The 133,938-nt window shown below is 44.4% G+C and overlaps 6 protein-coding genes across 10 annotated transcripts; 4 read left to right on the top strand and 2 right to left on the bottom strand.

The window, feature by feature from the left end:
• Nucleotides 1-47,873: 47,873 nt before the first annotated feature.
• LOC132071140 (plasminogen-like) lies at nucleotides 47,874-62,482 on the top strand. Its single transcript, XM_059468491.1, has 12 exons — nucleotides 47,874-47,933; nucleotides 50,781-50,916; nucleotides 51,555-51,661; nucleotides 52,700-52,814; nucleotides 53,854-54,017; nucleotides 54,572-54,701; nucleotides 54,824-54,942; nucleotides 56,413-56,575; nucleotides 57,431-57,561; nucleotides 58,398-58,557; nucleotides 59,874-60,105; nucleotides 62,154-62,482. Exons 1-11 carry the CDS (start codon nucleotides 47,885-47,887, stop codon nucleotides 60,079-60,081), a joined length of 1,482 nt encoding a protein of 493 aa, XP_059324474.1. The 5' UTR covers nucleotides 47,874-47,884; the 3' UTR covers nucleotides 60,082-60,105; nucleotides 62,154-62,482.
• Nucleotides 62,483-67,260: 4,778 nt separating this feature from the next.
• LOC132071299 (epoxide hydrolase 1-like) lies at nucleotides 67,261-76,676 on the top strand. The gene is made up of 10 exons (XM_059468824.1): nucleotides 67,261-67,403; nucleotides 68,730-68,753; nucleotides 69,633-69,846; nucleotides 70,653-70,833; nucleotides 71,661-71,891; nucleotides 72,252-72,381; nucleotides 72,702-72,916; nucleotides 74,767-74,875; nucleotides 75,208-75,327; nucleotides 76,276-76,676. The coding sequence occupies exons 1-10, from the start codon at nucleotides 67,375-67,377 to the stop codon at nucleotides 76,475-76,477; spliced, it is 1,455 nt and encodes a 484-aa protein (XP_059324807.1). The 5' UTR covers nucleotides 67,261-67,374; the 3' UTR covers nucleotides 76,478-76,676.
• A 1,826-nt stretch (nucleotides 76,677-78,502) lies between these two features.
• MAD2L1BP (MAD2L1 binding protein) lies at nucleotides 78,503-79,974 on the bottom strand. Its single transcript, XM_059468825.1, has 2 exons — nucleotides 79,761-79,974; nucleotides 78,503-79,123 (listed from the first exon to the last, which is right to left on the bottom strand). The coding sequence occupies exons 1-2, from the start codon at nucleotides 79,944-79,946 to the stop codon at nucleotides 78,593-78,595; spliced, it is 717 nt and encodes a 238-aa protein (XP_059324808.1). The 5' UTR covers nucleotides 79,947-79,974; the 3' UTR covers nucleotides 78,503-78,592.
• Nucleotides 79,975-81,140: 1,166 nt separating this feature from the next.
• GTPBP2 (GTP binding protein 2) lies at nucleotides 81,141-92,147 on the top strand. Of its 3 annotated transcripts, none has more exons than XM_059469210.1 (13): nucleotides 81,150-81,337; nucleotides 83,555-83,581; nucleotides 84,183-84,367; nucleotides 85,030-85,138; nucleotides 85,679-85,876; nucleotides 86,153-86,327; nucleotides 86,964-87,183; nucleotides 87,623-87,758; nucleotides 88,170-88,228; nucleotides 88,947-89,118; nucleotides 89,379-89,543; nucleotides 89,927-90,130; nucleotides 90,231-92,147. In XM_059469210.1, the coding sequence occupies exons 1-12, from the start codon at nucleotides 81,155-81,157 to the stop codon at nucleotides 90,122-90,124; spliced, it is 1,827 nt and encodes a 608-aa protein (XP_059325193.1). In that variant the 5' UTR covers nucleotides 81,150-81,154; the 3' UTR covers nucleotides 90,125-90,130; nucleotides 90,231-92,147. The 3 variants fall into 3 exon arrangements, with proteins under 3 accessions (XP_059325191.1, XP_059325193.1, XP_059325192.1); XM_059469209.1 differs by having other exon boundaries at nucleotides 89,927-90,134; XM_059469208.1 differs by having other exon boundaries at nucleotides 81,141-81,337; nucleotides 89,927-92,147.
• A 2,076-nt stretch (nucleotides 92,148-94,223) lies between these two features.
• POLH (DNA polymerase eta) lies at nucleotides 94,224-103,690 on the bottom strand. Its single transcript, XM_059468363.1, has 10 exons — nucleotides 103,529-103,690; nucleotides 103,296-103,430; nucleotides 102,968-103,209; nucleotides 102,543-102,712; nucleotides 99,240-99,343; nucleotides 98,291-98,410; nucleotides 97,555-97,678; nucleotides 96,849-96,914; nucleotides 96,032-96,195; nucleotides 94,224-95,259 (listed from the first exon to the last, which is right to left on the bottom strand). The coding sequence occupies exons 1-10, from the start codon at nucleotides 103,663-103,665 to the stop codon at nucleotides 94,392-94,394; spliced, it is 2,130 nt and encodes a 709-aa protein (XP_059324346.1). The 5' UTR covers nucleotides 103,666-103,690; the 3' UTR covers nucleotides 94,224-94,391.
• A 265-nt stretch (nucleotides 103,691-103,955) lies between these two features.
• Nucleotides 103,956-133,527, top strand: XPO5 (exportin 5). Of its 3 annotated transcripts, none has more exons than XM_059469069.1 (33): nucleotides 103,956-104,076; nucleotides 104,332-104,453; nucleotides 105,067-105,139; nucleotides 105,709-105,846; nucleotides 106,153-106,335; nucleotides 107,355-107,396; nucleotides 108,225-108,251; nucleotides 108,545-108,730; nucleotides 109,402-109,478; nucleotides 109,915-110,014; nucleotides 111,417-111,500; nucleotides 111,901-112,026; nucleotides 112,248-112,338; nucleotides 113,927-114,055; nucleotides 114,796-114,911; nucleotides 115,701-115,856; nucleotides 116,262-116,303; nucleotides 116,935-117,024; nucleotides 118,297-118,496; nucleotides 119,124-119,223; nucleotides 120,094-120,275; nucleotides 125,043-125,143; nucleotides 126,239-126,335; nucleotides 126,880-127,016; nucleotides 127,594-127,691; nucleotides 128,131-128,177; nucleotides 128,354-128,448; nucleotides 129,291-129,353; nucleotides 129,851-129,933; nucleotides 130,566-130,673; nucleotides 130,844-130,981; nucleotides 131,145-131,309; nucleotides 131,831-133,527. In XM_059469069.1, exons 1-33 carry the CDS (start codon nucleotides 103,972-103,974, stop codon nucleotides 131,969-131,971), a joined length of 3,642 nt encoding a protein of 1,213 aa, XP_059325052.1. In that variant the 5' UTR covers nucleotides 103,956-103,971; the 3' UTR covers nucleotides 131,972-133,527. The 3 variants fall into 3 exon arrangements, with proteins under 3 accessions (XP_059325052.1, XP_059325051.1, XP_059325053.1); XM_059469068.1 differs by having other exon boundaries at nucleotides 116,917-117,024; XM_059469070.1 differs by lacking the exon at nucleotides 107,355-107,396 and having other exon boundaries at nucleotides 116,917-117,024.
• The last annotated feature ends 411 nt before the right edge of the window (nucleotides 133,528-133,938 follow it).

The following is a 133,938-nucleotide window of genomic DNA, read 5'->3' as shown; positions in this document are numbered from 1 at the left end:
ATCCCCGCACTTCCCCGCGAGGGGCCGCGGTTATCACGAGGCGGGGCGGTGACGGGGGCGCGGCGGGAGCTGCCGCCCCCTCCGTGCCCCGGCGGCGGAGCCGTCAGGCGCTGCCTGCGGGCGCCGCGGTCCCTGCCGCTGCTCGCTCCCACACCGCCGGCACACAGAGAGAGAAGAACAATATTAGTGCTGAGGGGAAGATGGTTTCCCTCAGCAGGTGCCCGCTCCCTGCAGCCGTGCTCGCCCCGAGTGCAGCGCCTGCGGAGGCTGGAGCGACCGCGGCCGGACCCAAGGGGCTGGAGGGCTCAGAGACCCCTGAGGTCCCCTTCGGGGGCGTGGGTGGGAGAATTACCTTCTGTCTTTTATGCTCTGCTGCTGACAGAGTAACTTGTTTGAATTTATGAACCTGGACTTTTTAAACCCTCCAGCAGCGCTGGTTATCAGCCTCGGACAGAGAACTGGAGCCACGTTATCCAGCTGGAAATACAGGGAGGAAAATGTGATTTCCTAATCTGTAGGTTGGCTGGAATACCAATATCGATATAAACTCCCGTCAAAGGCAGAAAAGTGCCACGGGTCGTTTAATTGCTGTAATCGACTCTCAAGGGAGCCTCACCTTCTGTGTTACCGGACTGGAAGCACAGCAACAAGCCCTGGCATCAGTAATGTGTACACAAAGCACATGCATTATTTCTGATGGGTGAAATTTGAGCTTGGACTAGAATCAGTTCTAGATTCTGCATTTTTGCACTAGTGCCTTCATTAGCTGTACAAGAAATTTGCACCTTTCTAGTCTGGTACCATAATTCAGTTGTAAAGTCACTATTTATGCAATAAAGTTGTCCACCTGTCTATCGAAGTTTAGGAAGCAAATTCAACAGTCCCTTTAAAATAAAAGAATTTTTTAAAACTGAAATGCAGGATATACTTCTACTGTATCATCTTAATATCATCTTAATACTATCTACTATTTATCTTAATGAATGCATGCTTTAAAATGCAGGACCAGATAAATATCATTATGCAGGAAGCCACTTAGACTCTTTTCCATAGGTCAAGAAAGATACCCAAATCACCATGACCCTGATGATCATGATGTTGAAACATCAAGACATTCAGCATTTAGGTCAAGAATTATTAGTTAAGATACCTCATGTAATGGAAAAATGCAATATTTAGCATGTTAAAGACTTTTACTGGAGTACCTGAGTACAAAACCATAAAGCAGTTCCAATGGCAGATACACAAAATACATTCCCACTAATCTGTCATGGTGAACAAAACTTAGAAACCATAGCTGAAGGTCAAAAATTCTGAGGTGCTAACATAATAAATTAGTTGTCATCTCCATAAAAAGCATGCATAATCCAAGGTAAAGCTGCTTACTCCACAGTATGCATGTGTTTATTGTATAATCACAAATAGCAAAGAGTCAATGTTAACAGATTAAATTTGAACATTCTTTTCAGTTAGGGATCATTGTCTCACACCATCTCTGCAGCTGTTTGCAGGGCAGAGACGTATTTAGCCATCCTGGCAAAATGTTTCAGCTTCTTTGCTTCTTCTATCAAAACCATCAATGCAGTGGTCTGTTAGAAGCACAGAGTTTTCATTAAATCCGATTTTGCCATAGATGGGATGGTGTGAAAGTGGAGACGTCCCAAGGGCCCTTGACAAAGGGAGAAATGGGGACTGACCACTGCCACTACTTTCTGTAAATATTAAGATAGTTTACTGGAGTAAACGGGGGTTCACTGCAATCTCTCAAACAATATGGTCCAGAAAACTCTTCCCTGTTCCCATTTTCCCCTTTCCCTTTAGGGTAACCCAGCATATTGCATTGCATCCCATTCTTGTGGTATATCCCAGAAAATATCTTAGAACTACAGATGCTGGCCAGGCAAAGCAAGGCTGTAAATTTGATACAGACATGCTTCTTTATCTGCAGTTCACCACAGTAAGCAACATGGCATCAAGGAGAAGATTGTAAGAGAAGAAGTTTATGAAGAAGTTTATACCGAGAACTTGGGAAGAAATTAAGAGATGCAGGAATATTTGGAAGTGATAGTACAGGAAACAACAGATGACATAAGAATCTCAGAGCCTATATACAGATAATATTTGGCAAAGAAAAAATTTCAAGGCAATACAGAGGTCTTAAAAAATTGATATGCAAAAAAAAATTAATTATTTTTGCTTCTTTTAAGGAATGTCATATTTCAAAGACTTCCTGACTGCCATTTTCTGAGTCTAAACATGTCAATATTTCATAGGTGCATGGAAACTGATAAATTTCACTTTCACTCTGGTTCTACTACTGGAACAGAAGAAGGCACAAAGTTAAAATATACATCACAATGAGTAGCATCTGTCTGTAAGAAAATAGAGTTAAAATATTAGGAATGGATTTTATTGTCTGATGTGGCAAAATCATGACTCCAAAATTCCAGGTTAAAGAAACAAACCAGGTAACAAGTAACTGTCAAAATAGACAAACTTGTTTCAGTTTAATTTCTGTTTTCAGAAGTTTTAGAATTAATTTTTTTCTTTTTTTTTATAAAACATCTGGCTTTATAATTTTCCAGATGTGACAATTGCTTAGGAATTGTTTTTTATTCTAGCAACATGCCTTTTATTACAGTGGCAGTCCTAGAACTTGCAATAGAAGTTTTAAATGGCAATAGTATCCTAATAACAAAAATAGGTCTTTGAAATAGCATTTTCAAATTTCTACTGCAGCTACCCTCGAAATTTCTATCGATTCCTGGGGTACATATTCTGTTGTTCCTTCCTCAAGTCATCACAGGTATCAGGCACAATTGTACATGCAGCTGTGCTTTTGCCATCTGCCATTTCTCCAGGTGTTTTCTATATACAAAAAATCCTAATGAAGACAAATATTTTTTCCGTGTAGGTAAATAAATTTGTTTTTAAAATATATTTGAAATTTTTTCTCCTGGTACCTGTCACAGGGCAAAACTTCCAAACTTTTTTTTTCACATTATGAATGTTGCACAGAATAAGGCACAACTTGATTTTGGGTTTTCTTAAGTCAGTAATGAAATCTAGTATCAGATTTTTCTTCACTGTGTGAACTGCATGAAAAAAAAAATCAAATTATTGACAAAACTAGGTTTGTACAATTTGTTTTTCCTTCAAAAAGTTAATTATTTTAATTCTAATAAAAGCTATTTAAAAGTAAAAGCTAATTTAATCAGACATTAGAAAACAGCCTGATAGGTATAGTTAGTCTAATTTTAGTAAAATGTGCTGAAGACAGAATATTCATTTTTTCTTGGTCATAGATTAGAAATGCTCTTCTGCAGTGCAATGAAGAGTAAAACATGAACAATACCTGCAGTTAATATCTAGAACACAACCTGACACCATTCCTTATGTAGACATTGCAACTTGCATCTCCAGAGTCCAAATAAAACACCAAGATGTGTTTCTACCTGGGCATATACAGGCTCCTCCATCTACAGTCTCGTTGTTCTCACAGAAGATCAGGTTGGGGCTGGCATTGGAAGAAACAGAACTCACTTTTCAGTGTTATCTAACCTGAGCTGTGCTGCAATTGATTTGAAGTGTGAAGCTGACAGAAATTAAGGAGTCCCACTGTATATAGCCCTGTTCAATCACCCGTTACAGCTGTGATTCATTCACTTGGGAAGCTGGCATGGGAGCTGCCAAAGCTTGTTCAGCAGCATGGTTTAACACCGGGCTGTAATAGGAGCCAGCTAACTTGATGGAGGTGGAATATTTCTGTCTGCGCTCTGTCATCTCACAGGCTGCATGTCAGATTGCACAGGGCTCAATACCATTAATTCACCACTATTAAAGGAGAATTTGTTAGTAAGAGTACCATGAGGTCAGAGACATTCCTGTGATTATTGTTTTATCACTTCAAATGGGCATTATTTTTATGTACTTCCTGTCCTAAAAAGCAACTTTATATAGCACTGCCTCTGCCTTATTAAAATGGCACGACCCATATAAGAGAAGTACAAGAAGTACAGTTGTGCTTAAAGCTGTATGCTTTTGCTGTACAAAGCTGGTCTCTGGGCTCAGTGTCTGTAAAGCTGGGCATAGCTAAATCCACTGGCTGCTCTTCAAAAGCACTGGACTTAGAAATTACCTGAGACTGAAAATGTTGACACGTGTATAGCAGTCTGGCCACAGCAGTTTATATCTTCACAATAACTGATTTTGGACCTGTGAAAATCAGCTGCACTGAATTCAGTGCTACTTGAACTTGACTGTCAACAACAGAGTAAGCTTGCTTGAAGCTAGCTTGGCTCCTGCTAAATCATATTTTAATTCTATCCCTGGCTGTATAATAGACACACTCAGTGAGCAGCCATGGGGCATTTATAAACAAGACCAAATGCTTGTCTGCGTTTGTGTTCACTGCATTAATTTTGTGTTCAAAGAAGCTCCAGTGAAGAGCTGGGGCCAATTCTTTGAAACCCTATTTGTAGGCCCAGAGCATATCCATCTGTCTTCTGTGTGTGCCTGACAGTGCAATTCAATGCATTGTTGCATGCAACTCTTGCAACTTTTCAAGCATCTTGCAAGTTTGACTAGTTGCTTATACCAAATTTTATAAAGTGACGCTTCTTATTTTCATCAGCCCAGAAAGCACCAAAAATAGTTCCAGACTATATCTTTTTAAAATATCTGGTTGTGCAGCTGAGATTCTATGTCTGCCTTACAGCAGCTGCATTATCCCAGCAGAAAACAGCTGTGAGATTTGTATCAAACTTCCCTCTCTAGGAAGACAGAAGCTGTCACCTCCTTCTCACAGCTCTCTCTGATTACTCTTTCTGTGATAGTAATCACAGAAAAGCAGTGTAGCTGGCATTTTCCGTTACCCCAGCAGGTCCTGGCATTTGTATCAGCTGGACAGAGTTATAAACAGCCATGAGAAAATTTTAATCTTCATTAAATGTTAATCCCTGCAAACACTTAGATACACATCAGTTCACTTATATAATAGGCATACTGAAATCAGTGGGACAACCCTGGGAGAACAGTTACTCATACATACAAATGTTTATAGGTTTCATTTCCTCCTTTTGCTCTGAATCATCTGGAATAATGTCTTCCCCACTACTTCACAAGGTGAGTTTTGTGATGTAATCCTGTTGATGGCTCAGTTCTGGTGAACATCAATAGGAATTATTTGCTGCAAAGCCCTCCTAACTGGAACATAGTAAAATAGTATCTTAATCTACAACTCCCTGTTGTGGCCTATTCTGCAGTGCCTCAGGTTTTATTCTTTCATTTCTGTCCATTTCATTACTTCAAAAAAGCTGTTCTCTCATTGTTAACATAATTATTTTCATCCTTCTAAATATGTACACAGCTCCTACAGTACAAAACACTACAAAGACGTAATTGCCTGCCATTGACATTATTTCGATGCATTCAGAACTTTTTATTCTCATTGAGTCTTATTGGCCCCTATCATTATTTCTATAATTGATTTGCATTTCTTCCTCCTCACAGGAATTGATGCTTATTTTAAGGCATTTCCGTGCTAGGAGACATTGCACACAGCACTTGAAATAACTGTGGAATGATGTGATGTCATTAATACGCTGTCCTGGCACAGAAGTCTTTCCAGCTACAGCCAGCTGAGGAATCCAGATTATGACCTTTGTGTTAGGGAGCTGAGACCCATGTGATATTTTCTGCTGAGCTGTTTGTTTAAAAGATGGCTTCTCTCAACACCTTTGGGTGGATTTCTCTGTGACTGTCAGGATACAATGGGCATTGATAAATTTTAAGAGTAACTATTTTAATTCTTTATTTCAGTCCAAAGCCTCTCAAATCCACTGTGGTTGCTTTTCAGTCGTGGTGATAATCAGAAATACAAAGGGGTCAAAATATTGTTAGTTTTTCTTCCTGTCCAAAGAAAATAGAATGAGATAATGTTTTGTTCGAAAACAAGATGACCTTGTTGAAGCTGAGGGTCTGTAACTGCTTGGTTTCTCCTCTCTTGCAGGCTCAATGCTCTGGCATGTTTGAGCCCTGCCTCTGCTGTTTATCTATGGATAGTGTGAAGCCCAGGAGGGAAATTTCTTCCACCCCTAATCTCAGCAGAGCTACCAGTCAATTAGCCCTACTACTTGGCATAAGCATTGAGGCACTAACATAAAACAGACTAAACTTGCTTAAAAGGCTCCAGCTTTCCAACAGTGCATGGATGTTGTGGCACACAGGGCTAGGAGAAAAATGCAGATCTGGAGATGCAGGACCCAGTTTTCAACAGGGCAAGCACACATTATTCATTCAGTACTGTTGGAGAAGGACTCCTGGCTAGAGCATGCTTGTTCACCTGTCAGAAGCATTCAGGATGGATCAGCTGCAAAACTTTGTCACATGTTGGATAGCTGTAACCTGCCTAGAGATGAGATCATAGAAGTATTAGTCTTCCAACTAACTCTTTAGATGGACATTGGGGCTATAGCCCATCTGTCTGAGGCAGTCATGGTCTTCATTAGGCATAGATGGCTACTCACAGAACTAGGAGTTATGTATTCTATAAGCTGTGGAAGATGGCTCTAATACATGCTATATTTCTAAATGTATAGTTACAGTTAATAGAAGAATTGCATTGCTATTCTTACCTGGATTTCAAATGTCAAATAACATTTCAGTTCAAACTTTTTAACTGAAAGTAGTTGTACTTTTCTAAACTACTCCCCAAATGACAGCTTAATTCTGGGCTCCCTATCACAAAAGAGATAGAGACATGCAGGAATGAGTCCAACAAAAGACCATAAAGGTAGTGAAAGGTATGGAACATCTGAGACCTGAGGAGAGAAGCTGGAAATGTTCAGCCTGGGGAAGACAAAGCTCAGGAAGGATCTTACCAATGGGTATAAATACTTGATGAGGCAGAGTAAAGAAGATGGAGCGAGGCTCTTTTCAGTGGTGTCCTTTGAAAGGATTAGAAGCAGTGGATAAACCATGAAAAATTCTGTTTAAACTCGAGAAAAACTTTCCTTTTTGTGAGAGTGGTCAAACAATGGCACAGGTTGCTCAGAGAGGTTGTGGAATCACCACCTTTAGAGATATTCAAAACCTGAGTAGTTGTAGCCCTGAAGTACCTGCTCCTGCTCACCCTGCTTTAAGCAGAGTGTTGGGATGAGGTGATCTCCAGGGGAGCCTGTCCACCTCAGCCATTCTGTGACTGGTCTCATAAATACTTTTGAATTACAAGCAATCTCTTAAACAGAAAGTTCCCCAGGAAACACAACTATCTAAAAGCATACAGCACCAAAAACTTTTGGTACTATTTATAATTTTGTTACGAATTGTGGTGATTTTAAATTACTGAATTTTTAATAAAGAACTATTGCTGGTAAGAGTTATTAGAAAATACATCATTCATAATGCTGTTAAGTAGCCATTTCTGCCAGCTAAATTGTAACTTTCTGTCAGAAGAAGGTGTGCAATACCAAATACGTGGGTAAAATCACAGCTTTGTGAGCACCTTCCTTTCCAAAGTTGTGCCATTTCCTACTAAGGAGATTTTACAAAAGCAAGACCAATGATACTGCTTTTTTAAAAATGTTTATTTTATACTTGAACAACATGGATTGTTTTAATAAACTTCTGAAAAACAAGTAACATTAGCCATGCTTTTGTATTTTAAGTAATACAGAATCCTGATATTCAAACTGTATAAATCATATACCATTGCATTTTACAGGTCAAATAAACCAAGCCTGCCATGATTTGGTTGTGATCAGCTTTAGTGCTCTGCAGAGAGTGAACGTGACACCCACAATCATTTGTACAAAGCCAGATTCTGAAAATCTTAGACTCCACTGATTTCAGCAGTTGTTTTTTCTCAGTGAGGTTTGTCCAATCAAAAGATGAATGGCTCTGTGCTATTCCCTATTCATGACACTGTACCTCTGCTGAGATTTCTGATGTATTTTAATTATCACACTACCTGTATTTGAAAATAACCTGCAAGCACTTTTAGTGTGGCAGGTACAAAATATCTATTGATATCACCATCATTTTTCAGAGTTACATTTCATGCTGTGTTTATTGCAGCTATTCCAGATCTCCTGGTTGTATCTACAACAGCATGCCAACCACGGTGTTGAGGGTGTTGAGTAAGAGGATTTAACTGTGAATGGATCTCTCTCCCTGAAGTACAAGCTCAGATAGACTTCAGACAGTGATGTTTTGCCTGCCTCATCATTTGTCTAAAAAGGATAAGGGCAGAGCTATCAGAATTACTCTGATGTAATGCAGTGAGTATGAGTGTCCTAGAAAGTCGAAAGCTGTAGGTGTCACATCATCACAGAGTCTTGTTTCCTGTCAGCTGCCAAATGATCTTTATTTGAATTTCAAATATTTCTGCCTGAGAAAGCAGTAACAAGCAGCCTATTAAATATACCATTGAATGTCTTTCCTACTTGATCATCAGCATTTTGGTAACTTAAAGTGAACTGACAATTTTCTTCACTTTATACAATTTGCAATTTTTAGCACAAACCAGAAGTGAATCTGATTGCCTTGACATTCATGGAGTCTTGTATTTGTACATAAAAGGTATAAAAGGTTTGTGCTCATATTGGCCATCAGAGTCCTAGAAGTTGATTATGAAAATGGGGCTGTGGGCATATAAAAATAATCTGAAAGTTGCTATTTAAATGTACGGTTTGTGTACTCAGAGCTGTAAAGAATCAGCCATCTTACCTACAAGATGTTTACAAAGCAAGTCTGCTAGGTTTTCTAACAGCATCCTTGTAATATGAACATCTTTCATCCTTTTTTAAATTTTATTTTATTTTTTATTTTATTTCATTTCATTTCAATTTAGAAATGTAACATTTCTGTTGTAGAATATGGGGGCATGATTAAGAAATATGTAATAAATACAATTACAGCCATGATGGGGCTCATCTAAGTGGGGTATTTAGTGGTAGGTTCTATTAGTAATCATAGTTATGAGCAGCAGATATAAAAAGGATGGAACAGCAGAAACAAGAGGATGTTGTAGGCACTGCCATTCTGGTGTAACTTGAGCCTAATCTTAACCTGGGTTAAGTATTCATTTAACAATGGTGGCTTGAGCTGAATTTAACTGTTTTTTTTTTTCAAACTAAGAAGTCTGCCTTAAAATAACTGATTGATGTTTAGATTATGTAATTTATTATGATGCCTTTATGAACCATGCTTCTCACTTCTGCATATTGCTGGATATTTTTTCAGCTTCCACATGCTTGAATTACATAGCACTTTGTTCCAAAGCATTCTCCTTGGGAGTGATCTTTATTTCTGTGCAATTTGACAAGCTGAAAAAAGGTTTTATTGGTGTATTTATAGTGAAGCAAACTGGCAGAGCTATGAATGCCACTCCAGCATTGCTTATGAGCATAACTGAATCTCTTTCCATTGCAACATAAAACTATAATAATGTGTGCATTTTTTACCAGTATGACTACACCAATAATAGGGCTGCTACTTCCATACATTATAGACACCCATCATTAGCTTACTGTGAAAGTGTCATTTATTGTGCTTACAAGAAGGAAAAAAGTTTATTCTGGTCAATAAGCAAAGTCCCAGCTTCAGAGCCAGAAAGATGCATTATTTTTTTTCTTTGCCTAGGGCAAGGGACTCTCTGAGGAACAGGCTGCATGGTTGAGCTGTTGAATGCTTCTCCAGCTGCACACTTCCCATCAGCCAAATATATTATCAGAGCAGTTCCCAGATTCCTTACCTATAAACAAAAGCATGCATGTACTTTTTTGTGCCACTAGCGACCATTGATGTTCAAGGTTCACATTTCCTTAAAGTGCTAGATTACATATTTTTTCCAGGCCCCCCCAGCCTCCATCCATATAAGATAATTAATGCTAACAATTTCATTCTAATTCAAGGTCTTTAAACCAAGCTGGTCTGGTTTTCATTTTCTATGTAAAATGGAAAGGCACAGAGGCACAGAGGGAAATGCAATGTTTGGTATCCGTGAACACCTTTGCAAAGGTAGATAGGTAGGTTTGCATTCAATCTGCATTTGGTAGGGCTGAAGCTCAAGCAGAACATTGGCAAAATCAAAGAACTACAAATTCAGCCGTGACTGGGCAAGAAATGCCCGTGGTTTTGCAGGAGGGTGAAGTTGCAGGAGAAGGCCAGGCTTGTCCTGGGCCAGCTCATGTTTGCTGCAGGCTGCCTTGCTCCTGGGCTGTGGAGTGCTGACCTGCCCGGAGCCCGAGGGGAATTGTGCTGCAGAGCTTCTGCCTGTCCCTCCTTTGCACAAGGGCTCCATCCCTGCTCCGTGGGTCGGGGCAGAGCGTGGCCTGTCCCAACCTGACCAGCTTGTGCTCTGGGCTGAGTCACAGCCACACCACAAGCTGGCTGGGATCTGCTGGGTAGGGCACACACAGTGTGACAGGGAAGGGCTCTGCCCCTGGTTGGACATCAGCACTCAGCCACAAGAAGAAAGGCCAGAAGAAAATGTTCAGGACTCTGGTTCTTACGTCCTGGCTGTCTAGGACACTAGGAGGAGCATTCAAGTTCCACCTGTTTCGGGAAGGTGTAACCTCTGACTTGGGCTGTCGAGCTGGCTCAACAAGCAGGAACGGGTCAGGGTGATGCAAGCCCTGCCTTTGCCCTTCCCTGCCAGACTATTTGTTTCCTCAAAGGTATCAAGCAAACTCCAAAGCTTTTAAGCAGGAGGGAGGGTTAAAGAGGCACACAACCATCATTGAGAGCTGCAGGCAAAAATAGCCTGGCATTATTTTTACAGAAATGCATTTAGCCAATTTATTAAGGCAAGAGGATGCCCCTGTAAAGCAAAACATGTAGCTCACGAGAGCAAGCAGAAATTAGAACAGGTATTTGATGAAAGACTACTGAACTAATAATAGATATTAGGTGCTAGGACAAATTTGTTAATTTTCAGCAAAGAACAGTTTGCAGTAGAAAGGGATGCTGGAAGTATTTTATAAAAGAGAAATTTGCTAATCTGCACTGTTGAAAAGGCCAGTATATTCCCCATGTATAAATTTGGTTTCAAGGTGTTTCCAGGAAAAATACAATAGTGAATGAAGGGTACTTTGACCACAAAAATATATTTGCAAGGGCTCTTAGACATGAGGGAGTCACCAGCTCTTGTGACACCGATTGCTTAAAAGTGGGTTGTTTCAAGGGAATGATGAGAAATGACAAGACAATAAACCATTCTTGCAGGAAGTCTCAGGCAGTAGCAACATTGGCCAAGTTTAAAATTTGCTGCGAGTAGAAGCTGAGGATGTACTAAAACATATTGGGCTTAAGGTTACAACTGAACAAGCAACACATTATTTTCCTTTCACTGGACAAAGCCCCATGTTCTGCTTATGAACTGCTTTTAAAATTGCAAAACAAAACAAAAAAACCCTCCCAAATGCGTCACAAATTAGAATTACTTGTACAAAACATTCATCAAACAAGTTCATGCAAATGCCTGTTGTAAGAATTGCTCAGAGTGTTTGACATTTGTGCCACAGTGTGATGTGTTTCTGGTCTATGAGCAAGTGCCTGGCTCAGAGGGCTCTGCTGCTCTGCACAGGGCAGGCACTGAGCCCCCTCACATCTAATCTGTGAAGACAAAGGAAGGTGGGAGGTGAATGGTGCCTCAGTCCTCTGCTGCTCTCTCTGCTCACTGTTTCCTTTTTTGATTCAAGGGATTTCAGCTACTTCTATAACAAACAGGCACATGAGCAAAGAAATTATCTTGCCTCAGAGCACTGGGAATAATTTTTTTTAATTCACAGCTCCAGGAAGTGTGTGAATTAGAGACAAATACAAATTCAGACTAAATCATTGTGTTCAGTTTTGTAGAATTGTTCTCGAAGACATGATCCAGAAATATTCTGAAGTTTCAGTAAGCAAACCAGAGTGAAAATAAAAAAGGATTTACATATACTTAGGCCAGTCTTTTCATTTTGGGGACCTGAATCATGACTTCTGAATGCCTGGATTAGCAATTCTGTATTTAGCAGTGACCAAAATATTCAAAAATAGCTTCTCACTATTTGTATGGTCTATATTTATGCTTGGTAAAAACCATCTAAGCTGCTAAAAAAAGAAACACAGACCTTGGCAGTTAGCAGGGCATGTCCACAAAAACCAATATGCAACATTGCCACTTGGGTCTGAAGTTCTCTTCTGTTGCCTCTCAGCAGCAGCAGAGACTGACAGCAGCTACTCTGAGAGACTCCTCCTCATCTTCTATCACTTGTCCTTTAAGTGTGATGCATAAAGCAACAGTATTCAAAGTGATTGCACTCCCAAAAGGGCAGGATCACCAGGCAAAAACTTCTCTTTTTTTTGAAGTGGAAAAAACCTGTGATCTCAGAAGCCACTTATTTGGGAAACTGTAGGAGGTGTTCCTGACTGAGAACAGACCAGACAAGCCTTAACCTATTACCTGCCTTTTCTGCTCTTTTCTGACCAGGTCTGATTTATTTGTTGATTTTATCCAGTCACACACGTCTTATCTTTTAGACAGTTCATCCTTTGGGACAGAAACCACCATTTACTTTTTTTTTTTTTTTTTTAATAACAATGCTGGATAATCTGACTGAAGTTTTTCACTTGCTATACTGTAAGTGTTAAATGAATGACAATTTTGGCCAATTCCTAGTCTCACCTAGCTCCTTTTGGGCTATTGTAGCCCAAAGCTATAATAAGCAAATAAAGCAATTTGGTCAGGCTTCTCTCTGAAAGAAATCCTCATTCCAGAATACAGGTTTTAAAGCTGACATCTGGAGTGATACAGGTAAGTTTTCTTACTGTCCATATGTGCCTCCTGACACATTTATGTACTTTAGAAGTAAATTAAGACTATTATGTTTAAAATGTACCCCTCCTTTTCTGCTTTGTCAGCCTCTACACTACAGAAACTCCTTACAGCTCCTCCAGCACAAATCCCAAATATGTGTTCTTTAATGTCCAGAATCAGAATCTGTCCAACACTTCCTCAGAGCAGCAGCCAGCCTCTCTCACATGAGGATGGCCTGTGCAAGTGCCAGCCACTCCCAGCTGCACCAGCTCTTCCCTGAGTGCCAGCCCAGGAGAGCAGGACACACCACAGGTAGGTCCCTCACTGTATTGATCAGTGCAAAAAAAAACCCCTCTAAACCACAAACAAAAAATTCCAGAAACAAAGGATTTACAATGCTTTAATCATAACAGGGAGTCCTTGTGGGAAACTCTCTTTCTCCAAGATAAAAGTGAGCAATATTGCAATACTCTGGCCTGTCAACAAGCCTGTGCCCATGCTGTTGCCTCAGAGACACTATGATGGAAATTTCTCCATGTCTCATTTTCATTTAAACTAACTTATTCTGGCTAGAATTCCTGTGTGCTCTTCCTTTCTAAAACTTCTGTCATCCTGTTTCTGTGGTGCAAAACTCATATGTCATGTTATTTGCTATTTATTGCGATCTGTACATATCCCTATGAATATGTTACCTGTACTTTAATAGGATGTGTTTGTAAAATACACTGGCATGTGCAACTCTGATAATGAATCTAAAGATGAACAGATTTAAAACTATGCCCAAGGTGGTTTGGATTACTGTATTTGCCAAAAGTAGCTGGCTGTGTTGTGATGTTTTAATAGCTCCTGCATGGCAGATTCTGGCGCATTATTCAATAGTCCTTAACTTAACTTTTCATTAGGTATACACAGGAAGAACATGGAAACATCCCTGATTTTTATCTCTCTAGTGTTCTCCAGGAATCAACTACTGTTATTCTGGTTTATGAGGGAGAAATGATCTTAGAATCACTTCAAATTACACCATTAGTGTATCAGTGTATCAGAGACACATTGATTTATCCTGTTAGTGTTAGAAACTGCAATTATGTGTAAAATGAAAAATTATGCAGATTGAACTATGCAAGGACAATGCAATGTGACCTGCCAGAGCAGTCCTGCATCAGTTCCTCCAAAGATCTTCTGTAACCTGACAATCTGCACTTCCTTCCCACTTTCTCCCTTCTCTCAGAGTCAGCAAGCTGTGCCATCAACAAGACACTGAAAAGCAAACAAACCTGAACCCTGCAAGAAATAAAAGGGTATTTCTGTCCTCTGGGTTTTGTCTCTGTAGAATTGAAATCCTGCCCTTCAGTCAACATTCACACCAGCTGCCTGGGTAACCACATGTGATGTCCCACACTTTCAAGACAATCTAAAAACCATAAATAAGATTTTTTTCAGTTGAGTTCCTTCCACCTGATGCTGAGATAGATAGATAGATAGATAGATAGATATAGATATAGATATAATTGCATACACACACATATATATATATGTTTTAACTATGTAGAAACTGCAAACTAGATATAAAGAACTGCAAAATACTTGGTTGTACTTTGTTTTGATACCTGCATATTCAGTAGTTCTGTCATGTTAAATAAAGGCAAAAATCATTTTATTAATGGGAACAGTTATTATGCTACTCAGTTGCCTAATTAAATGCTTTAGAGTGAAATGCAAAACTCATATGTTCATCCAGAGGATCTAAAAAATGTGATTATTCTAACACAGTCTGTTTATTAGTCCATCTTCCAACCCTGTATCCAGCAGAAAAAGTCACAGTGAACACAGTGAAAAGAACACAGTGAAGAATGGAAAAAATATGTAAAAGGTCCTTGCTGGTGTTACATTTGTGCATCTGTAGGGACAAGCATGACAGTTAGCCAAGAGCCCTGAACACTCAATTTCCCCTTTGAGAGAAACTGCGTTCATGGGTTTTTCTTTACAAAGACGCCTCTGAACTTGGATTCTTTCCTATGACCCTGAATGCCAGCTTGTTCCTTGAAAAGGAGGGGATTTAAAAGGCCATAAAACTAGAAGAACTTCTTCTGGATAGACAGACAATTAGAACAAAAGGGTATTTGCATCATATATAGAGGTAGAACTTCTTACTCCATTTCAGCATGTGCAGAAAATAATTTTATTCCTGTTAAATAATTTCATTTGTTTGTAATGCCTTTCTTGTGTCCCAAAGATTCCTCTCCATGTAAAACTAAATAGCTATTAGAATGGCAGAGAAGGCTTTCATCAAAGTCGTATGACTCATCTTTTTTTTTTCATCTGCATTAACATATGACCCAGAGAAACTGGCTGAAAGTTTAGAAGCCTTCTCTGCCATTCTTGATATTTGTGAAGTGTTTTCAAACTTGTTTGTAAATTTTTTGTCTTTACTGTCTGTATTAGACCCCCTCAGTTCTCTGTCCCTTTTTTCTTTCCTGCTTATCCCTGGCAGAGGAGCAGCCTGAGGCAGGGCTGGCTCCAGCAGCTCAGGCTGAGTGTAAAGCCCTTTCTTGCTCCTCAGTGAAATGGATGGATGGGCTCCTTGGTTCAGCTCATTCACCAAACTCCCTGGGCAGAGCAGCCTGTCAGGCTCCAGGAGCTGCAGCTCTGCACTCAAGCCAGGAGAAGTTGCACCTTTTTCTGTGTCCATCTAAATGCATCACATGCTGAGCCCAAGTCATTTTCCTCCAACCCTACCACAAGACAAGTAAACACCAGGCTTGCTGTGTGTTTGCTTACCATTCTCCAAGGAATGATTTGCTGCCTGAATTTTATGGACAGAGGGAGCCAGTTGGGGCACCCCAGAGAGAGACACAAGCCTGGGTGAGCCATGCTGGGGCAGGAGCCAAGGCAGCAGCAGTAGCAGCAGTAGGAGGCTGGAAGAAGAGACGATTCACAAAAGGAGACTGTGCCTTCCCACGCTGGGCTGCAGCTGGGGGCTCCGTAGCCAGTGGCAAGGCCAGACAGAGGTGACTCACTGAGGTGACTCAGAGGTGACAGAGCTTGTCCCTGACAGTATCTGCCCTTCTGACCAGAGTTATTATGGATGACCAGCTGAGAGGAACAACTGCTGTGGGGAATTCCTTGGTACTGATGGGAGCTGTGGGGCTGTCTTTGGGGATAGGGAGACTTCACCTGCCTTCCCCCTTGGCTCACAGCACCCTGCTTCTGCTGCAGAGCAGCACTGGCACCGACTCTGCCTGGTGAAGCAGTCCCTGTGCCCTGAGCCTGCAGGTTCTGTGTGGGCAGAGCACTCAGTGATCCACTGCTGACAAGCACAGAGAAGTGTGGGAGCTCACACCAGCCTGTGAGAAGGCAAGCAGACATGTGGGAAACAGTCACATCTCTGGCCAGCTGAAGATGGCCTCATCCCTGCCAGCCTGGCAGTCATACAGCCAGGGACTGACTGTATGGATGTACCCCAGGCACATCAGTACCACTGCAGGTCCCACCTCCCACTCTCCTCTGCTGCCTTAGTCACATCAATGTGCTCCATAAAGGAGAATGAGCTGAACTCTTATGATGAGCTGGATGAAAAGGTTATCATCCCAGCTGTTTGCTGCTGCCTCACCACCCAGTGCTTTTGCTGCCCAGCTGCCCTGCTCCATTACATTGCATGACCAAGAAAACAAACCAGCCCATTAATGGCAGAATGGAGGGATGGGTCAATTGTGTGAATAATCTGAGGTGTGATCTGGTCTCAGGGACAGCTGAAACATTTTATCTGGCTGCAGTCTAAATCGGGTTTTGTTTGGAAACAGCTGTAATGGCTTGAAAACTGTCCATTTCCAAGCTGTCCCTTGCACTGCAGGGGTTGCTGCAGGTGACTGCTGCCAATCTACCCAAGTGTCACTGGCAGGTTGCTTGCCTGAGTGCAAGGCAGGCAGCTTGGACTGAGCTCCAGCACATGGGGACTTCTCAAATCAGCCAAGCAGCTTTGCCCAGAGGCTGGCAGGCAGGGCTCAGATGATGTGCTCTTCTAGGAGGGTGACCACCCAGAGCAGACAGCTGAAAGAAAATGGTCCAACGCTGGCAATAGTATCTTAAAGCACCAGTGCTTTTGTATTGTGAAGGTTAAGCCATCCTGTTTGGCACTTTAAATTCCAGATTATCTGAATTTTCCATGTACTTGGAAAAGGAATATTTTACTAATTAATCAAAGTTGATTTAAAAATTCAAAATATATTTTTATTATTTTTTGGTATATAGAATGGATTTTTTATGTTTGCCCCCATATGCCCCTGAAAATTATGAATTTGCATACATTGGATATATAAGAAAAGCTGCAGCAGACCATTATCTTGGTTTTATTTGCCAGCAAAATCCTCTCTAAATACAGAAATTATTTAAGTTCTTACTATACTGAGATAAGCTTGATGTAAGTAGCTGTAATATTGTACAGTAATAATATGTAGGCACCTCAGTCAATTTTTCTCAAATCCAGAGAAGATTGACATCTTCAAATAATCCAGTCTAATTGCTTGTTCTCATCCATAGGATAACAAATACACATCCCAAACACCAGGGAAAGAAAAAAAAAAGAGAGAGAGAAACAAAATTATTTTTTAGTTCCCCTAAGATATAGCTCCCAGCCTAGCTTAAAACACCTCTGATAATATACTAGACCTTCGAGCTTCACAGATCAGGTAAGCATGAACAAGTACAAAATAAAGCTTTATGACCAGAAAAGGAGAACTCGCTTTCTACTGAAAACACAGAGGTGCTTTTATTTTTAAGTTGAACTCAGTTCTACAGTGATCTGGACACAATCATAGAGGCTAGATACTTAAAATACCAACTGCTCCACATATTCAGTGGGAGCATGCCTCGAGGCTCACCAGTAACTCATGTAACCAGAACTCTCAGCAGACAGACAATACTTTCATTTCTAAAGCTGTGAACAAGCAAAACCTCACTAATCAAGGAAGCGGATAAGCATGTGTTGACACCCCTGCCTTACTCTCAGGGAGTGCAATGAACTTTGTGCAAAGTGGGTCAGCTGGAGCTGGGGTTCAGCGTGCAGGACTGGGGGTGCCTCCCACAGGGTGTCTGGACCAGGGGCACCAGCAGAATACAGCAGCCCCCCTGATCCTCTGCAGGCTCCCAGCAGAGATGGAAAGGTGGGTGGTATGGATTGTGGCAGGTGCTGTGTAAGGAAGATGCACAGAGCTCTGCAAAAGGTGTAAGTGACCAAGGCTTTCAGCCTTGCCACTCTCTTGTTCCCTAAACTTGATCAAGATTTTTTTCATCCTTTCTACTCCATTTTAGCTCCAAGGCCCTTTCTCCTGCCATGCTGGGCTGGATGGCACCAAGCCCTGGGTCCCAAGCACTGCCAGGAGAACTCATAGCAATACTGATCAGGATGATAGTCACATAATAAACAGTTCTTTCAGATCTTGTACAAAAAAAGAAAAAAAGAGCTACTAAAGAAATAAAAAACCCCACGCAAGACTGGAACCTAAAGAAAGTAAACCACAAAAGTTAAAAAAAAAAACTTTTCTACTTACTGCATATATAATGGCCTGTTCCAGAATTGTGATGTGTCGAACGTATAACAGGGTCCAGTGGCTTGGGTGGAGTGGCAGAGGGTAAAAAACAAACTGCAGAAGCAGCAGAAACAGATTTAAAGGTCACCAAGCTCATTCACTTTGGAAAACAAGTGAACACTGCAATGCTGTGAACAACACTGTGCCTACTGTCTGTTCCACCACTCCCCATGACTGCTATCCTACTCCTTTTTCACTGTCATTGCAATATATTTATCAGTGGAGAGCTGAGATACATCAGATATCAGAAGGAAAAAATGCAGAATGGGGAAGGAAATAGCTTTGCCTACATGTGCATGGTGGAAGGAAGATGTGCAGGTACTTGCACTCCATGGAGACCATGACTTGCTGCTGGCTCCGTGTAATGTCAGCCTGAGAATGTATGAAGAGCTGGGTATTGAAATGATTTTTCCTACCCCAATAAAATACATTTTAAATGGAAGCTGTTTGTCTAATTTTCCATTTACTTGTCTAATAAAAACTACTGTTTCCTTTTGTGTTCCCTATGCTTGCTTTCATCCAGTGCTGGTTTTGACTGGGATAGAGTTGATTTTCTTCCCAGTAGCTGGTAAGGGGCTGTGGTTTGGATTTGTGCTGGAAACTGTGCTGATAACACAGAGTTGTTTTGGTTATTGCTGAGCACAGCTTACACAGAGCTGAGGCCTTTTTCTGCCTCTCCCACCACCCCAGCAGTGAGTGGGCTGGGTCTGCACAAGGAGCTGGGAAGGGATGCTGTCAGGAGAGCTGGCCCCAAGTGACCACAGGGATATCCTGGGATATCCTATATCATGTGGAGTCATGCTCAGCATCTAAAGCTGGGGGAAGAAGGAGCAAGAGACAACACTCAGAGTGATGCTGTTTGCCTTCCCAAGTGACTGTTACATGTGACAGAGCTCTGCTTTCCTAGGGTGGCTGCACACCTGCCCATGGGGAGTGGTGAATAAATTCCTTGTTTTGCTTTGCTTGCATGTGTAACTTTACTTGTCAAGCTGTCTTCATCTCAGCCCACAAGTGTTCTCACTTTTACCCTTGTGCCTCTATCCACCACCTTATAAAATTCCATTTCTGCTTTTTGAAAATGGTGATATTTTATTCTGTGTATGGAGGTTTAAGTGCAGCAACTGGAGTGAGACCAGAGGTCATACTGGCAGAGAGAGCAGTGATTGTACATGGTGTGTGAGTATGCATGTCAGTGTGTATGCATGGTATATGTGCTGTTCTTTCTGTAAAATATGTTTGCACATTAAATAAAATGTTAAGGCTTTTATAATTACTGGATACGGAGGTCTTCTAGATCAAGTGGATGCGAAACTTTGATTTTTGTCTTGCTATTTAATGCATTTCATAGCATTTTCACAGCTTTGTCTCTTATTGTCCTTTTATTGCCAATATTTCTGTCACTGCCTTTTTAAGTGTTTAGTCTTCTGCTTTTTATTTTGTGTCTACACCTATTTTTTCACCTGGTTTTAATGACACAGGAATCCTCCAATACACTTGCCAGGGTCAAACCTTTGCACCCTCAAGAGTAGGATTTATTCAAGGCAAAGCTTTGTGAGCTGTTCTTACTTCAGTAACCAGTTTCTTTCCTGGGAGAAGAAGGAAAGTGCCAATGATTTAGTTATCTGTCTCACAAGCTGCAAGATAAGAAAAAGACCTTGGATTTTCTTACCTTTACTCATACCTTCCTTGTTGTTACTCCGTTTAGCATTGCAGGACAGTTCAAATTAGCAAGACACCACTTGTATCATGGGAGCCATCCAGCTCTGGAAATAACAGCTACAGTGCTGTGCAATGTTTCTGTGACTTTGCAAATGAAAACAGGTGAAAATCTCCCTCTGGGTATCATGTTTAAATTCTCCATTGCACAGCTCTCCTCTCCATCAGCACTGACATTTCAATCTTGAGTCACTCCTCTTTTTCCTTTCTGGTCCTTTTAATCATTTCAACGCGGGAGAAAGAAGCGAAGGGAAAAGAGAAGGGACTAGAGTCAAGTTTCCATATAAATTTAGCTCAGTGGAATGGGCTAGGAAATACCAAAGGAGTTGGAAATTAACTCAGTCAGAAACCAAATACCTCCTGCCTACATGCGATGTTGTGGTTACCAGGACCTTTGTAATTTTTGAACTTGTCCTTGTTAATGCTTTTTTTCCAAATAAAAATTCATAAGCAGCACTATTCCATGCATCCACAGAAGAGCCCTTTCTTAAGGAAAATTTATGCAGATGTGTAGTAAGATCAAAGGATGGGTTGGATCAGCAAAAGTTCGGTTTCAGTGCTTTTAAAAGCAAAGCCTACTTCAACTTCCCTTTGGTTGAGGCAGATTCAGGAGCAAAAAATGTTTCACTACTATCTTCTGCCCAAACTGAAGAATGATTTCAGACCACATGTCTGTACTTACACTGTATGGCTTTTTGCTGCCTAAGGACAAAAGGCTGCCTCCCACTTTTCTTATAGAATGCTCATTAATTGCAACCACAGTAAAATATTTTGTAAATTGGAGGTAGAACAATTAGAAGGTATATGGAAGGTATGCATTTTACTCCTGTTTTTGCTTTTTCCCTCAGGAAATGAAAACAATTTGTGGAGAAGAGAGATATTTTCATTGGTAATATTTGTGCAGCCTTAAACAGAGAGCTCTCCTGATTCTTTGAAAGGAGAGGCTCTTGTTCCTTATAGTTTCACATGATGCCTGCTACAGAAAAGAGCTGAACATGTGATGTGTGTGTGTGTGTGTGTGTGTGTGTGCTTCCAATGGCAAAAAAATTACTTTCTTATGTTATTCTTTGTCCTCAGATATTATTACTGGATGAGGAATTGTGAGAACTTCAGAAAGATGTACGTAATTTCTCAGTACAGTACCCTGAGTGTAGAGTAAAACAGATTTTTTTTGTGAAGTTTGACTCGAGGTATCTTGAAACATGAACTGAATTCATCCACAAACAGAAATATTAATAATATTCTGGGGTCAGCATATATATTCTCAACAGTAGCAGTGTACACTCTTATTTTAAGGAAATAAATGATGGATGATAACATCAAAGATATTTCAGTGAACTAACCTGAGTTTTACAAGGGTGCATGAGTTTAGACTTAGATGCCATACCTTAAGACAGTATGTTCTGGAGAAAACCTTTTTGTTAAGCTCATAAAAATGCTTTAGAAGAAGCACACAAAAAGAAGTTATGTTACTTTGACCTGAAAATATTGATAAAGCACTACAAATAGACCAGCTATTATTCAGTTTCTCTTCTTTCCACATTTACATTTTAAAATGTGGTCAGTTATCTTTACACTGCCAGTGATGATATTTTGACTACATTGAAGTCTGTGACAACTCCCTTTGATTGCAGCAGCACTTGGATGGTCTCATTTTCATGTACATATTGATTGAAACACAGCAGTAGTCAGTTCATTTGCCTGTTTAGCTTTTTTGTTTTGGTTTGTGAAGAGGAAAGGATATTTTACCTATTAATGAAGGGACAATAAAAGCTAAATAATAAAAAGAATAAAGCAATGATCAAAAACCTGTTTTGATAGTATGAACATGTCTGTAATATGGAAAATAAGGAAACTTTGTCAAAGTGTGTATGAGGGCTACTACTAAGGAAAACTGCATAAAGGAATGCTGTATCAATTTTACATCCTGACTAAAGGCTTTGAGTGGCAAAGCTGCTTAGATATTGTAATCATCATAAGTAATAGCCTGCACCACAGTACCTCACAGGTCATCACAAATAACATCACAGGCATGAACTGTCCTGTTTCAAGAAAATGCAAAATGCTGAAACTTCTGAAGCAGCCTCTGAGGATCTTCAAAGCCAGATAGGTGATTCCTGCCTATAGTGTAAAAATCTCTCTCACTCCTGTAATTATCTCTTCCTCAGAGTCTCTTCCTTTTCCAAGCAAGGGAAAGTATTTCTCCTTTTTGTTTTTTCAGCTATCTTTTGCCACATGACTGTCAGTATTCTTCCCCCAAACTCAATGAAATGGCTGAAACATTAGGCCACCTAGTTATTAAGTAGAAATATCAATAAAAATAGAAATATAGCACACATAAGAGTCTGTAGTCATATATGAAAGCTTGCATTATGGTAGAAGAGATTCTTCTTGACTGTCTGATTCAAAGAAAGCATGTATGGTCAGCCCAAACCAATTTGATGAGAAATCAGTTCTTTCACCTAATATCTCAGCAGGAAAAAAAAAAGTAAATTAAAATTCCCAAAGGTTCTCAGCTCTTCCCACCCCACTATTGGCAATATGGTGAGCATGTTGAAGTAGGATGAGAACTTGCTCAGCATATGCTTGGGAACAAATGGAAATGAAGCAATGTAATTATGTACAATGTAGGTGGATTTATCTGATCAAATGCAGAGATCTGCAGTGTAGATGTCTCCTGACAAGTTCATCACACTAAGTTCCTTTTGTAGACAATGAGAGAAATGAGAATTCCCAGGATGTGGCTCATCCCAAAGTAGACATGTATGTTTGGTCAGACAAACTGTTTCCAAACACCTATTCCTCAGCTGGTTGGAAAGGGAATCTGAATGGTGACTAATTAGTTACAGGCTAATTAGAAATCAGTATTTACCTAATATCTTAACTTTATCTAAAGTGGGTTGAACTCTACATTTATTTATTTTTTTAGTACAAGTAAGATGCCAAAAATTTTACAGTCTATTTCCCAGGTGCTGCCATTTCACCTGACTGAATGCTGGGCCTCAGGAGAGATCCTGAGTTTCAGAAAGTCCTTCTATTAATCTATCTTTTGGACAGTCCCTTCATCCTCCTCTTCATTTTGGCTAATGTTTCCCCTCTAGAATTCCAAGGTTTCGCTATTTAAACTTGGAAAGTAGAATTTTTTTTTAAATCTTATTTTGGTTGTCCATTCCAAAACTCAAGTCCACCTCTTTTATCCTTCTCTCCTACAATAGTGCAACTTTTTCTACATCAGTCCTATGAGAGGTTTGCAACCCGTCCTTAAGACATCTTTTCAGTGGTTTTAATTGAGAACTTTCTTTTTGTGCCATGACAGACCACAGAATCACAGAACATGCAGGGTTGGAAGTCACCCACAAGGGTCATCCATTCACTCTCCTGGCCCTGCACAGCACCACCTCAAAGAGCCACACCAGCTGCCCAAGAGCTTCTTGAGCTCTGTCAGGCTGGTGCTGTGACCACTTCCCTGGGGAGCTGTTGCAGTGCCCAGGCACCCTCTGGGTGAAGAACCTTTTCCTAATATCCACTCTAAACCTCCCCTGACACAGCTTCAGGCCATTCCCTCAGGTCCTGTCACTGGTGACCACAGAGCAGAGATCAGTGCCTGCCCCTCCTGTTCCCCTCACAAGGAAGCTGTAACTGCAGTGAGCTCTGCCCTCAGTCTCCTCCAGGCTGAACAGACCCAGTGCCCTCAGCTATTCCTCATATGGCTGCTCCTCAAGGCTCTTCACCATCTTTGTTGCCCTCTTTTGAACACTCTAATAGCTTTATATCCTTCTTACATAGTGGCACCCAAAGCTGCACACAATGTTCAAGGTGAGGTCACACCAGTGCAGAGCAGAATGGGACAATCACCTCCCTTGATCTGCTGGTGATGCTTTGTGTCCGCCTTGAGTCTTCCAAATTTAAATTTAAGCCTATCCATCATAAAAACAGAGCTGCTTGAACATCTGAATATCCACCTACCCACTGCCAGTTTTGTCTCAATGTCAAGAAACCCGTGTTGCAGGCTTTTTTCACAAATAATATATCAAGATTATTGACCATTCTTAGCATCCTCTCTCATACTGCCTTTGGAAATGTTATGTCAAAACTGGATGATCTTGGTACTAACCTTCTTCAAGTTGTGAACAATCAGAGTCATCAGTCTCCTTTTCACACATTTCCTATACATCTACCTATTTTCCACTAAATTTTCCACTAATTATTTTATCTGGATAAAATGAAGGCCTTTATACTGCCCTTTTTCCCCTGACTGCATCTCCAGCTTGTCAAGATAATGTGGAATGCTACTCCTGTCCTTGAGTGTGCCTGAACATGGTCAAGCTTGTGATCAATGTTAATTATTCCAGTCCATGGAGACCCTAAAGGCTTGAGAGCCTGGCTAGTAAGTTTGATCACTGAGGTCAAAATGACAGGGCTATTGTGCATTTTGCAGTGCTTTCTGTCCTTCTTTCTAGAAAACTGCAGTTGCATAGCAATTGACAAGCCAAAGGAGAATTAAACCTTGTATGGTGCTTTTTCTCCCTCTGGTGAACTGGTTTTCACCATCTGCCATGAGTTTGTTTTCCAGGTGGCACCTACCTCCCTAGACTGAAGCATCTTTCCTCTGTTCATGGAGCTAGGAACTTCCACAAGTGGAAGTCATTTTAAATAAATAACTGGGACTCCAGGGAGAGCCTGCCTCTATGGAGACAGTGCAATACTAGGCATTGCAAGCACTTTCAGTTTTCAGCACACACACTTCTGTTAGGAGATCCTACTAGACAAGTTTGAGACTGCTTCCCAGTTTACCTCAGCTCTTGCTTTTATGGTTTTTACCAGGTCTGTAAGAGTTAAAATGAGCCTTCCTGCTTGAAGTAGTACCTAGGAGATAAGATTTCAACATACACCCTTTTACAATGAACTTTGATAATTTTTTAATGTATGATGGCATGATACAGCTCCCCAATTGCAGGGAAATAGATTGAAGGTCCTTTTCAGTGCTGTGTTCCTTATCATGTTGGTAAACCTTTTATAGCACAGACAGTTGTGCTTGAACATGTAGAGACCAGGATTCTACTCAGAGGCATTGTCCATGATTTTCAGCAATATTATCTATATTTTAGTTAACTAAACATATTTAGTAAGACAAAAGCACCTTTTACCTTTGCCAACATCTAGTGCAAACATTTAAATGTCATTTTGTAACATCTTACATTCCAGGTCATGTTTGGAGATTAAAAAATGGAGATTGGAACAGAGGAAATTATTAACTTCATTTATCACACTTGTTTGCTGATGCGTAGCTCTGGTGGGAATCAATAAAAGTTTATGCACTCACACACACAGCTTCAAGCTCAGCCAGCTGGGCTGAAATAGGGATTAGGAAAACTGTCTTTCTCTTTCATTTCTATGCTCAGGAAATATTTGTTTGCCCTTACATTTGACTTAGTAAAGTCAAACCCAGGTATTTTCACTGTCAAGTTTGTGAAGTCACATTGCCATTTTCAGATTTCCTGACCAACTCCAGTCACTGCCAGATCATCAGATCTATGGGAGCTGAGGATTACAAAAATCAAGAGTCTTTATTAAATTATTCATCTATTTTCTGCAAATAGTCATATATAGATTTAATGCACAAATATTAGTACTTGTGTTCCACATTAAAGACCTGTCAACAGAATCTGCAGATATAACTTCTTCTTGAGGAATAACTTTTGGAGGTGCTGGCACAGGCGTAAAAATGAGTGCCATGCTCCTAACAAGCTGCTGCAAAATTCTCTATGATTTAAGGAGGGGATTAAGATTTAGAACCCAAGTACCACTAGAGTACTATCAGGCTTGAGAAATTAGGGTGTAACCACACTGGTATGAAAATAGCTGAAGAACTGTCCTATTTGGATACCCTGTTATCCAGGGTCACTCCCTGGTTATCCCTTTATAGTTGCATTTGGGGAAATGATATATTCTAGATGCCAATGTGTCCCTAACATTCTTAGAATGAGACTTTTAAAAGTCTAAAACAAAGTTCTATTTGATCTCAGTTAAAATGACATTTATTGAACACCATTGAAATGTGGAACTGCTCCTGTATCTGCCCATCTGTTCCTAAGAAATGTTTCACAATTTAGCAATCCTAATTTTAATCTTCCTTTTCTGAAATTCAAACTTTTAAAAAGCACTATGAGTAAAGGCACAAAACATTCCCTCTTTTCTATGGCTACATGTTGATGACGATTTCTTATTGCACATAAAAACAGGACCAAAATAGACTTTAGAAGATTTTAAAATAATTTTCAGTTATCAAAATCTTGCAGGATTTGGTTTTTAGGGAAATGTAATTACCTTTACAAAATGCTAAGTAATCTGATAAACTTTTAAAAGTATTTATATTGCTATTTAGGTTATTTGTAAAAGTTTTGGACTTTTGGGGTAAATAGTTCAGTAAACACAGTACACAATTAGTTTTCGTGTAGCATCAAAACGTATGTTTTCATTCAAACATTAAAAAGCCTATATCGCTGTTGTAACTGAATTTTTAAGATATAGCAACAAGAAGGTAAATACATTTTGTACAATTCTGTAATAATTTAGAAATACCATGTGACAAAAGCGTTGAAAAAATTATAAAGTATAGCAAGAATGTGCTCTGTGTACTTTGGGTTATTAAAAAATGTTGTTAAATCTGATTATCCTTATTACTTCCAGTTATTGCAGTATTGTGCTGCTTAAATATCTTTGATTGCCCAGTTTCATTTCTAAGAGAAGTGTCTGCAAAGCAAATAGATACATTTATTTTTGTTGTTCTCCTAATCAATTTTCCTGTGCTTAGAATGGAATGGGCTTCAAACCATGATGATAAGTATTGGTGATGTTTTGAAACCAGTTCTTTACACTTTTATTTTACAGTCCCTGTCAGACAGGTGTTTAAGCCACATTTTCCTTTTCTTGCTGCTTAGAGATTCAGTTAATTCTCTCTTCCCCTTGAGTATGCATCCCACGTGAATACTCTCCTGCTCAGCTTGAACCAGCTGGAATGCACATTCCTTTATGAGAAAAAATGAGTGAGTAGCTGAACTGGAACTGTTTTGCAGCACACACAGAATTTGAGATTAGAGATTCAAAGAGTCACAGATGGCTCACAAATTCATTGCTTTATAATCCTGTAAGGGGCTGTCAGAGAAGTGTTCTGCCTCACTGTCTACATCCTTCCAAGCCCTCCTTCATATCAGATCTGATTAATTTATAATTTATATACTTATCCTCATGGCTCTGCTGTGAGCAAGGCACGCCAGGTAACTGGAAGTGAGATCTAAAATGGTGTAGTGCAAAGTGTCAAGGCATTGATTGGGAAGAGCCCTCTGCTATGCACTAAGCTAATATTCATCTTCAGAAGGAATACTCTGTGCTGCTAAAGGCTCTGTCTTTGCCCTGCCTGTTCCTGTGCTCCTCACTCCCTATTCCAGCAACATTACCCTGCTCCACTCCCAGGAGAATGAGCTTCATTATGTTTGTCACCACTAATGCAAATGAAAGAAATAACATTTTAATGCAAATGCTACATGGGAAGCTGGAGATAAAGCCACATGTGTCAGAAGCAGCAGCAGAACAGCTTGAACAAAACAGCCTATTGACCTTCATGTGTTTTCCTCTCTTGGTTTCAACAGGGTCTTCCTGTTGAAAACAATCCAACTTTAATGAGTTTCCTTTCATAAGTACTCTGTTAATATCTCCAATTTTACCTTATTGCTGGTGATGGAATAACATGCATGTTTCTGTAGGATCAGGGTTTGAAATTTGCTAAATATGTTACAACAAGTGCAGAATGTCAGATAGGTGAGGCATATATAAAGTGATACTGATTCATTAGTGGCGGATTTTGTTTCACTTTATCTTCTAGAGTGAAAAAAGAAAAAAAAAAGAAAGGAGGGGGCAGGATATTACAGAGGAATAAAAGACAGAACTCTGAGGAGAGTGCTGTGCCAGAACTGGGTGGGTAGCACAATACACACATCAATGTTTGATCTTGTCATATTTGTCTAAATATTATGAGTGATAATTTCTGAAATATCCATTAATAACTTACTTTAAGCAATACTATACCATGGATTATCAAAGACAGTTACTTTTTGCTGAGGTCAATTTATAGTGAATAACTTCCTCTACATATCTCTCACTCAGACTTTTATCTCTTACCACAAAAATAAGAAAGACAAATATGCTTTTGAAGACACTGTGCAATTTACCCCATTTTGATTAAAATGGTATCATATGCTTCCAGTTTTGTGGTTCTTCTTCAGGCAAAACACACACTTGGAAAAAATACCACTCACTTACACAGCCTTAAATGGAGACAGGATTTTTTGGTTAGGCAACAGATAGTATGTGAGAAATGAAACTGAAATAATATCATTATATTGGTGCACCTTTTTCCCCAATATGTTGAGGTTACTACATGAGAAGCATGCAAAAAGGCCTGTTTGCTCTTCAGGTGGACTCAAACAGGTATGATGTGTGTTACTGGAAAATTCTGTTGTTTAATCGGTTTCCTCTTTATATCATCCAAAAAAAAGCCAACAGTTCTTTATGTAAACCTCTTTTAAACCTTGTTAGAACCTAGGTTTAAACCTTGTTTAACCTAGGTTAGAACAATAGGTATGGCAACAAAAGTCAAATAGCTGATGCTGCACGAAAATATAGAGGAGTACAGTTGCATGCAAATAATATAAAACTAAATAATAATATAAATAAATAAATAAATTTCTGATTTTAAAACTACAGAGAAGACTGTCAAATTCCCTGTAAACTGTGGATATATTCTGGTGGTTCTTCCAGGGTAGGCAATGGAGAGACTTTTTATGCCAGCTTATTTTATGGAAAAATATTCAGGTAAACACAGCAGATCCACAAGGGAGTATCCATTTTATTGGCTTTCAGGCTGCATGAACTGAGACAAAAACATTTGGTAAAAATAAAAACAAAAACGCTTCACTTAGTATGTAATGATATTTTCCTTTCAATTACAACTTTGAAGATTAAATTTTCATTCATGTGGGGTTTGAAAAAAGCTGCTTCAGGAAACCTGATGGGAATGAAAATAGACCATGGTGTTTCACAACTGGTCCTGACACCACACTGAATTACTGTGGTATCCCAGAGTGTAAACATGAGAGCAAGATAGATTTAAGTATTAAAAAATATTCAGATCCTTCTGTGTTTGTTTTATTTTGAATCAGTCATTTGCTTTACATGTAAATTTAGAGCATTTTTATTGTTAAGACTGGATTTATTCATATGAATCATAAAATGTAGTTTGACAAAGTGCAGTTACAATGCATAAAAGAAAGGACTTAGGTTTGGCTTCTGCTAAGGGTAGAGTACTTCTACTCCTCTGTGGCCTGCAGTGCTTCTTGACATACCTTTTCCTTGTCTCTTATTCTCACTTTTTCCTACTCTCTCCAGTTTTGTTTTTCCAGCTGACTTTTCACATTTTTCTTTTCAGCCTCTCATTCAACCTCCCTAATGCTACAGTTCTCAGCCAGGTGGAGTGGGATCATGTAAAAGTCTCTACTAAAAATCTCCTCAGCACCACTGATTGTTTATTGATCTTGTGTGCATGCTGCAAATCTTTCTCAGCCAGGGGTAGAAAATAGAGACTTTTGATCACTGGGGGATCTGACTGAAGATTTCAAGTCTGCTGATTGACAAATTAGGGACTTCTACTTTTCCTTTTAGCTGTAATAAAATGTAAGAATTTATCAGAAAGAACACAGCTAAAGATAGGTGGTAAAATTAAACTGCTGGACTCCGAATTTCTTATTTCATGTGGGTGGGGGGAAAGTGAAAATGAGGAGAGGAAAAAATGAAAGGATTTTTTTTTAAATCCTGGACATTGATGTCCTAAATCTTACTCATGAAAAATTATCTTTCAAGAAATTTTTGAGCTGTATGTGAAGGTTTTGCATACAAACAAATGCAGCACGCCAAAGTGAAATTGAAATGCAAGTGCTCCTACCAAGTACCATCTGTTGCATGAAGTTGTTCCAGACACCCTTAAAAATGCCTTCTGGTCTCTGTTCTCAGTCATTCCTGTGGCTGCTTACTAATCTGTATGCTGTTTCTAACTCACTTTTATCTATTTCCTAAATACTGAGGGGGCAGGGGGGGATTTTTAAAATTTAAATAATAAATGAAATTAAGGGACTGATTTCTGCTGTTCATTACACATGTGTCAATGCAGAAATTTGAATTACCATGGGTCAGTTTCTTTCCCAGGAAAGAAATGGCAAGCCTGGAGCTTGGTAGATGCCACACTGTCACAACAGAACAGCAAGGGGTTTCCCAAATGCCTGTGTTTGGTTTGCATTGTTTGTGTTATGTTAGCCAGCTGGTCTTACTTTCCACACAATTGCTTTACAATACTTAAAAGTAGAGGAGAATGTGCTGGATTAAAAAATATCATGTTTCGAATTATTAAATATGACCCTTCAGTCATTTTTTTCACAAATTGTGGACTAAATGTAAATGAAGAGGATCCCTTTAAACTGTCCTTGAAATTTTAAGAGTTGTCATTACTCTTCAGGAACATATTGAAGAACAGCAATTCAGACATATGGCAAAATAGCTGTCTGCTTTCCAAAAGCATCTCTTTATAAATATTTGTGAGAACTGAATAGCCTTTAAAGTGCTTTAGAGAGCAATAGATGGGAAAATTGAGCAGCTTGTCATTCATCAGTGGCCTGGACTGTGTTTTATATGGCAAAGTAATCACAATTTGTAGCAAGGCTACCATTAGCTGTAAACTGTAATGGCAATGATAAGACAAATACTGTTAATTTAACTGACTCTTTTTCAGCTTTCTCATCAGTCATTTTTTCCCCAAATCCTCCCAGTGTGTTCTGACTTCTTCCTACATAAATCTCTGTTCAAACCTGCCAACAACTCATGTCTTATGTTCCATCCTAAATCACTCTTTTCTGATCAACAGTTTTTTGTGTGTATGAAATTATTTTGTTTGTGAAACTGTTGGAGATTCTGTCCCTGTTCTGACTCAGGATGCAAAAATTAATTGAGCTCTTTTAATTCTTGGGGAGAAAAAGACCATTCCCCTCACTGTCCCACCCAGTGATTGCTGTCCTATCCAGTCATCACAGTGCAAGCTCACATGTGGGGAAATGATCACTGAATTCATTATAACTATTGTTGATTGGGAGTCCTCACTCAAATTCACATCCATATGTGCTCATGCATCCTTCAATCGAAAAATTATACAGGACTTACCTTTTGTTTTCTCAGTTTCTGATAAAGAAAAAGAGAACCTTTTTACTTTTATGGCAAAATCCTACTTATGAAAGAAGTGGTTCCATTTAAATGGGAATTTAAAAGAAAAAAAAAAGGAGAATTGGTTTCTACAGTTGCAACTATGTTCTCATGAATGTCAATAAGCAGGAATGCCTCGTTGTGGGGCATCACTTCTCCAGTCAGAACATTCGCACAGCCAGTGGTTAAGGCTCTACCAACACTGCTGGGTTTTATCAAGAGAGAAGTGAACAATTGCCCTGCTCACTGAAAAGGCCCCCAGACCCTGCCAGCTCCCAAACCATGTCTTGTCACTCTGTGAGACCATGCTGGGCAGCCTGGGCCAGAGCTGTGCCAGGCAATGTGCTAACGTTTGAACAGCTTGCACCATCACGGGACAGCGCGCAGGTCCGGGCTCTGGGCACGTTTCGTTTGCTTGGACAGACGTAGTCTTTGTCCCCTCTCCAACAAAGGACACCCTGATACTGAAATCATCACCAGCTGGGCTGGGAGGGCTAGGATCATTGCACAAACATCCCAGCATTGGGATGAGTGAAGTACAAGGAAAAGAATATTTATATTTATATACGAGTTAGTGGTACACCCAGTTCTGGGCATGGACACAGATCACCCTCTGAGATGGGCTGTAGATGTTGCTGCTGAGGAGAAATGGTCATTTGTGAAATTATCTGAATCAACAAGAGAAAGTATGATCCTGGCACTGTGGCAGGTTATACCTGAGGTCTGGCAAGAGTGGCAGATGGTTTAGGACTGAGGAGTGGGTTAGGGCTAGGAAGATGTCATAAGGCACAACCACAGATTAATGAAAGCAAATTCAGAAACAAACAGAAACCATAGTGCTTCCTCTAGTTCACAGGATTAAAACTCTCAATGAAGGGGAAGAGAGAGGTAAAATCCTCTGGAAAAGGAAAATTCAGCTAACAAAAAATTCCCTTTGAGTACTGCAAAAGAGAAAAGTTCTCAAATTTAGTCTGTCTTATGCACACTTATTTATATGCAAAAGTGCCCATCTAGACAGTACAGGTACCACTGAAGAGTAGGAGGGAACAGAGACTGTGGTATAGTCATTGTTGCCCTTTGGAGGATACATCCTCCTGCTTACCAAACACTCTTACCTTCAGCACCTGTCTCAGACTCTGAAAGATCATGTAGAAAGTGGCTTTTACTGTAATGTGGGTAGATGATGTGATAGAAAATGCACTAAAAATAATTTAGAAAATATCTAGGTCCAATTTCCAGATAAAATAGTGAACTGAGATTAAATTCAAAGTTTCATACATATTCCTAACTTCGTAGTGCCTTCCTAATAAAAACATGTATGCTTCCCTGTCAATGAATTCCTCTGTTCTTCATGTCTCTAGTATGAAGTTTTTACCCTAGCCCACTGAGAGTGATTATCTTTTTCTATCCTTATTGCAAACCTGTAGAAAGTACATTGATCTTAGACATTTATTTTTCTAATAATTTGATCCTGTCAATATATTCACTGATTTGCTGTACTATTGTTTATGACTGTATTTCAAGTTTCTGTTTGATTCTCCAAGAAAATCAAAATATTTTGTTAGTCTTTACAGTTCAATTCTTAGATTATTACTCAGGTGATAAATGCTTCAGCCTTCAACTAAAATGTAAGAGCTGGAAGGTATGTACTGTGCCTTGACCTTCCTTTTATAGCATTCCAACTACATGACTGCGCACCCCATTGTGCCATTCCTTTTTCTGTAACAGATCAGGATGACAGGCTGCAGAAAAGGATTGCCCCATTACATCCCTGACTCCTAAATGATGTAAAAGATCTGTCCAAAAATTTTTAGCCATTGAAAATCAAAAATAATCATAGAGATATGATGAGGACTCAGGAGCCAGAATCCCTCGTGCCCCACCAGTGATCCTGGGCAGACCACTTGGATGCAGAGGTCCAGACCAAGAGGTGCTTCACATGCTTGTGTGTAGGAGCACGAACAAATGAGGTTTCTGAGAGAATGAGTTTGAAGGGGTAAATCAGCTCCTTTGACGTTTTGTGGAAGAAATCAGTTTCTCCTTCCTCGACTTTTATTGCATTTATAAATGCCATTTATTACATCCTGCAGTGCAGGTTACAGTGCAGGGCCACAAGAGCACTCACCAACCGCTGCTGAGCACCTCAGCGGGGCTGCCACCCCAGCTCAGGAGCTAGTATCTGCTGTGGATGTCAGTGCCCATGAGATGCCACACCTGAGCACACTATCTCAGACTAGCTGGGGAGTGTCTCTCCAGACGCTGGTAAGGCTAATTACTTTAGCTGCTCTATCTTGTTGATGTGGCTACCCTGCTTTTTACTCCAGAGCAGACTTCAAAGCTCTCTTTGGTGAATTACATACCTGGCAGAGACAAATAGAAGGAGCACAGGCATGATTGTAAGGGAAGAAACACAGTCTGACTCAATACATTGTGTTTTCAGAAAAAAACCTGACATTGTTCTGTAAAACTAGGAAAAGTAATGAAATTCATTGAAGAATGAAATTACATTAAATGAAAGTCCAGTCTTAGCTCCTGTCTGTGTCCAGAGCTTTTATGCCCTTATAGAATCTTAGAATCATAGAATATGCTGAGTTGAACTCCTGGACCAGTGCAAGACCCCCGAAGAGTCACACATGGGCCCTGAAAGTGCTGTCCAAATGTTTCTTGAACTCTGCAAAGCTTAGTGCTGTGATCATATCCCTAGAGAGCCTGTTCCAGTGCCCAACCACCCTCTGGGTGAAAAATCTTTTTCCTAATATCCAACCTAAACCTCTCCAATTCAGTTTCAAGCCATTCCCTCAAGTCACTAGTCACCATAGAAAAGAGATCAGTACCTGCCTCTTCTCTTCCCCTTGTGAGGATGTTAAAGAACACAGCGAGGCCTCCCCTCAGTCTTTTCCAGACTCAATGAACCAAGTGACCTCAGCTGATCCTCATAAATCTTCCTCTCAAGGCCCTTCACCATCCTCATGGTCCTTCTTTGGACACTCTCTTAGAGCTTAGAGTCATTTTTACATTGTGCCACCCAAAACTGCCCCCAGCACTCGAGGCGAGGCTGCCCCAGCTCAGAGCAGAGCAGGACAATCCCCTCCCTTGCCCTGCTGGTGATGCTGTCCCTGATGCCCCCCAGGACAGGGCTGGCCCTCCTGGCTGCCAGGGCACTGCTGACCCAGGTTCAACTTGCCAGTGACCAGGATCCACAGGTGCCTTTCTGTGGCATTGCTCTCCAGTTTCTCGTTTCCCAGTCTATACACACAACCTGGGTTGCCCTGTCACACATGCAGAATCTGGCACTTGCCCTTGTTAAACTCACAATAACTCTGTGATAGAGAGAGCTCTTCCCTGGCCAAAGTTCTGATGTGGCATTCATTAGCCCTTGTACAGCTGTGGTTATACATTCATTCCACTTCTGCGCCTCCTTTCTGCACATTACTGGTTACTGATGTACTTCCAGTAGCATATTTGCATTCTTTCTTCTTCAGGGAGACAGTGGAGAAATTTAGATTTTCTTATCCAAGACAGCTTTGTATTAAATGCAGCCACATCTTGGGATCTTGGTTGTGCCCTGCCAAAAAGAAACTTTCTGTCTTTGGATGCTTCTTGGGTTAAGAATGTGGTGGGAGCTAACTGATCCTGGGAATGGACTGCCCTCTCCTGGAAAGCAGTGTGCATATTCGAAATATAAGATTTCAACAGCTACAAAAAAGTTACATAAAAATCTAAGGGACAAAATAATCCATTATATATTAAAATAAACTAACATTCTAATAATTAGCCAAAGAGATGGTTTGTTCCCTGCTTTCAGTATGCTCTGTATTTCAGTGCATTCTACAATAAAAACAGATGAAGCATCCACTTAAAACACCCCCTACTCTGTGCCGCTGAATCTCACACCTATTTCTAGCTCTCATAAAGTCTGTATTTGTTCTGAGTCCTTTCTGCTCTCAACCTTTTCACAATCTGTATTATTAATGGCCATACTTCCAGTTTTTTCCCAGGGACTCCCATAGGCTGTGAAGACATCAAGCTAAATTATGGGAGATGTTCTCCATTGGCAGGCTTTGGCTGTGAATGCCTATTGGACAGCAGTATGTGGCTTTGGTAGCCTCCATCCTCTAAAACATTTAGTATGTGGCTTTGGTGGCCTCCATCCTCTAGAACTTTTAGTATGTGGCTTTGGTAGTCTCCATCATCTAGAACTTACCTAACAGCCATCACAGCAACTGCCAAGCATGAGGATTATTTTCCCCTCCAGATGCTATGCAGGCAAAATAAAATAGTCAGCAGGGAAGCCTTCTGTTTTAGAAGGGTCTTATACTTGGCAATTGGCAGTAGGCGTGACTTTTTCAGGGTCTGATTTGGTGCAAATGGAAGGGACTCATTCTTCAGTTTTGTGTATGGCAAATTCAGAACTGTTCCTGAGTCTCGGCACTGGAGGACACGAGTTCCAGTGACATATGGGGTGTCCATATGGGGTGCCAAGGACACCAGTAACACATGGGGTGTCCATATGGGGTGTCAAAAACAGCAGTAACATATGGGGGTGTCCATATGGGGTGTCAAAGACACCAGTAACACATGGGGTGTCAAAGACTTCTCCATTGGGCAGGTTGAGGTAAATCTTCAGCATTGCTGTTGACAACCAATTACAGTGCAAAGCAAAAAAGGTATCAGATCCACAATACCCACCTTGTCACAGTCTGTACACATCAGAGGTAGGATTTAACTACCCAAAAAGAAAATATTAGGGTCATTTAGAAATCTTCAGGTTCTTACCAGCAGAAAAGTTACAGGATGTGAAGGAGATCCAGTTCTTTCTCAAGTGACAGCTGGAGCCTCATGAGAATTCCCTAGGGAGTCTAAAATAGTAATAGGTACTTTGCTTTAAAAAGTCATATCCCAGCTTATGGAAATAATTTATATCATAGTGAGGCTGTGAAAGGTTGTCCCATTATCTGTTAGGATACATAAATAGGTTTTACTTCTTCATCATTTAAGACATGCAATAGAGGAAAAGAAAACAAAGAAGCTATAATGCATTTAATTCTTTGCCATGCAAATCAAATCTTAGTATAGTTATTTTAATATTTTGTTTTGCACTGGCACATTCATTCTTCAGTGCCTCATTACAAGGGCAGTTGTCCTTGTGTACAAACAATACCACTCCTGGAATGCACCACAAGGAGCATTGCTTTTCTTTCTGAGAACATAATGAAGCATCATCTTTAGGAAGAAGACTGACAAGCTGTCTAGAAATGTCAGTATGCCCAAAAAAAACATCTGCACTCATAGCCCCAGGAGTAATTTTCACCCTGTGTTTAAGTAACTACTACTCTGGACTAGATTCAAATATCCAATGCACAAGACTTTCATCCTCTTGAGCTTCTTGGAGAACACACAATACTTAGAAATATTTTTTTTAACTTTTCACTGAGTGGTGAATTTTAGTGTTTGTAACATTATTTTTTTTAATGCATTTTTTGTTAATTTCTCTGTAGAGTCACCAAAGATATCAAAAGCCAGCCTGACTCCTTTTTTAGTTCTTCAGCATCTTCTTTTTAAATTCCAATGGCCAAATTTTATTGCTTACAATGACATGCATGGATAGAAGTGCACTAATTCATTGCAGTTCTAAAGCCAGGTTAGCTGTACAATATTATCAGTTAAGAAGTTGCTGCCTTTTATCCAATGTCCTCATTTGCTACTTCTGCTTCAGTTCAGTAGAGCTGAAAAAGCTTTTGAGCAAACCCCTTTGTTATTTCCCACACTGCATATTTTGTACAGATGAAAAAGAGCAATTGAATAGCTATTCCCTAAAAATATGTATAGGAGTTATTTACTATAATAAATGCACATTTGTAGACTAAAAAGGCATAAGACATGTATTATTATCTAGTAAGTTTTCAAAGCAAATAAAACCCTAAAGGTGTTAACATCTTGGCAAGAGCTAAGCAGATGTTATGCATCAGAGAGAACACTAGTGCAACAGTTCCCTTTATAGCTGTACACAAACTTTCAGTTTTTATCATTACAGATTCCACTTTACACATGTAATATACATTAGAGGGTATACTCAGAAGACTTTCATTATCTTATTTGATTGGATAATACTGTACTTTCAGCACTCCTATTATTAGAAGAGTAACAGTAGTTCAACATGAATTTGGCAAGTGTCTTGACTTCATTAGCTCAGAAAGATGCAAGACTAAAAGTTCTTTCATTACTTGACTTACAAAGCTTTCAAACTCAAAGCATTAAGACATTACAAAATTAATTATCTATATTACTCCCCTAAAAATATCACTGTTCTTTCATCTTAATCACTATGCACTTAATGTCTATGGTTTCACTCATGCTGTGCTTAACAACCTTACATGTACGTAACAGAAAGTGGTAAAACTTTTCACTAGGTCTTTCAAAAACTTGCCTTGTTTTCAGGTTGATTTTACCTCCCATTTTTACTAAAATACTTATTCTAAATAACAAAGACTAACAGTGTATAGATACTCATTTTACTTCTCATATGAAAATCCTATAAAATGGGGAGCTTGAGAGAGTGAGGGATAAAAATCCAAACAACTCAAATAAACAAAAACTACTTTGAAAACCAGAAGAATTTGATAAAGGATGATTTACTTACCCAGGCAGTTTCTATTATCAGTATTTACAATTCAGTAAACAATTAGATTAGTTTAAGACTACTAATCTGATTTGGGTTTCTGTAAATTTTTTTTCACTCTGTTTTGCCTTCAGGGATGGTGCACTTTGTTATGATAGCCTGCATACTTCTCTGTTATATACTGGTTTAGAAGGCATAGGTTGCATAACTTTATAGTTTTTGATCTATAGTCAGAAATATCTGGCATGTCAGGTAAGATATTAAGGATTTTATACCTTCCTCATAAAACCTTTCTCCACAGTAGAGGTATAGATACTATACCATCAGTAACTGGTTTATTATTAATTATTAAACTCATTTGCTAAATTCTCAATCTCACCCTTGCCTGTGAACTAAGTTTTCTTGTTTATCGTGGTTTTAAATCTGAAACATACAAATATTTTTAATAATAATTTTCAGAAGTTGGTGGTGGCTTTTAACATAATCAAGATTTTTCTTAAAAATTAACTGATTTGTTTCAACCAACTATTGTACAAGAGTCAAAAAATTGTTCAAAATGCTGGTTTGCTCTTAAACAGAAATCTCTTTCAACCAGATGTTCTTGTTTAAAAAATTTTGTATTAAATCCAGTCAGCAGTTTTGTGTCCTGCGTGCGAGAACCCTTGCATAAGGGAGAAAATAAGAATCTGTTACAAGTCCTGCTCTTCTTAGAAGAATAATGAAAAAAAGTTAAACAACCTTTCAGTATTTCTAGATCATCTGTAATTCCAGGATCATATAAAACATATTGATCTCTGCATATTTATTATAAAATAGAATTGGTTATCTAGGTTATATTTTACTATTCTGATTAAGCCTGTAGAAAAAGATTTCCTTCAAAGTAAATAATAAGCTCTTGCAGTGTGTGTGAACCAACATGCTCTGTCTCATCCCTGTGCATCTCTTGATTCTCCTGCTACTTGTTTTATTGGCCCAACCTATTTTAACAGCTGGCATGGCTGTAAAAATTAGATGAGCTTTAAGGCCCAAGGAAGGACTTTGTGTGCACAAAACTTGAATCATTTTTTCAACTGTAATAGTGAATCTAAGAGCAAAATACTAAGTCCACCTATAAATCTTGTCTTGCCCATGTTCTTAGACCACCATTACAGCATGAACAAGCAAATAAAGTCTTTTCTACCTTGATTTGCAAGGGGTGGAACCCTGAGAATCAAAGGATTGTCATTCTCAAAATGATTCCCACATCTTCAGAAGGTAACTGAACAGATAGACTTTTTCCACCTTAATTGTTATCGTGCAGTTAACGGGACAAAAATACCCCAAAATAGATTTAGTTATGGAAGACTTCACAGCAATGCAGGTGCTGCACTTCTATATATGTTCTTTACTCCTCAAGCCCTGTTTTTATGGATGTTTTTACAGATCCTGGGTATCTAAGCTTTCTAAAGATGATCTGGTCATAGCTTACCTATGCCTTTTTGCTTAAGATGTACATATATAAATTGCTAATCTGACCACTAAAAGTGTGCACCATAAAAGTGGATTAAAAAGCCTGGTTTTTGCTCTGTGTGAGGAACAATTTGTTGAACAAGCCACACAGCTGAGCTGTTGAATTTTAAATAGTGCTCTGATCCAACTGCATACTCTATCTGCCAGACATATTATCACAGCAATACCAAACACCCTTGACTGTGAACAAAAGTATAGATGCTGCTTTAGTAGCAACCTTCTTTTCTCCTTTCTTCTAGCAGTAGGCAAGGTTGCTGAAAGAAAAGGTATTTTTCCAACATAAGCAACAGTTTATATCCCTGTGAAAAGGGTGATAAAAGCTAATACGCTTCCTGGAAGGATTCCCAAGATGGACAGCTAAATTAATTTCTGGTTCTCCAGATCAAGTGGGCTTGTTTTGCATTGTTAATGTGAAGCCTGGCTGCAGAATAGAAATCACATTTGCACAATGTCTCTGAACATCAAGGCCTCCTTCCCAGGGTACCTAAGTATGCATTGAATTTGCAAATGTGAGGCTAAATTTTAAAAAGGCATTTGCAAGTCCCAAAATCTGCAAGTTTTGCAGATGGTTGAGAGGTTGCACTGCTTTGTTTATCATTTACTGAGCACTCTGTCCCTGGATGTGCTCTCACACATGGAGGTTTGATTGCCGGGGAAGAGGAAAGGAAAACATTTTCTGTAACTGTCCAAAGGGACATTTTCTGGACTTGTCCTACCTTTACATAGGTAGGTATCTCCTCACTCTCACAACAGGCAGCCAATTTAGATCCTTTTTTACACAAATACCTCCTCTGGTGTCTCTAGCCAAGAATCAACAGAGCTAAAGACTGGATTGTTTCAGTCTCTGCTGTTAAAAAAAAAGCACAGTTTCTCAAGGAACAAATCTGCATCATCTGACAGTCTGAAACTCCAGAAGCAGAGGAGAAGCAAGAGGAGAACCTGGGCAAGAGCTGCACAGAGGACAGAGGACTGTGGTGCTAAGAAGCTGTTTGGTAACTCATCAGGGAAGAACGTGGCATGACCTTACGTCAGAAGAGGGAAGAGCATAAAATTAGTTCATTACAGCATGGATTGGCCAGCATGGCATATATAAAGGGCAGTTGCTTCTGCTGTAGGAATTTAATGTCAAATAAAGTTGTTTCCAAGGAAAATAAGACTGCTGTTGAAAGGAACTATATCCAAAAGCATGTATTCTAGAGTGGTTTTAACGGTGAAATAGTTTCAGCTCTTGTGATTTCCTAAAAACTTATCCTTTACAAGAAAGACACTACTATTTTTTTTCCTAGAAAATCCATTTGCCAACAACACAAGCTAAGTTTCAGATTTGCTGGAGAGCAGAAGCTAAAGACGTCAGACATCCCTTCACTCTTAGTTACAATTGGACAAACAGTATCTTGTCTTCATTTTGCCAGACAACATTAGCTCCTACCTCTGAACTCATTTGCCTGCGGGCAGTTCATTTTAATTCAATGTATGTTGTATATCAAACTGCACTTGTTTGGTATTTACTTTGTGCTGGTGACTCAGTCACTGACAAGTGACCTATGACAGCATGTGCAGCTGATCACTACCATGTCTGTCAGGGAGAAAGAACAGGTTTGGGTGGGAAATGTTCTTCTCAGATGAGAAGGAACAAGATTTCCCTCACAGGGAAGGTTAGTTTAGGATAGAAAAATAAACTGCAACATAATACCTGAGAAATTCAAAAGAAACAAGGTGAAGGTAGAGCTATGTAGCCTATACAATGTGCACGTAAAATGTTGTCCAGCCTTGTAGCTTGTTTTGTTCTTATGGTCAGTTTTGACATTTACTTGAAATCAAATAAAACATGTACTAATAGATGTCATAGCAGATTTTTATCTCTTTGCTCAGTGAAATATCTCCACAAAATGAGTAAGTTCTTCCCGAGGGCTGTAAGAGGCGACTGCGCCAGTTTTCCCTGTGCCACTCCAGCTCCCTGCCCAGCACCATTCAGGAACAATCACAGTAGACGTAAGCACAGAAAAAATCAGGGGAAAGGTCCTTGTTCGTGATGCATTTGTGCAAGCAAAGATAAGAGGCAGTCAGGTGTTCTGATCTTTCAGTTTCTCTGCTGAATGAAACTGCATTTGCAGATTTTTCTCTACAGAAATGCCTCTGACCTTGGACTCTTTCCCGCAGAGCTGAATGGCAGATCAGTCTAGGGAGAAGTGCAGAGGATGGCATGGGTGCAAGAAGGAGAGAAATGAGCTCCTGTTTCCTCAGTTCCCTGTCCTGCAGCTGTCAGGTACCACAAGCCCTGGCTGTCCCTGTCCAGGCACACAGGCCTCCCCCGTGGTCCAGGACACAGAGTGCTGCAGCAGGGCTGCTCTCCAGGTCCCCACAGTCCTGACTAGCCCTGGGTCCCTCAAAGCCAGGCCCACCTGCATGGCCTCAGCCCATCCCTATCCCTAGGGATGTGCCAATTGCCCAGCGCTGGGGCTGCCCTGGTGTACCCCAGCTGCTGCTCCTATCTAGAGGCCCATAGGAAGTTCCTTAGGGAGCAAAACTGTTTCTCCATGGTCCTTGCAGCAGGAAAGAGTTTGTGCCTTGCTGTTTGATTCCCTGCTCCCACCTATACCACTCCAGCCAGTGGTCCCTGCAGCAGGGAGGGTGCAGGAGCCAAAGCAGGGGAAGTGCCTCTGGCTCAGGCAGCTCCCGGCCCAGCCTCCTCTGCACAGAGACCTTCGTGCTCTGCAGGAGCTGCCACGTTCCCTGTCTGAGAATGGTTCACAGCAGGGCCAGGAGCCCTGCTTCTGTACAGTCATCCTGGGACAGGCTTTTTTAGGAACTAAATTTCTGGAAGTGAGCCCTTAGCCCAAGGTTTACCATCTGCCAGGAGGGGATTTATCATCTAACATGTCAGAGCACCAGCAGGCCTCTGGCTTTGTCTGCAGCTCCTATGAAGATGTTTAAGGACCACTTGTGGGAGAAGGATAGACAAGAAAAGCACAGTAAACATCAAGGATGCAGCCCTGGCGGCCCTTCTTGCACTGCTTGTGTGAAAGCTTTGCTGGGACAAGGAGCAGCATGGCTGGTACAACTGCAGCACAAGTGAAGAGCCTCAGGCCAAATGTCACAGGAGTGGCCGTAAGACTGTGGCTCTGTAGGGGGCTATGAGACACTCTGAGCAGGCAGCACAATAATGTCAGCTCAGATACTTGCTATCAAACAGCTTTTTGAGGCACTACCATCATATCCCTGCTTGCTTTAGCGGTGCTGATATTTACCATTAATAGGGAATGAATATTAATAATTTACATGAATATTAGATATGTGTATTATTTATGTGTGGTTTACCTGAGGTATTCTGAATATACTTCAAATGAGCTTTAAGGCCCAAGGAAGGACTTGTGTGCACAAAACTTGACTCAATACTTGACTAGTATTGCATCCAGTTATCTGAATGCATTTCAAAAAACTAGCCATTATATTTGCTATATTATGTAAACCTAACACATCCATGCAGAGGAGCTAGTAGAAACTATGAGGCTTGTACTATTCTGGATTGTACCATTATTTTTTTGCAATTCTGCTATTTGATTCCTTGCTAATTTCCCACATCCTGTAAGATATGAAGAACTATACCAAGGCAAAATCCTTTAGGTTAGACATAGGAAAGCCTTAACAGTAAGGTACTTGTTAGCTGCTTTCCTGAGAAGGGTGTCCTGGGAGGTTTTTAACCTAGGGTTAAAAGCAGCAGTCAGGAAGGATATTATAGAGTTGATTCTGTTTGAAGGAAGGGAGACTGATTAGGTGGCTTCTGGGACTCATTTCTTCTTCAATTGGTATAGAAAAGGGCTCAAACTTGGGTGTATGCACTGCATTTCAAATTAGAGATTCAGTTGTTGGTATTCACATGCAAGGGAAGAAAATACAGGAACAAACAATTGCAGGAGGAAATGACCTCTAGGCCTGCACCTCAAACCTTCCTCAAAGGCAAAAAGTCATAGCAATGTTCAGTTTTGGAAGGAGTTTTGCCTGGACAATGAGCTGCTTATGACTACAGACAAGGGCATCATTCCCCTGATTACACTCCATGAGAATATTCAGTCCTTTGGGTGAGTCTCATCCATTTACCAATATGTTAGGGCCATATAAAGTAAAGTGAGTATCAGTCTCTTATTTAGCAAGGTCATTTGAGTCAAGATGTTTTCCTAAAGCATTGTATGATCTGGTAATGCTGCTATCCAGCTATTCCAAGTGAAGAGATTCCAGCAGAGCTGGGACCATGCTGGTAATGCCTGTGGTGCTGAGAAGCTGGGTGTATGAGAGCCTGAGGCAGGAAAGCAGCTGCTGGGTGGGAGGCAGAGCCCAGTCTGGTGGATGCCAGCAGGACACAAAGTCTCCCTCCTCAGCTGCAGAACTGGCAGAGGCCAGGGATCAGGCCTAAACAAGTCTGACTTGCATCTCTCATCATAGCTGGGGGGCACCCCAGCTGAAAACAACAGAGCTGTCAAGGTGAGGTAACTCCAGAAGTCTCAATTATGTTGTGAAAAGCAGGGGCAAACCAACTGTGCTTGGTGTGCCCCTGGGGCAGAGGAAGCTGTCACTTGAATGAAATGATGTTGCTTGCAGGCTCATGCTGGAGATGTGTGTTCCCAGAGTGATTTGGAAAAGATTTTTCTTTCTTTGAAGTGAGTTATTCTGATCAGTCAGTCTTCCTGGGACAAGGATTCAGAGTCCTGTACTTTTCCCAAAGGAAACCAAAGTGCTGCAAGAGTGACCCACAGACCCAGGGCACAGAGCTGCAGCCTGCCAGCTGAGCAGGACATGTACATAAAACCAAGACAGCTAATGGGCACAGTGCTGTGGGAATGTGAGTATTTCAAGAATCACAGAATATTCTGACTTGGAAGGGACTCACAAGGTTCATCAATCCCAACTCTTAAGTGAATGAGTCTGAAGTTCTGGAAATGTGTTTCTTCTCTTCATGTCTGTAAGCTCAGTGTATCATGGAGAAGGAAGAGAGAAGGTGCAAAAGCCATTCAACAGAGAAAGAAGCTTTATTGGTAATGGCTTATGGAGAGTTGCTCTATAGCTGTGCTGAGGAATTCTAATTCATAGAAATTCACAGAATGAGAAGAAAAAGGCAATGAAAAGGATTCTTGAGTTCAACCATCATGATGTAAGAACATGTACAGATCTAAAATGTCTGTCAGATGTTTATTAAACCTGTTTCTGAAGTTTCTAGTCATGAAGATCCAAAAACCTCCCCAGGCAAAATTTCAAGTCTTCCCTGAGCCTCCTTTTCTCCCAGCTAAACACCCCCAGCTCCCTCAGTCACTCACTCCTCACAGGAGTTGTGTCCCAGACCCTTCACCAGCTCCATTGCCCTCCTCTGGACTTGTTCCAGGGCCTCAATGTCCTTCTTGCAGTGAGCTTGCCCAGAGCTGGACACAGCACTTGAGGTGTGGCCTCACAGTGCAGAGTACAGGGTGATGAAACTTACCCAAGGCCTGTCTAAAAGCCCTGTGGTCCCACTGACAGCACTGAGTGAGTCAGTGGCTGAAAGCAGCACCGTGATTAAATAACAAATCCTTTGCTCAGCTCTTACAGAAAACACACACTGCAAGCCAGTGCAGCAGAGCTGCATGATGCTCTCTAGCAAAAGTATAGGATGTGCAAGCATGTACAAATCTTTCTTTCTTCAAGCTGAAAGCCTAAAGAAAGTATTTTATAATTTGATACTGGACATTCACATTCTTTTTTTTTTTTTTTTGTATGTTTACATTACTGTTCAGCTCTTTATCTGTGTTTTTCCAAATTAATTTTAAAAACCTTATGTTGAACTTATTCTCACTTAATCTCACTTATTTGTTCTATCAACATTTATTTTTCTTTTCAATCTAGTAATTTCTTGTCCTTCTAATTTTCCTAATTTTCATTAAATCTGTGCTATTTTCTCACAAAATTGTGAGCTTTTCTCTGCTCCAAAGAGACTCTATTTTTCACTGCATCATAACCTTTATTATGTTTTTGAGTACCTTTCAGTGATAATATTACACTTGGCTATTTTCCCATCACTCTTTCTCATTCTGTTTTTAATCTGTATTTCACACTTGCATGCTGTCTTTCCTACACAGAGTATTGCATTGAGAAAATAAAGCTTTTTACCTTATTTATATTAGTTCAAACCAATCAATTTGAAACCTGTTATATTAAGGTAGGAAGGAAAAGGGGAAACTGAGAAAGAAAAGAAAAGCATAATTGCGAACAACAAATTTCCTTATAAGCTTTGAGCAGCAATATGAGCTAGCTTGTGGACAAACATGGCCTGACAACGTATCCTGAGTGTGGTCTGATACTTTTTCCATGCTGGGGATTTGATGTCACTCACTTTTTCCAAAAGCTGTCGTCTGCTGCACCCCTCTGGACATTGTCAGCACAGCACGTTCTCCAGAAAATCTCACAGCCTGAAGTGGGATTGCAGCATAGTTTTCATCAGCAAAGATGTGGTTTTACTTGTTGCTATTAGAACATGGGCGTAAAAATCTCTCTGCTTTTGATTGTTCTAAGATTTAGATTAACTCCAAGAGAAAAGTCGTTTCCATGCTACTTGCAAGCAGATCTAGAGTGGTTTCAGACTTCTGCATCTGTAGTCTATGGTATTTGCTACCTGATGACAGAGCAGGTAGTGCTGTCAGTGACAGAAAAAGCAAGCTTGTCTCCCCATAGTTCACATCCCTGCTCATCATGTACCACTGCATCGCTTGGTGACCTCACTTCTCTTTGTATTAAACTGGGGAATCTTCAGGTCCTGCATGCCCTTCTACCCACCTCCCCCAAATGGTCCCCTAGTCCTGCTTCCTCCCACTCATGTCCCTATAATGTCTCTGTGAGTTGTTCCTGGCTTCCATGAGGACAGCCTGCCTCTCCCACAGCCTTGTGGCCCCAGGATTCACCTGTGCATGTGCTGACATACTGCTTGGAGGGTACAGACTGGCTGGCTGGCCAAGCAGAAATCAGTGGTGATTGTTTCCACCATGAGTGTCTTCATAGAAATTTTGGGTTCTTTTCTCTGTTTAACCATGGATTTTCTGAAGCCTTGTAGGAACATCCCTGTAGGAATATCCTTCTTTCAGATGTGATACAGGTTGAATGATATGCTCAAATCCTGTCTGTATAGGTTGGGATGCAGATGAGCTGTGGATGATGTTGGCATATAGACACAGCTCACCACAAAACAGTTAGTTAGGACCAAAGACTTATTCTCCTGCTAGTGTCACTCCTGCCTGTTGCCACTACAGGTTACACATTGGCTAAGAGCCCTCTGCAGTGTGACAAAGCTGAGTCTAAAAGCCCACAAAAAGGCCACTCCCCCACTGCCCCCTCAGCAGCTCAGGGTGCATGTCCCAGCTGTGCCCTGAAGCCATGTACCTTTTGGCCACTGCCTTTACCCCAGTGACTCCCAGCACAGAGGGGAATATGCAGGGCTCCCACCTTCCTCCCTGCTGTGTTCCCATCTGCCCTCCCAATCCCAGCTAAACGCTACCCTGACTGGCCAGGCAGGCCAGTGGAAACTCCTGAAGGCACTAAGGCTGCAATGCCTGGCTTGCCTTAGTTGAGCCCCATGGGGTTGACAGATGTGACAGATGTTGCTGAAATGCATGGGGCACCCTGCACACACCCTGAGGTCTGGGCAGACTTGAGATATCAGCAGCTTTGCCTGGAGGCCAAAGGCACATCATACACTGAACCAAAGTGAGTGTGCCTCCCAAGTCATGAACAACAAAAACTAAACCAGAAACAGAAAAGGGCTGAGGGAAGTATTTTTTTAACTCCAGAAAGGGCATGGGAGGGTGTTAAAAAAACAATTCTGATAAGGAGTTAGCATTCTCAGGGTCTGGTTTGGGGGACTGACTTACACAGGAGCATAAATCAGCAGCAGTTTCAATCTAAAGCAGTCCGAGTCTCTGACTGGAAATACAATTGGGACCTAAAGCTGAATACCCAGGACTATATTGAATTAAGTGTGTGGATTGTGTCTTGTTCCCATACTTTCCACCACTATGATCCTCATCTTTACCTTAACAAAGTGATGTCAAGCAATCTGAGAAAAAAAAAAAAAAAAACAACAAAAACATGTCCCACAAAAGAAGAAAGTGCCTTCACATTTCCCAGTATCCAGTAGAAATTATTGAGCCTGATTTGCTAATCCATCCAATTCAAGGTTGTTTTCATAGCCACACCATGGCAGGGGGGGCACAGCACAGGAGAATGATTAACTTAATCCTCCTGCCTTGTTTGTTTGATGCTGTCTCACTCCAGTGCGAGTCAATAAAACTTTGTGCACCAACACAATTCCCAGCACATGCCATCTGGGCCAAAATGGGGATAAGCAAAGCTGCCTTTCTCTTCCTTTTCTTGCTCAGCTCAGGTAAGAGCCCTTTGCCTTCTGCTTGCCTGGTTGGGACTGGGGCCAAACACTAGCAGGCTCTGTGTGGTGAAGGTAGGTCCCTAAGTCAATGTGTCACTCCTTTCCTGGACAAGGATGGGTTTGATGGGGCCTGGCTGCTCAGAAGGAGCTGCTGTTGAGCACAGAGAGAGCTGTGGTTGCCCCAGGGTTGTGCTCATTAGCAACACCACAAGACCAGCTGCCTTGGTGTCTGCATGGGCAACTAATGGCCCCAGACAAACCTTTCCCACAGCCAGAGACAGGGCACCCTTGGGAAGCAGCCTGTCAAAGGCTTGTGCAAAACCCACAGCAGTCAGTCAGAAGTTAGCTCTAATTTCAGCAGGCTTTGGATCAAATGCTAAAGGTAAAGTTGTGTTTACTGCCAAGCATTGTTAAGCACAGTGATACTGATTTTCATCCTTTATGACAGGAGTTTTAAAGCTTTGAAATGGAATATTTAAAACCAAATTAAAAATTATCAGGCTTCTTTATATTCCAACAATTTCACATCCTCTGTTGTCAAACACAATAAAATGTTCTCCCTTGTTTTCCAGAAGGCAGTAGGTAGAAATTTACTCCCCAGTAACCTAGATCACCTTTTCCAGGAATATATCCAGAATTCTTTCTTACAGTTCCAAAAGATGATAAGTGTTCCACTGATGGTAATACATGGATTTCAAGCTTTGATGGTAATATATGGATTTCAAGCTTATCTACAAATTCTGTAAATAAATATTCCATATGTAGTATATATTTCAATCAGATTTCAATCAGCTACTGTACTCTCTTGTACTTTGAAATTTTGTATAATTTCATGGCACTTAAATGACTTTTTAAAAATACTGATAAATACATATCAGCATGGTTTTTATGAGTGTTTAATAGTTCAGGTCAGAATATCAGGGACTTAGGGTCAGAATACCAGGGACATATAATTATATGATTGCAGCAGGTTATAAAAGAAAACTGAGAAAGTGGGGGGTTTATTTGTTCATTGTTATCAGCTCCAGCTGATTTGCTCAAAAGTGATGGTCCACAACTGCCTTAAAGCAAATTTTTATGTTTTCTGGGTTAGTACTGGTCAAATCTGGAATATTGACCAGTATCTTGAATATTCTGTTCAATTACCCCATGCAATATCTGGGTTTATGTATATTTTAGTTGGACTAATATACTCCCTGATGCATTTAAAATCTCTTCTATTATTTTCTTAAGTTTCCACTTTGCAGTGTTTTTCAAGCAACTAGCATCACCTTTTCTTTTTTATTATCTAAGTTTCTGCCAATCTGTGTTGACTTTTAGTTTATGCATGTCATCCAAATTCCCATGTATTCATTCTCAATCCAACTGTAATAATTTTTTTTCTTATAGTCACTGAAAAGGAATAGTATCCAAAGCAGAGCTCTTTGAAAAAATAATTTTAAGATGAGTAAATAAAGTTTGGAAAGGAGTATTTTCTTTTTCTAGTCCCTTGGAACAGTAGCCTCAGTTAAGTTAGGAAAAAAAATCAGGAAAGGAAGCACTTGTCTAGTAACTCCATCAGGAGAAATTAGCAGGCTAGGCTATTGGTGCTCTGCATAGCCCTGCTGTAACAGTAGGACTAGATATGGGAAGCCTCAGTGTCAGGGGTTTCTTAAGACATGCAGGTTTTATAGCATTGAGCCAACTCTGCAAAGGGACACAGAAAATGCCCTCGGGCAATGGACAATCTTATTTTCATTAGTGGCCAAAATATCTTTTATTTTGTGTGAATCTGTGTCATATGGAGTTAGGTGATGAATGGCCCATATGTCATGGGAGTTAGTAACACTGGAGTGATGCTGCAGTGAATTCAGCCCAAATATGAGTAAATGTAAGTGTAAATGAAAAATTCACATTACCTGTGAGCATGCTGTATAAAATTATGAACTTCCTGCATCTGTCAATAATAATCTATATTGAAAAAAATGAAATAATTAAACCATATGACCAATTAAACTCACTTGTGCAACACTGTAACCTGATGCTGGAGACGGAAATAAACTCTTGTAGAAATTAGAAACAGAAACATAGAATCTTTTTAGACATAGAAAGAAAAAAATTAATTAAGTGATAAACTCCACTGTGAGCTACAGTATTTTAGAGCTGTGTTAGAATTATTAGCAGGTAGATAATACAAATCTTATGCATATGTCACTTTCAGATCTAATAATACTAACTGATTTACTGATTTAAAATCTTGGGTTAATTTGTTGCAACAGAGATGTAGCCTGACAACTTCATTACTACATCTGCTCAACCCATTGCAATAAAACAATGGTGGGCATTGTAAAAGGCTGTATAATAACTTTGTGATTGAAGTGTCTTGCTCTAGGGCAAGACATGTTGGGACAAACAGCTAGGCAGTGACCAATGAAGCTGCAGGGATTGCACAATCCACATGACAGGTCAAAATCTCCCATCCACCTAATTCATGCTTCTCTAAAACCTTGATATGGGTATCACTTCCCTTCATCTTTCTCTGGTTGGTGTTGACACCACTTAGTCTCTCTCTCCATTCCCCCTCACTCTTGTTTCCCATTTTTTACTTTTAGCTTCAAACTTATGCATAATCAGAATTGCCTCTACATCTTTCTTCTGCCTCTTTCTTCCCACGACATGTTGCAGTCATTCAGCTGTGATTCTGTCAGGAGACAGAAATAACCTCAGAGTTTATCATCTTTTACCCAGAATTATGCAAAATAAATTGTGTCTTCACCTGTCCAAGCTACATGGAAAATGGGACTGAAATCCAGAGATTATCTTAACTGCAGAATTCTCAATTGTAATGTCTGATTCCTTCCCTTCTAGTGAAAGGAGATATACTGGATGACTATTCAAGAACAGATGGTGTTTGGATACTTACTCGAAAGAAACAGTTTTATGAGACAAATGATGAAAAAGAATGCGCAGACAAATGTGAAGCAGAAAGAAATTTTACCTGCAGGTAATTTCTGTTGAATATTAAAACTGTGCCATTGTGGGTGTCTGCATATCAATGATATGTTCCTACCTTTACTCAGAACCACATCCCCATTCTGCTGCAGCTCTGCCTACAGCAGTCTCCCATGCTGTGCCTTTAGCTTGTGACTTATCTCCAGCCATAAATTAATTACCACAAGATCAAGGAAAGAGCGGATTTACAACCTACTACTCACTTTATAGTAAATATTCAAGTTCCCATTCTTATCCAACATTACATGGAGAACTGCTTGAGTGTCTCTAGCTGGGTGTTGCTTTGTTTCTCAAGAGTGCAAGATTGCTAGTTCATTGTAGGGACAGTAACTAACCTGAGCAGCTAGGATGATGTTGATAATGTTTTGCCAGTGCATTTCTAGTTCCCCACACAATAATTTATTCATGAAGTCATATATCCTGAATAAATGAGCCACTTGAGAGTAGTAGATAACCCTAACCTCTTACTTGTCTAAAATACTGAGTGCAGTATCTGAAAGATAAGAATGAATATAAGACAGTGCTAGCAAATTAATAATTTATAGAAAAATACTGATAAGTTTAATAATTTGAAATCAATATAAAATATTGCTTCCTATGTCAATATTGCTTCCTTCTCAATTTCAACAGGGCTTTCCTATTCACCAGGAAAAAGCTACAGTGTTTAACACTGGCTGAAAATGCTAAAATGACAGTGACGTTTGCCAGCACAGACACAGTTCTTTATGAGAAGATAAGTATGTGTACAATAAGATGTAACATATTTACTCATCAAGTCTGTTCTAATGGCATCCTTCTTTTCTCTGCTGCAGTGCTGGAGCAAATCCCTCTATAGGGCAGAAAACTAATAGAGAATTTGGGGGCCAAACAGGAAGAAGCCACATTACTAAAAATACTGTTCAAGAGGGATCAAACACCAAGGCCTAGATCCATGGTGGTCTCCATGTGCCATTTGAACTGGGAAGTTACTTGTTGCCTTCCTCTCCGACCCAGTTATATAGTCTTCATCTCCTCTCCCCGGGTGTCAGATGTGTCTGGCTTTATTATTTAGACAGGCTAAAATAATTTAGGAGGAACCCATTTTTTCCCAGCAGATTGGTCTCCTGTCCTGGCTCTAACATTTCCATTTTATATTTTGAGGTTTGGGGAGATTCTTCTTGTGCAAACAAGAAAAGGGAAAAGGAAGGGAAAATCAAGATCACTGCCCTCAACAACTGGAAATTTTTCAGTGTCTGTTGCCAATAAAAGCACCATTGACATGATTTGCATTCTCTGTCTTGGAATCCCAATAGAACAACACCTGGGAGAGTCCGAGGCTAAGATGAATCAAAAGTTTGGGGGCCCTTATGTGACAAGTGCATTTTGATAACTATTTTCTGCTTTAAAGGGATGGCTGGGTGACACCCACACTGCAAATATGCTTATGAACAATGCCTATCCAAGAATCCCCAGCTGCTGCTGAAAGACATTCCTATTTATCCCTGTATTATGATAGTATAAGCCTGCATTATTTTGCACATCAAAAACTTGATATAGCTGTTCTCTTTACTTGATTATATAGCTTTATAACAATGCTTCAGAAATGTTTCTATTTAGATCTCTAGCAGCTGTAACTAATTTAAAATACATTATAGAATGTCTTCAGGCACAAGAGGTTCAAAACATGAGTAAAACACAGTCTATTACGTGCAGATGAGCTTCAGTTATATCTGCAGATTTTCAGCACCAATGAATGTTGTAACACCACTGAATTTACAAATTTGATTCCATTTCAGTTTACCTTATGCAGTGTAAAAGAGGGATTGGGATAGACTACAGAGGAACAGAAGCCAAGACTCAGAGGGGTATTCCATGCCAGAAGTGGGCAGAAAAAATACCCCACAAACCAAAGTATGTCCCTATTTACATTTCTTTCTGCTGTTCTGAACCTTTTCCAAGTTTCCTCATCTTCATATATATACACAGATTTATAGTACAAGTTATCAAATCCTGTTGTCAGGTGACTTTTAAAAACAAATTTATCTTTATCTGTCTTGTTACTTTTGACTCTACTGCAATGATCTGGATAAAGAAAGGATGCATTGTCAGCTAGAGAAGTTGTGTCTAAATGTGAGGTGTCTTAAGCAGATTAAATGCTCCTCTCAGCACAATGAAGATTTTTGCTATTGGTAACAGTGGGGTCAGAATTACTCTCCTCTGTATAAAGTGATATCTGTCCAACTCTAGGCTCCTCCTACCTGCCATACAGATAGTAAAAAAAAAAAAAAAAAATTGAGAAAAGTATCCAAGGACCAAATGGATCTGGCTAGGTAGAGTCTTCTCAGGGCCGGCTGCCATTGGGCTCACTGAAGCAAGTGGGGAAGCAGAGGTCCTGTGTCCTCTCATCTATGCTGAAGGGTTTTTTTAAAAATTATTTTGCTTTTATTCTAATTAAATACACTCGGATACTCTTGTTCAGATAATTTAAAAGTAATTTCGTCTTCTCTGGGAAGATTGCTGTAAGAAGAAGCCCAGCTTCACTTGCTTCAGATCTCTATGAGACCTAGTAGTGTTTGATGAATACTCTAGAAATACACAACTTTTAAAGCAACTCCATTAAGACAAACACATGACAGAGCCACAGGTTGCAGTGAGCTCATTAGATCAATTGAATGCACAAATTAAAGACAATAATTGTCCTTTGAGACTGTCATTGTCCTTACAGGCTGTAAGCTCACTTCTTTGTGGCAACTGGGGCTAGGGAGAAAGCTACTAATAATCGTAGTTAGGAATTATTTTTCAATTTTCATTTATGGATTACAATGGGAAATCAGTTTCTCTCATTTTTGCTCTGAATGAATAAAATACCTTGCTAGCTGAGCAGGTTGAACTTTTCCCTTCCACACCACTAAAGTACTGGCATTAAAATAGAAATTTAATACTATTACAGTTATACACCTGAAAAACACCCCAATGCAGGGTTGGAAGAAAATTACTGCAGAAACCCTGACGCAGATGAAAATGGACCCTGGTGTTACACAACAGATCCTGCTATGAGATTTGATTACTGTGCCATCCCAGAGTGTGAGGACCAGGTCATGCACACTGGAGAAGGTATATTTACTTTTCAGAGAAGGATGTTCAAGTAGGTTATATTATTCCTGCTACTTTTTTGTGCTTTATTTCTATAGATTTTTTCAAACTAGAATTTAAATCAAGATGAACTTGAGAAGTTCTCAACAGAGAGGTTTTTTTCCTAATTGGCTTGAGTTATCAAAGTTATTTTGTAAATATGGAAGAACTAAATTTGCTGATATTGTTTGCTTTATCTTTATCGGTCTTGCTACATTTTACTCTACTGGCAGAGAACTGCAGAGATCTGGATAAGGACTATTATTGCTCTTACAGCAATAATTTATTTAATTGTAACAAGGGTAAAGTGCTGTGTGACACACTGAACTCCCCTTGCTAACAGTACATACAGATACATGACAAATTGCTCCCTGCAAGTGAAACATACTCCTGAAGCATTATTAATTTGGCCAGGCTGTAATGCGCAGCTTTCTGAATTCCCTTCATTGTTAGCTGGAGCAAACCCTACTCATCCTTTCAGCATAATCCTCCATGAATAGGCTGGGGTGTTCCTTGCTACTTTTCCTTCTGCCTAGGACCTCAGGGGGAGTGCATGCAGTGTAACGGCGAGGATTACCGCGGAGAAGCTTCCAGAACAGAGTCTGGACTGGAGTGCCAGCACTGGGATGTGCAAGAGCCTCATATGCATGGATTTATCCTGAAACAGTGAGTGACACTCAGCACCAAATTCATTCCCACAGAGCCTGGGAGAGCCTGCCTGCAGACAGCCTCATTGCTGCACGTGGCTGTTGCTGCCTCCCAAGTTTCTCTCCATTTTCAATGTACAGCTATCCAGAGAAGGATCTGAAGATGAATTATTGCCGTAATCCTGATGGTGAACTTCGGCCCTGGTGTTTCACTACCAACCCGAATAAACGCTGGGAATATTGCAACATTCCTCGGTGCGGTGAGTCTGATTTCCTGAGATCACTCCACAGAGTAGCTCATTAAAATTATGCAAGGAGGGGAAAGAAAAGAAACCACAGTTCTTAGTAACCTACAGACATCTCTGTGAATCAGGGAAAGTGCACATTAATAAGCAGAATCACTCATTAAACTTCTATTACGTAAAATCATGTATGGTCAGTGAGGATGAAGGTGTCACAAAGTGAAATATGGCCAAAGATGTTATGGGAAACCTTAATTTGTCTTTAACCATTTTACTTTTCAACTTACCTGGGAGGCAGGACATTAAGGTTAAATCAGGTGGTGGTTTACTGCTGATCTGCTAACTCACAGAAATCATCTAAATTACCATGTGGCTATACTGTGATATTTTACCTGGGTCTGATCGGCACAGCCAGTGCTGCCTTTTTCCTAGCAAGGCATGAATCCTGAGAAACAGGTTCATGCCTCAGGAGAAAAATCTGGCCTATCAGTGAGCTAGCTTAATCCATTAAGTTGAGCACACTAAATCTGGATATTTCCAAGGCACTGAATAAAGGGGTAACATTCCCTATTGTAGAAGTGGATTGCACTTTGAGAAAAAACAATTATAAGTGTGGTTTTTCTCTCTAGAGATTGCTTTCTTATGTATCTGCACTTGCCAGTGCTCTAAGCAGTGGTGTGTGTTTGCTAGATGTGGTTCTCTTAGCATGCTCAATTACTGATGGCAGAATAACTATTTATAGACTTTTGTATGATAAATTGTGACAATTACCACAGCATTTCCATCCTGCACTTAAAACTTTAAGTTTAAAGAACATACCAACCTTTTAGGGTCACACTCATGTCCTTGAGGAATTCTGTATATTGTAAGGATGTGCTGTAAGTTAATTTTCCATTTGCCCTCTGCAGGTTCTACGCCTCTGATCATTACTCTTGTTTTCTTTGCTGTTCCCCACATGGCAGACCATTTCACTTTCTTTTTTTCACTATTCCTTCTGTCCCTCTTCCCCAGTTCACTGACTCCAGAGGTTCAACTCTGAAGGCTGCTCTGCTTTCTCTCACAATTTCTTCTTGGTCTTTTCTGCCCTTCCACACTACCTGTGTGTATTGTATTGAGTACTGTATTATTATAATACAATACTCAATAAAACTCCATCTCACTTGGGTTTACAAGACTGTGCAAGACTACTCTGCCTTTCCTGCTCTGCTCTCAGGGGACAGTAGGCACAGAGTCTGGCTCAACCCAGCCAAGTTATTTACTGGCTGCTGTAAAAGGGCAGACACAGGACATCCATCTGGCAGTCTGGAGGCCCATAAAAATGTCCTCCTTGATTTTTACATGGCTTTTAACCAGTGTAACCTCTGCTGAAATAAAAAAAATACATCCTCAACATTACAGAAACAAAGGCATTCATATATTTTTGAAAGCATTACTTAACAGTATTTTCCTCCCCTTCCCTTTTCTTTTTTTTCTCTTTTCCTGTTACAGCTACACCCCCACCAGTCTCTGGCCTAGACTCCCAGTGTCTTTCAGGGAGAGGAGAAGACTATCGAGGAAGGATAGCCATCACCGAGTCGGGAAATGCCTGCCAACACTGGAACATGCAGTTTCCTCACAAGCATGGCTGGGTTCCTGACAGATACCCCTGCAAGTATGCTGAGCCTCATCATTTTAACAAATACCAAAGAACAGTTGTTCCCTATCAATCCACATGCAGAGGCAAGAGGAGGACAGGTTTTCCTGATTTATGCTGTTAAGTTGTAATTCTCACTGTTTGTCAGTGCTCATAACTTCTGTTCAGGTCTTGCTCTTCATATTTTTTCTGCCTCTCTGTTTATTCTCATGTATTTTTCTCACTTGTCTCCTTCACATCCCACAGCAGAACTATAGTTAGTTCACTAATTTTATGTTAAAAATCCTTTGGCTGTGTTTTGGCACATCTTCAATGCATTACTCTTCTGAAGAGTGATACTCCAAGGACAGCATACTCCCATACCTTGTGCTCCAAGGTCAGAGGGGCTGGGTCTGCAGAGCATTACTGATGTGCAGGAATAGCTGGGACTGGCCTGGTTTATAGCTCTGTAGTTTGATCCTGCAAGTTTTCCTAGGGAGCTGGAACCCTGTCCGCTCTCACGGGGCAGAAAGCAGCGTGCATCAGTTCTCCTATGTACACATTCCAGCCTTGCCGGGCTCTTACTGTAATCTCAGGGATATCAGTGCCTTGTGTTTTGAAGTCAGCTCTCACTGCTGCATCGTGACCTCAACAACAAGAGCAGAAAGTGTAGGCATTAGAAAAGTTCTTCCTATATCTTCAGCATTCAGACTGTGAAGTTGAAGACCACTGATTAGTCCCAAAGGAGTGATGCACGGGTTAATCAATCTCCAAAAGGAATAAATACACCACTGAGCTGAATTCTGCATGCAGTAGTTGTTAATAGTCATGCACACAACTCTTCTGGATTTCTGTGACTGGTTTAAAGTCTGTGTTCCTGTTTCTTGTTTTAAGGGGCTTAGAGGAAAACTACTGTAGAAACCCTGATGGAGAGAAGAAGCCTTGGTGCTACACCACCAACAGCAATATTAGATGGGAATATTGCACAATTCCTCCCTGTGACAGAACAGAAGAAGGGATTGCTGGTATGAATAGTGGACTGTAATTGAGATAAGGACTTCAAACTAGTGAAAGATTCATTGTTTCATATTATAAATGTGCTTAATTTTTTTTTTCAGTCACTTTGTCACTCTTGATGTTTGTCTGCCTGGCATGTTGCAAAATCTGCCAAATATTAAATTTTGAGTGGTTAGGAAAATACAGTGAAAGATACAAATCACAAGCTGAACTCAATAGAAGAATTACAAGATGAAAGATATTTATGTTTTTATATTACTTTCTTCCCAAAGGTAGGCCAATTATAGCAAATTCATTGAAAAATAAAAAGGTTTAAAGGGATGAAAAATTGCTAAACAAAATTAACTCCTAGTTTTGGAAGTTAGCCACAAATGAGAGGATAAGAGCTTCCAATGTAATTAAAAATCACATTGAAACATTCATTCATTTAAGCACAAAATTAACAAGAAAGTCTTAGCACAATCAAAAGGATAATAGAGAGACTGAAGTTTAACATAATGTCTGTTTGAGAAATATCATGGACAAAATCACCAGTATCTAATCTTTGAGGATTTTGCATGAGAACTTTCTTATCTTTAATTCTGACATGTTCACTTATGCCAAGATGAAACTGGTGAACCCTTCACTAAAAAACATCTGACATAAGATGTTAAAACTGTGAAAGGTTAAAACTGTGAAAGTTTTCTCAGCCCTTCTGCTGCAGGTGTGATGACTTCACTGGATACTGTCTGCATAAACGAGTCGTTCATTTTTGTCATCCTGTGTGTTTGAGGCTTTCTTGTGCCTGCTCAGTAAGAACATTAAAATCACGATGCCAAAGACTAGTTTCTGTTGTTTGCTGCAGATGTGCCTGTACAAGCTCCCCTAACAGAGGAGTGCTACCGAGGCAAAGGGCAGAGTTATCGTGGCACAGCTTCAGTCACTGTATCAGGGAAGAAGTGCCAGGCCTGGAGCTCCATGTTCCCACACAGGCACATAAAAACCCCGGAGAAATTCCCGGACGCGTACGTTTATCTCACCTTTTCTCGCTTTCTCTGGCAATAACTGCTGCTGGTTGTATTATCTTTGCACAGCTATGCTTTAAAACACTGCTAGGGAAAATATCGATCAAAGTGAACTTTTCTAATGTACAGAAATGTTTTCTGTTAGTCTCGTTTGTAAGAATTGTGTTTTCTTGTTACCTAAATTCTGAGTAAAATACAGCTGTGTCCCTTACTCTTAAATATGATCTGCAACCAACACTAGGAGACTTGCATCCAGAGACAAGGCATCTACTGAAATATGTGTTTCGTTTATGAATTTGAAACTTGCTGTTGTGGCCTCTCTAATGATTTAATCTGGGCAGGACACAGCATTTATGATACAAAACACACAGTCAGATACGTCATGCTCAGAAATGCCAACTGAGTGTTCTTTGCCATTGGAATTGGGCACCCAGAATTCTGTGCACTGAAATTTCCCCTTGAGTTATCTTCTTCAGATTAACAAAACTGTACCAGGAATGACTGGAGCAGTGACAAGCTAACCAAAATCACTCATGTGCCAGTTTTTAGTAAGGGCAGGAGAGCAAAAGGATTACAGGAGCAATTGTGAGGAAAATGTGGAATTCATGTGTTCTGTCATATTCAGAGAAAAAGCACTTCAGTTATTTTTTATTCTGAGACCATGCTGTGATTTAGGAGGGGGAAGTACTACAACTCTGCAAATTATTGAAAAGAGAAATTCTACTTGCCCATGCCCCACCCAGCACAGACATGGGATTCCTCTCACTGAAGTCAGTAGAGGACTACCCCGTTCAATAGAAATGGGGTTTGGGGCTGTAAGAGGGGATCAATTGCATAAGCATTTGTTTGCCATTCTTCTGAATATGAGAAGGAACCTTTTAACATTTAAAATTTTTTTGAAAAGCCTAAGTTCCCCATAATAGTATGAATTTTCTTGCATATTTATTACTAATTCACACATTCTGACAATTTTGTATGCTCACATACACCTACTTGTAAATTTTTTTTAAATTGCCATGTGGGGTAATTATTTAGGTACTAGTACATTGAAATATTACAACCAGATATAAGCCAGTAGTTGAATTGTTTCCTTATTCATAAATACATTCAGGATTCCAATGCACATGGGAAGTACAACTCTTCACTAGCATCACAGCCACAGATGTTCTTGCTGGTAATAGGATATCTGACCAAAAGTAAAACCAATAAAACTATTATTTGTACATAGTAGATGTACATAGTACATTCTTTAGTCAAGATATTCCTGTGCTTACTATCAGTCTTGTGCAGCATGACTGTTGACTTTATTTGTGCAGGGATTTGAGGGAAAACTATTGTAGAAACCCAGATGGTGACAGCAGCCCGTGGTGTTTCACCACTGACCCCAACACGATATGGGAGTACTGCAATCTCAAGAGGTGTGATGATCATGCACAAGAGCCTGCACCAAATGCCTCCCCTGGAATGATGGAACAAAACACTGGCTGGACTACACCCACCACATCTGGTAACAGCTGGCTATAACCATCACTTCCTGCAGTGCCTATGGTAAATAGCAACCTATCAAAATTATTCTTGAGTCTCATGGTTTAACCACAGCCAGAAACTAAGTACCGTGCAGCTGCTCACTCATTCCCCTATCCCTTCTTTCGTGGGGAGGATAATTTTTTAAAAAGTAAGATTCATGAGATAAGAATGGTTTAATAATTGAAACAAAATTATGTACAATAACTATAATAATAATAGCAGCAATAATAATAGTAATAATTGTAATGAAAACACAAGAGAGAGACAAAACCCAAAGAACAAAAGGGATGCACAATACAATTGCTGACCAATGCCCAGCCTGTCCCTGAGCAGCAATTAGTGGCTCCATCCAGTGCATGTAATGCTCAAGCATGTTGTTCTATGGGATGGAACATCCCTGTGGCCAGGCCAGGTCAGCTGTCCTGGCCATGCTTCTGCCCAACTTCTTGTGCACCTCCTCACTGGCAGAGAAGGGGAAACTGAAAAGTCCTTGAGTTAGAGTAAGCACTACTTAGTAACAACCAAAATATCAGTGTGTTGTAATTGTTATTCTGATATTAAACCTAAAACAGGGCACTCTACCAGCTACTAAGAAGAAAATTAACTCTGTCTAAGCCAAAACCAGGACACTGACTAGGCTTGCAATGTAACAATTACATCCCTCCTGCAGCTCCCTGATCTGTACTGCTGCATTTTGCAGCAAGTGCTTTGTATATCTCCTGTAGCCTATGTCTTTTTACAGTGCATTCTGAAGGAATTCACCTTTTTCATTTAGGTGAACAAGAGGAAAAAAGACATTTCTCTAGCTGTGTGCTATTGAAATATGTGACTCTTATTATCATAAGAATTTTGCTTGTGTTGTGCTTTATGCTTTTAGAAGGGTGACCTTAGCTTGTATTGTTCAAAGGCAGATTAGTTTTGCAAAATTAGATAAATGAGGTTTTGCTATGTCCTGTTTTGTTACTTCCTTAATTAACAGCTCACATTGGTCAAAGGTGGCAGGGTTGAACAAAAGACACATTTCTAAATTGAGTTGAGTGCTCTTCTTACATGCAGCAGAAAAGAAGTACCTGTAGCAAAGTCCTTGTTAGCAAAAGTTGCTCCTTCAGTCTAATGGGCTGCAGAAATATGCTTCTCTCATGGAAGTGCTTACTGATACCAATTTAGCAAAAATCTTGAAGACTTTCCAGATATTTGCAATATGTTATAGAAAATGTTTAGCCTGAAGTTCCTTGATATCAATATATAATCACCCTGAATTTATGAATGGAAGTGTTAAAAATCATTAATTTTGTGGTGCATTTACTTTGGGAAGCATGGATAACTGTAGGGTAAGAATAATCTAACTTTGACTATAAGCAGGTAAATGCATATAATTTGGACTTTCAAGGCTCAGAAATAGTTTCAGAAGCTCAATGTTTCTGCATGAAGCCTAAGAACTGAGGTATACACAGCATTTTTTCCTTAACTCACACAGTCAACCAGAAAAGCAAGAAAATTGTGTAAGGTAATATCTTACTCATATTAGCCCAGTGTTGTGAATATCCCACTCACCTGAAGCAAAGCTTGTAATATACTGAATATACTGTATATATACTGTAATATACTGACTTAGAGACTGTGGGCAGTGTGTTCATTGGTAGAGTCAAAAATCATCAGACACAGGTATTCATATCCTGCTATGCCTGCCTTTTAAGGAATTCAAAGCATTAAAACAGTTAAATTATTTTTGTCCAGATCAAGTAGATCGGGGATGTGGAAAATTAGGAAAGTTCCAATTTTTTGCGTGTAATTTATGTCACAGTGATCTGGGGATATACTCACACCCATGACTGGTGGATCTTCAGACCAAGAGCATGGCCTGGATGCTTAGAGACAAGGGGTTTTTCACTCCCAATTATTTTATTCCAGCAGGTCTAATAAAACACTTTCTCTCTCTGCAGTCCTGGTGTCAGTCACATTTTAAAGCCTTTGGAGCTACAATATTATTCCTGCCAGTGTTTTGCTGTTTGCATGCCTAGTGTCCCCATTACTAGAGAAGTTACTTCATATTTTCTTTTCCTCCCTAGGCTGAAGTTGGAGGATCTCTGGTGTGCCAAGAGAACAAATTTGTCCAGTATGGAGTCACCCCTTGGGGACTGGACTGTACACAGCCATCAAAGCCTGGTTTTGCCCAAATTCCTGGTTTTGTTTCTTGAATCAAGAATGCAGTAGCTTCCCACTGAATCTGGATGCAGGCTAATTTTTCTGGAAAGCAGTCCCTGTGTCAGAAACAATATTCCAAGTATGGTTTTATGACTAGTTTTAAAAAGTATGTAATAATTCATAGGAATCCTCAATAAATACCACTACTGGCTGAGTGTAAGCAGCCATTGCAAAGCAGTAGCCAAACTGACAATTGTTACTGTCTGTCAGAGTGTCCCTGTTGTACCTGTGTGATTCAACACGGTTGCATGTGACAGCAGCTGTAAGGCTCCTACTTCACCCCTGTTACACCCCAAATACTTAATCCAGGAATTAAATTGAAGGTTCTTTACACTAGTTGGCACAAAGAGAAATCCCAACCAGATACTCTCAAGAGGTGAAAAATCACACAAGAGCTTATTGGCAAAAACATAGAAAATAAAGGGACTTTGGCAAAAGGATTAAATACGACACCATATTCACTTATCATAGCATTACTTAGTATTAATTTAGTACTTAGCATTTACTTAGCCCATTTCACCTAGAAACTTTTAAACCTATGAGATCTTATATTACTCACAAAGTTCCATGAAAAGAGAATTAGGATAAAAAAGAGAGACAGAGAAAGACAGAAAGACGGGAGAGATTTAGAAGAACTCACATAGAGTTACCACCTCCTAGGATTCCATTGTGGGTGAGATAGGAACTCCAGGAAGCTGGCAGGGTCCAGACCATGTGCTGGCCCTGTGCTCCATCTATTAAGCCTCCATGGATCTTTCTCCTAAGGAGAGACTTCCAGTCACTTGGCCAGTCAGGGGCTGGGTTAGCACCACACCCCCATGTCAGTGATTGATTGATTGATTGACAGCTCTGCCAGGGCTGAGGGGGGCTGGGGGCAGGGCAGGGCACCACCTCACCTAGCAGCACATAAGCAAGCATTTGAAGCATCCCAAAAAGTGGCTGAGGACACTAAACTTACCCAGCCTCTGACAAGGATCCTGTGTCTCAAGACATGGCACTGGGACCTTTCCTCTTTCGGTCTCATCAGGGTCCCATCTAGAGACAGAGGAGAAAAGAAAGCATATTGAAACTCATATAATGGGCAATTGCTATACCAGTAAAACCTAATTAACATCTTTTTATGCAGTTCTTTTCCCCCCCACCATCTCATGAGTCCTAAAATCACAGGATAATGAGGCTCCAGGGGGTGAGTTCATGCAGCAGTCTTTTAGCACCTAAAGAAATCCAGCAGATCATCTGTGATTCCCTGTGCTCCTGGAGGCATCACTTTCCTACTTTGAGGTTTAATTCTCTAACATTAGATAATTCACGCATCTACTTGTGATACTTGTTGGACTTGTAAGCCGAGTTCCAAAACAAGCTTGGCAAATTCAATTTAGGCCCCCTTGCCTTTTGGTCTCCACAATCTTACATGTCCAGCTATCCCTACAACAAACCAATACACGTGTCCCAGATCACCACCGTTATCCCTCCCACCAAGCAGGTTTCAGGGAGATTCCCAGAACCTGTACTCAGGGAGAGAGAAAAGGTCAGTGGACATCATGGGAAATGACATACAGTACAATTCTACTACTGAAATGATCTGGATTGCCTCAGGGGTGAGAGTTAAAGAGAAAATAAAACTCATTCATGCCAACCTCCTCAGCATGTCATTTTCAGGGTCATGATTTCAGACTATAAGCCTTTTCAACTTAACCAATCCCTTCAGTGGTTCTCCAACTTAAATCTTTCTTTTAATCCTTCCCTGTCTACAGCTGGAAAGAATCAGGAGCTGGGTTAGTATGGCCTCCAGTGAGTGATTGATTGATTGATTGATTGATGGATTGATTGACAGCTCAGCCAAGCTGGGGGTCTGGGGGTGGCACACTGTCTCACCAGAAGCAAGACCTGACCCATCCTCAACCACACGTGCACCAGCACTGGTTTGAGACACTCAGCTCATCCAGCCTCTGACAGCCACCCCATATCTCAGTACAACAGACTGGAACCACCACACTGGGACCTTTCCTCTCCTGCTCCCATCTAGTAGATGGAGAGGAAGGGAAAGAAGAAGAAAGCATGCAGAAACTCCTGTAAGGGGCAGCTGCTATTCATAAATCTAATTAATATCCCTTTATGAAGTTCATTCCCTCCAGCAGCTCTTGAGTCCAAAAACTGCAGGACAATCAGGCTCTGGGGGGCAAATGCATACAGCAATCTTTCAGCACCCAAGGAGTCAAGCAGATCATCCATGATTTCCAGTGTATTCTTGGAGGCAACACTTTCCTTGTGTGAAGTTTAACATCATCTAATATTAGATAATTTACACAACTATTTTTGATACTTGAACTTGTAAGCTGGGGTAGGTTCTGAGAGATTTTTTTTGTCTGGGGCCCGATCTCTACATTTTGGAACAAATAACAATAATTTGGGAGAAGGCCAACAGGGTATCAGCTCCTTCTTGGGCACTGTTAGGAAGCCCACCACTTCCCACACACTCCCAGTACTTTTATCACATGTTGGAGCAGGGAGAGGGATCAGTTGTCCCCCCCCCCACAAGCTTAAACTTTTCATGCAACAGTATGAAACAATATGTTTAAAAGACTAGTCTTTTACCATGTGCTTTCTCTTCAGAAGGCTTTATTTCATTTCCCCAGTAAAATTTTCAACAAGTCTCTGTCCTTGTAACTTAACTACTTCTTTTGCAGGGTGTGGTATTATCACCTTCAGCTCTGCCGTTTGGCATGCTAATTCCTTAACAAAAGGGCAGGGCTGAGTGTGAATGTTCAAGGGCACATAATTATTATAAAATCAATAATGAGAAATCAACCACATGCTAAAAAATTCCTATGGACAGTTTGAATGAAAATGGCTTGGAGACTGCCTATGTACATTTAAAGAGCTACTCTGCACAGAAGCTTTGACCACCCCAAATTGGTCAGTAGCCAGTCAAGCTTCACATGGCACCTCAGAGTGAGAGGCACTGTGAGTAATAATGGCAAAGTGACCACGATTCATGGCAGAAGGCAGTAATGGTGCCTCTGCACATCTGGAATATTTGCATCCAATGCCATCCATGACACATCCTGATGGCAATGTGGTTGTTCAAATCCAAACTCATGTCCTGAAGCCAGGGAAGTCACAGAAGTTGCAGCAGAAAGGACATCCGGGTTCGTGCAGTCTCAGAGTTGCTGCACTGTGCTGCAAAGAGAGGCAGGTGGGCTGCACAGTACTCAAGGGTTGCAGCACAAAACAACAAAATGAGAGAAGTTAGCACCAAGAGGTAGCAATCATCAGCCCTAGTAGCTGGCTGGATAATCAGAGGCAACTGTTCATGTGGAAGAACTTAGTAAACATTTCATTTTGAACCATTGTTGACCTCCCATTGATTTTGGAGGTCTTGGGAGTGTTTCATGTGCTTTTTGCCACGGGGACTGGATTCATAAACATTGGTAAATAACTGAAGGCATAAACATGAGTCACTACTTAGGCACATCACAAATGTTTGATTTAACAACATTTTGATTTAGGAAACCCACGGGGTTATTGTGGATTTTATGCAGTGTAAATGCTTCTTTTGCTATATACTTGCCTGGGAACATAAGCTGTCAACATAAAAAAGCTAGAAAGCCGTGGTTCATTTTTGTTCCTCCTACTCTTGTAATTCCCTCTTTTGTTTATAAAGCCTTCCACTAATGTTTTTATTTGGAAGCTTAATAACAGAGACAGCACATTGGAAAGAATCTTTGTCTAGAGGCTTCTGAGAGGCAGAACAAAGTAACAGAAGGATGAATATCATTCTTTCTTGACTGTAAGCAAATAAAACCCTGGTGACAGTCTCCCTGCCACTGCCCTTCCACTTGTGGAAGCAACGAGAATAGTCCTTATTAAAGTACATGTTGAAAATGCAAAAGGCAAAATACTGAGCATGGAGCATAATATGTCAGTGATTCACCATCCTCTTTCATATATGTATTCTTTTCCCATACTGCTCTTCTGCTCACTTTCCCCCCACCCAATATTCCTGAGGCTTTGAACTCTCATTCACTCTCATGTCAAATTCCTATGAAGGAGAAGCCTTTATCCAGGACTATTTTACCAACCAAAAGGAAAATTAAATCTCAGCACCTGAACTAAAACATAGCATTGATTTCTGCAGAAAATTAAAACCAGAACTTTTCCTTTATGTTTTGGCTGCTGCAAATCATGGGTGCACCTGGAATTCAGCCAAGTGATATACAAGTTGTGAGGGCCGCCTGGAGGTGAGCTCATCCCAACACCTGCTCAGAACAGGTTCAGCTCTGTCAGACTGCTCAGTGCCTTGTTCCTGTCAAATATGGAATGCCCAAGGGTGAAAATCCCACATCCTCTCTGGACCCTTGTCCCACATCTGAATACATCAATGGAGGACTAATTTCTCCTCATATCTAACCTTAATTTCTCTTGTTACAATTTGGGTCCTTGCCTTTTGTCCTTCACCTGCTGCTTCTCCGGGCTGACTCTGGGTCCATTTTCCCTCAGCTTTTCACTGGTTAACTGTACATAGCAACAAGATCCCACCCTTTTACTCTTTCCAGGATGAAGATGCTTCGTCACCTTACTCATACACCACATGGCCCAGCCGGCAGTTTGGTGTCCTGCACGCCAAGGCTGGGCCCTCTCCAGTCTGTCTTCCAGCAGCAAAGCCAGAAGTGGCTGTGGCAATGCAGGTGTGGTCTCAGGAGCGCTGAGGAGAGTGAAGAATCCCTTCCCTCAGGCTGCTGGCTGTAGATCCCACCACAGGCTCTGTACGGGGGTATAACCCAGCTGGCCTTGCTGTGAGGACGCGGTGCTGCCGCAGCCCGAGCCGAGGAGCTCAGGGAGCCTCGGCAGGGCCGCTCTCGGTGCGTTCGCCATTCAGGGGCACCGGGGCTCGGGGCTGTTCCTGCTGCACGCAGGGCTCGGCCTGGACGGAGCTCGGTTTGCAGCTGCACACTCGGGCCATAGGTGGCACTGAGGGACGATGTGGTTTGCGCTGTCCCCGAGAAAACGTCACTGCGGAAGAGAAAGCCAGAGAGGAGAAGCTGGGAGTGTGTCGGAGCAGCGGCCAGGCAGGGAGCAGCAGACATGTGGCGGGAGAGCCTTCCAAACGCATGGTGAGATCTCCTCGGCACGGGAGCAGGGATCCAGAGCGGGCTCCCCGCGCTTGGGCAGCGTGAAAGCCCCGGGAGGGTCAGCAGGTCGTGGGAGAGCGGGAGCAGGAGCTGAGATCTCCTGAGCACGAGTGCGGAGGGGGTGCTGATCCACTGAGCCTTGTTTGTGCCGCTCAGAGAGCTGCTGGGACAGGCTGGCTTTGTTAGAGCGGGGCTTGTGCTGCTGCCTTGATAGCCGCTCTCACACCCCTGCTCACCGTCGTCCCGGATGTAAGTGCAGGGGGATAGTCCTACCTGTTGCATAAGCTGTTTGTTCTTATGAGCCCTAAGGTTCTTCCATGTCTGGAAGTGATTTAAGGGAAAAAAAACATGCATAGGCTGTTTCAGCAAGTGCGAGCAAATTGCCTTGGAGGTAGCTGAGATATCCAGTACAGGCTCCAGGTTCTGCACTTCAGACAGCAGAAGGAAACAATTCTAGGGTGTAACAAATACCCAGTGGAGTTGGTTTTTCATGGATTAGCAAATCTTTTTCCTTTTTGTTTTGGCATTTGTTTTGGGTTTTTTTCTCAAAGTACTATAATTATTGTACCAAAGAACTCCCTAATGTAGCTGCATACCACAAGGCAGAGTAACAAGACTTGCTTCTATTGTTGCTAGATTTTAGATTGTGCTTTTGTACCAGAAGCTACTAGGCTTAAAGTGAACCGAGGAGGATACTTTCTTTTCCTAGTAGACAGGGGAGACCTAAAAGCTTGATATCCAGTCAGGAGTAGCTAAAAGTGTCAAAGGTACAGCAGCTCCTTAAACTCTGGACAGGGAAGGGTCCACAAGCCTCTGCTGGAGCCAGCCCTGCAGCACGATCAGCACCGCATGGCTGGGAGCAGAACTGCCCTGTAGCTCGGAATTGCCCTGCTGGGGCTGTGCGCCTATTGCAACACAGCAGTCAAAGTAAACTATTTTCTTGGCTCAAGCTACACAGCTGCTCACGGGATGAAACACTGCAAGGACACTTATGCAGTTGTTTTCTGCCTTTCATCTAAATTGTGCTGAAGGAGGGAATATTATGGCAACAAATTATCTAGCTAAAGCACAGCCCAGAAACCCTGTCTCTTTGTACAGAGGCAGAGCTTTGTGAGCCCCTCTCTGCCCATCCTATCCTAAGAGTACGAAAAATAATGGCAGATGTTGCCAGGTGGCTAAAGAGCTTGTGATCACATCCCTGGGAAATGAGTGGTGCTGGCAGTAGACATTCTTTTCACCACCCAGAAGCGTTGGAATAGGACAACACTATCGGACTGTAAGGATCTTTCTGTTTTTTCCCTTTTGTAGGGAGAGCATCATGTCCCGGATCAGGTGAGTGGAATAGCTGTTCTGTGCTGCAGTCCTCTCTTTTGGTTACTGCCCTAACTGGGCCACAGTGTCATTCCTTCTGTACTCTGGATAACAACAACAACAAAATCTTCACTCACAGCCCCCTTGCAGCCCCCTGCAGGAGCCCCCAACACCTCTACTAATCCCTAAGGGAAGCTGGGGAACTTGAAACACAAGTCAGAGGGGTGGGAAGGTACACTACATTTAGGACTGCATGTCTGTCAACTCCAGCTCTGGCAACTTGGCTCCCACACCTCAGGTGTGGGACCTTGCTGTTCAGAACAGAAACAGGGACACCAGCAGATACTCTTTACTTGAGAGCTACAGCAGAGAGCCAGGATTGCCCTAAGAGATGATTGAATCTGTAGGGTAGTTGTGCATGAAGCACTGGCAAGAAGAGGAGCATGTCCAGCACATCCAGCTTTCTTCAGCAGCTGGAGACATTTGTTTTTTTTCCTGCTCCTCAGCTCACTCTGCCCACTCAGTTTTTATTCCTGGGCAAGTCCAGCTGCTACTGTCTCATTTACTGCAGCACCTGCCTCAAAGTAGCTTGGCCCGTATCCTATTGGACTTTGTCCCCCTGGGCATCCTGGTTCACAAGGAAAGGGACAAAGAAGACTTGTGATCAGCAAGTCCTGATCAGCAAGGACTTGAGACCCCTAAGAAGCCTTGGTAGATAGAACCCTGCCCCAAATCTTACCTGTGATCTTCAAAAATAACAGAAATACCCAGTTCCTGCTGACTGCCTGGGATTTGGATGCTTTTATCCCTGCTTAGTCCCTATAGATGTGTAACCAAGCCTCAGCATAAGTCCCTTTGACACTGCTGTCATTGAACACAAGCAATTTTGTGCCTCCCCAGGCCTTTTGACTATTCTCAGAAGAATGCAGTCCTGGTCCCTGTGGCTGCCCTGGGGGTTGGAGGGATGCTGCTCTGCTGGCTCAGATCTGGACGCAAGATGAAGACAATTGACATGGGTGATGGGTGGTGGGGCGCAGGCGAAAGGCCCCCCAAAGGGAAAGAAGACACAAGCATCCATCCCTTCAAGATTGAAACATCTGACAAAGAAATCGAGGTACAGCTGCCTGGGGGGTAAGGAGGGGCAGAAAGCTGCAAGGGGAGGTAGTCCACCACCCACCTCACTGCCTCGAGGTGATGCCTTGGGGCTGACAGCAGGGCGCTTCCATGTGCCAGGGCAGCTACCCAGCTCCATTGGATGATGCTCTGGCTCACCCCTCTTTATGAAGGGGATTTGAGCTCCAGTCCCTTGCAATGACCCCCTAAAGACTTTCTGAGACAGCAGCCCCCCTGTGCAATCTGGGGCTTCTCCTGCAGAAAGGCCATGCTTTGAGCAGCAGACTTTGACAGTGAGTCTGTGGATGGTGGAGCAGGGCAGGAGAGCATTGGGACAGCTGTGGCACCAGTAGGGCAGGACTGAGGGGCTTCCACAGAGGAAAGGGCTGTAAGGCTGAAGAGAGATGGTGTCTTGACTGCATCATAGCTCCTCCATGCCTGCATGCCTGTCTCTGTCTGACCAAGCAGCAACCAGCAGCTCAAGGTGAAATTCTTATTCTCCCAGCCAGCAGTGCTGCCAAGCTCCTAGCACCAAAAACTCTGAAGTGAGTTAGGAGCAAGCCAAGAGTTAGCAGCACCCACCACTCCTGGGTGCCCATGGGGAACTTGTAACCTGTAGAAAATTGTATTCCACATACAAACAATTCAAGTGGTTCATTAGAGTATGATACTTCTTCAGGAGGGCTTGTGGTGTCCCAGAGAGCAATACAAAAGCCAGCAGAGCCAGGAGAGCCTGTCTGTGCCTGCCCTGGCATAGGGCACATGGCAACAGCTGGCCAGCCTGGCAAGAAGGGCTCCCTTCCACAGGACCTGCACCAGCGCCTGGATCGGTTCCGCTTCACACCGCACGTGGAAGGAGCCGCCTTCCACTACGGCTTCAACTCCAGCTACCTGCGGAAGGTGGTGGACTACTGGAGGAATCAGTTTGACTGGCGCAAGCAAGTGGAAGTGCTGAACAAATACCCCCACTTCCACACCACCATTGAAGGTGAGGGGGCCTCTGTGCCTTGAACAGGTCTCACTTGGAGATGCACAGCAAGAAGGGGGAGATGTAAAAAGTGACGATATTTGAGATAAGCTATGCATGACAGCTTTGTGATACAAATGAAATATAACTAGTGGAGGCTCTATTATTAATAACCTTATAGGGATTAAGGTATGGTAATATGGTAAAGGATGGGATTACACAATGGGAATAAGATTAGGTCTGCTTCAAGATGAGCTTCATCTGGCTCTGAACCCATGTTAACTAACAATGAGGTGCTCTTCAGTGATTGCCTTGAAGCCACCTTTGAAAAACTGTGAAATTTAGCCGAACTGAGGCTGGAATATCCCTCCCCACCACACACTAGTTTAGCCAGGTGAGCTTAGCCAGACTTTACAAAAATGATCTCTAGATTAGGGTAGAACGACTTTACATAATTGATCTCTATGTTAGACTTCTATCATGCCCTTTTTCATGTTTCTCTTTTAACTACTGTAATGTTTTTGCATGTATCTTACCCCCATTGTGCTATACATTCAAGTGCAGTCCTTACTTATATGCTATGAGACCAGTTTCTCAGGAGATGGATGCTAATCTCCAGTGACCCCAATATCTGTGGCTGGGGTCAATATCTCTGTCTGTATGCAAAAGATGAGACAACTGATACTATGCCAGGCATTCCCTTTCAGCCAGGCATCTTCTTGCAGTGGGCTGATTGTGGAACTTCTACTCCAGATGCTAATTACAGTTTTGCCTCCCTCCTTCTACAGAATGCAAAGTAGAAACTGTGGCCCCAGAGGTCTAAGTTTTCTTTCTTGGATGTGTGACAGGGATTGATATCCATTTTATCCATGTGAAGCCATCCTATGTTCCTCATGGTCAAGCTGTTCGACCTCTGCTGATGGTCCATGGCTGGCCTGGCTCCTTCTATGAGTTCTACAAGATCATCCCTCTGCTCACGGAGCCAGCCAAGCACGGCCTGAATGAGGGTGATGTGGTGTTTGAGGTCATCTGCCCCTCCATCCCAGGATATGCTTTCTCAGAGGCCTCTCACCAGAAAGGTAAGCAATGAAAAGGCTCTGTTGGAATTGCAGTTTTTGGAGTAACACCTCAACTATCCCAGGCAGCCCTGGGCACTGCAGTTTGTAGTGCAGATGCCTGGCTCTTCACTAAGCCCCATGTGGCTGAGCCTTTGGGGCTGGCTGTGGAGATTTGCAATACTGGAAGTCAGGTCTGATTTCATTTTCCACTGAATTCCTTTCATCTTGTGTTCACTTTCTTTCCAAGGAGTGAGGCAGAGCAGCATTGCACACTGTCCCTTCCCACAGCCCCATACACACGTGCCTCAGTCAGGTCACAGTCTTTGGCCAGGGGAGGAGCACTAGGACCAACAGGTCTCCTGTGTTTCCCTTTACCTACAGGGTTTGACTCCATAGCCACTGCCCGGATATTCCATAAGCTGATGAACAGATTGGGCTTCAAGGAATACTACCTACAGGGAGGGGACTGGGGATCTCGCATTACCACTAACATGGCCCAGATGCTGCCACAGTAAGTAGCAAAGGAAATCAGTGCAGAAAAGCTGCCTCCAGTTCCTGCCCTATCTTCTGGCTCCATAGTCCTACCTTCTGTTTGCCCTGCCTCTCATTCCCTTCTGCTCTGCATCCTTCAGGGACAACCCCATCCTGCATATTCAATTGCTTTCATATGTTGTGTATTGAATTTTTTTAAAACCATGATGAACCTGAAGGGCTTTGTGTATTTGATTCAGTCCAGTGTTTATCTCACAGCTGCAGTCAGACTTGTTTTCTAGAAAACTTGGAGACAGAAAATTGCTTGATTTAACCCTCTATTCCTTAACTTATTTTTAGGTCTGTGAAAGGGCTTCATCTGAATCTTGTTTTCATCAGCACACAAGGCTTGGGAAAGATTATTCGTACAATGCTTGGGGCTTATGTACCATGGCTTGTAGGCTTCAGCAGGGAAGATGTCCAACGTTTCTACCCTTTCATGCAGAAAAACATTTATGAAGTCCTACGAGAGTCTGGATACTTACACATCCAAGCCACCAAACCAGACACTGCAGGTAATGTACCTTCTCTGTATCCCTGTGAACATGCTGCACTAATCACTTGTGGTACATGAAAACAAAGGCCAGCCAAATTTGAGAAGCAATGACTTCTGGTGACTTGAGTGCAAGACTCATGGGAGTAATGAGTTTATGGGGATGAGAACTGTATAAAATGAAGCTAAAAGAAACCACTCAAAAAAAGATGGAGATTTCAAGTATATCTTTTCAAGGTCTCTTAAATAGTACACCACTTTCCTTGAGAATGAACTCATTTCCATAGAGTCCTTCAAAAGTAAAACACAGGGTTCTGAAATGGAATCTTTGAGAAGTAAATGGGGCTGAAAACAAGAAAAATATCACAAGCAAAGAGGTGTAATGTGAAAGTTGCAAAAAGGTAGACAAAGCTCAAACACCTGAAAAGCCAGAATGCTGACATCCTGAGGCCAGTGGATAAGGCCTGTGAAGAAAGATATAGCTATTTCATTATGCTATGAGGAACTCTTTGCATCAGTACCCACCAGAGAGGATTCTGACTTTATTGAAGTCATCCCTCATCAAGAAAGACAGTAAAGCTGTCTCAGGCTGGGGTCAGATTTGGAGACCAGAGAACAAACAGCCCCCCATCCCAGCAATTCACCAAAGGAGAAGAAGCTCAAACTGGAATGTCAGTGAATGCCTAGACTATTGCTTGAAGTGATTGCAAACCCAAAGAAATAAAAGGAGATAAACAATATACCAGGTGGGAGGGAGTTGTTGTGGCAGTAGTGTTTCTGGTTGCTTGGATGTTTTTAAGGGCCAAAAAGTGAAAGGATCCACAAAAAAAAAAAATGAAGACCAGTATGTCTAGTCTCTCTCTGATCAGAAATCTGACAGGATTGTTTAAACAAGGAGAATTGATTTACAGGGGATAATATCACAGGGAAATCATGCTTCAAGAATCAGAGTTCTGGCAGAATCAAACCGCTGTAGATCCACTAATGGAACTAATATAATTTCCAAAAATATTTTGTTGGGGCTCCTTCCCCAGCATCCTTAAGAAATTGAACTGCCTTAAGAAAAGAAAGCTAGTCAACATGAGAATCCAAGCACAGGAATAAATCCACAAGTTCCAGGGGAAGGAGAGAATCACAAAAATCTGTGCTGACATCTGTACCCTTTAACAAGATCCTAGCTTCTCTATGAATAAAAGTTAATAATTAGATGTAAAACTGACAGTTATCCAAGCTTTGGTTTATAAGTGACTGGTTGGCAAAACCAGCCAATAAAACCTGATATCAACAAAGTTCAAAGCAGTTTAAGTGGGTTCAAGTTTGGCTGCTCCCATATGAGAGATTCCATGAGTCAAAGGTAGTGCTCTCAAAAATCAGCTGGATCAAAGATTAAGGCACTTTTGCAAACTCTAAAAAAATGAAAAGCAAAAACACAGAATCCCTTATATGTGTGATATTCTGAATCTATTGTATTCTTGTTCACCCTGTTTCATACATATATTTTAGAATCAGAATACATCCCATCCTAAGCAGGACAGTGCTCCCAAATATTTTATCTGACATTTCAGATTGCCATCTCTTTACATCTGAATTTGCTCCTTTTGCCACACATCACCAAGAAGCCAATGGAACTTCTTTAACTCCCAGCTTCTTTTGTATAGGAACTATCTGAATTTGTAGTGCCCTCAGACACAGCCAGAATTCCTCTGCAGGGAATTTGTCACAAATAAAGTACTATAAGGGATAGATAAATACAGACTCTGTGTACTGAATTCTCTAGAAAACTCTGAGCTCTTCATCAAAGTCCAGTTTAACTTGCACTGAAGTATTGCAATGCCAGGCAACTGCAACAGCTCTTCTCTTCTCCTCACTTAGGTTGTGGACTGAATGACTCCCCAGTGGGGCTTGCTGCATATATTATGGAGAAATTCTCAACCTGGACAGACAAATCATTTCGGAATAAAGATGATGGAGGCTTGGAAAGGTAAGATGTTAGGTTATGTTATTTTGTGAGAAGTCTCATTAAAAGAATGACTGGTGGGAACTAATATGAGGATACAGGTAAGATACGAGCCTGGCAAAGCTGAAATTTAGGGAGGAAAGGCTGACATGACAAGCACTAGTTTAAACTTAGAGCAGACTGCCTGCACACTACTGCTTCAGCACCAGTCGGTTTTGCTCTGAACACACAGGTGCCAACTAATCTGCTGCCTGAAAATAAGCAGAGATTAAGGGGGACAGCAGTTCTTGAGGGCATGAGCCTAGCATAGAGCACTGAGCAACAGCTTCCAGTTAAATTTCTTCCTCTCTCAACAGCAAATACTCTCTTGATGAGCTTTTGACCAATGTGATGATTTATTGGGTGACATCCTCCATTGTGTCCTCAATGCGATACTACAAGGAAAACTTTTCCAAGGACCCAAGAATTCATGACAGGTAATTATGTGGCAAGTTGCAAGGTAGATTTGCAAATGAGGTTGAAACATTTGTCTGTATCAACAGTTAGATCACTTACAACAGCAAATTTAATTCTGAGAAAAATGAAAGTCCAAATTCTTACTTGCTTTGGATAAATGTAGTTAAGGGTCACTTTTCTTTTGAACCTGTAATGCACACAAGGTAGCTTGCAGCCAAGACAATGCAAAAGACTTAAAGCACCAAGCAAAGTCTTGTGTTCAAAATATAAGTCTATATACTTATTCACCAAACAAATGTGAGTTGTAGCCCAGTTCAGTGAAAACAAAACAGAAGATCATGGGCACACCAAAGAGAGAAGTATAAACTGAATTAGGAAGGCTACTGCTTGCTGCAGGATAAGCTAAGAACTACAAGAGTTAAGCATGAACCTGGGGTAGCAACTTGGAGAGCAGTACTTGAAACCCAGCACCTCATGACAGCTGGCTCATTAAGATGATGCTAAGAGAGGCTGACCACAAAATATTGCTGAGCAGACAAGTAACTGATCATCTGAACAAGTGGGGGAATCTTTTTCTTGGGGGACTGAACCAGCCCCTTTCCTCTCCAGAGAGTAATTTGTTATGCATTTGGTATCATATTCTAAAGCAAATTGCCTGGCTCATTTCTCAAAGAGGTGTGGTACCTTGTCATTAGCACAACACTTAAAGTTAAACTCAAAGATGGGGAACATTTCAAGATCAACCCATGTGCAAACTTGGCTCTACTTTGCACTTCTACAGATATCATCTTCTAAAACTCAATGATACCTGAATAGAAATGAAGCTCCTCAGTGGAGTGCAGACCAGGGGGTGGCTGCACTGCACAAAGTGGGGAAACTTTTCCAGCTGAATGTGTTCCCAGAGACAGAGGTTTTATAGACTTCCCCCAGGACTGGTTTCAACAATGCAATGAACTTCTGTCTTCCAGGGTTAGCGTACACGTTCCCACAGGGATTGCAGCTTTTCCTCAGGAGATTATACACGTACCACGTGTCTGGACAAAGAATGTCTACAAGAACATCGTCACTTACACTTACATGCCACGTGGAGGGCATTTTGCTGCCTTTGAGGAACCAAAGCTCCTGGCACACGACATCATGCAGTTTGTCCGAAAAGTGGAACAGCTGTGAGCCTGCAGTTGAAATATGTGCACAGAATGGAAACAAGTGGCTCTACCAGTGACAGAACCTTTAGACTGGGTTTGTTTAATCCCTCAAAATAATCTCATATAGAAGCCAGCATTTTATTTTGATAATAATAACAGTCTTGATTTTTAAAATTCAATTAATAATGTTTTCATAAGGAAAAAAAAACCCAAAACATCCAAAACGCATTTTGTGTTCCTTAGTTCCCAGCACCTTATCATTGCTGCATTCATAGTTCAAGTATAACAGAATATGTAAACAGTTTATTGCAGTAACATTGCACTCAACTGAGGAAGAGGGGTGAAAGGAACTGGCCAAGGCTTCTGTTTAAAAGCTTCTTTAAACACTTGGGCACCTGCATTCTTAAACATGTGTTACAAGCAGCTTTGGTGGAAGCATAAAAGGCTTTGATCTCCTGAGCACAACCACTCCTACATTCAAGTTATATTTTTCCTTCAAGAGGCCTGAGATTCCATATTCAAGTGGGCAGCTGCACATAAGGCAGCTTTCATCACTCAAAGTTCTTCCCCTAGAACAAGCTTAAGAAGCAGCTACTGCACATTGTAAACAGATATTAATGGATACTACAGCAGAGAGGGCACTCTAGTGTTCTCCAAGCTCAAAAATTCCAAATTAAGTTCCTACTACTTCTATCATCTCATTCCATCAAAAAGGTCAAAATTAAAATATGCACCAAGTGTAGAGGGTTACTTCAACCTTCACCCTCACAAAGGACTTTTACCATCCCATTGTGCATTTTTGACTAGTAACAGCAAACACCCTCACTACCAGTAGGTTCACCTTTCTCTTCAAGTGGGATGGAGTTCTTTCAAGCTACTGAAAGCTCATTACAGCACAGATAATTGCACAGCAGACTAAAGACAATTCCAGCAGATATCTAGCTCTAACACACTGCTCCCAGGGCTTCTCTCCCTGTCCTGTTCTGCAGTAGACACCAGCCCAGAAGAACAGGCTCAAGTTCTGATTCTAGGTAATACAGTCTGACTAAGAACACAAATTTGGCAGGTAAAGATAGTGCTAAACTTGATCACATTCCCCTGATTTCTATGCATTTCAGAAACATTTAAGTCAAAGTTTCTTCCTCGAGTGAGAGTAATCTTCCATTATTGCAGTAGCACTTCTAACTTTCTCTGAAGGGAGTTAGCAAAGAAACTACTTACTTTTAATCCTGTATCTAGCCAGTTGTCAGGGCTGTTAGGCAAAGATTAGTAAAAAATATAAAATTGCTTATTGTTACCCTGCCTCCACGGTACCGGTCTCTTTCCATCTCCAAGACAGTGCTAGTTACAAGACTTTTTAGTTGCTGAAAATACTTACTTTGGAAGATTAAGGAACAGAAAGTGAGTTATGGGAAAGTGTAATTTTACCAAATAGATGGACAAGCACTTGAATACTCAAGAGGCGCGCACACCACGGCAGCTGAGGCAGCGTCGGGAGCTGCGGCTGCTGCCTGCAGGGTTGCCTGGGGCCCTGGAAGCGGCTCCGCCCATCTCCACGGCAGCCCTGGCCCTTGGCAGGAACTGCCTTCATCCTGCCCCATTCTTTACTAGCTGGGAATAAATCCCTCTGCTGCAACAATGTTACCTCTGTGTGTCGGTCCAGCTACGCCCGCGGGTTTTCCTGCTGTGGGGACCCTTTTAAGGACTGCAGGATTTCCTCCCAGAGTTATTTTGCAGGAAGTAACTTCACCTAAGACAGCCTATGGGTAACATGGCAAAGGCGGGGTCAGAAAACGGCCATATTAAAACGCAGGAGGAGATTGTACCTATCCAGTTCAGCAGTACTCAGCAGGGGAGTTTTACTCCCAACACGTTAATTCATCCCGAGTCACAGATCAGGTCCCTAAGGAATCGCTGGACTTGTGTGCAACTGTGCCTTAAAGTGGATTTGCCTTCAACAACAACTCGGGAAATAAGGACAACAGAGGAGTGCAGCAAGATACAGGAAGGCAGAATAGACACCATGAAAAAAAAATTCAGGCACACATGGTTCAAAAATACACAGTTACATTTGCTAAAATTAACACCTAAAGAATAAAAAAGTAATCAATATTCCAGTTAAATTTCTATGGAAAACCATTCATTCACTAAAGCCTTTGAGGGTCACTGGGGCTTGGAACCAGACATACTCCTCCCAAGCAGGTGCTGTGTGCTGTGGAGGTGAGGCACTGACATGGAGGTCTCCATCACAGGACAGCTTAACAGTCAGCTTCCTCCCTCGGCTCGGCACTTGGTAGTTGAGCCTGGGCCGGAACCACTCAACACCACAGTTACGGTGGCCCTGGACCAGGACAAGAGTGCCTGTCACAGGGAGAGCCTTAAGTTCGCTGAAGACATCAGCAACAAACAGGCGGTGAAAGAGTTGGCGAACGCAGGGTGCGGTCTGGAGGCTCTCTTCAGCAGAGCCCTCACAGAACCCCTCCAAATTCAGCTCATAGAGCTCCTTGGGGTTCATGACATTGCCTCCAAGTAGGAAAAGAACCCGAGGAACCAGTGTCAGACTAAACATGACTTCCAGGTGCTGGAACAATCCCTCCAGCTCCGTCAGCAACTGCTGGCACTTTCTGCTTGCCAGGCCCAGGGAACGCGGTTTGTCAATTCCATCTCCACCCTCGAAAATAAAAATTCACATTAACACATTTAGTTATGAACATGTATTATACTCTGCAGAAAGCATGGCCCATCCCAGAGTGTCAAGGAACCAGCAGCTTGTGTTCATTTTGAGAGCTACAGGTACCCACATGGGGAAGACGCACATCTACTCCCCACATCAGGAGATGCAAGAGGAACACAAGAGCACAATCCATAGCTACTCAGTTAGAATCTGAATCTCGCTACTAATGAATTCCAATAGGAATTAGAAACCCATTTTTCAAAGATCAGCCACCTCTCTGAAATCACTTAATAGTACCTTTTTTGTTTGGTTGGTTTTTTTGCTCAGAGGTAACAAACAAAGCAGTAACACGCTTTGAGCGGAAAGCGGGAAGCAATCAATTAGGAACAATTTGTTGGCACCTTCAGCAGCCTGAACTTAAGGCTGCCTTTGCCTCGTTTTTAAAAGAAGAGGTTACATTTAGGGATGTAGCCACAACAAGCGCTTTACTTTAAAAGCGCCGACACGTCGCCGTGCGAGTCCCCAAGGGAGAGCAGGAGCTCGCAAGCAAAGCTCAAACGCCACGGCCTCCCTAATCCCCGGCCCAGGGGCCGCCCCCGAGCACGGGTCGGACCCCGCGGCCGCCGCGCCTCACCTGGGCCGCCCGCCGGCAGAAGTAGGCCAACTGCTCGTAGGGCAGCGGGAGCTGGTTCCGCTGGTGCAGGACGTGCTTCAGGAGCTCGCACGCGAAGCGGTAGCCGCTGCCCCGGCACACAGCTCCCGGGAAGGCCACGGCCACGGCCGGGCTGCCCAGCACCTCCCTGTCCCCCCGAGGCCCCATCCCGCTGCTGCTGCTGCCGCAATCCAGCGCCGCCAGCGCCGGGAGCGAGGAACCGTGGCACACACACCGCCCCCAACGGCCGCCGCGGTTTAAATGCCGCCGCCGCCGCGCAGCCTCACGGGAGTGGCGCACGGGCCGCGCCGCGCGGTGGGCGGGGTCTCTGCGTAGCCCCGCCCCTCCGCTCCCCCGCCCGCTGCCGCCCCGGGGCCGCCCGGCTGAGGCCGTGCCGGGAGCTCGGGCTGCTTCCTGCAGGGCTGTCCGGGGAGGGCCGCAGGAAGCGGCTCCGCTGTCCCCCGCCCCGCTCCCGGCAGCCCTGGCGGCTCCGCTGTCGTGCAGAGGAGCCGCCGCCGCGCTGCCGCGGGGAGGCGGAGGCGGGGAGCGTGCAGGGAGTGCCGTGTTTGGAAACATTGTGCCTAGCGCCCCATTGGGTGCCGCCTCCAGCATACGGGGAGTGGAGGGCGGGCTGGCGAGAGGAGCCGCTCCCAGGCTGCTTTACCGCGGCCACCTGTGCGGAGCGCCACGGAGGGTGTCGGTTGTACACGAACAATGACCCAGAGTCGCTCTCCCCAGGGCATGCGGCGGGGAAAGGGAAGGCGCAATGGCCGTGGAACTGGAGACTGGGAATTGAGGGGATGCGGCGCACAGCTAGAGATTCTTTTGCGGTTCCGGCCCCCCCCCCGGATTGGATCTTAATGTGTGTTTTGGGATCGCTCTGCGTCGGGCTGCTGCCTCTGCGTAGTCATGAGGTACCTCCAATGCCAAACAGCTTCGAAAGTGCCCCAGTTTCCCGAATCCAGAATGACTGATCCCTCGATGTCAATAACCAGGGAACCCGGGGCTGTGAGCTGCCAAAGGGATAACCCACGGGCGTACGCAGATCCCGGCGAGCGGGGCGCGGAGAGCGGTGGCATCCCGCGCGTTGTCGGCCGCGGCCGACAGGCGGCGCCCTCTCCCTTGGACTCCAACTCCCATCAGCCCCCGCGGATGGAACCCGTACGGGAGCGAGCTGGTTGCGCCGCGGGGCACGCCGGGAGATGTAGTTTCGAGCGGAAGGCGCGCGGAGCGTTCTCGGCGTCGTAGGCGGGCGGGACTCGCTTTCCCGGGGCGCCGCGCGGCGGTCGGTGACGCCGGGGCCGGAGCCGGGCCGGAGGGGCCGGGCGGGGAACGGAGCGGGCGCTGCAGGGGGCGGTGGGGCCGCGGTGTCCGCCATGGACTCGAGGGTGTCAGAGCTGTTCGGGGGCTGCTGTCGACCGGCGGGCGGCGGGGCAAGCGCAGCCCTGCGCGGACGCGGGGGGGCCGCGCCTGGCGGCGGCGGCGGCTCGAAGACGAAGAAGAAGAACGGGCGGAGCCGCGGAGGGAAGGCCAACAACCCCCCGTACCTGCCGCCCGAGGTGAGCTCCGGCGGCCGCCGCGTCCCGTCAGCCGCGGAGGGAGGGAGACCAGGCCCGGGGGCGGGGGGCGCTGCCGCTGAGGGGCGGGAGGGGCCGGAGCTCGGTGCCTCCCGGAGCGGGTCGGTGCCACGGCCGGACCCCGCAGGTTGGTGGCGGCTCTGGCTGGAGGTGCCGGTGGTGCTGGTGCGGGGCCGTGCCGGGGTCGGGCTGACAGCAGCCCTAGGAGCTGTCCTGCAGCCCCGGTGTGCCCGTCTGTCCCGGGCTCTCCTCCGGGCCGTGCCCGCGCCCCTGGTGCCAGCGAGGTCCCTGCGGGCTCCACCGGAGCCTGTCCGTGAGTCGTATCGCACTGCCTGGCGTCTGTCTGTGGGCGCTTTGCCGCCTGCCATCGAAATAGCTTCGAAAATAAAGCTTTGCTCGCCTCGTAGTTCCAAACGTCCCGTTTGCATGTCTCCCTCCCCGAGAGACGATCTGGTGGGTCTGAGCCCCTTTCCAGCTGCCAGACGGGTTGCGGTGATTCCCTTCCCAGCTAATCTGACAGCTGGTTCCTTGCATAGGGCTGCAAGGGCCATGGACAGAGAGTGAGGCACCTGTCTCTTGCAGCAGGAGGAATGGCATCGGTAGTACCGCGGATGTGTGCTCAGCTGGGGCAGTTGTCACCGCTCTCATAGAACTGTCACTGTGGGCAGAATGACGTTGGCTCAGACTCAATTGCTTGGCCCCTGTCAGTGAACTTTCTGTAAAATATATAATAGCCTGTGCTGGGAGGGAGCCATTCCTCCACAAGGCAGGCCTGGGACTCTTGGGAAGATATGAAAACAGCGCTTTGCTACTGTTAGATCTTCTCCATGGGCAGGACTGTGCCCTGCAGCCGCAGTTTCGTTCTTGTTCCTTTCAGCTGGAGGCTGGAGAGTCCCCTGTGGTTTCAACTCAGCTTCCTGTTTCTGGCTACCCTGTGCACTGTGTGCCCCAGCAAGTCGAGGCTTGTTGCTTTTCTAGTCTCAAGTGCCTTGGAGAAGACCCACTCCCTTATTTAGATGACAGTGCAGTAGGTGAATGGGTTTTGCTTAGAACTGGAAAGCTGGTAGATGGCAAGAGAGGAAAACCTGCTAAAAGTGCCTTTTTCTCACAGCACAGCTCTGCTGCCAGAGAACTGAGCTGACAGTTGAGAACTTCTGTTGGCCTTTTGCCACTGTAAGCACCGCTGTGGTTAAGAGCTGAGCTGGAAGGCAAGGAGAGGGCTGTTGCCTCTCCTGACATGCAAATAGGTATCCAGAGGAAAAGGAAGTGCTTACTGTTGCCAGCCCCATTTAGTCTGACAGAGTATGTGGCTGCCTGCAGGCTCCAGCCCTTTCTTAGTGGTCCTTATACTGAATCACTGGGAAGAATTACTTAAATATTGTATGTCTAATTGTAAAATTAGATATTCTCTTTGATAAGCTGGAGCCTGTTTTGGTTTAATTGAGCTTGATGAGTACCCAGACCTTTCTGTTACAACCCCATCTGGCCTTCCCTGAGAAAGTACTTCTGAGCATATTGTGTACACACAGTCCCAATCAGGTCTGGTTCTCCAGAACTCTGGCCAGTGACTAGCTGGCAGATGAGTCATTACCTCGCTTCTTTATGTCTGTAGTCCTTCCTTGTACAGAGAAGATACATAAATATGTAGAAGGAAGTCAGTGAAAAACTGATTGAGTGAGGGAGAGTATCATTGAGCAGGAGAGGAAGCAGAAGCTTTTGTTCTCAGGCTCCTGTTTCTGTGCACATTGGATGGACGGAAGCTGCTGGATAGGGTGGGAGTGGGATGCTGTGGGTGGCATTTTGTGGGTCATGGATGGGTGAGGGGGGAGACTTTAAATCATATGCTGGCCTGTACCTTTTTGAAACTGGAACTCTCTCTCTGTGACTGTTAGGCTGGCCCTATTCTTTACTGTCCAGAAAATAATTCCCCCTGGATAATATTACCCCTGTGCCCCACTCTAGTTTTGTCCTTTGGTGTTCATGATGTGGGATACAAACAAACAAACCATAAGGAAAGTTCTAGTTGAGTGTAGGAAAGAATGGCAGAAGGCTGGGACCTAACACAGTCTCTTTCTGCCACTTTCCCTCTCTTTGAAATCTTCAGCACCAGTTTCAGAATATATTTCCACAGCTGGTGCCTGTAGAAGTCCCTGTGGGCACAGCATCTAACTCTTCTGTCTTGTTTCATTCTCTGACCAGGCAGAAGATGGAAACATCGAGTACAAGGTGAGTCTTTTGAGGTTGCAGAAGGAGGTCTTCCTCCCAGAGGGTTATTTTGCAGTGAGTAACTTCACCAAAGACAGCCTGTGGGTAACGTGGCCAAGGAAGGGATGGAAGAGTAGACACTGCAGTAAGGAACTACCATTCATCTTCTGTGTCTCTGTGCCAAGCACTACCCAGTCTGCTGAGCTGGAAAAGCTTCATCTCAGTACTGATTTTTAGGAATCTCTTCTAGTATGTGATGCCTACTGTATTTTTCTTGAGAGAGAGATGCAGATATCCCTGAAAATTATTTGCCACTTTCTTGTGGCTCTCTGCCATTTGCACTTATTGGTTCCTGGATCACAGATTGGTCCCAGAGTGCTGTCTTTAACCCTGCAGCAGGCAAGGTACAGATCCCTTTGTCAGGATGAGGGAAAGTTTTTCTACCTTATATTTGTACCTTTGTGAAACCCCTTTTCACTTGTCCCACGGCTTCTGTTCAGACACTGATACAGGCTGTGCTTTCTAGGGGTGGGTCAGAGTTGGGAACATTGCTTCACAAAATTGGGCAATGGGATTGCCTCTGCATCCAGGCTGTGACTAGAACTGCCCCTCTGTTAAACAGCTGAAGCTGGTGAACCCCTCTCAGTACCGCTTTGAGCACCTGGTGACGCAGATGAAGTGGCGGCTGCAGGAGGGCCGAGGGGAGGCCGTCTATCAGATCGGCGTGGAGGACAACGGGCTGCTGGTGGGCCTCTCGGAGGAGGAGATGCGCGCCTCGCTCAAGACGCTGCGCCGCATGGCAGAGAAGTACGTGCTCCCTTTGTCTGCAGGGCCACCAGCGTGACTCACGAGCAGCTGGCAGCTCCATCCTACAAAGCTCTGTATCACTGACATTCCTTCAGTCCTGAGGCTCTGGAAGCATGAGGAAAGTTATAGGGCTTTTGTCTGGAAGCTTGAGCTCCTTCCCTGCTATCCCCAGCCTTCATCTCCTTTGCTTTGTCAGCTGTTATCGTAGAGGTGCAAGAACTGTCAAGTACAAATGTGTGACGGTGTTCGTTCACAGGGATCTCAAGCTGAGGGAAGAGACAAGGATCTGACTTTATGTTTCAGAAGGCTTGACTTATTATTTTATTATATATATTACATTAAAACTATACTAAAAGAATAGAAGAAAGGATTTCATCAGAAGGATAGCTAAGAATAGAATAAGACGAAATGATAACAAAAGCTTCTGTCTCAGACAGAGAGTCCAAGCTAGCTGACTGTGATTGGCCATTAATCAAAAACAACAAACATGGGCCAATCAAAGATCCACGTGTTGCAGTCCACAGCAGCAGATAATCAATGTTTACATTTTGTTCTTGAAGCCTCTCAGCTTTTCAAGAGGAAAAATCCTAAAGAAAGAATTTTTCATAAAAGATGTCTGCGACACAAATGTGTCTCACTCCTTCCTTTTGTCTTTGTGGTAGGGTTGGGGCTGACATTACGGTGCTGCGGGAGAGGGAGGTCGATTACGACAGCGATGTTCCAAGGAAGATAACGGAGGTGCTTGTCCGAAAGGTGCCTGACAACCAGCAGGTAGGGACCTCTGGTTTTTTCTCCTGCTGGAGACCTAGAGGCTTTGTGTGAGCAGCTTCCTTTTGGGATGGGAGCCCAAACCCTAAAGGCACTTTGTCATAGCTTGGCCCATAGCTGATGCTTTAAAGGGCTGCCAGAGGGAGGCTTGATGATAACACTTCTTATCTCCAAGACTGTGATTGAGGCAGATGTCAGTGCAGGAGATTGCCTGGATCAGAAATGAAAAATTATTTTGCTTCTATAGCAGTGGTTCTGATGCAGACCTGTGTACAAACAAGGAAGGATTTAGAGGTCTGCTGTAACAAATAGCCTTTTTTGTGATGTCAAAGCCTGATATGTCACATCTCAACTCTAGAGAGTGTATGGCAGTACGACTGCTGGCAGTGGTTTGCTGAGAGCAGGAGCAGAATCTGAGGAAGATAACACTGCACATTGTCCCTGATGTAGCTCTCTGAGCTGCATCTCCACTGCCCAGTAGAGCTTGTGCACTCAGCACAGCAGTGGTTAAGTGTAATGATTTCTTTATTCTTTTTCCTGTAGTTCTTAGACCTTCGAGTAGCTGTGCTAGGGAACGTGGACTCAGGGAAGTCAACACTGTTGGGTGTCCTAACGCAAGGAGAGCTGGACAATGGGCGGGGCAGAGCACGCCTCAACCTCTTCCGGCATCTCCATGAAATCCAGTCAGGAAGAACATCGAGCATCAGCTTTGAGATCCTCGGCTTCAACAGCAAAGGAGAGGTAAGAGAGAGCAGGTTGCTGAACTCAGAAAGCTGGAGGAGAGCAGGATTAGCCTCCTGTTAGAACTGTGAATGGGACAGGAAGGAAGAGAGGTGGCACATTTCTCTGTCCCTCAAGCTGAACCTGAGTGGTGGTTGTACGTTTGCAGCAGACACTGTTTCTTGCACCCATGGTGGATGATCTCTACTTAGTAATTCTGACATCAAAGTGGATAGATAAGGGTTTTCTTTACATGCCTGCTGGGGCTGCCTCTCTCACAAGCTCCTTATCCCTTAGGTGGTAAATTACAGTGACTCCCGGACAGCAGAAGAGATCTGTGAGAGTTCTTCCAAAATGATCACTTTCATTGACCTGGCTGGCCACCACAAGTATCTGAAAACAACCATCTTTGGCCTCACCAGCTACTGCCCAGACTTTGCCATGCTGGTGGTTAGTGCCAACACTGGCATTGGTGAGTGTTGCCCTGCCTGCATGGATTGAGTGCAACCTGTGAAGAGGAATGGAGAATGGGGGGAATGGGTCCTTGTCAGCTGTGAATGGCTTTCAGAAAAGTTCATTCATTTGTAAGCTTCTACTGATACCTTGTAAGTCAGTGTCTATGAGTGCCTGGGAGGGGAGTAGATCTGGGATCCTCTTACCGGCTGTAGACCACATTAAACTGTATCCTGGACTAAGACGATTTGTTTAGGATTTGGGGCAGTGCTTCTCAGAAAAGAAAACAACTTTGAAATATTCTTAGGGGTGCTGGATCCCAAAGTCTTGTAAAAAGGCATCTGGAGTTCTCCCACATCTATCTGACATTCTTGTAACTGTTCTCTGGCAAATTTTGGTCAAAGAATGAAAACTGCTGCATCTTTCTGAAGCAGACAGATCAGTCACAAAACTTCTTGGTGGTTTTTATTTTTCTGGACTGATGTTTAGTTTTGTTTAAAAGAATAGCTGTGCTTTTTCAATGCATGATGAACTAAGCAGTTACAGTGGAATTGCTAGACTGGGCTCATGGGATAGCCAGGAGACACAGCTATCAGCATAGACAAGCTACAGGGGTGACTGCTGCTGCACCTACACTCTCACTTGTCTCCTGCAGCGGGCACAACACGAGAGCACTTGGGCTTGGCCATGGCCCTCAAAGTCCCCTTCTTCATTGTCATCAGCAAAGTCGACTTGTGTTCAAAAGCCACCGTGGAACGGACAGTGAAGCAGCTGGAACGAATCCTGAAGCAGCCAGGCTGCAACAAGCTCCCCCTGCTTGTGAATTCAGATGATGATGCAGTTACAGCAGCACAACAGTTTGCACAATCTCCCAAGTAAGGGACTATTCCTTTCTTCTGTTGGGAGCAGGCAATTCAGGCTGGGCTGCCATGCGGAGCTGGGGAAGGGTGAACACAGGGGAGGTGACTACATCTTGAACATCTCTGCTCCTTGTCAGGTTGCTCCTTGTCAGGTTTCCTAGCTTTGCATTCTCCAAGAAGGCATTTTCCCCTCCCAAACTTTTTTCTGGGCTCTGGAGCAAAGCCTGCATTAGAGTTACTTCTTCCTGAGAAAAGTGTGTGCTGACAAGGGATTGGTGCCTCAACCAAACATTGAGGCAGGGGTTACTGTGGAGCTGTATCTAGCCTTCCTGCTTTTGCCACTTTCTGGTACAGTATCAATCTTCCTGTGGGTCTCAGTAGATTCAGAATCCCAGAAACCTTCTGGAACTGTACTGTGGCCTTCTGCTTATTTCTGTCTACTTGTGTCTGACAGCATCACCCCAATCTTCACACTGTCCAGTGTTTCTGGAGAGAACCTGGATCTCTTGAAAGTCTTCCTCAACATCCTCCCTCCACTGACCAACAGTAAAGAGCAGGAAGAATTAATGCAGCAACATACAGAATTTCAGGTGGGTAAGGGTTGTTTGTTTCAAGCTCTGATACCGGACTCATTGCTGTGCCATGGGAGAGACATTTGGGAAATTTGGACACCATAGGTAGAGATGTGGTGAACTCCTGGACTATTGAGAGACATTAAAAAAAAGACTTGGTCTTTGATAAAAGCCTGATGGGCTGAATCTGTTGTAACCATGAGATGTCTGTCTCAGGATACAATCATTTCTCTGGTTGCTATTTAAAAGGAAGAGCTTTGTTCCTTTACTGGGAGGGTAAGTGGGAGCTGGTGAAGCTCTGAGATGGTGTCTGATGACCAGCAGAGAGATCACCTCCTTTCACCCAAGGGGCAGGCTCTTTGTCCTCATTTTGGAGTGCTATTTCATAGCTGTCTGTCTGAAGAGCTTATTCTTGTTGCCTTGCTGCAGGTTGATGAGATTTATACGGTGCCAGAGGTGGGAACTGTTGTGGGAGGAACTCTGTCAAGGTAAGTGAGCCTAGGCAGATATGTGTGGATGTGAATGGTTGCTGGAGTTCCCACAAGGTTAGAGTCACCGTCTGCAGAAGTGGAAGCTGTGTGAGGCTCAGTCCTGACTGCTGCCAGTGGCTCAAGTGAGAGTAGAGCCCTACAGGGTGTTGGGAAGTGACATGAGCAGACCATTGGTCATGTGGTGGCAAGCAAACAGTCTGCTCAAAAGTTGCTGGATTAGGAATGTGTCCTGAAGCACGCTGAAAGAAGGCATGCTGGAATCTAGTTGGCAGAGGTTAGGCATGATCCCAAGGAGTTGCTTTCTTCCTTTCTCAGGTGGGGGGAGGAAATGTAAAAGGTAGATCCTCTGATTCCAGCAGGGGTTAACTGCACACTACCTCATGAAAAGGCAGCTCTCCCTCCATGTTTGGGAGCAATCAGAGCAGTCTGGCCATCAGCACGCCCACACTGAAGGAGTGTCATCTGAGGTCTCTCCACAGAAACAAAGCAGTGTGGCAGAGCACTGGGGTGCAATGGTCCCTGTCTGTACCTGGGATTCTTAAGAGTCACACTCCTGCTGTAAGAAATCCTGATTCTCAGCAGCTTTGTCTCCCTGTTGGTTGGTCCAGAGTAAGAGTGCAAAGACTTGGCCCTGGGGAATTTGTTCAGGTTAATCTTGGAGGGTGAAATGTCTTTGTCTCCTGATTAACTGTGTCCTGCTCTTCTACCTGGGCAGTGGGATCTGCCGAGAAGGGGAGAACTTGGTGGTTGGTCCCACTGACGATGGGAAGTTCCTTCGGCTGAAGGTGTGCAGCATCCAGCGGAACCGCTCTGCCTGCCGCGTGCTGCGCGCCGGGCAGGCAGCCACGCTGGCCCTCGGACCCTTCGACCGCTCCCTGCTGCGCAAGGTTAGTCCTGCTCCTGCACTGAGCAGGGCTGGAGGCTCCCCTAGGCATCCCCCATTGCTAGGGTGGGAATGAAGTACAAATGTTTGCAGGAAACTTGCTGGAAGGGGAGGAAATGGCCAGGTTACAATTCACAGTGAGTACAAGGCTGAGAACAGGATGTAAGCCCAAGTCACAGAGTGGAGGTAAATTTGTGGTTTTGGGGGCTGTTCAGAAGCAAGGGGACTGGCCCTGACTGGTCTGAGCCTTGGGTTTTTCTGCAGGGCATGGTGATGGTGAGCCCAGAAATGAACCCCACCATCTGCTCAGTGTTTGAAGCCGAGATCGTGCTGTTATTCCATGCCACAACTTTCCGGAAGGGGTTTCAGGTGACGGTGCATGTGGGGAATGTGCGACAGACAGCTATTGTAGAGAAGATCCATGGAAAGGTAGGCCATGGGAAGAAAGGGGAGGAAGATGGACCTCCCTGTGGGGTTTGTTTGGTTTGTTAAGATTCCACTACATCCTCTAGTAAAGCTGGGGTCGGCTGGTATGTTGAGTAGCTGTGTCCCTTCCTAGAGCAGACTCTATCCCTTTATCCTGCCTATTTGGTTGCTTTTCCTCCAGACATGGTAAAGGAGAGAGGTGAACTCTATTCTTCAGGGCTTATGTATTCCTGTCTCTTCTTATGTGTACAGTAATGGGAAGGGCTCAAGCCTTGCAGTCTGAAGAAGGCTGCTCATTTGCCTCATCTTCTTACCATCCACATGTACCTCTGCCTGCATGCATCAGCTTGGGAGATGGGTCTAAGCTCTCCCATTTTTCTTTTCAGGACAAGCTGCGGACAGGAGAGAAGGCAGTTGTCTGTTTCAGGTTCATCAAGCATCCTGAATACTTGAAGATTGGAGCCAAACTACTTTTCCGTGAAGGAGTCACCAAAGGCATTGGGCATGTCACTAACCTCCAAGCCATCACCACCAAAGAAAACAGCCTGGAGGAGTCCCTGGGGCCTGGACAGCTGAGCTTCTGACTACCAGTAGGTCAGAGAAATCTCCACTCACCAGCACCTGGGGAGAAGGCTGGAAGCTCCTGTGGCTTTCTGAGCAATGCCTGGAGCTGCTGCTGTCCCGTTCTAGTGTGGATGTCCCTCCTCTGCACCGTGAGATGGAGCATGAGAGAATTTCTTCCATTCAGTGCCGTACGTGGGACAAGTTAAGCATGTTCTCCACATCGCCTGCAGCTTTCATTTGGAATAGACTCCTTCAGAATAGATCAGAGGTACCTGCAGACCTGGGCAAGCAAGTATTGGCTTTGTTTACTGTTTGAAAATTGCTGGTTGGGAGGCGCAGCGACCTTGAAGACAAGCAGTGAAGGGATGTTTTTCCATCTCTGACACAAGGTCTGGTCCCATTTTTGCTGTCTGAGCACTGAGTTGATAACAGCGTTCTCTCAAATCATCCTTCAGTACATCCTTCTGGGCAGGGGATGGAACAGACCATGCCACCCACATCAGGGCTTGGCTGAACCTCTCAGAATGTGTTCAGGACACTTTTTAACCGTTTGAATCTTGGTTGGCTTTAATCTGCTGTGTGTCCATTTGTGCATTGGTTTTGCGTTACTCCAATCTGAGTGTCTTACTGTTGGACAGATGTCCTGTTCCCCACTCACATGTACACATTTCTTCAGTATTCCCCTTTATGACGTCCAGGAAGCTGTGGCTGCTCTGAGTGGCACGGCCTCCTGACATAGCATCATGAAGACAGAGTTTATACTTGGATCTGTTCCTTGCAGCAGCTGGACAGGAGGCCATACTGTGGAGCGGAGCAGGGCCCAGGCCTCTGCTGGTGTGAGCAGGTTGTTTCCATGGATGTTCACCTGAAGGTGCCATCTGCACACTGTAGCAGCGGTTTTCAGTGGGCTCCCTGGTGTGGCTGTTCCCAGCCCACCTTGTTCCTCACATGCTTGCCTTAATGTGTGAGGAGGACAGGCTGCATTACCTGCACAAAACCAGGTAACTTCTCTTTTGACAGTGGCGTGGTTTTTATTTCTCTTGGTGCAAGAATTCCTTTCTTTCCATTGCCACCAGTGTTTGTTGTCAGAGGGAAGCTGATGTTGCCAGCAAGGACTTTGTATGTAGAGTGGAGCACTCTGGATGTAGAGTGGAGCACAGGTCTCCCACTCTGTCTTGCAGCTCTGCTGTGCAGCCTGGAGGGTGCAGCAGGGTCTGTAAAGCTGTACATAGGCTTTTGGTTTTATTGTTGACTGTTAGACCAAATATGTCTGCTGTGAGCAAAAGGCCTTCAGCAAGCCCTGCTGGTTGGTGTGGTGGCCTGCTAGCCCTGACTGAAGAGAAGGCTGAGGGCCTGTGACAGCACTTGGGCACCCAAGTGGCCCTTGTGCCATGCTGAGAGCAGTTCTGCTGCTGGGCTGCTGGCACAGGCACAGCTGTGCGGGGCCATCGTGGGGCAGGAAGGTGGGAGCTGCACCCTGCCAGGAGCGTGCTGAGGTGGCGGGAAGCCTGGCAAGTGGTGGCATAAAGGAAGGCAGCTTAATAGTTGCAGGAGTGACCTGTCCCTTGGAGGGAGCACCAATCCAGCTGAAAACTGCTGCATCCCCAGCAGATAGAAAGGAGTTGCTGGCTCAGGGTCACTGCTCAAGCAGGATCCCTTTTTTCCCATTCTCGCAGTGGGCTGGGTATTCCAATGGCACAGTCTTTTCACCAATGCCTGCAAGAAGGACAGGCCCCAGTTGCCAGCAGGCTCTTCCCTTTGGTGCTAGTGTCACAAAAAGAGTTGGCTGGGGATGGGGGACTCCAGCTCTTTGTACTCTTCTGCACTGGTGTTTTCTGCCCCAAAGGGGGGTGCTGTGACCTTTTCTGAAACAGCTGATGGCTGGTCTCACCTCATCCCTGCCATCTGTGGCATGACTGTTCTTGGTGCCATGCTCTTCATAATTGCTGTTTTGTTGTCTTGAATTTTTCTAATGCTGGGGATTGTCCCTGTTCTCCAAGCATCTATATAAATGTACAGAATAAAGATGTTTTATTGAGGTTGCTGGCTGAGTTGTACAATGAGTGAGGGTGGAGCTGGGCTCTTACCCTGCTGCCCTTGGAGCTGGGTCACAGTTGGAGCTGGCTACCCTTCACCCATTCCTGAGCTTCCTGCGTTCAGCCCTATAAATACCGTGCCTGGTGTGGAAAGAATGCACGCGCTGCTGTTTACAACCCTGCGCTCCCTCCCGCCTTATCTGAGTAAGCCTGGGTGTGCAGCCCGAGGTGACAGCAGCCACGTCACCCTGAGCACAGCACTTTGGGCTGCTGTGGGCAGGACTCTGGGCTGTGGCTAGAGCCTCCTCACAGTCACAAATTCCCCCAGAGCCTAATTAAAGAGACGCTTTCTAGGGCACACATCTAACCGGTGATTTGTTTCCAAAATAGCTTCGACCTTATCAAGAGGTTCATGACTACCTTGCCTTCATGAGGACAGGTTGTTCCCTTGGGACAAGTAGAGGTAAAAAGGTTTCCCTGTGGAGATGACTTGTGACCAAAAGGATCTGCCTCTTCTAGACTTGTTTTTGTGTCAGATAGTGGCATCTGCAGAGTCCAGTCCTGCCAGACACTTAGGAAATGAGATGTGCCACTGTCAAAGGAGACGAGATGATCCTGCCAGACTGGTTCTCTTCACGTGAGGACTTTGGGAAATTTGTCACTTCACAATGTTAGGACTGTCATTAGTGGGAGTGACTTCATAATTCCTTCCTCTACTTATTACCAGAGCTGCACACACCAGAATGAGTTTCTTGTTGTTCTTGAAATTTCATGACTATGATGTCAAGTATTAGACTCTACTGACAGTAGTGTAGCAGCATCCCAGCACAGGCTGGCTGCTGGAAGGAGAGAGCAGCTCAGCAGCTGCATTTAGGATGATGCAGTTCAGAAAACAGCACATAGATACAGAGCTGCAGTTTGCATCATTATCTGCTGCCTGAAAGGCAGCTCGCTCTCTCCCCCTGCCCAAGGAAGGGAAGCCCGCAGCTGATGAAACTCCCTGAAATTCGATTCCTAACCCCACCCAGAGCTGCCTTGACGTGGCACATTCTTCCCCCCGCCCAAAGAGCCACGTTCAAATTATTGGCAGCAGAGCTTCTGGCGGGCTCCAGGCAGCTCACAGTGTAGCAGAGCTGAGCCCTGCCAGGCAGCTGAGAGCCCTTCTCTTGCCTTGGAGCCAGTCTCACCCTCTCAGTGCCTACTCCTCCCCTCCATGATACTCTGCTTTGTTGGCTGTTGTAATCTGTGGAGCTCTGGAGTGGCCACTGTACTGTGACCTGTGTCTCAAGGAGCTGAACAAGTCATTTGGCAGAGCCCAGTCAGAACAGGTACCTGTCAGCAAGTTGTGTCTAGTATCTCTCAGAGTCTGGGAAGGAGGAAAAATGTGATTATGCAGTCTACACCAACCAAAAGCTTTCACAGTGTTCTTTGTGACCCTTGGCATGTTTTCTCTCCCTTCTAGTGAGGGCTCTAACAGTAGACTCTTTATGTGTCAATAGCAATTGTTATGAATTAGTGCAGAGTTCTCAAAGAGGCCACCAAAAAGTGTGCCTATGCAGCTACTGCTTCCTTAAATCTTTTATGACAGGAGTAGTCTTCCTTGTGTACTCCTGAGCTGCTGATAAGCACAATGCAATGGACTGCTACACAGAGGGAATCATTAAGCCATTTATAAAATAAATCCTGGGGTGTGGGAAAGAGGGAATAAAAATCACTGTCTTCTCACTGGAGGGGAGAAGGCACAACTGGGCTAAGCTACCACATATAAATTACACAGTAAGGGCAAGGCCTGCAAGTGCAGCCAGAGTAGAACCACAAGTTGAAGGTTTTATACACAGTGATTAGACAGGGGTTCAAGCCAAGGCTTAGCTGCAGATTCCCTGAGATAAGCTGCTGCACTTACAGTTGCTGCTTTTATAGGAGGAACAAAATTACTGAGCAGTGATGGCATGCAAATACCTATGGCAAGAGGTGTAGGTGACAGTACTGTGCAGCTTCTAGTAGCACCAGGCAGGCAGAGGCTGGCTTAGCTGCCACCAGCTAAACAGGCTACATCTACACAATTCATGAGTTCCAGTTCCTCTTAGACTTGGAATGAAAATAATTTACTAGACTTTTTGGCATTAAAACCTGACAGGCAGTATAAAAAAAGCACCGATATTTAAAAACACTGATTAAAAGCACCGATTCTTTAAAAATACTGATTATTTTAAAATACTGATTATTTAAAAACACCCAGTGTGGCTGAGAGTTAAGGAGGTAAGGGCTTAAAGAAAAAATCTAAAGTTCTTGTCACACCTTCTTTGGGTCGTTTTGTACTAGATCCTGCTGGAGTCTTGGGCTTGTTCTTTGGCTTAGCAGGAGATCTGGAAGCCACAGCCTTTGCATTGGGAGCTGCTTCTGGAGCCATGGGAGGGCTGGGCTCCAGGAAAGAGCTTTGCAGCTCCAGAGCAAAGTGGTAGTCCATGTGCTCAGGGAATTCCCACACCAGCACGAGCTGGCCACACTTCTCACAGCGCTGCTGGTCCCCTGGAGAGGCAGGAGGCAGCAGGGCGAGCTCAGGAGAGGGTGGCAAATTCTGCTCATTTCCCTCCACAGCTGGCTGGAATTTCAGAAGGGTCCTGGAGCTGGGTGGAGTTGAGGGTGTTTGTGTGGCATCTGATGGCAACTTCTCCCGGCGAAGCCTCTTGTACAGAGAAGTAGGGCTGGCATCGCTGGGATCCTGCTTCACAGGGGACTCCAGGTCACTCTGTACAGAGGCAAGTCCAACAGGCAAGCCAACAGCAGCTCTCTCCTGGTGCTCTGGGGAGCTGGGCACAGCTGGCTCTGCAGTGGCAGCAGTGGGCAGGCTGGGTGCTGCCACTGCCTGTGCCAGCTGCCTCTCTGCTGCCTTTTGGAAGAAGGACTCAATAGCACTAGCTGGTTTCTGCCGAAGCTCTTTGCTCGGGCTCCTAAAAAACTTGACCCCAGCCCTCCCACAAGACGTGGAGTTTTGGCTGGTGGTGGCAGTGCCATCAGGCTGGGCATCACCTGTCAGGAAGGTGGTAATGCCTGTAGAGAGGGTGACAGGCTCCGAGAACTTGCTTGCTGAGAGTTGCACTGAAATCAGCGGTGGAGACCTGCAAAGGACAGACCAACATCAGCTCAGACACCAGCCTGGAAAGCAAGAAAGCTTTTGAGGTAAGACTTCAAACAACACAAAACGTTCACAGACAGGGGAACTGTAGTATCTGGCAAGGGCTGGGACAGATGTTTGCTCTGACAAAGTTAGTATTGCTACCTCCAGAACAGACACAGCAGGCTGTGCTGGGCAAAGCAGAACCCCTCTTTCCAAAGCAGCAATTCCCAAAGGAAGGGCATTGGAGCAGGAGCAGCCAACTGCCAGCCTGGACTTTCAGTCCACTACAGGCTGAAGCTGCTGTAAGATGAGAGCACGCTGAAGGAGCAGCAGCCTTGTCAGAGTTTAACAGACAGGACCTTCTTGCCTTCACTGCAGAGCAGAAGGAAGGAAGAAAATGCTAAAGGAGTTGTGCACTTTTATTTTTCTTCCTGCCCCAATGGCTTCCTCACAAAAAGCTTTGTCCTTAGGGTAGGACAACAAGGCTTAGCTTATTTCTTTGGCCCAGCAGGGACAGCCTCACTTCAGCTGGACAAAGCCCAGCCAGTGGCAATCCTAACTCCAAGTACAGAAGTGTCTCACCAGATGTGGGGCTCAGAAGAGGCCAGGCTGTCCTACTGCTAAAAGGTCTCTGCACTCTGCTGTGAGGCTGCTGGGAATCACTTTTCCTGCCACTCAAATTAACTTGAGTTCCTTCCCAATAGGTCTCTGGCTCGCCCAGTACCTCCCACATCAGAACCTGACAGAGGTGACCCACGTTGCCCCACACTCACCACGCTGCCTGGTGAGCCCCAGCCGCATTGCAGGTTTGGATGAGGGTGAAGGCGTCGTTGCACATTTTCTGCGCGTCATAGCGGGACAGGGCACACAGACGTGACACGCGGGTGTCCCCTTGCTGCCGGATCACCACCATCAGCTGCCGGGCCACGCGGTGGTTCTGCCGGGAGAGCAGAGCTGTGCTTCCAGCGACTCCTGCAGGAAGGGGCAGGAACAGCCGAGGGGACTGTTCCCAGCCTGGAGCCCTGCCCAGCCCTCTGCCCCCTGCCATCTCCCGGGGGTGCGGTGGGACATGTCCTGCCCGGCCTGATTGCCAAGGGATGGGATACACAACAAGTGCTTGCACAGCTGTGCCACGCAGGATGGGAAGCAGCTAGTCCTTGCTTTCCCTCAAAGGAAGCTTCACAGTTTTTTTGGCCCCACTGCAGTGCAAAAGGTGGTGGTGGATTGCTCCCATCCTGGCCTGCAGCTTACTGTCCAGATAGGAGCACAGTGCTCCCTCTCACAACCCACGGGCACTCCTGGGTCAGCTTGCAAGGGAGCAGCAGTGCAGCAAAAGGAAGATGCAGTAGCTTGCAGATCCCTGCATCCTAAAGCATGGGACAAGGACTGTTCTTAACCCTGCAGTGTTCTGGGGCAAAACCATCCTGCCCAGCCATGCTCCTGCACACCTCTCTTCTTGGGACACCTCAGCACACAGGCACACATCTAGGGGTGAGCAGATTCTTTCCCTCCCAATACCACCCTCAGCCTCCTGCAAACTACTCATGGTGCAAATGTGCCTCCCTGTGTCCCTGTGCCTCCCCTCCTTACCTGGCTCCTGTCCTTGTTCAGTCTGGACTCCAGCTCCAAGGCCAGCTGCAGGAGCCAGTGCTGCACCTGGACAAAGCAGGGGTAACAAACAGGTTGGGCCTCTACTCACAGCAGTACCACAGAACAAGGGGAATGCTGGGGGAGGGGAGGATCAGACTGGAATGGACAGACTATTGTAAGGCCCCATATCTGTAGCAGACCTTGAGAAATCAGTCCAGCTGAGATTCAACAATGCAGGGAAGAACATTTTAGATATCTAAAAGCCCTGCATTACTACTAGACTTTGCCAAATAACCTACATTCCCTGTCCTGGATTTCTCTTCCCATCTTCCTACAGCTCAGTGGGAACTGCCCCCCACCCATTAGCTAAAGTGCATCCTTCCTCTTTCTTTAGGCTAGTTACCTTCCTTCTAGCAACCATGCTCTTGAAGCTTGGCACTGTGAATCACTTTTGAACAGCACAGGCCCAGTTTTGCTCATGGAAGTTATAACCAGGACGGACCTTTTTGTGCAGGAGTTTGTCAATGCATTTCTATCAACAGGGACTTCCAGAGCTCAAACCACCTTCTCACACTGAGCCTCTAGTCTGAGTTTCAGGGCATAATTGTGCAGAAAAGCAGCAGTTTTGCAAGCTAGTCTGTTTTTAGTATTCTTATTTTCTCCAGTGTGAAAACCAAGCCTTATGCTAGATGTAGGCTTCTCCTACCGCCTTCTGTGTGGCCAGGGCTGACTTCCCAGGGAAATTCTTGCTGCAGCCAATAGACTGGGGAAGGTACCGGTTTTTGACAGGTTCCTCTTCAATTCCTCTGCACAAGTCATAGAGCCAAGACCTGAAAGCCACAGGGAAGGAATGAGGTTAAGGCAGCTACAGACAGGCAGGCATCACTGGGCAGCACGTCGGACTCCTGCTGAGCCCTGCTTTCAACCCAGTGCAAGCTGTCACTGTCTCACATCCTCAACTCTACAGTCACAGCCACAGCTGAACAGGCAGGAGTCTTTCAGGCCACAACTGTCTGTTAGCACAACTCCTCCACCTCTTCTCCTGAAGTGGCAACAGTTCACCAATCTGCAGGGGTGTCCAACCGCTGTTCCAGGCCCAGAAGTTGTGTTTCTGGCTCCAGCCTAGCCTTGTAATTTCCTCTATCATGAGACTGTCAAGACTGCCCTCTTTCCAGCCTGCAGAGAACCAGCCCTTTGACCTTGGATGCTGTAGAGGAACGCTGAGGCACTGGCTGACAAGCAAAATATTATCCTGGGGAGGGTGCCTGGGAGCAGGCAAGACTGGAAACACGCTGTGGGCCTGACAGATCAATGCTTCCCAAAGATATCACTGAAGTTTTACCTTCAAACCTTTCCTAATCACAGCAGAACAAGGTTCTGTGACTGAAAGGAAGTCTCAATTCCTGCCAAGAGCCAAGTTGTGGTGAGTGGTTCATCATTACCCGGTTTTGTCTCCAAAATGTGTTTGGAGCTCAGTCTCACTGAACTGTGTCAGCTCCCCAATGTATTCCACTCCCAGGATGTCTGTGATAGCAGTGCCAAGCTTGCCTCCCAGGTTACGGCTACGGCAGAGAAACACAGAAAAAAACACAAATGAAGCATTATGTGGGGACTGTGACAAGTCGCATTGCAGCAGCTGTTCCTAGATAAGGACAACTAGAAGCTGCTAGGAACTAGCAGGACAAAAGGAACACCTGGCACCTGGCTCTTCTCACAGTAAAAGGACACAGAGGAGTTGATGTAGGAACTGCTCCTTAGGTTTCTCAATTTTAGTGCTTCTCCCTCAGCTCCATCTGATCCCAAACCATGCTCTGAAGAATGCCTCACATACAGCTTCCTTCTTCCTACACAGACAGGACCCTTTCCCACACACATCCCTCTCCATCCCTTGCAAGACACAGAAAGCAGAGACCAGCAGTGCAGGTCTCGAGAGCAGGATAGGGATCCATTCCTCTGGAGCAGCAGTGCTGGTAACACTTCCCTATACCAGGAAAAGTACTTGTGCACAGTGTGGATGCTCAAAAGCAAACCACATCTGCTCTCTGTGAGGACAGCTGTCAGTCACACATAGTCAACAGCTATGGCCTCCTTGCTCACAGTTGCTTCTGGCTTACACCTATGCACCCCAGCAGACATCCTGAGCACAGCCTTACCCTGGGAAAGGATGCCCACAGGCTTTTGGACTGTGGTTCATTCACCAGCTGGGCTGTACTTCCCAAGCACACTCCCCCTGAACTGTCACTCACAGCCAGGAGAGATCACTGGCAGCATTCCCTGTGTTTGTTGGGAGCATTGCCAAGCAGTTGGTGTGGAGCTGAGAGCTTTTGCTGGCTGCTGTCAGTGAGCTCACACTGCTGTGCTGGGGAGGAGCAGCAGCTCCCTGGTACTCACATGCTGCTGACGGGCAGCTGGCTGAAGAGCTGCGGCACAAAGCGTGCAGACACCAGCGTCTGCCGGTTGGGCTTGTTCAACCCACAGGCCAGCTTTGCCAGGGTCTGTAACACAGAAAGGGGGAAACTCTGTTAGTATACACTGTGCACTAATGTGACTCCACCTAACAGCTGGTGCTGCATCACCTCTAAGAGCTGCCCTGGAATGGCTGCTAGGAGTATGTGCAGGGTGCACCCCTGCTTGCTCTTAGGCAGTATCCACCTCAGGATGTGACATGCACAAGCTGGGCACTCTGAAAGCAAAGCTGCTTCCAGGCTTTAGTTCTGTGAATTGCTGGACTCCTGCTCCAGGCAGATAAAGATCTTTCATCTGTTGTGGTTGCTATAGTTTTCCATCAGGCAAGCATGCCAGAGCTTCCACAGCATGCCCATGATCCTCCCCCAGGCTATGTCTCTCACTATGCCTTTTTCCTTCATCTTCTGTGTTTGTCTTGCTTTTTCTCAATGTCACTATTTTAATCTTCTCTCTGTGAGGTCTGCAACAGCACAGTACTGCAAAAGGAAGCCTTTAAAATGCAGAATTGCTAGCCTGGAAGGCATGCTCTCCTATACAGCTTCCTTTCCCACTCTAAGCTACCACAGGGTCAAAAATACACAGACCATTTAGCTGGGTGTTTGAGGTTTTATTGAACAACTCTTAATGACTTTCTCTTTCAGTGCTTTGCCACGCTTCCTGTAACTAAGCAAAATTTTTTGCCTGCCTATTGAGCTATGACCTTTATTAACAGCCCATTTTACAGGCTTACATACTTTGAAATCATTTCTAGACAAAGTAGATCCCTTTTCAGATGCCCAATCACTGTTTTTCTTGTCTGGCTGGAGACTTCCAACTTTACCCACCTCATAAAGTGACGTGCTGCAAGCGAAACCAATCACTGAGACTTCATGGGGAGAAATCATTTACTTTTTCTGACACCTTCTGTAAACTGCACATGCTGAAATAGGATTTGGCATTTCTACAAGAGCACTTATATTACTGACTCGTCCTGCTGCTTGTCCACAACAACTCCAGGCTACTTCCTGACTTACTGTGACTCAGCCAAAATCCTGCTGGTTGCTTTTTTTCTATAAACCACAAAAACAGTCAATGAGCATAAGAGGAGCATAAGAAGTGCTGTTTGGTGATTTCAGACTGATTCTAAGCTTTTTGAAACTCAGAATTTTCAACTCTAATTTCATCTCAGAACTTTCACAGCCCAGGCCCCAAGCCCCATCTGTGCAGCACCTGAATTCATACAGCTGTTCCCTCTCTGTAGGCTTCACTGAAAATACTGGCTCTTAGGAGACCTTGGACAGATCCCCCCAGGATCCCACTCTGAACATCCCAATTTGAGGGCACCTCACTGAGCAAAATCATTAATGGGAAACAGTAAAGTTTTCTTCAGCTACATGCATGCATGCCCTTCAGACAACTTCAGCCATGTTGTCTGCTACCGTGTCATCACCAGGTTACTCAGCTCAGGGTGAGGTGTGTTAGAAACTTTAAGGTTGACACCTCACATCTGTAGTCTTTCCTGCATATTTGGCCACTTAGGCTGTCAAGGAGGGCACATAAATAAATGAATTTGGCATGAGTGGTTCTTGAGAAAGCCATACTGTTATCCTTCAGGTGCTTCCTAATTTTCTGGTCTCATTCATCATGTGGGCTCCTGGTGCACCTTAACAAGGTATTTCATTGGGAAAAGCAGTTCCTTGGGAGTTTTCTGTAGAAAAAACACAACCATAAAGCAGATAATCTTCACCTTGAGTTTCAGGCAACAGTTGTTGTAGCCTGAGAATGGTTTTTACTGACACAAATTCCCAGCAACTCAGTGGCAGAAGACCAAATTGGGGCACTGAGGTGAGCTTTTCCTCTTTCTGGTGAGTCAGTGTTTACCCTGCAGGCCATGGGGATTTGGGTGATGCTCAGCCAGCTGCCCAGAGCAGCCACAGGAGCTCTTGGTGCATGACAGCAGCTGCAGAAACAAACGGACTTTGCTGACTTTGATGCTGTAGCTACAGAGGGTTTCCTGCTGGGTGGAAGGTGGGCTGGTTTGCTGAGAGCACCTCTTTTGCTCTGCAGAAAAGGTTTGTACTCACCAATGTGAGCTGGCTGTGGAAGCACAGCACAGTGTTCTGCACGGCCACAAGTATGCTGTGGTGATCTCTGCACTGTGCTTGCTGCTACACATACACAGTTCTTCAGGGATAGCACAATAAATCACAATGTGCTTACTTTATCAAAAAAAAGAACCTGGTATAGAAAATGGAAGCTGGGAGAAGCTGCTAGAAGTATCAGGGAAGTTCTCTGTTACTCCTGACTAAAGAAAGCAAAAAGGGAAATTGAACATAGCCTCCATTAGAAATTTCTACACTAGAAATTTCTCAGCTAGCTCATTTCTGCCTCACAGTCTCTGCTAGTTTCAGACTAAGCCAGTGCAGAACCAGTTCCAATCCCTGTGTACAGCTGGCAGTAGTACCAGCTGTTTCTGCAGCAGTCAATGAAATATATCTTCCTTGAACTCCAAAGCATCCATTTAGTCTTCATTTTCTTTTTTTTTTTTTAAGTCATAGCTTGCCTTTATAAAGTCATTACTGTATAAATAAGCCCCTCTTCTGCAGAGCAAAAGGGATGTCTCAGCAAACCAGCCTGCATTTCACCCGGCAGGAAATCCTCCGTAGCTGCAGCATCAAAGTCAGTTTGTTTCTGCAGCTGCTGTCATGCACCAAGTGCTGCTGTGGCTGTTCTCAGCAGCTGGCTGAGCATCACCCAAATCCCCACGACCAGCAGGCTAAACACTGACTCACCAGAAAAACAAAAAGCAACCCAGCTCACCTCAGTGCCCCAGTCTGGTGTTCTTCTGCCACTGAGTAACTGGGAATTTGTGTCAGTGAAACTGGCTACAGTGACTATTGCCTGAAACTCAGGGTGAAGATTACCTGCTTTATGCTTCTGCTTTTTCTACAGAAAACACCTCCGGAGGACTTAAACCCCTTTTGTTCCTAGTGAACTCACTCATTAGGGTGCACCAGGAATCCAGGCAATAAATGAGAGGATTGCTGACTGCCTAGGCCACAGCTCTGGGGAAACAACTCCTCCCACTTCCAGATGTCTTATAATTTCTCTGAAGGTGTGATCACACATGGTTGCATTCCCAACTCGGTTCATTTTCTGTACAGGAGACTTGTCAGTATAGGAGAGCATCTACAGCATGTTCTGATGCTGCAGCCCAGAAGAAATCAGGCTGATGTGTTATGCACATACCTTGTTGTGCGAGATGCCAGCTGAACACCTGAATCCGGTAGCTTCTTCCACTGCCACCCTAATTTCTTCCACAATTACTGCGCCCATGGTCAGCAGCAGGTCAGGACAGTCTGGGTTATCGAAAGACAGCGACGCCAGCCACTCGTCCAAACCACGCTGCCGCAGCTCCTCTAGAAAAGGACACGAAAGGGATCTCAAAGGGACACGATATGGCACTTCTTGCTGAGCCCAGCAAAGGGACCCGCAGCAGCCAGGCCCAGCCAGCAGCCGCAGGCTTCCGTAAACGCATTCCAGCCACAGGGAGAACGGGCGCTTTAAAAGCCATTCACGGCGGAAAACGCGGGCCCCATTTACCACGCTCTCGACTGGGGGGAGTCAGAGCAGGCGGAACGGGCCGTTCCCGGGGGGCGGGGGTCGGTGCGTACCCTTCCCGCGGGGATCAGCTCGGAGCGGGCCCTTCCCGCCGGGCTCGGGGCCGGGCACTGCGGGCAGCCCCTGCACGAAGGTGCTGGGCAGCAGCGGGGCCGCCAGGGGGCGCCCGCGCAGCTCGCGCAGCCGGTGCCGCGCGCTACCCGTCAGGTCCAGGTACGCCTCGTCGATGCTCGCGCGCTCGATGGCGGCGAAGCGCGACAGCACCTGCATCACCTCCGCGCTGGCCTCCCGGTACCTGCCGGGCGGCGGGCACGGGCTCAGCCGCCGCCCCGCGCCACCAGGGAGGCCCGCGCCGCCGCCACCCCCGGCCCCCGCTCTCACCGTGTGAGGTCCGCCTTGCCCCGCGCCTGCGGCACCCGGGCCAGCGCCAGCTCGGGGCACAGCGCCCGCGCCTCCGACGCCCACATCCCGCGGGACACGCCGAAGGCGCGCGCCTCGTAGCTCACCGCGATGATCCTGCCAAGACACGGAGGTGAAGCGCAGGGCGGGCCCGGCCCCGCGGGGAGCGGGGTGGGACGAGGAGCCGGGGTCGCCAAGGCGGCTCGCCTACCTACCCGCCGCCCTGCCACTCGGTGTACTGCACCACGGCGCAAGGGCGGCCGCGCAGCTGCGGGTCGAGGCGCTGCTCCACCTGCATGAAGAAGCAGTCCATGTCTACCAGGGCCACCACGCGCTCCCGGCCCCGAGACATCCCGTCGCCGCCACCGGCTCCCGCCCGACTGCGTGAATGATTGAATAACCGCCTGCTCTGTGGGGTGGAGAGCCCCGCCTTGCCCCGCCGCTTTGCGGTACCCGTACTTCCCGCGTGGGGCACGCCGGGAGTCGTAGTTCTCCAGGGTGCGGTGGGGCGTGCGCGTGTCCCCGCCGCGACGGTGCGCGGCGCCCGCGTTCTCTCCGTGTCCCCGTGTCCCCCAAGGCGCATGCGCGGAGCTGCGTCCCGGCCGCCCCGCTCGTCCCTCCCGTGGGTGGCCGGTGGCGCGCGCCCGCCGCCTCCGCCATGTCCGCCGAGCAGGTGAGCGGCCTCTGCGAGCAGCTGGTGAAGGCCGTGACCGTCATCATGGACCCGGCGTCCACGCAGCGGTACCGCCTGGAGGCCCTCAAGGTACGGTACGGCCGGGAAGGGAGGGAGGGAGGGAGGGCGCCGGGCTCCGGCCACGCGGGCGCCCGGTCCGCACGGCCACGGCGCGGGCGAGAGCCTGGCGGGCCGGTCCGGGGCGTCCCGTGAAGTGCCGGGAGCCGTCAGCAGGCGGCGGGGGCCGGGCGGCCGCGTGTGCCCGGCGTGCTCCGCCAGGGATGGGGCTGCCGCCTCCTGTCCCGGTGTGTAACTGCGTGCTCGCGTCCGGCCCTCCTCCCCTAGTTCTGCGAGGAGTTCAAGGAAAAGTGCCCCATCTGCGTGCCCTGCGGGCTGAAGCTGGCGGAGAAGACGCAGACGGCCATCGTCCGGCACTTCGGCCTGCAGATCCTGGAGCATGTGGTCAAGTAAGTCAGCTCGTCCCGTGATGGGAAGGGTCCCAGCCTGCCGCCACCCCGCTCTGGCTGGGATCTGTGCCCATTCCGGCACCTCCCACCCCCGGGAGGCACTTTCAGGGCGCAGGGAGTTTGTTCTGCAGCAGAAGGCAGTTGCAGTCCTGCTCTGGATTTCTTTCTTATTCTGTAAAAGAAAGAGAGGAGAGAATTGCTTTCATGCAGGTTGGGAAAGTGAATTCACTGAGCCGTAGAACAAGTTAACATCAAAAGATGAAAACAAGCACACTGGGTTACCAGTAGGTCTTTGCAGAGGTCTGTCATTGGCCTCCTGCTAACAAAGAGGCTTTGTATTAGTTCAGTTCTGAGATTCCTTTCTCTGCCGCCTCTACAGACCTATTGCTTTGTGCTTTTGCTGCTGCTTCTGGTGTCTGTTGACCTCGGTGGGGCAAGCCCATTTGCCAGCAGCAGTTTTAACTCAGCCCTTTCATTAAGGGATTGGGTGCTGCCAGAGGCACGGAGCTGGTAGTGTCTCTAGGTAAAGAAGCAATAGTTCCTTGAGAATTAAGTCAGAGATCCTTACAGATGTTCTGACTCGGTTTCTTTTTTGTGTGTTTATTTTTAACAGATACCGTTGGAACAATATGCCTCGCCTAGAAAAAGTTTACCTAAAGAACAATGTTATGGGCCTCATATCCAGTGTAAGTACCTGCTGCCCCAGGCTCTTCTGAAATGTGAGAGCAAAAGTAAAAATTAATCCAGTTAATTAGCACAGAGGATCTGAATTCAGTTTTTCTTTTTATTGCTTTTTCACTTTGTGTCTCTAGTTGTTTCAGTGCTCTTCTCTGTCTTATCAGGTGAATAGCCATGTTGCCTCACATGGCAGGAAATGGTGAGGCTTGTATAACATATGTAAAGTATTTTTTCTTTTCTTAGAAGGAAGTTCAGTGAGCTACAAATGTTCTTATCCTTTACAAAAATACTAAAGCCATTATCTTAGTTGTGTTTTCTCTGTTGTTGTGATTGCTCTCGTGATCAAGGGACCTTCTTTTGAGGTGAATCCATCTGGTTCCCAGCGTTTATTAGCTATGGATGCTTGGGAGCATGGGAGTGTCATCTAAGGTAGTTGCAATGAAGAGCTGCCCAATGTTGTGTTTTGTTTTGGTTTTAGTTTCTGTGGTTTAGCATGTTTGCAAACACTGTTTCCCAGATCAGAGTTATACATGCCTGATGCTTGCTGTTCTGTGTAACTGTCCCCTTTCTGTCACAGGGAACTCAAAGTATCCTGGAGGAGGAAAGTCACATTAAGGATGTGCTGTCTCGCATTGTGGTGGAGATGATCAAGCGGGAATGGCCTCAGCACTGGCCTGACATGCTAAAGGAGCTGGATACCCTTTCCAAGCAAGGGGTATGAAACACAGCTGTCTGGTCTCTTTTGCTTGCTCTTAGTGTGGGGTTCAGTCTTCCATCATCCTGAGAAAAATCTAACTTACTCATGGTCAAGTGAGACAGGTTGGTGATGGACTCAATCCCTGTAAGATTAATCTATCTCGAGATGACTAGCAGAGAGAGCACCATCCTTCTGTTTTACTTTCTCAACATGACACCTCTGTCTTCATGCATGCTTGCTTTCTCTCCACGTCTTTGAGCTAGTCTCTAGAGATTTTAATGTTTGGACTCTGCTGATGGAGTGTATTTCACTTTGGGACATCAGGAAACTCAGACAGAACTGGTGATGTTCATCCTCCTACGTTTGGCAGAGGATGTGGTGACTTTTCAAACTCTGCCTACCCAGCGGCGACGAGATATCCAGCAAACCCTCACCCAGAACATGGAAAAGATCTTCAGCTTCCTACTAACTGCCCTGCAGCAGAATGTCAACAAGTACAGACTCATGGTAAGAGTCTCCTTCCCTTGGGTTTAGTTTTTGCTGGAGGCATTTAGGAATTGGGATGCAGCTCACAAATTGTTGGGGAAGCAAGTGCAGAAACTGAAATCTGTTGCTGCTGCTCTGAGGTAGGGATCTGCTGTGGCCTGGGAAACTGGTGCTGATCAGAGAGACTGAACACACAAGGCTGATAGTGCTAGTGTTGATACTTTGATTTTGCTAGTGTAAATGGCTTGGGTGCATGCATGGTTCATCCATGCTGTTGGAATGTGTGCTGGCACTAGGGATGTACAGCTTAGCAAAATGAAGGTGTGGCTGTGGCAGAAACAGGTAATTTGGGGTGGTTTATGTAACACGCAGTGATTAAGAGATGCCATCCATGAATCGTGTCTGCTCTCTCATGCTGTGTGCTGCATTTGAGGTGATGCACCAAAATGCATGAGTTTCTCATGTGTCAACATGTTTCTGGGCCTCTGGTCCTTTCCTCCAAGAGCTCAAGTCAGGAAGCCCTTTTTTTGCAAAGTTACAGTGAAGAATGCTCTTTCTATTTTTGTGTGAACAGACTTCTTTCCTGAATTCTTACCTAGAATCAGAGATGTGCAGGTCAGTCACAATGGATGATGAAGGGGAGTCTCTACCCCCATCTGTTCCTGTGAAAAGGAAGTAGATTTGAGTGAAGCGCAGTCGAGAAACCAAACTAGAAACTAGTTGCTTAGTCATATCTCATATTCTTTTTTTTCCATGAATTAAAATCCAGAGTTATACTAAATGTGAAACTGGGAAGCAATGAAAAACCCTTTTTCTACCTGCCTTCTGTACACCTTCCTGATGCACTGTCAGACTGAGCAACCCCCCACCCTGTAGAACAGCCAGTTTTGTGTGCAGTTCATGGTGATGGGAGGGTGACCCTTGTGTGTTTTGTAGTCTGGTTGAAATGCATTTCCAGGTAAGGTTTGCATTGCAATGCTTGAGGCTCTGAATGAAGTGTGGCTGCTTCCGCTAACGGTGGAATCTTTCTGATTGGCAAGGTTGGAGCACCCCAGGAACAAGAAGTCCTCACCTCTCCACAGGTTAGCAGATCTTTGGGCTATTCATGCACAGGGTTGTTTCTGAGGGTTGGGTGTTCCCCTGTGTGCACACAGACTGGGGGAGATGATGGATAGGTCCCCAAGCCCATAATAGTGTGCAGTGCTTATATAGATAAATGTGTTTGTAAGGTGGGTCATATATGAGGTGTTTGGGACTCAAGCTGATTAACTTAAAAACATCACTGCAGTGAATAGTCCAAACCAAAAGCTTGCAGTAGAAAGAAATGCTTGTGGTGTCTTTGCAACTGAAAAACAAATCACACCTGAGTATCTGAGGGACTTGTTTGCACTAGGCAAAAAGATGGTACAGGCAGTGCGTTGTTGCTGTTAAGTGTCCTAGGCCTTGGAGTTGGGCTGTAAGTTGCTGCTCCAGCTCTATCCAGCTGCCTTTCTGACCATGCACAAAACACCTTTTCAGACCTGCATCTTTAAATCCACCAGCATCTTTTCAGAGTCTGGCTTTTGGGTGTAAGATACTCTTAAAAGGACAAAAGCTTCTTTCCTGGAAGTCTCCAGGAAGTACCAGAATGCCTTTCCTTCTTGTCTCCTGTGTCTCCCTGGTGCCTGCTGACTGGAGTATTACCTTTTGGATGAGAAGGGAATTGTGGCTTAACTTGGCAATTCAGAGTCCTCTTATCTTACCTAGCTGGTGACTGCAGAGGTGACTGTTGGCTGCAGCAGTGTCCTGAGTGGGAGACTGTGATGTAGACTCCTTTTTGGCTGTGTCCTTGAGGATAAGCCTGTACAGCAGTGGCTGAGTGGAAGTGTGTGCTGTAGCTGTTTCTTACCCTCTCTTGTTTTCTTTTTCAGAAAACTGATTTGGCTCAGGAACCAAAGGTGAGTGGAGCTATATGAGAGTTAGCTCATTAGTAATTCTTAAGATTAAGGTTACTTAGAACTAGACTTTTCCCAAGCTTTTGAGTCTGTTGCCTGCAGTTTCAGACAGATGGACTTATTCACTCAATACAAACCCCTTGAGAAGAGACAAGTGAGGAGTGGCAGCAGAAGGGTCCAAATCTCTCACTTTCACAGGGGGATTCTTGGTACTGTTATTTCAGGGAGCGGGTGACTTTAGATGGGAATTGCTGTTTTTCTCTGGCTCTGACCTTGTACCTCCTCTCTGTTCACAGGCCCAGGCAAACTGTCGTGTGGGGATAGCAGCACTCAACACTTTGGCTGGCTACATTGACTGGGTAGCCCTAAGGCATATTACAGCAGACAACTGCAAGCTCTTGGAGATGTTGTGTCTGCTCCTAAATGAGCCTGAGCTCCAAGTTGGAGCAGCAGAGTGTCTCCTGATTGCTGTCAGCAGGAAAGTGAGTTCTTCCTCTCTGGCTCCCTTTTATTTTTCTCCTATATAATTCTTCAGACTGAGCAATGCTATCTTTGCCCTTTTATCTGAGAATCAAAATTCAAATTTAGCTGATTTCTGTTAAAGATATTTGGTGTGAATGTCATGCCAGCAGTATACACAGAGCAACCATTAGAACCCTCTCCAAATTCTGTGCTCACTTCTCCTTGCAGTCTGAACTTGGAGGTCTTCACTGACCTTTTACCCCCCACTTCCTACATCTGTGAAGTGGAAAATAGTGTCATCAGCTGTGTCACCTGGCAGCTCAGAGAAATGACAGCAGGATCTAAACAGGTGATTTTGACCCATTCATTCACAAGCAGCTGAGTGTCAAGGCTGAGTGTTTATCAGCTGCCTGTAAATAACTAGCCAGTCTTCTGTGAATAAAAGATAATGTCTCAGGGTCAGTTTTGCCATTTAAAGTTCCTGTGGTGGGATTGCTTGGAGACATTTTCTTAGATCAGATACCTTGGAATTTTGGAAAGTTTTTACTTCAATCATATGTGGACTGTAAGCCCCTCCCTAGATGGAAAGAAAATGTGACTCTCCTAATTTTGATTGCAGATGGAAATAAATACTTATGTAGATGGGAATAAATAAGTTCTAATTGAAGCATGTGATGTGTTTTGTGTGTAGGGTAAGCTGGAGGATCGGAAACCTCTGATGGTCTTGTTTGGAGATGTTGCCATGCACTGCATTCTCTCTGCTGCCCAGTGAGTACCCTGGTGATTTCACACAATACTGCACACAAACAGCTTTGTAGGTGCAAAAGATAGTGCTGCTTAAGCAAAGGAAGCGGGGACTGGATAGGAGAGAACAAAACCACCATTTCTTTTGCAAAACCTGGAAAACCAGGGGTTGTTTTTTTTTCAAAACCCATAATTGAAAGACAAGGAGGGATAAATGTCACAGCTCCCTGACTTTGTTTTAGCCTGAAGCTGATCCAGAGGAAGGACTCTTTCAAAGAGGCAATTTCAGAGGTTTTAGATGCCAATAAAGCAGTACTTCTTGATAATAGCAAAGAAAATCCCGCTGCGATAAAATCAAATTGCTCTAGTCCTTTTCTGTCTACAAGATAGACAGCAGGGTGCCTGTCACCTACAGCATGAGTAACTGTGATCCTGTTTTTCCCCCTTCCCTCATTCCCAGGACAGCAGATGGAGAAGGCCTGGTGGAGAAGCACTATGTTTTCTTGAAGAGGCTTTGCCAAGTTTTGTGCGCGTTGGGCAGCCAGCTATGTGCGTTGCTAGTAAGTCTTTGTTAATACCAACAGCAACCCTGGCAGGGCTAGTTTTTAGGGCTGGGGCTTGAGGCAACCCTGATCTAAGGTAGGACCAGGGTTCTCTCCATGCATTTCCAAAAGGCAGAAATGGCTCTGCTTTTAAGTGGGTTAACTGTATCGTGCCAAGTCATAGGAATATAGACTGGAGGGACTCTGCCTGATGCCAGGGCTTTGTTGTCAAGAGCCATTTCCTATAACCTCTGTAAAATGCTGAGCTTCACTGAAAATTGGTCAGGTTTTTAGCTGACTACTGCTACAGAAAATCTAGTCCAGGAAACTACTCTTCTATTGGAAGCCTTTTAAATTTCCCAATAAAAATAACTCAGAGAGTATACCTGTCTGTTCTTCTGCCAAGACTCTCTGAAGCTGAAGGAAGAAATGGGTTTTGTTCCTACTGTTCATCTTTGTAATGCTTTGTGTCAGTGTTGGGATGAAGATGCAAATTCATGCTGTTCATGCCATGCTGGTGCTGAATTCCCACTCCCTCCATTCAGCTGAGTGCTTCTACAATGAAGAGGGCAGGCTTGTTGAGAGATGCTGCTTGTGGGGAGATTGAAGCAACCAGCCTGTAAAAGCAATAGAGCAAAGTCAAGTCTCATAGGGAGGGAAAGAAAAAAACAAAAACAACCTTTGAGAATCCATCCTTTAAAAGAATGGACAGCATACAGAATGCATTACTACTTGCAATGACTCCACTTGCTGTTAGGCAGTAGGAGCTGTTAATCCATAATGAAGTTATGAGTTTGAGCTTGCTAATTCAGATTCACTTGGGAGAGGCAGCACTGAGCTGTACAGTTTCAGGGATCTTGAGGGCACCAGATCATGTCATAATTTCTGAGAAGAAGCAAAACCTTGAGTTTATGGCTCCGGGCAAAACTTAATTTCCTGACAGACTTCCAAGAAAGTTACTGGTCATGGATACCCATATGTCAAATACACAAAATGGAGAAAATTTGGAGAAATTGAGTGAAATTATCTGGGTCTATTTTCCTGTGAAATTCATTGGTTTGAATTGTACTACCTTGTACTGCTGTGTGGGTTTGACCCAATAGGAGTGAAATTGTGATTCACGGCAGCAGCAGTGGTTGTAAATTTGGTTTTAATGGAGCTCCACTATGTGAGAAGTCACCTCTTACTCTTGAATGAGGGTGGTGGTGTCCAGCACCTCCAGGCTGGTCAACAGAACTTGATGTTCCTTGGGCTGTACTGGTTTCAGAAAAAAATCAGTTGTTCAGTGTTTCTGTCTCTGCTCCTTTACAGTCTATGGCCTTGGATGTAGTGCTCCTGCTTTACCCTGAAACATACCATTTGTGAGCCCAGCCTGCCATAAAGTTAGTATTTTGTCTGAAATACTTCATGTTCCTCATAGGGCTCAGATTGTAATGTGGAAACGCCAGCCAACTTTGGAAAATACCTTGAGTCATTTTTAGCCTTCACAACCCATCCCAGCCAGGTATGTAAAGGGCTGAAAATCTCATGTGTCTGTGTGTGTGAATGCATAATTGAGCTGGCCTGTATTAAACCACAGAACTTCAGCTGCTAAATATTGCTCTCTAGGCTCTCCATTTCAGCTGAAGGCCTGGAAGGCAGAGTATTTTCTACTCCATTACCACACCATCAGGAGCAGTTCCTGACACAGAGGACTGAGTAGAAAATGCAGAATTTGCAACCAGCCCCAGTATTAGGGATTTTTTGCTTTCTGGGAATTTGTGGTGTGCCTTCAACATGCCTTGGCCTCAACTTAATAGTCAGTATAATTTGCTGTTGCTTTCTGGTAGCAACACTTAATGTTAGCAGTGGAAATTCCAGCACTGAAATCCTGCTCTGCTTCTCTCTTTCCTCTCTTCCCCCAGTTTCTGCGCTCTTCCACGCAGATCCCATGGGGAGCCCTCTTTCGGCATGAAGTTCTGTCTCGTGACCCTTTGTTGCTGGCTGTTGTTCCCAAGTATCTCCGTGCATGCATGACCAACCTGGTGAAGGTATGTGGAAATCACAGGTGGTTTTGGGAAGGTGCCTGGTGAACGTGGCCTGTGGGTCATGGGGGAGGAAGTGACATTTTTGTTGTGTCGTGGCCAAACATGATCTCCAGGCTGCCGAGCACAGTTGTATCTTGCTCCTTGCCTCCACCCTTCATCTCCTTGAAGCTGCTGTTAGCTGTGATGGTTGACTTTTTTCCTGACATTTTCCACTTTGTCTCCAGGTGGGTTTTCCTTCCAAAGCAGACAGCCCCAGCTGTGAATACTCCCGTTTTGATTTTGACAGTGATGAGGACTTCAATGCCTTCTTCAACTGTAAGTTGCCATGACCCTTTCTGCATTCTGTTGTCTGTCCATCCTTCCTGCTTTTACTCACTGGCTGAGCTTGGAGCCTACCAAATTGGCTTGGCAGCTTCCATTTGTTTCTCAGCTTTTTAAGTCTGGATCTTGGAGTAAATTAAGTTAGGATTTTCCTGGGGCAGCTCATGTGTTTAATTTTAGTATTTGCTGTTGTTTTGCTGGCTGGTCAGATAGATGGCCTAATAGCATTCTGGTGTCAAAGCAAATGTGTCTTTTGGTCCCTTAGAGGAGGAAATCAAACAGCCTCAAGTCATGCTCAGGTTAGGAGAGGAAGGCAGCTTACAAAAGACTTTAGATGCATTCCAGAAAGAATCTGTCTTGGTCCTGGTAGGAAACTTCTGGTTTAGTACCAATAGCTAGATTTGAGCAATTGCATTAGCCTAATTTAATAAGGATCTTAAACTAGTGCTGGATATTAGTGATTTTACTTTTTCTTTCATCTTGTATTTTTCTTCCCAAAAGTGAAGTTGGTTCTCACTGGTTGGTGTAATTTGGTACTAACTTGGGGGTGGGAGGATCCACAGAAGAAATTACACAAATTTTTACATTTTACATTTATGTCTGAAGATTTTAAGTGTTTCATTTTTAGTGCTTACTAGATAGTTTTACTTATTGTAAGAAATCCTTTTGGATAGAAAATAGAAAGTAGCTAAATGCACAAAGCCAGAATCTGAAATAGTTTTAGAGGGTTAAGTTATATTGAAGACATTACATATATAAGAAAATATAACTAATTTGAAACAAAAAATAAAATTACTTGACAACACAACTTTAATTAACAATGCAAGTTGCATTTGTGTAGTCAACAGAGCTGATTCTTTTGTGTGATCTTGCACTGGAATATTTTGGAACAAGTGAAATTCTTGTTCTGTACTTTGTTCTTAGTATCTTTGAAACTGAAAACAAGGCAACTGGGCTTTAAGATCAAGTTTGTCATTAGTTGAATAATCTAGCAAAAATGTTTAGCTAAAGGAAGTGGTAGTTATCTAATGCTGGTATTTAATCTCAGTATCTCCAGGTGCTCTGTAAGCAGCAATTGTTTATAGTTTGAAGCATATTTTAAATGAAAAATAGAGGCTTAATTGTAGTAAATTTGGTTTAGCATTGATGCCTTTACCTGGTCTTGAAAAATTGAGAGCCAGACACGGTTAAGGGATAAGGGATTTTTACCTTGGTAAGGTAAAAGGTGCCACAGTGCACCTTGGCAAAGTGGTGCACCAATAAGGATCCTTATTAAAATAACGAGGTAGAAACCCCTTATCCTTTAACCACGTCTGACTCTCAATTTTTTAAGACCAGGAAAAGGCATCAGCATAGATTTTCATAATTCATACTGCATTTTAATTGTACTGTTTTTTAATGTTAGTCTGTCATTTTTTAGTCCACTTAAGTCACTTCAAAAATTGCCCATCCTGTCGTACCTGCTTTACTGGTTGTGTATCTGTGCCCACTACACAGCTATTGCCAAAGTAGAAGTCCATAATGTTTGTGGCTCTGCAAAATGTGCATCATCAGCTGGTTTCTTGGTGATTGTTCCCTGCAGCTTTCCGAGCCCAGCAAGGAGAGGTGATAAGGATGGCTTGTCGTCTTGACCCTCTAACTGGCTTCCAAATGGCTGGTGAATGGCTGAAGTACCAACTCACAGCTCCTGTTGATACTGGACCCACAAACTGTACGTTACCTGAAAAATATTAGGGATATGGGATTTGTTTTTGTAATTAAAGTCGAGAAGAAATTTCTTGGCCTTGTTTTTGTTGGTGTTGTTGGAATTTTTTAAGTGGTAACCAAGATCCCATGCTAGATTTTAAGGATTTTAAGGTTTTAGCAAGTTAAAAGCAAAACCAAGTCAAACTCACCCTTCCCTAATTTATCCCTTTGGAGTCTGCGTATGGAAAAAGTAATGTAAAGCCCGTGGCTCCTCCCTTTCTTCCCCCAAATCTCTCTGCAGAACAGGTACAGCTGTCCCTCTGATACAATTTTACACTTATTTGGGCCATTTTATCTTTGTAACATATTTATTACTTTTGTTAGGGAAATTATGCCTATCTGGCAAATTCCTTGTGATTCATTTTGCTTTCCCTGCTCTGAAGGAAGGCTGCTTGGTACTCTGCAAAGTCACACCAAGGGCAGTCGCCTGCAGGGCTGAGTGTGGGCATGTGGTCTCCCTTCTTTCCCTTCTGTGATCTGTTCATATTGCACAGTACCTCAAAGACTTATGCCTCAGGAGCCTTCGCTTGAATTAGGCAAATCACACGGGATTACCTTAATTGCTCCCAGTACATCCCTGCCAGGCATCTGCAGGGAGAGCTGTGTGCTTAAAACAGTTGTGAGTGCTAAGGTGTTGCAGCACGGGAACTTGCCAGGCTGCTGTTGAGGAGCATGGTGAGAGCTCCAGTGTTCTCTTCCTTTCAGCTAAGACAGGCGAAGGTCTCTGCTCCATCTTCTCTCCATCCTTTGTGCAGTGGGACGCCATGACCTTCTTCTCAGAGAGCGTCATCAGCCAGATGTTTCGAACCATGGACAAAGATGTATGTGTATCCCATGCTCCTGCCTTCTCTCCTGCTTGCTTCTGGGTTGACACCAGAGGGGTTTTGCAGTTCTGTTATCCTTGAGCAGTTTGTAGTAGCTGGTTACCTCCATGCAGTACCTGGAGTGTTTGGTGAGCCATTGTCATGAGGAATAATGACCCTTCTTTTGATGACATCAAACTCATACTGGCATGTCTTAGTTTTGGACACTATGGGATGAGAAGTCACAGGAGAGTGCTCAGGTGACATGCTTTTACATGGTGCCTTGCTAGAGGAGAAGGGATTACTTAAGGAAAAATTTATTGAGTTTATGTAATTATCTTCTTATTAGATTTTTTTTTTTAAATTTCTAACTAAATGAGAGAAGCTATGCCCAGAGAGGAGGAGGTAATTTTCTCTCTCTTGTTCAACAGCAGGCAGATCAGAAGGATTGGTTTGATGTAGACTGACTTGATTTTTTATTAGATTAAACTGCTCATATACTCATCAATCTAATCACAGTAGAATAATTATGTGGATCAGTACAGCTGGTTAAGCTTGAAATCTGTTGGACAATGTCAAGAAGAGAATTGGGAGACAGACTGAGAGAGGAAATTTGCCTTTCCCAGAGGTGTAAGCAATAGTATGGGGACTAGAGACTGATGTCCTAAGAGTGTCCTGTCAACAGTGGCGATGCTGCTGTCTTTTTTGCCTCAGCCTTTTTCCTAGGTTTTGTAAGAAGCATACTACACGTTGAAGTATTGAGTGTTGCCTCCCTTTTTCTTTCCTTTCTTTTTGCTACGTTTGTAGGAAATCCCTGTGAATGATGGCATAGATCTGCTGCAGCTTGTCCTTAATTTTGAAACAAAAGATCCTCTGATCCTGTCCTGTGTGCTCACCAATGTGTCTGCTCTCTTTCCATTTGTCACTTACCGACCAGAATACCTCCCCCAAGTACTTTCCAAGGTAGGTACCTGCAGACCCTTCTAAAATCACGTCAGCTTTTTGTGGTGCAGGGCTCTTGGGCTAAACTGAAGGAGTCAATCCTCTTGATGCTGCTGTCAGGGAAGGACTGTTCCTTATGTTAAAGATGGGAGAAACTGAGACTGAGGCTTGTCACAAGAAGAGTTACGTCAATTAACCCAAATTTTGTAGTTTTTAGCCTTAAATCTTAGTATTAATTACATGCTCTGGCCGTGTTTTATTTCAAGGCGTCACTGTATTGATGATTCATCTTTCAGCTCAGGGGTTTTTCACTGACTTCAATGAAATTGCATTAAAATCCTTATTACCTGTTCCTTGAGCTCAGAGAGACATGAGTTCTAAATATTAACAAATGTTACAATTTTTTTTTCCTCCCTTTTCTCACAGCTGTTTGCTTCAGTTACCTTTGAAGTTGTAGAAGAAAGTAAGGTATGTCTGAATTGTTATCTACTAATGAGTTGTAACAGTTGGATCAAATCATACTCTAGTGGAGAGAGCATCCTGAGTCTGAAGACTCTGCTGAAGTAGGCTTCTCAAGTATAGTTCTGCTCCTGAAACAGCTGGGGGGTCTAGATATTGATGATCTCTGTGGTTGACATAGCCTACTAAGCTTTGGCTCACAAACTTAGAAGGGCACAGGTGTGCTCTAAGGCCAGTGCACTTAGCTCCCCAGTCAGTGCTGGCCTTCCTGAGAGTGAAATCCCTTCATTAGCTCTGGGCATTCTTTCAGTACTTGGCATAAATGGCTCTGAAGGATGGCATTAAACCTGCCAGTTACCTAAGGAGTGCCTGGAGTCTAGAAATAGTGAGTAAGAGCTATGGCATCCTCACTCCTGAAGCACAGCTTGTTTGAACATGGACTGCTTGAATTGACTACTGCTTCAGAGGAAATCTGGTTGCTGCATGATTGTTTGGAGGGAGCAGGGGAGGCATGGAGATCTTTTTTTGATCTGTGCTGAACAGTGCAGAAATCTATATGTAATGAATTTGTCTCTTGAAGATACCCTGCATCTGGCTGAACTTTTGTTTTGTTGCATTGAAGTTTGTTGTGTCTGTGCAGGCTCCTAGAACTCGAGCAGTGAAGAACGTGAGAAGGCATGCGTGCTCCTCAATCATCAAGATGTGTCGGGATTACCCTCAGCTTGTCCTGGTAGGTGAATGCAACTGTCATGAGCAGTCTTGCCTCAGTGTCAGTTGGATTTTGTGGGATCTTCAACTTCCTTGGCTACAGTCTCTGCTTTCTTTGCAGGAGACATTCTTCCTGCACAAATGGCAAAGTGGTTCATTCCCTGTACCTCCTTTCTTCCCCACTGAAAAATTTTCTGCCTGAGGAGTTGAATTGTAGATTGGTGGGTTAAATGTGAAAGGGATGATGAGGAGGATACAAGCAGCACTGCATTGGTTTTATGGGAATGTTTGCTGAATGCCCGTGTTATCACCTGTGTTGGTCTCAGCTAATTCCTTAGCTGAAGACTCTAGCATAGCTAATCACTAGATTTTCTTCTGTTACTTAACAGAATATAGGAAAAAAAGGGGAGCATTTGTTTTCTGGACGAGCTCGAGGATATTAGAAGACAAATACGTTTAAATTCCATGAGCTGTGTTTTGTTCATTTTTCTGAAGTAAACAGTCTCTGCATCCAACATTCTTTAGATGTGTTTCTGTGGAGTGGGACCTAGGATTATGGGAGTACCATAGGACATTGCTAGTTCAAACAAAGACATTTTTAAAGCATGTTAATTAAGGTAATTTGGAGGTTCCAGTCTGCATTCTGTAATTGATGCTAAGAACTAATGGGTTGGTTTTTGTTCCAGTTTATTGGTCCTTGAGCTATAACTGTCTCTTTCCCAAACATCTCACTAGAAGAGCCAAGGACCCAGAGTTGCCCCAAAAGATGTTCAGAGGAGTTTGCTGAAGAGGATGATTGCTAATGTTTGTGCAGAATTACGGATAGATGTGGTGGCAACTGGAGAAGGAAGGCAAGGAGTGCAAGAATTCCTGTGGCACTCATTGTAACCATATGAGTTGTTATTTACCACAGGTAAAGAGATGGATGAATCCTGAGTCTGGCCAAAGAAACAAGGTGCTTTCTGTAAGCAAATAAAAGCACCAAAACTGTTTTGAGATGTGACACCGCTTTAAGGGATATAAGTGCCTAGAGAGAGATTTCCTCTTCTTATTTCAGTCATTCTGGCAAGTTAAATTAAAATGAATGCAGGACAATTATAGAGGGGTAGGGAAAAATATAGTTCTCTTAGACTGAACATGCAGAGAAATCTGAGTGTGAGGAGGAGATGGCTATGTTGAGAAAAGTTAATAGTCATGTTTCTCCAGCTGTACAGTACACCCCTTCTCTGCCTCCCCCAGTGGCCCTCCTCCATACCAGATACATGATGCTTTTCCACTTGGATGTGTTTTCTAGCCAAACTTTGAGATGTTGTACAACCACGTGAAACAGCTGCTGTCAAATGAGCTCCTTCTGACACAGATGGAGAAGTGTGCTCTTATGGAGGCCCTTGTCCTCATCAGCAACCAGTTTAAGGACTATGAGCGACAGAAGGCTTTCCTGGAGGAGCTCATGGCTCCTGTGGCTGGCTTGTGGCTCTCCCCAGAGATGCAGAGGTATGGGTTACTTTTCTTTCTGTTGGTCATTTCTTCTCCAACGTGGAGCTGCAGGTGTTGAGGAGATAATGCCCTGCCCAGTAAGGAAACACAAACCATAGAGGGTGGTGGGCTGCCTCTTGACCTCCTCTGCTATGGGCAGTCATTGTGATAATAGTTCTGCAGTTCAGAAACTGCCAACAGCCTAAATGCTGTTTGCTGAAAATTTCTGGGTAAGAGTTGCTTAAGGTAATGAACATTCCCCAGCATGCTCAAAGCATTTGCAGAAAATAAAAAATAAAAGACATTCTTGCTCATCACCAGAAGAAGGGAGGAAGCTGAGTTCTTACTAAAACTGAGGTGTCTTGCAGCTCTGGGTAGCTGGGCTTGCGCAAGAGTTTTCCCAGCAGGGCTATCTTCATAAGAGATTTGAATCTTTTAGATCCCCACAGCCCAAGAGAACTGATAAAGTTTGGAGAGTGTACCCATCTCTGATGCTTTTTAGGCATGTTCCCATGTACAGGATGGAGTGCTACCTAGCCTCTCTAGCCTGCTCTGTATTTGTGAGGTGTTCATTGCCAGTGCAAAGCTCTGCTTAAATTCTCTGGTACAAACAATAATCCCATTGCTGTCTTCTGCTGCTGCCAGAGTCCTCTCAGATCCTGAAGCCTTCATATCCTACGTGGGTGCAGACAACAAAATTGCTGATCCAGTCTTGGAAGATCCTAGTGGCCTGAACCGTTCTAGAGTGAGTATCATTACCAGGAGAGGTGTAATCCTTTAGGAAAGGGGACCTGCCTCCTTCCATCCCCATTTCTCTTGTGATTGCACACGAGGTCTGTGATCATGTACTTCTTTAGCTGCAGAATAACAGGCTGGCCTTTGCTCTTTTAACTACAGTAAAGAGCATGCAGGCCATGCAAAATGACAGTATTTATCAGAGTGAAGCACACTGTTTCTTACTCTTTGGTCACAGTAGAGTTTGGTTTTGGAGAAGCAATTCATTTGCATGATTTTTAGAAATATGGCACAGTGAATTGTGTTTTTTGAACCAGGCAGTATGGAAAACATTGTGCTCAGACTGGAGCACAGAATATAATTAAATTCATCTGAGGAGATTTGTGTTGAATTTTTAGTGTAAAGTCTTCACTCGAACAGCAAATGGAGTTGCTGTCCTCAGATCTGTAGAAGACACTGAAATGTAGTCCATAGAGTCATTTGGGGCTTATGCAGTTCTGTCATCTTAAAACCTGTATCTGCAGGTACCAGCACTGCATCTTCCCTCATGAAGGACACAAGGAACTGATGGTCTAGACCCTTACTTTTAGCAGCCTGCCTGGCTGCTTGCATGCTCTTGAGATGGTATGCATTGGTGCTTTGATAGTGAGTTCCTAGGCCATCCTGCCATGGCCAGGGCTCTCTGAGAGTGATGGAATACAGCATGATCATTTGCTGCATTTTCCTGGCAGCAAACTCACCAGAGGTTGTTCCTCTCACCAGGTTAGGCTCACTGTAGAACGTTCCCTTTGAGATGGGACAATGATGTGTTTCTCTGAAAATCTGTTCATTCAGACTGTGATCTGGCTAAGAAATGCTGTCTCCACATCTCATGCTGCAGATAAGCTTTTGTGTGTACACTATTCTGGGAGTCGTGAAACGAGCTCGTTGGCCTGCTGCTACTGAAGAGGCAAAAGCTGGAGGATTCTTTTTGGGATATCTGCCCAGTGGAACTCCAATGTACCGTAATCCCTGCACTGAGCAGGTCCTGAAGCTTTTTGACAATTTACTTGCTCTCATAAGGTGGGTCAAGTTGATTTGAAATAATTTATGTTGGCTTTTAAATCTCTGAAAGCCAAACTGTGATAAATAGGTGGAATGCTCAGAGCATGGTTTGCCCAGTGAAGCCAGTGGGAATAGTGCTGGTGCCAGTGCCCAAGTACTGTTCCTGGCTGCTCACAGTGGGGAATGGCACTGTGCAAACTGCAGCCTTCTCAATGTTCGTTGGCCTGGCCTGCAGGCGGCCATCAAAGCTAATGGGAGCTTGTGCTGGGGTTGCCTCCCCCACCTCCACTCCTGTAGTTCTGTCCCCCAGTTAATGATTTCTCAGCTGACATCTGTGCTCTGCCCTCAGCCCCTACAAGGCCACCTCTCCTGTCACCAGCAGGGCAGTCCCAGCTCTCATCGCGTCCCGCTCGCGTTGTTCCCTCTTCAGTGTTAAATTCAGCTGGCTTGGCTGACCATGAGCAGCAGCCTCCTGAAGCACTGTCTGCTCTTGGAATCAGTGGATGCATACTCTCAGGCTGTTACTACCATGCAGTGCTTCTCTGCGTGTCACCAGTGCTGTGTCAGTCTGGGGCAGCCAGGGGAGGCAGCAAGAGAAGGCAGAAAAGGGAAATCCCCAAGAACACAGTTCCCAGGATTACAAAGGAGAAGTTTCTCTCAGGGTAACTCCTGACACTGGGAGTTTGCCAGACTTATGGGACAATTTTGTGAGAGAACATGTTACATACTTGAAAACTTGCTGCTCTGTCCTTGGCAGGGGCCTTTTGAGAAAAAGTATTTGCAGATCCACTTTGATTTTCAGCTCCTGGGTTTGTAAGAGAAGGGACTCTGTTGACTGAGCTCTGTCTAGTCAAATATGTTTAGTAGTCACTGAGCTCAGGAATGTGCTGCTTCCAGAGAGAAGCAGCATGCTGGACTGTTGGGACAAGCACATGCTGTCTTGGCCCACACTGGCAGTGTTCCTCATCACTAAACTCTCTAGCACAGTGTGTGGTACTTTGGCCAGTGACCAGTGGCCAAAGTATTTTTGCCTTTTATCCTGGAAGGCTGAAGATCCTATTGATGAGCTTCTGGGAGAGGTTAGGTAGAGTTGTCCTGAGTAGTGGTAGCCTCATGCCATTTCTTCCAGTGCCTGTCATATTGTGTCATACTGTGTGAGAGCAACTAAACCAGTGCCCAAGGTCTGAACAGGCTGCAACAGACACTTCTTCCTCATGCAGTCACTGTTCCTCTCTGAACTTGTGCCTCAGTAAAATCACTTGGGATCTCTGTTACAACAGGCTTAGGAAACTGTCATCCAACTTCTGTCAGCACTTTGGTGAAGAGGCAAAAGCTCTGTGCCTGGCTTTTAGCACCTCCAAGAGAACACATGAGCTATCTTTTCTATCCAGGTTATAAAGGAAGGGTCTCCATGGCTGGTTTGGGCTTTTTTTTGAGATAAAGTGTCTGTGTTCAAGCATCTCACCTGCAGACCAAAATATTTTCTGTGTACGTGGTAGTAACATACATGGAGAAACCTGTACTTGGGCTTTTCTTAAGCTGGATGCTCCAACAAGAACTAATGAATTATGTATTCAGAACAGTGGATCTTTATGCTTCATATTTTTCCATTGCTGCTGTTGGATATAGGCCTCTGTTTGACAACTGCAAGCTCCTAGTTGTTCAGTGCAAGTGTTGATGATGATGCTTAAGTCTTTTTGGCAAAGCTGGATCTTGTGCTGTGGAGTTCCTGTGGTGGTCTTTGCTGACTTCAGGTGCTTTTTCCATGTGTGTCATCCTCAAGCCTTCTTTAATATTGATCACACAGGAGAATATGGAATCTGTAGCTGCCTGTCAGCAGGCAGGAGGTATGGGGATATGAGGAAGGCTGCCTGGCAGGAAAGCTACCTGTGTTTAGGATGCCTTCAGGGATGTAGTTACATTACTACCTGGGAATGGATGCTTCTCTGAGATCTGTGCCGTTGGGCAGCTCTGTTTGGATAAGCAGCTTCCAGTGTTGCCCACGTGCAACCGTGGGACAGAGATGTGGATGTCCCTGCGGGTTGTGTTGGCTTCTGTGTGAGCAGATGTGCAAATAGCAGTAGCATGGATCCTGCTGAGCAGCTAAACTCAGCACCAAGCCAGGCACCAGTGTGCTTACAGAGGGGGTTTCCAGGCTGAGCAGTGGGACTGCTGCTCTCTGGATAGTGTGTGGCATTGTGCTGCTGTGTTAGCAGACAGAGGCAGTGAAGCTGTTGAGCCACTGGGCTTTTGCCAGGGTGGTAAGTAGCCTGAAGGGAGGTCATGGGTGAGATCAAAGAACTGAGAGGAACAAGGTAGTCCAGGTAATGGAATAATAAAGTAGCTTTGAGTGGCATCTTATTGTGCCTACCTGTATTTGTATCTGTGTTGGTAGCTGTGTTAAGTGAATTATTTTGAGGTTTCTATATTAATCACTGCTTGCAGTTTTCAGAGTAATGATTCTCCTGTCCTCTGTGGCACCTCATTTCATTTAGGTGTTTTCTAGCTTCTGGCTTAAAACGTTCACTCCTGAATTTAAACCCAAATCATGATTTTCAGCCACCTTGGTGCAGTCAGTGCAGTAGCTGCATGACCTGATTGGTACAGAACCTTTATTGTGCTGGGATTTTGCTCGTGTTTTGTTGCAAATTAGGTGCTCAGGCTCAGCAAATGCTTTGCTTAGACAAAGGCTTTTTTGGAACTCCTGATGATGAAATGCTGACATTGCCAAGGCATTAATGCTGGTGAAAGAATTCTTGGGTAGACATGGATGCTGTAGGCATTTTCATTGTAGACAACTTTGGTAAGATTCTTCAATCATAAACTGTCCTAAAGGACTCATCTTCTGGTTTACAAGCTGTTCTCTTTAGGCATCAGATACTCTTTCTAGCAGAGCTGTGACCATCACTGAAAATTCCCCAAGTCCTGCCATATCCTTTGCTTGTCTTTTCTAAAGCATAAATGTCTCTTGAAATTAGTTTGTTTTCCTGTGTGTGGGGTGCCCAGGAGTGCAGTCTCAGCTGGAACATGCCTAGGGGCTACATCATCATACATGAGGGCTATTGGATGCCTTTTTAACTCCCATAGGGAGGGGGTCGTTGGCCATTTTCTCTCCATTCCCACTTGGAACTTGCTAAAATATTAAGAGAGCTTGCCCTGTAAGTGGACATCTGTCTCCCAACTCACAGACTTAAGAAAACGCTTCAAGGACTCTGAAACAACTAAGGACCGTGACCACACCTTCAGGATATGACTGTCTGGCCTGTCCTGCTGGAGTTAGTGCCCCTGATTTCAGGGCTCACCTTTGCAATTGCACAGTCTCTGCATTTGCCCCACTGGCCTTCTGCCCAGCATGAGGCAAAGCCAACACTGACATGGAGTGGACAGGAGACATACAAGAGATTATTTTAGTGGCTAGGTTTCAGGATAGCCTCAAGCAGAAATGTACAGCTTTTTGAGTCAGTGGGGCAGCATTAACCAGTGTGGAAGCTGGGCTGTTCCCTGGCCCTTCTTGGCAAAGCAGAATCAGCTTGTGCCCCTTTGAGGCCTGTTGCATGGTGTTAGATCCATCCCAGAATGAGAGTATGAGTCATTTCTATAGCACTTTCTCATGAAGTTCACATACTTGCCTTCCTCATGTGCAGTGAGCAGGGAAGTATTTAACACTTGCAGAGAGAAAACAGGCTAGTTGTGGTTCTGGAGCTTTCTGCAAATGCAAGCAGACATCACTGCATCACAGTTGCCAGAATTATGAATGTAAACATTTAAAAAACCCCCAAAACCCAATAATTACTACATGAGTGAAAGCTGAGACTCTGGAGAACATCCTGAGGTCTGTCCACCCTCCCTTCCCCCAGCCATTCCCATGTACCCCCTGCTTTGGGAAACGCTGCTGAGGGGGAAATACTGAGTTGCCCTTGATCACCTCTAGCAGCAGGTACAATGGCATTGCAGTTTTGGAGGAGGCTGCAGGATTTGTGCTGTGTGCAGCTGGCGACACCCAGAGTGGAGGTCTGAGGTCTCAAAGGAGTGAGGTAGGTGAGAGAGACACCCCTGCCGAGTCCAGCTCTGAGTGTCAGTACCCTGACTGAGAGAGGGGACCCATTTTGGCCTGGATGGCAAGAAGCAGCCACCCATGGCTGAATTGGTGTCCCTTGCAGACAGCTGACAGTGGCCACTTCCTATGATTCGGAACTGTTCCCAGCTGGATGTGTTGTCCAGGGGGCAGATGTGCCTGCCATGAGTAACATCTGATCAGACTGATGTTCTCACTAGAGTCTCTCCAATGCCACCTGCCATTCTGGGGGCTGAGACCCATCCCTGAGGGGCAGTGTGTGTATTTTGGACCTGAAGCAGCCCCTCCCTCTGCAGGGGCCTTAGGTGCAGAAGACCTTTTGAGATGACAGAATCTATGTCTTGTCAGTTTTAAAAATACATTCTTGGATCCCTTTGGCCAAGCTAATAAGTTGTTCCCAGCATCATCTGGAGAATTGCTGGGAGTTTTTGCTGCCAGTGCTTGCAAGGGGTGGGATGAACTGAAATAAGTGGAAGGGGCAGCCAGGAGATTCAGGACATGAGGTGGTGTCACTCCATGTCTCTGTTAGGTCAGCTTCCCCAGTATTTTTGCAGGTGGGGAAGGGGGATCCCATGCACATGTGCGTGGTCTCACCTTCCTCATCATCTGCCTCAGAAGAGCTGTCCACAAGCTGAAGGAGAGGATTCCACTGTCAAGGGCAAAAAGGGGTTGATTTACATGAGTATAAACCAAGTGCTCTTCTGTTTCAGGACTCACAACAACCTCTACACACCAGAGATGGTGGCCAGGCTGGGGGATACATTTGCAAAGGCCTTGGACATGCTGGAAGTGGAGAAGAATGCCATTCTAGGTAAGAGGTTTCTCTTCAGGAGGAATGTGTGCGCAAATTCTTAGAGATATTTGAGTTAGTGATCTGTCCATAACAGTGGAAGTGAAATAGGGTGGAGGACCAGCTTCTTCATAGTATTTGCAGTTCAGCTGTGATTTCAACCAGCTGAAACTAAGATATAAATAAGTTACTGGTCTCAGACATATTGGTTTCTTCTGGAAGCATTGTAGGGTACACTACCAAACTGCTTATCCCATCTGTGGGGTGATGGTAGTCTCTGCAACATGGCATTTCAGGCTGCAGCGGCTGGAGGGTGCTGTAATTGTGTGCCTTTGAGAGGAATTAGTGCTGAGAAGGAGCCCTGAGTGCTGGTGCAGAGACCTGTCCTGGAGGGCAAGAGCCAAGTTGTGCAGTATGACCCTGGCATTTGTTCCTAGACAGCATATTAGAAAGAGGCCTTTGGAGCCTTCTTAAAACACGTCTGAGCTTGTGAACACAGAAGCTTTTCCAACCAAGCAGAAGTGGGTGGCCTTGTGGATAAAGTGTGGATCATGACTTTGGAAATTGGGGTTTAATGTCAGGTTGAAAAACAGTGAAATATTTTGGAGAAGTTGGTTTGTCTTTTTTTCTCCATTTCCTATCTATAAAATGAGAACACGGTTCCTTTACCTGTTTTCTGTGACTTTAAAAACTCTGTGAGCCCCTGCACATAAAGCAGCAGGGCCTTAGATCTCCGCTCTAAACTTGTTAATATTATAGTTCAACAGTAGCTTGTATCCTAGCAGAGAATACAAACTTGAAGAGATGAGCTATTAGAGGAGCTGCAACAACTGTCAGCTTTGCTGCTGACTGGGTTCTGACAGCTCAAGTAAGTTCTACTTCAGAGAAATAAGGCATCCACAACAACCTCAGTGGAAACACCTCTGCCCTGGGTGCCACCAACCTGAACCTGGCTGACCTCTGACTCTCTGCCCCAGGGTTGCTGCACCACTTTGTATTTGGTTCTTGCCAAGAGCTTCCCTTGCTGTTGTCAAGCTGGCTGGGGCCTGCCCATCATGCTCTGAAGGTGCACTGTACTCTCTCATCAATGTAACTGAAGCTTATTCCTTCCCACAGGTCTCCCTCAGCCTTTGTTGGATCTTTATGACTCTCCTGTTTACAAAACAGTCTTAGAAAGGATGCAGGGCTTCTTTTGTACCCTCTATGACAACTGGTAAGAGCACCACATCTCACCACAATGCAGCACTGCACAGCCAGAGCAGCAGGTTATTGTGGGGTTCTGGCTTCCTTTAGAATAGACTTTGATGTGAGCTGTATCCTGCAATACCCAAGTACAAGCTGCAGTGGTGGCATGTATACAGTGGTTGTAACCTGCCACACAGACATGGAACAGTCTGGGAAAAGTACCTCAAAATGGGGATCTGCTTAAAAGCTAAAGCTCTTCTGCAGTTTGGTAGTCAGATTGGAGCGCTTACCTGATATCCTGATTAGTTTGTCTCTTTTGCCACTTCTCATTATCTGTCAGGGTACATCAGCACTTGAAAGCAAAGCACCTTGTAGTACTTAAATGCTTAATTCATTGTCCCTCTGCAGGTATCCCAGAAAAAGAGATGCTGTGCTGAAATTCCTCTATAGTATTTGTTTAGGCATGTGACAACTGTGTAGTCTCAAGATGATAGTACTTGTAGCCTTTGCAGATCAGAGATGGGGTGCTTGTTATCTGGCAGACATGTAACTAACTTGTTCTTTTGTTGAAGTTTTCACATCCTGGGAAATGCAGGCCCCTCCATGCAACAGGATTTCTACACTGTTGAGGGTCTTGCCACCCAGCTCCTCAGCTCTGCTTTCAACAACCTCAACAACATTCCTGATTACAGACTGCGTCCCATGCTCCGTATCCTTCCATCACCGTCTCAGGCCAGCTTGGGAGGCTCTGAAGACATAAATTTAAACCCTGCATTGTTTTCAGTATGGCCAAGACAAAGAAGGGTGATTGAGGAGGCAAACAAACAGGGATACACCTGGTGGAGGTGAAGTGTGATGCTAGGAGGGCACGAGCAGAACAAGCAGTGTGTGGGGTCAGAATAAATGCCAAGGATTTGTGTGGTTCTGGAGGCACTGTGAGAGGTGAGTAGTGCCTTCTGAGGGGCAAGGAGGCTTGGATAGTGAGGAGCTTGACATTAGAATGTGCTTCTCTGGGAGATCATGTGGGTTTCCCAACCTGCTTTCCAGGGCTGGACATTCAGTCTCACAGCTGGGATGTGGGTGCTAAGTACCCTTAGCTTTCTCAGCTGAACTGTCAGGGGAAAGAGCTGAATAGCTGATGTTCTTGCTGTATAGAGATGGCACTTGTTAGTTCAGGGCTGTGAGAAGGTGGGCTTCCAAGTGCCTGTCCCTTGGCCTCCCAGTGGAATGGGCTGCCTTGGGCACAGCTGGCTGTGTTGGATCTCTTCCTTAACTGGTCTGTGCAGGTGTGTTTGTGAAGCCCTTGGTACTTTCCTGCCCTGCAGAATACTACGAAACCCTTGTCTGCCCCGTGCTGGGACCACTCTTCACCTACCTGCACATGGTAAGAAATAGCTCGTTCAGTGCCTGTTCCTTGGCAGCCCTGACTCCTGTAGCAGCTGGCAGCAACGAGTGGGAATGTCTGTCTCTACAGAGCCAGCAGAGATGAGGGCAGAGCCTTGATGCTTAATGATTTTGATGATGTTTAGAGGGGCCTGTAAAGTGCATTGAACCCTGACTGTTGCACAGCACCCCTTGCTGTGAATTCAAACCTGTGGACACGAACAACTCAACCTGCAGCCCTGATAGTTTTGGGGTTTGTTTATGTTTTTTTTCCATGTCCTCTCATTTTCATGACAGCTCATTCACATTCCAGCACACTTGATACCAGTTCTCCTGCTGTTCAAAATGGCATTTAAAGCTCTTGTGCTTCTGCCAGTAGATATTGCTTGGGTCTCCTTGCATTGTGTCCAGATTTAATCTTTCCTTCCTGTCTTGAACAGAGGTTGTCCCAGAAATGGCAGGTGATCAACCAGCGAAACATGCTCTGGTAAGCTTCCACCCCTTGGTACAAAGAGGGAAATGGGGTCTTTTATGTGACCCTTTGTCCAGGAGCAGCCCTGCTAGCGAGGGCTGGAAGACACACTGGTGCCTCATTCCCTGTGTTTGGGTGGAGGGGTACTTAAAGACATTGGCTCCTGTCAAACTAAAACCTGTTCTCCTCAGTGAGGATGATGCTGCAGATGACAACCCTGAGTCTCAGGAGATGCTTGAGGAACAGCTGGTCAGGATGCTGACTCGAGAAGTCATGGATCTTGCCAGTAAGTGAAATCAGATTAGGTCTCCTGAGATATTTGGGAAGTTTTCCCTGGAGTGGACAATGGGAATTCCCAATGTGCAGTAAACTTTATTATAACCATCAGTAGTATGTAACATAACCATGAGAATGCAGCTGTGAGACAGCCCTGCCAAAATCTTTGCTAAAACCTAGTTTGAGATAATTGAAAACCTTCAGAAGAGATATTCTTCCATTTTTTAGCTTTTAGGACTCCATGGTTTTGGCACCATTCCTGTAGGAATCCAGTCCTGCAGGGAATTGGGTTCTCCCATTCTGTGCTTTGGAATCCTGTATAGGACATGGATTTGTGGACAAGCCAAGTGTAGAGCAGTTTTGTTGCTGGCAGTTGCCATGTGTCTAACCAGACATAAGGGAGGAGTCTGTCCCCCAAAGCAGTCTTCCTTCTGTTCCCCTTCTCCAACAGAATTTTTGTGTCAGCGTGGCTTTGTACAGGAAGGCTGGGGAAATTGCTTCCATGGAGATTACAGATCTCAATCTTCTGTCTCCTTTCCTGACTGGCCTTTTTGCTTTAAGTCAGTGTTCTTCTTGGGTTATGGGCTTCAGATGGTTTTGTACATTTCTGGTTCTCAGTAGTACAAAGCAAGCTCTGTGCAGCAGGTTCCACTGTGGGTGGGATGTTAGAGCCTTCCAGGTAGTGCAGTATTGAGCTTTTATACTGGGCTTTCTGATTCTTCAGATTCCCTGTAAGAGCTGGGGGAGCTTGAAGCAGCTGTGAGCCCATCAGAGTCTGTAGGATAATCTCTGCATGTTTCTGCAGTAGCATCTTCCCTTTTCTGCTCCTCTGACCTGCAACTGTTTTTGCAGCTGTTTGCTGTGTTTCTAAGAAAGGTGTTGAACAGAACACTACTGCTGCTGTAGATGGAGATGGTAAGTAAATGCCAACCTTTGCCTTTCCTGCCCTTGGTGTACACAAACACTGTTCCCTTCCTGTTTCTTGAGCAGGAGGCTGGGCTGATGCTGGAAGTTTTGTGTCAGGGCTATAGGCTTGGAAAGAAGCCTTCAGCTCTGTCCTGCCCAGCATGCCTGGGAGCCATCGAAAAACCCAGTCTAGCCTGGAAATGAATGTGCTGCAGGGTTCACAGGTGCCATATTGGAACAGCTGGTTCTTAAGGTTCTGAGAAGTGGGCTGAGGAGCAGAGGGGGATGTGAACACTTTCACAAGAGCTGAAGGTAGCCAGTTGCATGCCCCTCCTGCCCCACCAAGGGTGGGTGCTTTTTGCTTGAAAAGAGATGTTCTGGGTAAGCTGTGCCAGGACACTGATTCTGTGTGCTGTCTCCTGGCTCCCAGCTTAGTTCTTGCAGCCTCCCTGTGTCCCCCTCAGTCCTTGGGAGGCCACGTTCACAGTGCAGCCTTTGCTCTGCAGATGATGAGGCGATGGCCACGGAGGTGACTCCCCCTGCCAACGCAGAGCTCACCGAGCTTGGCAAGTGTCTGATGAAGCAAGAGGTAAGAGGGTGTGCTCTGACTGCCACATCCTTTCTCTGTACTCTTTGTCACACTTGTCTGCTCTGCAGCCAGACACTGCTGCAGAGATCTAGGCTGCTGGAGTGTTCCCCACGTGGGAATCACCTCTTAGGAACATATATGGCTTCTAAGGGCCTTGCAGAAGCCACAAAGCAAATGGGGTTGAGATCCAGTTATAACACACAGCTACAGAGCTCCAGCCAGCCCTTTTAGGGAAGAGGCCATGGATATTCAGCCCACAGGGTGCTCCCTGGCTGTGCCTTCATCCTGTGACCCAGTTTTCATTCAGCTTTTTTTTATCTTTACTCTCTGCTGTGGATGCCTCAGAAGCTCTTGTAGAAGCTTTTGTAGGGACTTGAGAGTAGCAGCTGACCAGAGTCCATGAGTGCTCCAGGGTCTTTCCCAGGGAGATGAAGGGAGCAGGTTAACACTGGTCCCTCATGGTTCTGATGGTGCACACTGGGTGAACACCTTTTGCTAGAGCAACAGTAGCATGCAGGATTCTCAGAAGCTCCTGCACATTCTCTGAATTGCTTCTTGGCTCCTATCAGGTTTGAATGCTGGAAGTAGAAAACAGTTCCTCTGACTGGTTTTCCTCTCTGACTCCTTTTCAGGATGTTTGCACTGCAGTGCTGATCACTGCCTACACATCCCTGTCCTGGAAGGACACCTTGTCCTGCCAAAGAACCACAACACAGCTTTGCTGGCCACTGCTCAAACAGGTACCTCTGGGAGGAAGAAGGGATTAGTTCTGGCAGGGTTCTCAATGTTGTGAGAAGTGTGGCTGCTTCAACCCTGGGCACCTTCTCCCCCAGGAAAAGCAAGCTGTTGCAGAAAGGTGGTTGTGTACCACCAGTATCTTGTTTCAGTGCTGACAGTGCTTCTTCCCCAGGTGCTTCCAGGAAACCTCCTTCCCGATGCTGTGTCCTGGTTTTTCACAAGTGTGCTCAAGGGCTTGCAGGTACATGGGCAGCACGATGGCTGCATGGCAGCTCTTGTCCACCTGGCTTTCCAGATCTACGAGGCCTTGGTGAGAAATTCTGTTCTTCATCCAAATCTGAGATTGAGGAATGTGAGGGGAATGGTGAAAAGTGATCCCATGCCTAGTGGGTAGGGGCAGAGGAGTTAATGGCCCCAGTGAGGGCCAGGCTGTTACTGTGGCAGAGCTGTGTTAATGGTACTTCTCCATGCAGCGCCCTCGCTATGGGGAGCTGAAGGCAGTGATGGAGCAGATCCCAGACATCCAGCTGGACTCTTTGGAACAGTTTGATTCAAAGCTTCTCAACCCAACGCTGCAAAAAGTGGCAGACAAGCGCCGGAAGGATCACTTCAAGCGCCTCATCTCAGGTTGCATTGGGGTAAGTGATGGCCTGGAGGAGTACTTCACAGCTGTATGCTGCAGAAGTGATGGGGTAGCCAGCCTGCCTCCTCTCACCAACCACCCTCCTTCCCAGCCAGGAGGCTGTTGCAGCATGTTCTTAGTGCCTCTCTTCATCCTGGAGGTCCTGAGCAGCCCCTCCAGCAATGGCCTCTCACTGAGAGGCAGCAGATGGGTACCTTGCACAAGGGTGCCCAGGGAAATGGTGCTAAAATGTTTGGTTGAAGCTGCTGGGTGGGCATTGGACTTCTGTGAGGATGGTGGTGGTGGAGCCTTTGACATTGAATAGAAGCTGGGGAGCTGGTATTTTAAAGGTTAGCTCAGTGCCCTGGCACTTGGGAGAGGCCAGGCCTGAAATTCCTCAAAATGCAACCATAGAGTCCAGGCCTAGGAATTGCTCAGATCCTGGGGTGTGCCTCTGATGTGCAAGCAAGCTGCCCCTGAGCTGCGTGGGGGTATGAAGACAGAAATGATTGATGCCTGCCTGTCTGTCCTCTGCAGAAGCCCATTGGGGAGCAGTTCCGCAAGGAGGTTCATATCCGGAACCTTCCATCTCTCTTCAAAAAGGTGAAGCCATCACTGGAGACAGATGTGCTAGAAAACGAGGATGGAGAGGGCTTCAACGTACTCTTTGAGCCCTGAGCCTGGGATGCTGCAGCCATCTCCTCCCCTACCTTATAATTTGTCTCTCCTCATAGTAAGCACATTAGATTCTCCTTGTCACTGCCTCCACAAGCATTGTCTGAATAAAGCCCCTTACGGGTCCCGTCCCCTTCTCTTCCATACACCGGGATGGGGCCTGTGGTGGCATTTGAACCAGTCAATATTAAGCTCTTCCCGTGACTCCTTCCCCTCCATTGGATGAGCATCTTTAGACCTCTGCTTCTCTGCAGGGTGGGAGCTGAGTGCATAGACCTCTTTAGGGTAAAGCCTGTCATCTTGTAGCCTCTGGTCACTCTTGCTCCACCTCTTCAGCCCTTGGGGTTTAGGATTAATGCAGAAGGCAGAGTAGTGTGCCATGTGAAAAGGGGCTACCCTAATCTAATCTTCCTCTGGGTGCTAGTAGCCAGGCTTTGTAGGGAACACATTGGACACTCCTGTCATGCTTCTCAGCACTTGTCCCTAGCGGACTGCAATTCTGCTGAATCCGTTTCCCTCCAGGATGCTGAGCCTTGGGCTGAGGGCTGCGTGCCAGGAAGCCTAGCAGTGCTCTAGGATCTCCTGTGAGATCAGCCTTTCTAAGGTGCAACTGCTCTCTAGAAAGAGGCAGACACTGTCATATATATACATATGTATGTATAGATATGATCATACAGCTTGTTCTACCCAGAGCCAAATGGAAGGCTTTTACTTTGTGCCAGCCTTTCTTGGACATCTCTCAGGGGGAGCAGGACATATTTTTTCTTAATTTTTTTTTTTCATTTTTCCATGCCCTGTAGACTAGAACTTGGCCAGCACAGGGTAGATAAAATCTGGACCAATACCTGAAGTACCTGCAATCCAAAAGGGATCTCCTTGCCCTGTTGCAATGGAGGTGACAGTAGCCCCTGTTTTTACCCAGTCTGGTACTTCCCAGAGAATTGCATGGTGGGGCAGGAGGGGTGGGCTTTATACTGCAGTTTACAGGGGGGAGCCAGGTCAGAAACTGGGTTTTGGATGTGGTGGGACTCTAATGAAGCCACTCCAGTCTGCAAAGCTGGTTCTTCTTACATGACAAATACTACACAATCTATCCTAGAGTTAGCCCAGGAGCTAGGAGGGTCTGTCCAGAGCTAGCTGGCAGTTTTGCCATCCAGGAGACAAAACAACTAATGAACTGTGGTAGGTGGAGAAGGGATGTCTCCACATGGACAGACTGGACAAAAAGGCTGGTGTTGGGAGGTGTGGGAGTGCAGATAGAAGAGCAGGCCTTGGGCATCCACTCACCCTCCTGCCCCTGCTGTTCCACCAGCACCCTCCACTTTCTTCCTAGCCTCAAACTTTTTTAACCTCTGAGCTAACATGGCTCCTGGCTCTAGCAAAGGCTGGGTGTATTTATTGTGTTGTGATATTTTTAACATTCTGTGACTTCATGCTAGACACAAGGGGTTTTTGTAAAATGAATTTTAAACCTTTTTTGTAGGAATGTTTAAATCCGAAGCTGTCTCTGAACTGGTTGTGTTACACCTGAATGTCAGTAAAGCTATTCCAGTTTCATACACATTGTGTCATGATTCATTTTTATTCTTTCATCTGTTTCAATAAGATCTGAGGCCTCTGGTCTGACCAGACTGCCTGCCTGGAGATTTCTCAGCATTCCTTATTCCAGTTACCATTAAGGGGGCACCTTTGCTGGTGGTTAGTACACTGGCAGGGAGGGGGTGAACCATTCCAGACTATATAGTTTAATTAGGTGAGGGGGAAATTGCATTTTAAATTATTTATTTGTCACTGCTAGTTTATTTTAATTCTAGGTCCCAGCATACAGCTTCAGGGGTATGTGCTGTCAAAGCAAAACCCTTAGGCTTTTTAAGGGTCTGTCCCATAAGCATGTGAAGCAATAGCACAGGGAAATAGATAGATAGATAGATAGATAGATAGATAGATAGATAGATAGATAGATAGATAGA

Source organism: Ammospiza nelsoni, chromosome 3 (genome assembly GCF_027579445.1).
Source record: "Ammospiza nelsoni isolate bAmmNel1 chromosome 3, bAmmNel1.pri, whole genome shotgun sequence".
Classification (NCBI taxonomy): Eukaryota; Metazoa; Chordata; class Aves; order Passeriformes; family Passerellidae; genus Ammospiza; species Ammospiza nelsoni.
The sequence above is the reverse complement of the archived record's forward strand: the minus strand, read 5'-3'. Positions and strand labels throughout refer to the sequence as shown.

Bases quoted from the DNA above. Each gene is read 5' to 3' on its own strand.
- LOC132071140 (XM_059468491.1), top strand. From the start codon at position 47,885: ATGGGGATAAGCAAAGCTGCCTTTCTCTTCCTTTTCTTGCTCAGCTCA. The intron at 52,815-53,853 runs GTATGTCCCTAT...ATACTATTACAG, and splicing joins AAAATACCCCACAAACCAAA to TTATACACCTGAAAAACACC. The intron at 54,702-54,823 runs GTGAGTGACACT...TTCAATGTACAG, and splicing joins CATGGATTTATCCTGAAACA to CTATCCAGAGAAGGATCTGA.
- LOC132071299 (XM_059468824.1), top strand. From the start codon at position 67,375: ATGTGGCGGGAGAGCCTTCCAAACGCATG. The intron at 67,404-68,729 runs GTGAGATCTCCT...TCCCTTTTGTAG, and splicing joins GAGAGCCTTCCAAACGCATG to GGAGAGCATCATGTCCCGGA. The intron at 75,328-76,275 runs GTAATTATGTGG...TCTGTCTTCCAG, and splicing joins GACCCAAGAATTCATGACAG to GGTTAGCGTACACGTTCCCA.
- MAD2L1BP (XM_059468825.1), bottom strand. From the start codon at position 79,946: ATGGGGCCTCGGGGGGACAGGGAGGTGCTGGGCAGCCCGGCCGTGGCC. The intron at 79,124-79,760 runs GTGAGGCGCGGC...TTTATTTTCGAG, and splicing joins TCTGCCGGCGGGCGGCCCAG to GGTGGAGATGGAATTGACAA.
- GTPBP2 (XM_059469208.1), top strand. From the start codon at position 81,155: ATGGACTCGAGGGTGTCAGAGCTGTTCGGGGGCTGCTGTCGACCGGCG. The intron at 84,368-85,029 runs GTACGTGCTCCC...TCTTTGTGGTAG, and splicing joins CTGCGCCGCATGGCAGAGAA to GGTTGGGGCTGACATTACGG. The intron at 85,139-85,678 runs GTAGGGACCTCT...TTTTTCCTGTAG, and splicing joins AGGTGCCTGACAACCAGCAG to TTCTTAGACCTTCGAGTAGC.
- POLH (XM_059468363.1), bottom strand. From the start codon at position 103,665: ATGTCTCGGGGCCGGGAGCGCGTGGTGGCCCTGGTAGACATGGACTGC. The intron at 98,411-99,239 runs GTGAGTACCAGG...TCTCTGCCGTAG, and splicing joins CAGCTGCCCGTCAGCAGCAT to CCGTAACCTGGGAGGCAAGC. The intron at 96,196-96,848 runs GTAAGGAGGGGA...CTCTCCCGGCAG, and splicing joins TGAACAAGGACAGGAGCCAG to AACCACCGCGTGGCCCGGCA.
- XPO5 (XM_059469068.1), top strand. From the start codon at position 103,972: ATGTCCGCCGAGCAGGTGAGCGGCCTCTGCGAGCAGCTGGTGAAGGCC. The intron at 108,252-108,544 runs GTGAGTGGAGCT...CTCTGTTCACAG, and splicing joins ATTTGGCTCAGGAACCAAAG to GCCCAGGCAAACTGTCGTGT. The intron at 112,339-113,926 runs GTAAGTTGCCAT...TGTTCCCTGCAG, and splicing joins CTTCAATGCCTTCTTCAACT to CTTTCCGAGCCCAGCAAGGA.